This window comes from Lepus europaeus, chromosome 2 (assembly GCF_033115175.1).
Source record: "Lepus europaeus isolate LE1 chromosome 2, mLepTim1.pri, whole genome shotgun sequence".
Taxonomy (NCBI): domain Eukaryota; kingdom Metazoa; phylum Chordata; class Mammalia; order Lagomorpha; family Leporidae; genus Lepus; species Lepus europaeus.
Window position 1 is genome coordinate 114,769,308 of NC_084828.1, and position 144,179 is coordinate 114,913,486.

The 144,179-nt window shown below is 37.1% G+C and overlaps 1 protein-coding gene and 1 pseudogene across 1 annotated transcript; one reads left to right on the forward strand and one right to left on the reverse strand.

Annotated features, from left to right (window-relative positions):
* The first annotated feature begins 29,199 nt into the window (after window positions 1–29,199).
* On the forward strand, window positions 29,200–104,345 carry BCHE (butyrylcholinesterase). Its single transcript, XM_062178109.1, has 4 exons — window positions 29,200–29,285; window positions 36,870–38,391; window positions 95,257–95,423; window positions 104,221–104,345. Exons 2-4 carry the CDS (start codon window positions 36,878–36,880, stop codon window positions 104,343–104,345), a joined length of 1,806 nt encoding a protein of 601 aa, XP_062034093.1. The 5' UTR covers window positions 29,200–29,285; window positions 36,870–36,877.
* Window positions 85,058–85,195, reverse strand: LOC133752363 (U2 spliceosomal RNA; annotated as a pseudogene).
* Window positions 104,346–144,179: the final 39,834 nt, after the last annotated feature.

Sequence of the window (144,179 nt, forward strand, 5' to 3'; positions counted from 1 at the left end):
GGCAATTCATGCCTGCAAAAAAGCAGGAAACTTATTGAAATGGAATTTTTTTCTAGCATACCGGCGTCACTTAAAATAAATTTGACAAAAGCTACAACAATCAAGGGGTTTCCCAGAATATTAAAAAAAAAAAAAAAGACTTATTTACCAAAGTTAAGCTGAGTGTGCTTTCCAAATATTGGCACCCATTCCATACCATCAGCTATAGCATATAGCCAATGTTTGAGTGCAAACAATTCAAGACTTCTTGCATAAAATGATGCCAAATATGATAATAAATGCCTCTTATAAAAACAAGACTTACTCATAAAAGACATTCTATGTGGACAGAAAACGCATGCCGACAGCTTGTGAATTCCAGAATTTGTCAGGCAGTTTTTCCACTGGCTTTCCACTGTGGCTCAAGTTTATAATGGTAACTGATCATCATACAAAAATGGATAAGGATGCGTTTTATAAGCAAAATTCAGATTCTAATTTTGGATTTGCTATAGCATATGACAGAGAGTTTCAGCATGTTGTTTTATCTTGTTATATGTATAGGCAAGTAAAGGAGTCTAAGCCTTAAAGAAAAGATTCTAGAAAAATATGTATGCATAATTAATTAATTTTTGGCCTCAGCATTAGATAAATTTTCTAAACAAAACGCATTTTTAAAATTCAACTATGCATCTGTTTAAAGGGCTTCTTCATTCAGGCTTCCAAACATAGCACTGTCTTTGTCAATTTGTCTGTAGGCTGTTCTGATAGGTGACATTGTTCTTGAGTAGTAATCAATTGACGTTTCGTGCCATCTGGCATTCTGTTGCTAAGCACAGCTGCAACACTGTAAGGTGAAGCTTGAGTGGCAAGAAGCAGGGTTTATGTTCATCACTATGTAGCAGCACAGACTACACAGTCAATAAATCCTTCCTGTGCTAGGCTGAGGCCAGGAGCTGCTTTATCCTAATAGAAGATGAAATGCCTTGGCAATTCATGTAGGTAAATATCATGAAAAGTAATGACTTCAATAAGATTTCAGAGATCATATTTATATAGTGATCTCATAAGGAAAGACACTGTTCTTTTCTTGAATTGAATATTTACAAGTCATTAACAGCTATATTCATCACATACAAAGATGTTACTGAAAACTCTGAGTTTACATGTTTCTCATCACTAGAAATATTATATAATATGTCCTCATTTACCCATTTTCACCTATTGGGGCCTATATAATTTTTCATTAACCTTATTTTAGTAAGAGTCAAAACTATTATTATTATTATTATTATTATTATTATGCAGAGAAAATGAGAATATATCAGGTGTGTCCCAGAAAAATAAAGTCCAAGTCTGCAATTCTGGGAAGTATTCCCTGTTAAATACTGTACATTTCAAGAAGATATAGACTACATAAACAGATCCATAAGAAACAATGAGATTGAAACAGTAATCAAAAGTCTTCTGTCATGGAAAAGTCCGGGACCTGATGGCCTTACCACTGAATGCCACAAAATTAAAGGCTATATATCACAAATCCACATTCAATACTGTATTGAATGGGAAGACCTGAAAGCATTTCCCCTCAGATCTGGAACAAGACAAGGATGCATCCTTCCATCAGTCTTTTATTGCCGGAAGTTTTAGCAAGAGCAAATAAAGAGGAGGAAGAAATAAAGGGCATCAAATTTGGAAAAGAGGAGGTCAAATTATCCATGTTTGCAGATGACATGATGTTGTACATGAAAAAACCTAAACACTCCACCTAAAAGCTTTTAGAACTGATAAACCATTTCAGTAAAGTTGCAGGTTATAAAATAAACGTATAAAAAGGGTAGCTTTTTGATGAACTCACAGAAAAAGAAACCGAGAAATAAATTTCATTCACAACAATCACACACAGACACTTGCACAACACACAGACACACAAACACACACACACACAAAATACGTATTTTGGAATAAGTTTAACTAAATGAAGTTAAATATCTCTACAATGAAAATTATCAAACTCTGATGAAAGAAATCATCAAGAATCAAAAAAATGGAAAGATATTCCTTGCTCATGGGTTAGAAGAATCAATATGATTAAAATGACTGTACTACTAAAGCAATCTTCAGATTCAATGTAATCTCTATCAAAATAACAATGATAATATTTATTGAATTAGAAGAAAATTCTAAAATTCACATGGAATGACTAAAGATCTAGAATTGCCAAGGGATCCTGAATAAGAAATCAAGATGGAGGTGCCAGTCCCAGTCCTATGCAGCTCCACTTCTGATCCAGCTACCTGGTAATGCAACTGGGAAAGCAGTAGAAGATGACCTAAGTAATTGAGACCCAGATGCAGCTCTTTGCTCCCGGCTTCAGATCAGTCCAGCTCTGGCCTTTGTGGCCATTTGGGGAATGAACCAGTGGATAGATTTTTCTCTCTGTCTATAACTCTGCCTATCAAATAAATAAATAATAAAATATCTTATATATACAGATTTGTTATAAAACTTTTCAATTAGATTATAATTACTGCAAGATAATTTTGGTTAGCATTTATCTGAAATAAAACTTTCCACTCTGTACTTTCAAAATATTTACATTATTATTTCTTCAATCTTATTTCTTTTACATAGTATACAACTTTCTCTTAAAAATCCAATTTAAAGAAATGCATATTGCAATGCAGTGGATGAAGCTGTTGCTTGGGATGTATGCATCCTATTGGTAGCTTTGGGATCCACAAGGAGGGAAGGCCTACACTTCCGGGAATGGAAAGTTCCTACCTGTACTTCCAGGGAAGAAAAGTCCTTGTCAAGGTCCCTGTGGGTGCCTAAAAGTCAACCAATGAAGATCAGACCCGCCTCAACCTTTAACCCCCATGCCCTGAATCAATAAAAGGAGCCCTCCCAATCTCTGGCGTGCGACTTCCCGGCCCCCGCTCTGTTGTTCTGTTGGGGCCATGGAACCTTGCCCAGGAGCGGAAACCCAATAAAAGCCTGTGAATTAATTGATTCGTCTGCCTGGGAAGATTTGTTATGCACTGGACACCTTGTAGATGGTGCTGAAACCTGGGAGCTGAGGTTGGCGCCTCCCCTGTCTGGGTTTGAGCCCCCCTCGCTCCTTGAACCTGTCTGGTGCCCCAGGCTGACTATGGACCACGCTCAACCAACTGTAAGTAACTCTTCCCTTGCTCTCCCTCCCTCCTCTGGGTTGGCCCAGTCTCTGTGATCTCCAGCTAGCTCTCCATCCAGACAGAGATCTCCAAATTGTGCACACATGGCCTCTGTTCTCTGCTGTTTAGCCTCCCAGCAGCTGTGGAGACATCCCGCAGCTGGCTTGGCCACATAGAGGACTGACCTCTAATCTGTCTGCTGAAGTCCGGGACAGGGGACGCCTTGACCAAATTTCAGTAGATCCGGGCTACTGGGGAGACCATGGGATCTGGCAATCCCAAGGGTGGGACTCAAAATGCCCCCTGGCCTGCCTCCTAAAGAACTTGAAGAAACTGGGACTGGCCCAGGACCTACGGTGTAAACGCCTAATCTTCTACTCCACCCAGGCATGGCCTAATTACCTTGAGAATTTCTGTCTCAGGGAGAGAAAATGGTCAGAGGTCCCATATATCCAGGTTTCTGTGACCTCCACTCCCGTCCTACCCCCTTCTCCTCTACTTTCCTCTGCCTGATCCACAGCCCAGGTCTTGCTGGCCAAGATCGGGCCCCCACCTCTTAAGGACGCCTCTACTGTGTTACTGCCAAACTCTCCACCCTCCACCTTTTCAGACCCTCCTGAGTTCCTGGTGACCCCACAGCTAGCCAGGAACCTCCCACCCCCATATGCGCATTCTTCCGCCCTGCCTCACCCCATGTCCTGCCTCTCCCCGCCGCCATTGCTGGAAGCCAGGAAGCCACATGGCCCAACCACTGTTGTCAAGCTCCACCCACATCCTAATAGGATGCTCCTGCTTCCCTGGCCACCCTCCAGCAAAGTTTTAAAAGGACCTATTCCTGAACACGTGGCTTTCTAGCTGCCTCCTCTGGTCTCCTTTCTCTTCTCTCTTCTCTCTTGCTCTCTCTTCTCTCCTCATGAGCTCCTCTCCTCTCTTGTCTCTCTCTTACCGTCTCCTTCTCTCTCTTTTTTTCTCTTCTTTACCCCACCCCTCCGGTCTGCTGGGTTTTAGGTCAAGTACCTAAGTCCCACCTGGCCAACTGAATATGACATCATGCACCTAAGGTGTTATTACAAAAAATGCAACCTTATTTAAAAATGCCTTAATTTTGAGATTTTTAACAGGTTATTTCAAAACAAAAAGCAAGGAAATTGGCAGATGGAAAACATCACAAGTACAGAAATGTGCATTTGGTAAGGAAGGTTAAAAGGAAAGAATTATTTTGAATAAAGGAAGGACAGGTTTGTAAGACTGACTTCATCCCGATGGCTAGTTTACTCTAGACTGGAATGGAAATGATGGAATGTTTCATGTAAGTTGAAGAGGGTGTGTGGAAGTCACAGAAGGTTATGAAAGAAAGAAATCTTGGATCTTAATGAGAAAGCCACAGAGGCCTAAAGAGTTAAATGTTCTGTAAAATCCTACAGATGCTTTCAAAAATGCTATGTGAAGTAAGCAAGTGTCTCTTGTTGAGTTTATAATAAGTTTATAATTTTAAACGTGGCAACTTGAAGTCTTTTGTCATCCGCAGTTTTATATATCAGATTTGCTGCTCATAAAACTAAAGCGTTGTTGGTTCTGTGCTTAGCTGACCTTCTATAGGTTCTGATGGACTATTTCCATCCATTTCTATTGTATTCAGTACTTTGGGATGGTGCTGTAAACAGATGAAGCCAATAATGTATTGCAGGTACCAACTGAGAGAAAGTATGGTTAGCTGAGGTTACTAAGGGCAGAAAGAAATTCAAATCAGGCCGGCACCGCGGCTCACTAGGCTAATCCTCTGCCTTGCGGCGCCGGCAAACCGGGTTCTAGTCCCGGTCGGGGCACTGATCCTGTCCCGGTTGCCCCTCTTCCAGGCCAGCTCTCTTCTGTGGCCAGGGAGTGCAGTGGAGGATGGCCCAAGGGCTTGGGCCCTGCACCCCATGGGAGACCAGGAGAAGCACCTAGCTCCTGCCATCGGATCAGTACGGTGCGCTGGCCGCAGCGCGCTTACCGCGGCGGCCATTGGAGGGTGAACCAACGGCAAAAGGAAGACCTTCCTCTCTGTCTCTCTCTCACTGTCCACTCTGCCTGTCAAAAAAAAAAAAAAAATTCAAATCAATTGGTAATTAAAAAAACAGTTAAAGAGCTTAAAAAGCTAGTATTGAAACTGCAATTTTTGTTATCTAATGATTGAAACTGCTTTCTAAGTTTTCATTTGATATTGCTATTGTCAGTAAGTGATCTGGGACTGGCACCCCCATTTCTGTATTCTAAGTCTAACTTGTTCTCTCATTTCTCTATTCTCTTTGAGGTAGGAAACTAATTCTATTCTGAAGGACTCTCCAAGGTACACAATTTGATTTTAAATTAGAGATGGGACTTGAGCACCCCCTTGACTTGCATCCTCTGGTCTGCTTTAACAAAAATCAGGAGGAAGAGAAAGCCAGGCATCAGAAATGTAAAGATGGGTGGCAGGCCTATTAAAGACTGCTCTGTTCAGTGATCTGCCATCAGGGAGACCCAACAGGCAAGTCCACTGTAGTGGCTTTTAGTGTGGTAAGCCTGGGCTTCAGTAGAAATCAGCTTGTGAAGAGCCCTGGCAGCTCTGCCAGCCAAGAGTTGGATCACTGGAAATGGACCTGCCCTGGAGTCGAAGGACTTCAGGTCAGAGCCACAGACCTTATTGGCTCTAAGCTGAAGAGCCCTTCACTCGGCCCACCAAATGACCACCGCTTTTTAAAAATCAGGAGGAAGAGAAAGCCAGGCATCAGAAATGTAAAGATGGGTGGCAGGCCTATTAAAGACTGCTCTGTTCAGTGATCTGCCATCAGGGAGACCCAACAGGCAAGTCCACTGTAGTGGCTTTTAGTGTGGTAAGCCTGGGCTTCAGTAGAAATCAGCTTGTGAAGAGCCCTGGCAGCTCTGCCAGCCAAGAGTTGGATCACTGGAAATGGACCTGCCCTGGAGTCGAAGGACTTCAGGTCAGAGCCACAGACCTTACTGGCTCTAAGCTGAAGAGCCCTTCACTCGGCCCACCAAATGACCACCGCTGCTGAGAGGGGACAGCCAAGTAGGGTCAGCAACATTAGAGGCAGAACTGTGACTTTCCTGTTAGAGATGCCACCTGCCTTCACCTGGCCAGTTCTCCTCCCAGGCCAGGTAGGTAATGGAAGTCAACAGGGTGCCTTTCCAAGGAGGTTCACACCTCCCTTAGGATGTACCCCATATGAAGAGACAGACAGGTCTGGGCCTCTTAATTTACAAGACCTAAAGCCCACCAGATTATTACCAAGCCCCTTCTGTCAGGTTCTATTTGCCTCTCAATCTGAGAACTTAGTTGTGGCTGAGACAGCACCTTTCTTGGGTTCTCTAATAATGACTTTGTCCTTTGTTCTAGACCCTGTCTAGCCCACTTGGATCTCATTCCTTTGTAATCACAGCCTCTACTTTAACATCAATGGCTCTACTCCCAACCTGTGTGTACTGATGGTCCTTTCTGCCACATAATGTTGTGTGATTATTCAGAATTTCTCTACAGACAAACCCCACTACCTGCAAAAGTTGAGTGGCCTTTCTCCCAGTCTTGGCTGGGATCAGATTTAAACCACATCCATCAAACAATCCACACAAGGGTCCAGAGACCCCCCCTCATTTCCTCTCCTCTATGAAATCCTCTCATTACCTGGTTAATGCCACTCTTAGGATCATAGGTTGCTATTCTCACCTTGACTTGTATACTACAATGTCTGTTTAAGTGTTTACAGCAGGTGATAATGGAATGAACCAAGGCCTTTGGCAACCAGGCAGTCAACCAGATGCTTCTCCATCCATACGTGCCTGTCCCTGTGGAGCCCCAAGATACCCCCAGTGGGCCCCTGCAGACGACGTCCCCAGTCAGCAGGAAGTAGCCTGAGAGACTCATCATTGCCCCCTTTCTTATCATCAAAAGGTCGGGATGGTAGCTTTGGGATCTGCAAGGAGGGAAGGCCTACACTTCCAGGAATGGAAAGTTCCTACCTGTACTTCTGGGAAAGAAAAGTCCTTGTCAAGGTCCCTGTGGGTGCCTAAAGGTCAACCAATGAGGATCAGACCCGCCTCAACCTTTAACCCCCATGCCCTGAATCTATAAAAGGAGCACTCCCAATCTCTGACGTGCGACTTCCTGGCCCCTGCTCTGTTGTTCTGTTGGGGCCATGGAACCTTGCCCGGGAGTGGAACCCCAATAAAAGCCTGTGAATTAATTGATTCATCTGCCTGGGAAGATTTGTTACACGCCAGACACCTTGCACCTATATCAGCATACTAGTTGAAATTCTTGCTGATTGTGTTATGCCCAGTTCAGTCTTCCCCAAAGACCACCAACGAGCCGATACCTCTATAAAGCACAGGAAAGTTTTATTACAGGTCCAGACCGGGTCTCTCAATAAACACTGACGCAGCGCGTCTGAATTGAGAGCTCCGACCCTTCAGTTAACAGGGTTTTTATAGGGTTTTCAGAGACATTCTATATATCATGGTACCATTTAGCAAATCATCTCATCCCATGGGAAATTCAAAGGACATCTAGAATTGATTAGTGCATCCAGTGGCGGGAACGAACCTACTAAGGGTGGTTGGATGGCTTTGGGGTTGATGCCTTTTGAATTGATTGGCCAAAGCATAGGGTCCAAGCTGCTGGGGTGCACATGCCAAACTGCAGGGTCTCAGGTAGCTATCAATCACCTTATCTGCCCTGGGAAGACACCAGGGACTCTAGGTATTTCTCTGTTATCTGTTAATCAGCTGTTGCTAGGAGATTTTATTGCAAGGTGAGCTCATTTATTTACTTCTGGCTTAGGGTTCAGGGCCTGGTCAGGCCCAAGTTACCAGATGGAGGCCTAATTTAAAATAGTTACACCTTGATTTAGGCTCAAGTCTCACAATTTTCATTTCTTTAAAAAAAAGATTTATTTATTTACTTGAAAGTCAGAATTACACAGAGAAGGAGAGGCAAACAGAGAGAGAGAGAGAAAGGTCTTCCATCCATTGGTTCACACCCCAGATTGCCACACCGCTTGGAGCTGTACCAATCCGAAGCCAGGTGATTGTCACTTCTTAATCCAACTTTCAGCTCCAGTAACGGGAGGCAGAAGAAGATGAACAAAGTACTTGGATACCTGCATGGAATTCTTGGCTCCTGGTTTCAACCTGACCTCTGGCTGTTGAGGATATTTGGGGAATGAACCAGCAGACAGTATATCTCTTTTTCTCTCTTTCTCTCTGTCACTCTGTCATGTAAATAAATTGCTAATATATGTAGATGTAATTTATAAATTATTCATTTTACTATTATTTATCCATTTGTTTCAAATTGATACACATTCTTCTCCCTCTCCCCCCTTTTACATTTCAGTTGTGTTTTCTTCTGACTATATTTCCTTTCCTTCCCTTCTTTGTATTTCATTTTTGAGTCTTCTTTATTTTGTTGTCCTACCTACATTTTTGGAAGCATCATGTTCTATTTATTTATAATTCCTTTTAATAATTACCTTCTATATCTGATAAATTCTCAAAAAAGTAATTCAAAGATATTATTTTTTTAGATTGATTTTTTTTTTTTTGACAGGCAGAGGGGACAGTGAGAGAGAGAGACAGAGAGAAAGGTCTTCCTTTGCCATTGGTTCACCCTCCAATGGCCGCCGCGGCCGGTGCACCGCGCTGATCCCAAGGCAGGAGCCAGGTGCTTCTCCTGGTCTTCCATGCGGGTACAGGGCCCAAGGACTTGGGCCATCCTCCACTGCACTCCCAGGCCACAGCAGAGAGCTGGCCTGGAAGAGGGGCAACCGGGACAGAATCCGGTGCCCCAACTGGGACTAGAACCCCATGTGCTGGCACCTCAAAAGGAGGATTAGCCTAGTGAGCCGTGGTGCTGGCTTTAGATTAATTTTTATTTGGGGCCAGCACTGTGGCACACTAGGTTAATCCTCCACCTGTGGTGCCAGGATCCCATATGGGCTCTGGTTCGAGTCCCGGCTTCTCCACTTCCAATCCAGCTCTCTGTTATGGCCTGGGAAAGCAGTAGAAGATGCCCCAAGTCCTTGGGCCGCTGCACCCACATGGGAGACCCGGAAGAAGCTCCTGGCTCTTGGTTTCGGATCAGCGCAACTCCAGCTATTGCAGCCATTTGAGGAGTGAACCAAAGGAAGGAAGACCTTTCTCTCTGTGGCTCTCTCTCACTGTCTATAACTCTACATCTCAAATGAATAAATAAAATCTTTCTTAAAAAAGTATACATCTTGATCACATAAAATAATTCTATGTTAATAATGCTTCATTGTGTTTTATAGTCAATTTATAGTCCTCCATTGCGGTGACTCTTCCTCGTCACCATCACCGCCGGAGAATGCGCAACCTGCCACTCAGCCCTCCCCAAACCCGAGGGACAATCAGACGCGGTGGGGAGCCCAGTGGAAGCAGGGTCTCACTTTATTGTAAAAGGGAGGTGTATGTATAGCTGAGGTACAGAGGGGTTGGTACAGAGTGGTTGCGGGCAAGGGGTGGGGTGATTTGATGCAAAAGGGTCTTAGCCACTCCTATTATACTACCTTAATGATCCTTAGGCAAAAACGCCCTGGAGCTGGGGTGTTTTGCCACCAGGGATTTGAAACTTAAAGACAGGTTTTCAAATTGGAGGCATATTCAGGAAGTTTCCTCTAGGCCTCTCTGGATTCAGCCTCCCCCACTCCATGCCTGTTGAATTAGATTCCATAATTTTCTTGATTCACTCATTTTACCATTTTATATCTTACTATTTGCTTTGGGCTCAATAACCTATTTTCAGAGGGTTTCCTTTAACAATTTGTTCAACAAGATTCTGTGAAATGTAAAACAACTTCCCTCTGAAAAGAATCTTATATCGCTTTACAGTACTAAGACTATATAACCTTCCTTTGAAGAAAAGGAATATATAACTCCATCATGAATATTAATTTCATTTTAGAAAGGTAATTATGGGTCCAGCGCTGTGGCGTAGGGGGTTAACATCACATATGGGCATCCCATATGGGCGCTGATTCTGGTCCCAGCTGCTCCTCTTCCGATCCAGCTCTCTGCTGTGACCTGGGAAAGAAACAGAAGATGCCCCAAGTTCTTGGGCCCCTGCACCCATGTGGGAGACCCAGAGGAAGCTCCTGGCTCCTGGCTTCGGATCAGTGCAGCCCCAGCCATTGTGGCCAACTGGGGAGTAAACCAGTGGATGCAGGACCTCTCTCTCTCCCTCTCTTTCTCTCTCTCTTTCTGCTTCTCCATTTCTGTCTTTGTAATTCTGACTTTCAAATAAATAAATTAATTAAAAAAAACAATAGGATAGTCACAATGTCTCTCTCTAGGTATGGCCTGGGAAAGCAAGGCCCCTGCACCCATGTGGGAAACCCAGAAGAAGCTCCTGGCCACTGGCTTCCGATCAGCACAGCTCTGGCCGTTGTGGCCATCTGGGGAGTAAACCAGCGGATAGAAGACCTCCCTTTCTGTCTCTACCTCTTCTGTAAATCTTTCAAATAAAATAAAAATAAAATCTAAAAAAAAAAAGAAGTTAAAAAAAGAAAGGTAATTACCTTTCTCTTCTAAAGAAGAAACAGTTTACGAAAAAATCTACATCTCACTAGCAATATAAAAGACAACCAAAGACAGGAATATATATTTCTCCATAGAAGACAGAAAAAGGTCACTAGATAAATGAAAAGGGGCACAAAATCTTCAATTATCAAGAAAATGCAGATTAAAATCACCATGAACTCTCACTTTACACTCATAAGGATGACTATTATCAAAAACACAAAAGACAGTGTTGGAGAGAATGTTGGAACCCTTTTTACTATTGGTGGGAATCCAAAATGGTTGAACCAACATTGAAAACAGTATACAAGTTCCTCAAAAAATTTAAATTAGAAATATTATTTGAGGCTGGTGCCAAGGCTCACTTGGCTAATCCTCTGTCTGGGTTCTAGTCTTGGTTGGGGCACCAGATTCTGTCCCAGTTGCTCCTCTTCCAGTCCAGCTCTCTGCTGTGGCTCTGGAAGGCAGTGGAGGATGGCCCAAGTGCTTGGGCCCTGCACTCTCATGGGAAACCAGGAGGAAATACTGACTTCTGGCTTCGGATTGGCCCAATGCAACGGCTGTATCAGCCATTTGGGGAGTGAACCAACTGAAAGGAAGACCTTTCTCTCTGTCTCTCTCTCTCACTGTCTAACTCTGCCTGTCAAAAAAAAAAAAAATACTATTTGATCCAGGTATTTATCCTATAGTCAGGATCTCAGAAAGATATTTGCTTCCTCATGTTCACTATTCTGTTATTCACAGTAGCCAAGATATGAAATATAACAAAATGTCCATCAACCTATGAATGAATAAAGAAAATGTGACATAAACATGCAGTGAACATCATTTAACCTCAAAAAACAAAGCCCTGCTATTTGTGAAAACATGGTCACACATTATTTAAAACAAAATGAACCAAAGCATTTATAGCGGGGCAAATACTGCAGCATTCTACTTACATAACTTAATCCATTTTCATGGCAACAATAGAATACCACAGATTAAGTGATGTATAATGAATACAAATTTACTTTTCATAGTGCTGGTAGCTTGGTAGCCCAAGACTAAGGCGCTCAAATTTGGTGAGGACTGTTTTCTGTTTCCAAGATGCTATCTTAAAGCTTTGTATTTCAGAGGGAAGGAAAGTTACCTTCAAACATAGCAGTAGGTAGAGGATTAAAAGAGATAAACTTTGTCAGAGCTCTTATAATAGCATTAGTTCTTCATGAGGCAGAGCCCTCATGTCCTAAATCACTCCCAAATGGCCCTACTTCCAACATAATACCACCTCCTAACACTATTGTCTTGGGGACTATGAATTTTTGGGGACATGTCAGATCATAACATATGAGGTGCCTAAAATTGTCAAAACTCATAAAGGTAGACAACTGAATGTTGGTTGTCTACAGCTTGGAGAGCAATGTATGTAACTCCTACAAAGTTTCTATCTACCAGAAGATTAAATTCTAGAGAACTGTTGTACAGCATAGTAGCTATACTTAACATAGCATTGTGCAAATAAAATGTTAAGAGGTTGGGATCACATGCTGTGTGTTCGCAAACAAGCAAACAATACGAGAAACACCAGGAAATTTTTGGAAGTGATGAATAAATATGTTTAATACTTGATTGTAGTGATGATATCACAGATATATTACCATTTCCAAACTTGTCAGAAATTATATACAAAATATATCTCATTTTGTATAAAAATTATACCTATGTAAGCAAAACAAAAAATATATACAGAGCACAGATTTTAAATTTCATGTCTTTCCTCTACTGATTATGCAATTTTGAGCACATTTAATTTTATTGTTCTTCAATACCCTGATCTGAGAAAAGAGATAATAGTGAAATAAATCATTGATGATCCCAGAAACTTTACATACCATAACTTTTTAAATTTTAAAGGTTTATTTATTTATTTGAAAGGCAGAGTTAGAGAGAGACACAAACACCGCCCCCCATACACAGAGAGAGAAAGAGAGAGTGAGAGAGTGAGAGAGAGGGAAGGATGGAGGGAGATAGAGAGAGATATCCTCAAATGGCTGCACTGGCCAGGGCTGGGCCAAGATGAAGCCAGAAGCTTCTTCTGGATCTCCCACACTGGTGTAGGCACCCAAGCATTTGGGCCATCATCTGATGTTTTCCCAGGGACATTAGCAGGGAGCTGGATCAGAAGTGGAACAGCCAGGATTGGAATTGATGCCCACATGGGGTGCCAGCACTGAAGGCTGCAGTTTAACCTACTTTGCCACAGTGTTGGGCCCAACTTTTAAATTTACCCAATTTAAAGGTGTATTATTTTCCCTATTTCAGCTAAGATCTGCTCAGTCAGTTTAGGATTGGTCAGTTCTGTGTTTTCTATCTCTTAATAGCAAATTGTTTTCCTCTATATTTTATCTTTCAGCATCGTAGATATTAAAGTCTCTAATGAATTATTTACAGACTTAAAAATAGGTGTTTGTACTGGAAATAAAATGTAAGAAACATAATTGGTAGGGTGGGTGTTGTGATATAGTTGGTTAAGCTAACAGTTCAAGCCCGTTCAAGACCTGGCTCCTCCATTTGTTTGTGATTCAGCTTCTTGCCAATGCCCCTGGACAGGCTGTGGGCAATAATCTAAGTAGCTGGATACCTTTCACCAACATGGGATATCCGGATGGTTTTCCAGGCTCCAGAGGAGCCTAGCCTCAGCTATTATGGGCATTTGGAGAGTGAAACAATGGATGAAAGATATTCTCTCTCTCTCTCTCTCTCTCTCCCTCTCTCTCTCTCTCTCTCTCAGCTTTACAAATAAATAAATCTTTTAAAAAACAATTAAAATAATTTCAAGTTTTCATTCTTAAATGAAAATCTTTCTGGGAATAGAAATCTAGACTACCATCCTAAGTAGATTTATTTCTACTTATTTATTTGAGAGGCAGACCCAGAAAAAGAGACAGAGAGACCTTCCATACACTGACTTACTTCTAAAATACCTACCATAGCTGGGGCTGTGCTGAGGATGAAGCCAAGAGTCAGGAACGAAACTCAGGTCATCCACATTGGTGATAGGAACCACTGGGCCATCACAGCTGCCTTCACTTTAGCAGGAAGCTGAAGTCAAGAGTTGGAACTAGGCATCAAGCTCAGGCATTCCAAGGAAGGACACGGGCATCTTACCTAGCATCGTCCCTGCTAATCTAAATGCCCACCACCACCTAACTAGTTTGAATACACGATTATTTTGAATTATTTTTTCTGATGAGCAGCCTACTGTCATCTAATTACTTTTTGTTTTTGAATAAATAATTGCACTTATGGTTTTCATAGTAGACTTCGAATATTTCCATTTTTGAAATAAGAATCCATGTAATTAATAAACGCTGAAAAATTCTGTTTGGATGATTTCTTTTGTTTGGTTATTTTCTCCCAAAACACCTCTGGGATGTATGTCATAACTTTGATTTATGGTTTTAATATGTTTAATTATTTTCAAATATTCCATTTCCCCTCTTGTTCTATATGTTAGCAGCTATCTTTCAGTTCTAGTTTAAAAATGTTTGTATGTATTTTAAATTCCACAAATTCTCTTTGTGATTAAATTATTGCTTTCTATATTAGTTAAGATTTCATTTTAATTTCACTACTTTTCTTTTTCATGAACACTTGCTTGAGTCTTTAATAAAACTAAATTTTTCTTTTAAGGAATATATTTCTTTACAATTGTCTCTCTACTAATTTTAGGAATATTTATTCTACATATTACGTATTGATATTCTAATATTGACATTTTCGAATCATCTCCCTTGGAATTCAGATTCTGAGTTTCTGTGTTAATGGTTTTCAGTCACTGACCTTCTCAACCAATGTACCATTCCATTTTTAGCAACCGTTTCTCTTAGAGATAGTTTTCTCTACATAGGACTCGTAACCTGGGTAATGACACTGTCCCTTCAGAACAATTTTGGGTTTTTGTTTTCTCTGCAAAGAATGAAATCTCCAAGATTTTATTCTCTAGGGACTAGTTTTTAACAGCATTCCTTAGCTTTTAGATGCCACAAAATATGCTAAATATAAATTTAAATCTCTTAAGGACCTGTAGCACAAATTTACCTTGTTTCCTCCTATGGTAGATCTATGATTCTACCCATAAGGGTTCAAATACTTAGTTCCTGCATTTGGGGCTCAGGATTCTGCTGGAATTCCTTCAGCAAAGGCATACTCATTCCAATTCCTGGATTTATTTAAGATGGTAGCTGATTAAAATTCTCTGGCTATCACCTCTCCACAGAGACACCAATGTGAAAAGCTGTACGCATACCAAGTCATCTTCACAAGAGCTACAGAAGCCAGATGAAAGACCACAGTGCATTGTTTTGATATAATCATAAGAAAAGTCACATTGATGAAGAAAGGAAAGAGTTGCCTGCATCACCCCTCCTTTGGCTGCAACGAGGGAATTGTGGAGAAATATTTCTTGCTTAGGAGAGATAACTGAATGCCAGTTTCAGGCACACTGCAAAAAATTCAGTTGAATTGAGCCTCCTAGGTCTGTATCTGTGAAGTAAGTATTTGGAACCACTACAGCCAGGTGACCTCTGGGTTGTAGGAATAAGCATGCATTCCTGGGAAATATTTTTTCCCTGGATGGTGACCAAACACATTTGTGTTTTTCCATGTGTCAGATGTAGTTTTCAAATGCATACAAGTAATTAAATCATAGCAAATATGCAAAGTTAATCAGTAATGCATATCACTCACATCAAGAGAGAAGGAGAGGAAAGAATAGAATAATAGAGTCCATTGTCTGGGATGCTCCAGTCACCACGGAGGCAGATGTCAAGTTAATTGTGGTTGTGGTCTCTCTGAACTGGCTTGCACAGTCACTTGCACAAACACTTGGTGTTTGCTTTGTGGCAAACACCAGTTGTTAAAGGTGGGTACTGTACTGCTGCAGGGCCCTGGTACACAGAGCCAAAGTCCTTGCTTTTCTTTTAGAGGCCATTTTGGGTGAAATTGTCTCCTTATTTTTAAATCAATGAGTCTTTGTGTTATGTGATATCTCTCTTAGGTCACTCTTGGCTCTGTGTCTTGGCTCTGTGTCTGTTCAATTGATAAGTCCATCAGTGATGTCATTTGTCTTAACAAGAGCTATTCCATTTCATATTTCAAGATGGAGTCACTTTGGTCAACCTTGTTTACGCTCCATACACTCTGTTACCTCTTCCCCAACTGCTGACAAAAGTGAAACTGATCTGTGGAGAGGCTGGGTGGGTGAGTTCAGAAGCATGCCTTGGAGCTCCAAGCCAGACCTACCTGAGCCGCAGCCAGTACCTGAAAAAGCCCAAAGGCTTCTACGCTTCCAACAAGTTCTCACACACTGAGTGTCTAGACGTGTGTGGCATCTGCAATCTGGCAAGGCAGCTTCATTTTGGCTTTTGTCACTGCTGGCCTTGGGTGGACTTAGCATATACCCCAAGACTTTGCAGGAACCCATGAGAGTGAAACCTAGGCCTGACCAGCATGAGGCCAGTCTAGGAGGCTGGAGGTCTGCCTTTGTTACCGTTCTCTAAGTTTAAACAGATAACAAGTGGCCACAGGACCATGTCTTGGGACTCAGTGCGGTGCTGGTAAGCTCAATACTGAGCACATTCTAATTATTTCTGCCCTGAGCTCAGGGAGTTTGACAGAATTTCTAGACTTGCATTTTGCAGGCCGGTTGTGCAAACCCAGGACTGCACAGGACCTGGTGATGTAAGACACAGGTGTGACCTGTCTGAGTAACTGAGAACTACCTATATCACCCATTTTACGATCTTTAACAGACAGCAGGGAGTCACAGAATGTTTTGTGATTCACTGTCAGGCTGATAAAACCCAGCATCCAGCACCTCCAAATAGCTCCTGTCCCCAGGCCAGTGCAGAGCCAATTGACATTCTTCACCGGCCTGACAGAGCTCTGTAGTCCTGGTGGAATAGTCTTATCCTCCCTATAACATCACCAGTAACTGACGGGCACATCAGAGAGTGCCCCATTCAGTAGTAGTCTATATAGCAGATTGAGTTTTCCTTCTATCCCACCTCTCCCTCCCCAGGCTGCACAGGTCCTGCTGAGCTGTGGATTCTGGATGTGATCTAGTATTACAGCATTTGTGATCACATGGCAAGAAGTCTAAGTTTACGACAGGCCCAATGAGTGGCTCGTGAGGTCAGACTACAGCTTTTTAGGCAATTCTCTGTTTCATACTGGACAGCATATCAACTACAGATTTTTTTTGAATGAATCAGTAAAATATATCAACAATAAAACTAGGGCAAACATTGACATTGTAAGCTACCAATTTCTGAAATAACAAAAGCATGCATAGAAACAGATAAACGGACTGCTTAGGAATCAACCAAGCTACTCATAAACCAATGACTGAATAAAGAAAATGTGGTATATATATATATATATATATATATATACACTATGGAATACTCATCAGCCATGAAAAATAGTGAAATCCTTTATTATGGAACAAAATGAATTCAACTTATAACCATTATACTTATTTCCCTGATATATGGTAACTAATAGAGTGCAAAAGCTATAATATATATGAACAAAATTGACATTTTGAGATTTGATTATTGTTTACAGCCCTTGTCTCTACTGTTGAGGAACAGGATTTTCCCTTTGTTTTGTTTTTCGTCTTTTTTCTTCTTACTACTTGTTAGATTCTCTAGTTAGTGGAGGGTTAAGTTTATGATTATAAAATAAAATGAAAGTATGTCATTGTAAAAACTAAAATAAAGAATAAGAAAACTAGGGGGCTGGTGCTGTGGCGTAGCAGGTAAAGCTGCTGCCTGCAGTGCCGGCATCCCATATGGGCACCAGTTCGCATCCAGGCTGCTCCACTTGCAATCCAGCTCTTTGTTATTTCCTGGGAAATCAGTGGAAGTTGCCCCAAATCCTTGGGCCCCTGTACCTATGTGGAAGAAGCTCCTGGCTCCTGGCTTCGGATCAGCTCAGCTCTGGCTGTTGTGGCCATCTGGGTAGTGAACACTGGATGGAAGACCTCTCTCTCTCTCTCTCTCTCTCTCTCTCTCTCTCTCTCTCTGCCTCTCCTTCTCTCTGTCTGTAACAGTGACTTTCAAGTAAATAAATAAATCTTTTAAAAACAAGGAATAAGAAAAATGGAGCAGAGTGTGTGGGAGAATCAACAGAAGGGAGGGTAGGGTGGCAAGTGTCACTGTGTTTCTAAATTTGTATATATGAAATATGTGAAATTTGTTCACCTTATACAAATAAAAAAATTTTCAAAGAATATTTAAGGCAGTCACAAATGAAGCCAGATTACCTAAAGCAATCTTTCAATGCACAAATGATTGCATACATTAACAAGCATCAAGAACTTCTAGGAGCCCTGATCTCACCTAAATAACAAACTAAAATACCAGAAACCAACCATTAAGGAATTGAAACTTCCTCGATCAATATTTCAAGATGGCTACTTTAAGAAAATGTAACAAAATTCAAAAGAACAGAGAGAAATGATTAAATATTCTAACAGTAAGATTTTATAGTGATAAATGTTATTAAATATTAATAATTAAATATTAATTAATTATTAATTAAATAAATATTAATTAATAATTAAATATTAAAAATAATTCAATTGAAAAGTTCACTAGTTCAAATCTAAAAGATGCTAGAAGTCATCAATAGCAGAATAGGTTAAACAGAAGAAAGATTCATTGAGATCAAAGTCTATTTGAAAATACACAAATAGGAGGTGGTATTGTGGCACAGCAGACTAAGTCACTACTTAGAAAGTTCTCATGCAGTATCAGGGTTCCTGCTCCTGTCTTGGCTACACTGTTTCTGATCCAGCTTACTGCTAAAGTATCCTGGGATGCAACAAATGATAGCTCAGATGTTTGGGCCTTTGACATCCAAGTGGGAGACCTGGATGGAGTTCTAGGCTCCTGGCCTCAGCCTGGAGAAGCCCTCGCAATTGTGGACATTTGAGAAGGGAACTGGTGATAAAAGACATTTCTCTCTCTCTCTCTCTCTCTCTCTCTCTCTTCCTCTCCCTCTCCCTCTCCCTCTCCCTCTCCCTCTCCCTCTCCCTCTCCCTCTCCTTCTCCCTCTCCTTCTCCTTCTCCCACTCCCTCTCCATCTACCTCTCCCTTCCTCTTTCCTTCTCTGTCACTTTATCATTTAAGTAGATGAAAGTAAACAGTTAAAGAAAAAATAAAGTAAATAATTAGAGGGTAAAAAGACTAAGGAGGAATGAAGAAAGCTTATAGGAAAAATGAGATCGCCCAAAAGAACACATATTTTAATTTCTAGGATTCAATATAGACCTGAGAATTTCAAAAGGGTAGAAAGCATATTCAGAAATAATGACAGAAACCTTTCAAATTCTACAGAAAGATACAACAGTTCAGGCATAGGAATGGCAAAAGTTTGCAGTCAGATTCAACTCAACCAAGGTTACCCCCAGGTGTATTATAGTTGAGCTCTCTAAGGTTAAAGAGAATTCTCAAAACTACAAGAGAAAAGAATCAAATAACACATAATGGTATCTCAATTTGCCTAACTGCAGAATAGTCAGCAGAATCCTCACAGGCCAGGAGGTAGTGGGATGAGACTTTCACAGTACTAAAGAAAAAATAAATTACCAGTCAAGAATACTGCATCTGCAAAAGCTATTCTGCAGATATCATAGAGTGATAAAACATTCCCAAACAAAAGCTGAAAGATTCTATCATCACCAGCCCTGTGTTAAAAGGATTGCTAAAGGAGTTCTTCAAACTTAAATAAAATGCACTAAGAAAATACAAAGAAATAAAGGGCATACAAACTAAAAAGGAAGTAGTCATATTATCACTGTTTGTACCTGACAGGATTCTTATATGTAGGAAACTCCAAAGACGCCACATAATGATTCTAGAGCTAATAAGCAAATTCAGCAAGTTGTAGGATTTAAAGTCAATGTATAAAAATGAGCAGTGTTGTTATAGACCACTCATGAATAAACTGAAAAAAGAAATCAAGAGGCCGGGCCTCGGCTCCTTAGGCTAATCATCTGCCTGCAGTGCCTGCACCCCGAGTTCTAGTCTCCTCTTCCAGTCTAGTCTCCTCTTCCAGTCCAGCTCTCTGCTCTGGGAGGCAGTGGAGGATGGCCCAAGTGCTTGGGCCCTGTACCCACATGGGAGACCAGGAGAAAGCACTTGGCTCCTGGCTTCAGATCAGAGCGGTGCACCAGCCACAGCGCGCGGGCAGTAGCGGCCATTTGGGGGGTGAGCCAAAGGAAAAGGAAGATCTTTCTCTCTGTCTCTCTCTCTCTAACTCTGTCTGTCAAAAAAAAAAAAAGGAAGGAAGGAAGGAAGGAAGGAAGGAAGAAGAAAGAAAGAAAGAAAGAAAGAAAGAAAGAAAGAAAGAAAGAAAGAAAGAAAGAAAGAAATCAAGAAATCAAGAAAGCAACACAATTTCTAACAGCTACTCGGCTGTCACTGTGGCTCAGCAGGTTAATCCTGCTGGGCTGGCATCACCTCCCCCCTCCACCATGGGTGCTGGTTCTAGTCCTGGTTGCATCTTCCAATCCAGCTCTCTGCTGTGGCCTGGCAAACAATGAAGCACTTAAATCAGCCAAATTCACAAATAAAATTAACCACCATATCACAGATCTCTTAGAATGTTTTCTGTGTCCACTAATGTAGATTTACAAATGCTCATACTGCTCTGGTTCTGATAATTTCTGTAAAAAAATTAGTTATGTACATCTATTTGTAGAAGAATATTTTGTAAGGCCTATGGAAAGGTTGCCTTTTTAAGAACTGTTTCTTGGAGTTTGTAATAGTGAATGGTTTGTTTTGTGTCATGTTGATAATTAAACAGAGCCAAAAGTATGACTTTTCTCAGGAGAGTGATGATGGAGACAAAGTTATAAAGTATCCTCTGATGGGTTGAAGGAGGATGTCAGATGTGAAATCATTGCTTGGAGTCAGGCTGATATCATGATGTTTTCTCATGGCTAGCAAAGTTAAGGTCTTTGTATTTAGGAATACCTTCCAGAAAAAAACCTCCCTTGCATGATCAAATCATGCTGTGATTATAATCACCAAATATGAACAGACTGAAAAACATTGTTAAGATACAGATTGTACTAAGACAGCAAGATTAATTATTATTGGACTGATTATATTTAGTAACTGCTGTAACACACCAGCAATCCAATGCTTAGCTAAATGTCAGGCTATTTGGCAGTACTTTGCTAATCGAGCTCCAAAGCAGAGGTGAATTTCAACAGTTCACAATTTCTGCACTGTGGATCTTGACTCTCTCTCTCTACTCCCCCCACAATAGATTGAAATTTTGGCATTTGAAAAATCATTCTGAAGTGAATAAAATAACAGTTCTTAGGCACAGTGGATAGACAAATATTTGGAATTATTGCAAAGCAGATAAAGAAACAAGATATAGAAGATAAATATTGGTTAGAGGCCAAAAGTCTCTGAATAAAGAGCCAGACTGTAGAGATCTTAAAGGTGAGAACCTACCAGTACTTTCTTTACTCTTAGTTTGGAAGCCATTGCGTAACTCCAAATGGTGCTCTTATGATGATCAAGCTTATTTTAGGAGAAACATATTTTTACTTACACATTTTATGTGTAAATAAGGAAATTTTTCAAATCATAGTGATGGAGAAAGAATGCCAAGGGCCCCAATGCCCTACCTCACTAACAGCACAACCGCTTTATTCAATATAAATAAAACTGACCTTTTCCCCCTTCCTTAAGCCCTGCTCTGCATTTTTATGCAGCCTGTGTCCCTCCAAAACATGCCCCCACACACACATGCACATACACACAAGCACACACATGCACGCACACACATGCGCACACACACATAGAAGGGAGAGGAAAAAAAAAAAAAACAGAAACACATGACTGCTCCAGAATCATTGAAAAACATTAACATCTACTAACAGATTTAAGGATTCTCAGGAGAGCGTTACACCTCACCACAAATATCTTCCTAGAAGTCTTTATTTTGGGTCTGTCTCTTCAGCACTTGTGGTCTGTATGGTGAATCCTAAAAGCACTGTCTTTTCTTTAATTTGTATTTGATTTTCACTTTCTTGCCTTGCCCCATCTTAGAATATTTGAGCTCCAGAGTCTTCCTTCTTTTCATTGTCCTTGAGTTATTTTTCCTGTGAAGGTTATATCATCTCTGTAATGTGAGTTGGGCAAATTTGTCTCTTCCTGATTCTTTAAATCATTAAAGAAAAAGCTGCCTCATAATTTTGGGTAAAAAAATCTCCTGCTCAATATTTTTATTTATTTAATAGGGAGAGAAGAAGGAAGGGAAGAGAGAGAGAGAGAGAGAGAGAGAGAGAGAGAGAGAGACTATGAGCTCCCATCTACTGATTCAAAGGAGTTGGGAAGAGGCTAAAGCTAGAAGTAGCAAGCACAATTGGGGTCTGCCATGTGAATGTCAGGAACTCAATTAATTGAGCCATTCCTTCTGCTTCCAAGATCTGAAATGGTAGGAAACTAGAGTTGAGAGCCTGTGGCAGGCTACCCAAAACACTCACACTTGAGAAATCATTTTGAGCATGAAGTGCTGAGTGAAATGTTTTACTATCCTTCATTGAAATGTAACTTTCTATTCATATGCATAATAACTTCAGGAACAGTGCATTTGCATTACAAAAATTTGAAAACAGAAAGAAATATTTCGAAGATATTTGATATGCTCACTTAAGGCATAGACTTCCAGTTGTGTGTGTGTATGTGTGTGTGTGTGGGTGGGTGTGTGGGTGTATGTATGTACCACAAGGGGATCATATTTATCCTAACATTCTGCAACGTGCTACTTTCACTCTAGAATTTTCACCTCAGGACAGGCATGTAATGTAGTGATTATGATGCATTTGGGATGACCATATCGCTTATCACAGGACCTTGGTTTGGGGGTCATGATCTGAGTACCATTTCCACTCCCAATTCTGGCTTCTTGCAAATGTGCACCTTGAGAGGTAGAAGGTGATGGCTTAAGTACTGAAGTCCCTACCCCCTTCATGGGATGTCTTTACTAAGTTCTGAGCTCCTGATTTTAGTCTGGCCCAGCTATGGATTTTGCAGGCAGCAGGGAGTAAACCAGTGGGTGGAGGATCTACATCTAATTGCCTGTCCCTGACTCTCATGATCTCTCTCTTTCAAATAAATAAAAACAAATACATAAAAATACAGGGAAAAAAGGAAAGCTCACAACACCATAATTGACTCTTGGTTTGAGTTTTGAAAATTTGAATGTAAACTGCATGGTTTATCAGCAACATTAAATATCCAGGTCCATATCAAGCATACACCACATCTAATACCTTTAACAACAATTGTCAATTTTTGCTTGAATCAATATTTCATCAAAGTCTGCGAAATATTTGTTTCCCACATCAATTTCCTTTACATTTATGTGTTGTCATCTCGATGTTAAATATTTCCTTCAGTAACAGAGCTATTTAATTTTGTATGATTACCATACTACTGGTTAAATTGATTCACTGTATTTACAAGTGGATAGCAGGTAGATTTCCACAGATATTAATGGAGGGTTTAGGGATAGAACATGATAGTACAAGTAACACTGAAATATTCAGGCAAGTAATTTCCAAGTGCATATAAAGATATAAAATAATATCACATGAAGATATATATGTATGGAGATAAATATAAATATAGACAAAGATATATAAAACTAGTCATCCCTCCATATCTGCAGGTTCTGAATCTGCTGATTTGACCAACCACAGATCAAAAAAAAAAAAAAAAAAAAAAAAAACCAACTGCATCTGTACTGCATGGGTACAGACATTTTTCCCTGTCGGCATAATACAATGCAGTATGAAGGCTATCTACATAACATTCACATTGCACTATGTATTATAAGTAATCTCAACATGGCCTAAAATGTGCAGGAGAATGTTCACATGTCAACTTATTTATTTAAGAGATTTTTATAATATCTGCAGGTTTTGGTATTCTTAAGGGTCCTGAAACCAAACCAATAAAAAATAGCAATAATTGTGTGTATATGAGTGTGTGTGTATGTGTGTGCATGTGTGTGTATAAAGATGATAAAGAAAAAGGGTCCAAATAGTAACATGTCATAAATCAAGGTAAGACTTTTTGTTCTTGCCATTAACTTGAAAGTTTTATATAAACTTGATAATACATCATAAAACAATTTATATTTCAGAAAATTAACACAATGGTTCATCACAATGACATGCAAATGAATTAAACACAAGTAGTCATATTTTTAAATGAAATGGAAAAATGAAAAAATACATAATACTGTATTTTCAGAGGAAAGGATGTTCTTATTTTTCTAGATTGTTGGTGAGAATGTAAATTGCTAATATGTTGTAGAGGTAGTTGGTGATACATTTTTTATTTAAAGATTAATTTATTTGAAAGGCAGAGTTACAGAGAGGCAGGTAGATAGAGAGAGAGGACTTCCATCTGCTGGTTTGTTCCTCAAATGGCCACCATGGCTGGAGCTGCTCTTATCTGAAGCCAGGAGCCAGGAGCTTCCTCCAGTTCTCTCACACCAGTGCAGGGGCCCAAGGACTTGGGCCATATTCTACTGCTTTCCCAAGCCATAGCCGAGAGATGGATCAGAGATGGAGCAGCTGGGACCTGGACAGGCACCCATATAGTATTCTGGCACTGCAGGTGATGGCTTTACACTTTAGGCCACAGCGCTGGCCCCAGGTGATACACTTCTAATCAAAAATCTCTATATACTTTTGGACAACTCTTTTTTTTATGTAATTTCCCAATAAAAAGTAAGAAATATTCAAAAAATGTTATAATTATAATGCCCATGTATATAGTTATTTATTGGAAAAATTGGCTTTCCAAAACAGGAGATTAGATAAATTGTAATACATCCATATAAAAGATAAATGTGCTGGGGCCACGCTGTGGCACAGCGGGTTAACACTCTGGCCTGAAGCACCAGCATCCCATGTGGGTGCCAGTTGGAGACCCCACTGTTCCACTTCCAATTCAGCTCTCTGCTGTGGCCTGGGAAGGCAGTAGAAGATGGTCCAAGTCCTTGGGCCCATACCCAACTTCGCCTATGGAAACACAAAAACTTAAAATGGGCTAAATGAAAGAAACTTCAAGGATCTATATGCCTCATTTCTAAATTAGCTTAAAAATATAATTATACATGAGTAAAAGAAAGAAAACAGATAAAACGTACACACAGTGGAACAACCATTTCCTCAGGAGCAAGGCTTCAGGAATTTGTCTCTTTGCTGTGGTGTCTAAACTTCTCCCAATCAGGTTCATGGATGAGTCCAAATTAAAAATCTACCCCCAATATCTGCTGAGGTCCAAGCCAAGGATTGTGGCCTTGGAATCTGGATTTTTAAAACAGCACTCTGATTGACATGTTAATGCACAATTTTTGCAAAAGCATAACTCATGGTCATTGAAGTACTTGGCAAGAGTATGTTTAAGTCACTTTAACAAATTAGATTATAATAAAAGAGCTTGCATCTTTTCCCTATCTTTTTTCTTACGTTAAGAAAAAAAAGTAATTTCTCTTTTCAAACTCTTTGTGATCCAGTTTCAGAGTTTGCTTCCATATTCTGATTCTTCTGACTCCACCACTTCTATGAAAATCTGGTTGGTACATTGTTCAACATACCAACAATGACATGCTGTTGATTTCTACTTACATTTTATTTTATTTATTTTTATTTTTTAAAGAGTTATTTATTTTACTTGAGAGTCAGAGTTACACAGAGAGAGAAGAGGCAGAGAGAGAGAGGTCTTCCATCCTGATGGTTCACTCCCAAATTGGCCACAACAGCCAGAGCTGCACGGATCCGAAGCCAGGAACCAGGAGCTTCTTCCAGGTCTCCCACATGGGTGCAGGGGCCCGAAGACATGGGCCATCTTCTGCTGCTATCCCAGGCCATAGCAGAGAGCTGGATCAGAAGAAGAGCAACCAGGACTAGAACCAGTGCCCATAGCACTGTCCCCTCTATTTACATTTTAGGAGCTAGTGTTCTAGGTTGGTGCCCATAAATCTCTTTCCACAACTCCTTCACTTGAACTACATGTATATCTGCATATAAAAACCAGCAGCTCCCATTACTTCCTATCCCTTAACTTCAGAAGACCTATGTGCTATTCCTTATTGATGACACTGCCTGAGTCACTTTCCTCATAGCTGCCACCAGATCCTCACAGAATTTTATAACTGGCACATCTGGGCCCACTTCCAATGTCTGCTGAGAAATACACCTTCAAACACGTAACATGTAATTGAGGATGATTGTCTAGTCCTTTGCTTCAGGGATTGTTTAGATTCATTCTGATTAACATGTGTACCATTTTTGCCAGAACTGTTGGAAACATTTCTATTCAATAGCCTGTAAAGGATTTCAAGAAGTTGAAAATCAACTTCTCACATACCAAGGAAATAAATTAATCAAACAAGCAAAATGTGCATATCCATAGTAAAATATGCATTGTAGTTGGTGTTAACATGAATATTGGAAAATATTAAAAGTATTATGATGGAAGGAAAATTACTTAGCCTCTTTGTAATTAAATTTCTTCAACTGTAAACTGGGATAAGATAACACGTTAAAGTGATAAATACTTTTAAGTGAATTATTGTATTTACAGAACTTCAAAAAGTGTTTGCAAATAATTTTTATAGCTTAACATTATTACCATTATAAAAGTAACAAAAAGTGCAATAAGTTTATACAATACCTATATAATAGTTTGTCAGTCATTAAAATAATAATGGAAAATTAGTATCATTAAAAAAACAAGAAAGGCTATTAAAAGCCATTTAATTGCTGATAAACTGTGTAAGTATAGGTGCATAGATTTTTTAAAACAATAAACAGAACACAGAATGATCTTTTCCATATTGATGATATGTAAAATATTGAAATAATCTTCCTTATCACTCCTAATTTTTCAGAGGATATATTGTTCTTGTATAAAATGAATGTATTAATAAAAGAAAATATCAAGGCACTTGTGTGGCATTGATAAGCCTAAGGAAGACTCACTCTAAATAAGATTAATGCAGTGCATTGACTCCACTACTCTTGAGTGCAGCTATTGAGAAAACAGCCAGCTGGGTGGGAACTGAGTTATAATGAAACCTTAAAAGCAAAAAGCCACCATGACTGGCTAACTGAAAGTGATCCCAGAGCCAAGACTGTAATGGCTGCCCTGCCCAAACTTGAGCATATATGGTTGCAAAATCCAAGCAGTGTTAATGCAGTGTCAAGTGCCTTGTGATTCATCAGTGTTGCTTATAAGGCATACTCAATGTTGAGCAGCAGGATCATTAACCATCAAGGCTGTGAGGCAATGGAGTAGCGCTTGCCTACTGACCCCGAACCAAGCTCACTGTAGGTGACCTACATCCTCTCGCTGGATGTGTGTGAGAAAATGATGACACCTCAGAAGCAAAGCAGCTGCTGTTTGCTGAGCCACAAAGGAAGAGACTCTGAAGAAAGACAGGAAGAAGAAATGCTTTAAGGACACACAGAAATAATGCAATAAACTATGTGGCATAGCTGAGAAATCGTGAGTGAAAAGGAATTAAAGGGACAGTAGCTGAAGGTGGTTGACTGAAATCAAACACTGAGCAGAAGTAGAATTGCCAGGTTGTGTATTGGTTGATGTTGCTAGTGAGCCAGTTTAAACAGGAGTTAAAAATAAAACTATGCTTGTGAATTTATTATTTGGTTATGCTTCATTTTTCAAGATGAAAACAAAACATGGGTATATTTGGAATCGTTTACATAGTAGTAAATGGGTATTAGGAGCATGAGGGGAGCTCTGCTGAGTTCATTAACATCAAAACATATCACTCAGCAGTTACAAGGCTTTATAACAAGGTCCTCATGCAAGCACAGAAAGCAATGCAGTGGATGTACTGGATGTATGTTGGAGAAAATCATTTTGATGTTTGCATGCAAAAAAACCACCTATACTAAATCATGAGTTTTCATGTGGGCCACCAGAATCACTACATTTTAAACCAAAGTGCCACCATTTTATAAACCATTGCAGAATTGTCACCGTAGGCCCTTTAAAACTCATTTTCCTCATTTTAGATAGAGTGATGCATTCTGTAATGTTTGTGTAACTAAGTTATATATAAAATATATTCTAGGTACACCATAAATCATTTTGATTCTGAATTGTAATATTCTATCAATACTTCCTAGGTAGCAACTTTCACAGAAAAGATAATTTTAAAAAGACCAAAATAGTTATTATCTTGAATCAGACAATGTATAATGACATCAGACAAATGTAGGTTAAAATTCTGACTCAATAGCTACTACTAGTAGGATATACAAGTTTCTGACTTTTATATAGTTTTCTCATTTGAAAACGTGGATAATAACATTTATTTCATATATTTACTTTACCAATAACAAACTTTTCCATGTAAATTGTCAAGGTAGAACCCCACAAATGTCAGTTTTCACAGGTTGGTTTTAAATTTGAATATGGCTAAAAACAAAAAAGCAGAATTACCTACAAATACATACCTTCTGATTACTCCATAGTGAGCCCATAAGTGATTTAAAAGCAAAAGTTATGACTTATAAGATATTAAAAATGTAACTCCACTGAAAATTCAAACATTAAAAAGTTTGTTCATGTTTTTTTTCTTAATTTTTCTAAGAAGACATAAATATATCCTCTAGAGCACATTGACTGCTGGCTCACAAGTGCTTCAGAGTTCTGTGGATATCATACAATGCATTTTTGTTCTCTTGAGCAGAAAGTTAAGGCTTTTCTCGCATGTGTCCACCTGCAGGGTCGCCTAAATAAGAAATACCAACACGAATTTGTATAAGTTAAAACAAGTGTAGGGGTGTGGGAGTTGGAAGGTGATACAAGTCAGTGACATACATTTAGTAAATACATCACTCTTGATTTGCATACCTTATACTACATTGTATTTATCTTCTTTCATATTTTCTTCCCTATTAATCTTTACAACTGCACAACTGACAGATTGAACCTGCAAAGGACTTCAATAACAGCATTTTTTTTTTGAAAAAAAAATGGACATCTTTAAATTTTCAGTATGGGGGAAAAAAGGTACATTCTATTAAAAAAATTTTTAAAAGTTCTGATAATGTTAAAAAAAATGCATCTTCTCCTTACATTTATCCTCTTAAAAAAAAAAAAAAAAGAAAAGAAAAGAAAGAAAGAAAAATCCCGTATGACTTTTTCTTTTAACTCTTAGAAGGGTATTGGCAATTGTAAAACATGAATCTTGCAATATTTTTGTAAATGAATCATTCATACCATTAGCCTCTGAACAGATGTCAGAAAGTAAAGATTGGCTGCTTCTCGATCAAGTTGCTGCTGCCAACTCTCGCGAGCTTTGTCAGTAACAGTTGATTGTAATGTCAGTGCAGTCCAATTTACAGGCTGGAGCAGCAGCTGCATCCTGCATTTCCCTGAAGTGTTACATGATTTCCAGTCCTTAGAAACTTTATCATCTTTGCTGCAGAGTCGGGTAAGTTGCTCTGATTTTACACCTTCGTAGAGAGATGCAAGTTACTGAGGAACTCATTCTGTGCGAGAAGTGCGATCTCTTCACGTGTTTGCTCTGTCTCTTTAGTGCTCTGTGGAGAGCAGTTTAGTAAAGCTTGTAAATGGGACAGATGAAGCGAGCAGGCACATGCATCGAATCTATTATTCAGGGAACACAGACACAGTCCATTTAACTGCTGAAGAAATAATGAATTTGGTCAACACTGCATAAAAGACTTGTGGAATCACTGTCATGGATGTTTCTAGTGGGCTCCCTAAGGAATTATATTTTATGCAGTTTTACCTTAAATGCATTCTGTATTCAATCTGTTCTTAAAAGACCAACAAAAATAGTCTTTGCCTTATTTTCCTCCTTTTTAAAAAATGGCATTAAATTAATAGTTCCCATATTGTCTTGTTTAACAGAGTAGTTTTCTGAATCAACATTTCGGCATCAGAAACTTTAACACTGTCAATTGACAAATCAAAGATCTAAGTATCATTTATGTAAAGAGAAGAATAATTTTTTTAATTTGATTCACAAACACGCCCCCTTTGCTGTCTGTTCTCTTTTTATATGTGTATTTAAATTGTAACAAAATATCTGACAGTAGCTATTATTTTTATCTTTAAAGAAATTTAAGCAAATCAAAACTTTCTATTTATGCTGTAATCTCATAAACTATTCCTATAATTTATCTCTAACATTTTGATGTCTTCAGTTATAGTATATCCAGAGGATTATGCATTCAGAGTATAAAATGTGTAAGTCATTAAAACTTAATTGAATTATAAAAATAATTTCATTGTTTACGATTTCTATTAGCTGTGTATATATTTTACTTTATGCTATGTCATATATTTATATGAATATGTCTCATGATAAACTCAATTACACTATCCCTAGTCTGTGTAATGTCTTCCTTAATATAGAGCATCTCATAATTATGATAAATGCAATTATTATTTACTTTAAAAACTACTTTTATGGGGATAAGCATGAGATTTTAAAACGGCTTTATAACTGAAAAAAACTTTAGACTTCTCAGTGTTATACAATAATATGAATTTTTTGATAGGATTTTCAAAGTTTGGTTTGGTTATTGGTGTTTGCAATGTCCTCCTCCTATTATTAAAAAAAAAAAAAAACCTTGAAATCTACTCTATTTTTCATTTATACAAAATTTAAGCTAATAATATCTTAAAAATCATGTCATGAAAATGTTGTTTCTGTTTTGATTGGTTTATTGACATCAATTAGTAACACAGATTTAAATTATACTGAGTCTTTGTTTTGATGGTTTCATGGCAAAGTCTGCTTCTTAGTAAAAACAATGGATTGTCTCAGATGTTAGACATTTTATTTGAGTACATACAACCTAAGAGCAGATCCACTTTCAAAGACACAATAAATGTTGTAATTAAATATTCATATTAGCCATACAATGAAATGTTTGTGAGTGGTCTTTCTGATTGAGGACAAGAAGTTCCTAGTACTTCTTCTACGTAATACAGTGTCTTTTATCAAAGATAGTGGTATACTCTATTTATAAACAGACTTCCTCAATTTTCCACTTCACTTAGTCTGCAACAAAACAAGCCTTTTAGGTTTGGTATAAAGACTTAGTTGTTTTAATTTGGCCAAATACTTTTTAGTGGTGCTTGTTCTAAATTATATTAATATATCTAGGTGGATATTTTCCCACCAATTAAAGAAGTTTTATTTTCAAGCAGAAATACATATTTGTCCATACATAACTTTTTAAAAGAAGGATTGCTCTAAACTTTGGAAAATTACTGTGAATATCTGATCATTCTTTAAGAAGTTTCTGGTTGGGCCATAACTTTGGAAAGTTGATGAATATCCAATTATGACAAATAGATGATAGACACAGAGCTCTTTTTATCAATCATTTTATCATATCCGTATGTTATGGAGCAGCATTGTGTATTTCTTCTTGAATCTGGCATGAGAATTCTGCAACTTCTTTCAAACTTGAATTTAAAACACAAAACAGAGAACTTTAAATTTTCTTTCTTATTTTGAAAGTCATATTATAAATGTTCAGAAGTTTTCAAAAATTACCAGTACTTTTAAAAGTGAATTTATTATTATATTAGATTATCAGGTTCATAGCAAATGTATGATAATTACCACAACACAATTTTCAACAATTCTCATGTTAATATAATATTAATACAATAAAAACAGTTTCCATGTAGTTCAAAGATATATTTCTAAGAATATAATGATACTATTTTTCCTCCCTCCTTCCTTCCCTTTTCCTTTCTCCTTCCTTCACTGTTAACTTTTGAGATAACATCTCTTTAAATTGCACTATCATCAAAGGCTTCCACTAAATAAGTTCAACAAGTAAAAAATAAACATTTTCATATGTGAACATATTTGATAAACTTATAGTACTATAGCACTCATTTTTTATCAAGTACTTCTACTTTTTTTTGTCAGTTCCATACAAAATCCCACCTTTCAACTATTAAACACTATTTCAGGGACGAGCAATTGTTGTAATGGTTAAGATGCAGTTAGCTTTTTAGGACACCCACAATCCACCTCAGAGTCCCTGAGTTTGAATCCTGGATGTGTTCCCAGTTCCATCTTCCTGCTGATGCACATCCTGGGAGGCAATAGATGAAGGATGCCTCAAATATTTGGGTTCCTGCCAGCTGTATAAGAGATCCAGATTGAGTCCTGGCTTCTGGTTTCAGCCTGGTCAAGCATTTGCAAGCATTTGGGAAGTGAACCAGTGGATGGAAGATCTCTCTCTCTCTCTCTAATACACACACAACACAAAATATATGTATATTAGAAATATCTAATATATGTATATATATGCCGTTCAAATATATAAAATAAAAATTAGAAGTATGTAAATCATTTCTATATCATTAATTTATTTTATTTCAAAAAGTTGATTGATCTAAATTCAGGTACTCAATTGTACTTGGTGTAAAAATGTGCCCATACTTTGTGATACATATTCTACGTCCTCTCAAAGTTTAATCACTTATTCAATGTGAAATACTCAGTTGCTCACAACTTATAAAAGGGAAAACAGTAAAGTTATATTGAATATTTTAATACTTACTGAATATTTAGAGATATAGGTTATTAAGAACTTTTTAGCATCCTTTAATTTCTTTCTTTTTATTATTTAAGCATATATAGTAAACAGATATTAAAAAATTAAACCTGGGCTGATGTAGTTTAGTGGGTAAGCTCCCATGTGTGATGCCAGCATCCTATATTAGAGTATGGTTCAATGCTGGCCACTCCACTTCCTGCTAATGTGCCTGGGATGGCAACAACAACAAAACATGGCCGAGTCCTTGTTTTCCTGGCACTCACATGGCAGACCTGCGTGGAGTTCTGGCTTCCTGACTTTGGTTACTGTTCCCATTTGGGGACTGAATCAGAAGCTGAAAGATCTCTCTGTAACCCCCACTCCCTGTCTCTCTGCTTATCGAGTGAATAAATGAATAAATAAAACTTTAAAAAATAATACAAAATAATTGAAACCTATTTTCAATGGAAGAAATTCAGAGCAGCATGCTAGAATATAGAAGATCAAATCATGACAAAGTGATGCTTATTAAATAACAGACTGTGGCTAAATGTAAAAATATTAGCCTATGCCAAGATGTGAACATATTCATATTTTTATATTAAAGTGCAGATTTAATAATTTGGAATATACTCTCTCCAACAAGTAGAATTTGATTTCTAATTATACTATCATTTTGCAATAAATGCAAAACAATAATTGTTTTGAAAATTACTAGCTACATTATTTACATGTAACTACTCACAGATATTGTTGAAAAAGCAAGGATTCTGATTCATAAAAATAGTTCTATATAAAATCAGGATCTTGTGAGCACAAAATATAAATGATAGAATTGAAGATAAGAAATATTTATGTAAGTCAAGCTAAGTGAATGGGACTAATATTCCAACCCTTTAGATGTAATAGCAGTTATTTTAAAACATGAACAGTGAAAATTATCACATTTACTAGTTATACACAAAGCAAATATATTTTGGTAATAAGTATACTTGCTTTGAAAGAAAATTAACAAGTTATTTAAAGAACAAAAGTTTGAAAATGATCATACCAAAACTCATTAGCACCAGGTGTTTCATTTTTAAAGACCAAATAGCTTTTAAATAAAACCAAGGAAACAAAACAAAAACAACAGATGTACTTTGTGTTAGAAGAATATTGACTGAGCCAAGCTAGAGGAATGAGTAAAACCAGGGATGGTGCAATTTTGAAATACACTCTAGAGTAAACCAAGTTTTGTAGTTCATTTGTTTCCAAAGAAAATTTTCAAAACAGAAAAAAAAATCATAAGGCAATAAAAAGGTAGTAGCAGTGCCTCGCAGTCCTATCAGAAATATAAAATTTCACTAGCTAATAAAAAGTTACAAAAAGCTTTACATTACAGTATATCAGTTTGTTATTATTTATATTACAATGGATTACTGTGACTACAATGATACATAAATACCATAACTATATAAAATTTTAAAATTATATACATTTTTTTTGACGGGCAGAGTGGACAGTCAGAGAGAGAGAGACAGAGAGAAAGGTCTTCCTTTGCCGTTGGTTCACCCTCCAATGGCCGCCGCAGCCAATGCGCTGTGGTCAGTGCATTGCGCTGATCCCGAAGCCAGGAGCCAGGTACTTTTCCTGGTCTCCCATGTGGGTGCAGGGCCCAAGGACTTGGGCCATCCTCCACTGCACTCTCAGGCCATAGCAGAGAGCTGGCCTGGAAGAGGGGCAACCGGGACAGAATCTGGTGCCCCGACCGGGAGTAGAACCTGGTGTACCGGCGCCGCAGGCAGAGGATTACCCTATTGAGCCGCGGCGCCGGCCAAAATTTTATACATTTTAATAACACCTTTTATGGATCTTAGGACGCAATCCATTTTATCAAACTGTAAATTTTTTAAAATTATAGTTTTCTGTCTTGGTTAAAAATTATAGCATTTATATAAAACACTTGAATGTACATATGCATATTGATAGGATTAGATATAGATATAAGTATGGATATGTTCATTATTGAACTTTGAATAAAATACTTTACAACATGCATTGATTTATTAAGCTAGTTTGGTGGATTAAAAAATGCTTATTCATCAGTAGCTCTTCCATTTTCAATGGTAAATTAAGTTGATTTAAATGGGTCTAGGCTGTGGGTTACAGGAGAATGCCTTATTGTCTGGCCTTCTAAGACAGTATAACAAATGAGCAACAAATGAACAAAACAAAAGGCACAAATTTCCAGTGCTCATAGGATTAAGCTTCTTGTTCATGTAGGTTGCATTTACAATTATAGCATCATAAAATATAATAAAGGAAATGTCTTGGACATTCATGAGCCTTTTTATTATTGTCTGGCAAGAGTCTGTTTGTAATTGACTATTTAAATCAGTTTCTTCAGTTATATAAATATGTTAGCTCTTTAAACAATACTTGTGTTACATTTTTCTTTCCCTCTCTGTGGAGCTTCAGAATCTGAAACGTTTCTATACTTAAAATACACTAAGATTTGCACTACAAATTTTTCATAAAATTTTATCTCCCCAAATAATCTCTTTTTTTAACTTTTATTTAATAAATATGATTTTCCAAAGTACAGTTTATGGATTACAATGGCTTTCCCTTCCCCCCATAACTTCCCTCCCACTCGCACCCCTCACATCTCCTGCTCCCTCTCCCATTCCATTCATTTTCAGGCTGGCTCCGTGGCTCAATAGACTAATCCTCCACCTTGCGGTGCCAGCACATCGGGTCCTAGTCCCGGTCGGGATGCCGGATTCTGTCCCGGTTGCCCCTCTTCCAGGCCAGCTCTCTGCTGTGGCCAGGGAGTGCAGTGGAGGATGGCCCACCTGCTTGGGCCCTGCACCCACATGGGAGACCAGGAGAAGCACCTGGCTCCTGCCATCGGATCAGCGTGGTGTGCCAGCCGCAGCGCTCTGGTCATGGCGGCCATTGGAGGGTGAACCAACGGCAAAGGAAGACCTTTCTCTCTGTCTCTCTCTCTCACTGTCCACTCTGCCTGTCAAAAAATAAAAAAAAAAAGATTCATTTTCAATTATCTTTATATACAGAAGATCGATTTAGTATATATTAAGTAGAGATTTCATCAGTTTGCACCCACACAGAACATAAAGTGTAAAATACTGTTTAAGTATTAGTTATAGCATTACTTCACATTGGACAACACATTAAGGACAGAGATCCCACATGAGGAGTAAGTACGCAGTGACTCCTGTTGTTGACTTAACAATTTGACACTCTTGTTTATGGCATCAGAAATCTCCCTAGGCTCTAGTCATGAGTCTCTTTATGGCATCAAATAAATATTACTGAATAAAATGCCAAAACCTAATCATTTTGTAGGTCACAAAGATTACTTTGGTTCTCTTTTTGTCCTGGATTTTTTTCTGCTTTATCCTCTGACTTCAGTTATTTGATTCACCATCAAAATACAACTCTGACTATACTATCATGTTTAATTTCATTTGTTGTATATATTGTAATCAGTTAACAAATCAATTTATGTGCCACATGCAATCACTGAGTGTACCATACCTTCCAAATCAGTATCTTCTCCCACATATTGTAATACCAGCTACAAGTTGTCTATCTTCTCCTACATATTGTAACACCAGCCATCAGCTCTCACCTTTGGAATTGTAAGGTAGACAGATAGGCCTATCATGATTTAAAAACTTCAAATCACCTAATACATACCCCAGCCCTAATTTTTCTGTTTTTCAGTGGTAGCAAGCTTGCTAGCTTTCACAATTCGTAGGACAATTTCATTACTATAGTTTTGTCATTGTATGGTTTAAGTTGTCTGATTTTTCTTCTGACCATAGGCTGGATTGTACAGGGGAGGAAATCACTGGCAAAAAAGTATCACAGAAGGGACTGTGAAACAGGAAAGGGCCATCATAGTTTATAATTCCTTAAAACTTGTTAAATTATTTCACAATTCTGTTAAGAATCAGCCAGTCATGAAATTTCAGAAAACACACTAGTTTGCATTGCCTCCTCTGCACAGGTAGAAATTTTACCTGATATAAGCATAAAACTACTTAATGCCAGGTTTGCTGTGACTGTGTATGGTATCCAGCCTAGGGTATCAAAACTTCCAAAAGTTCCTGATCATGTGTGTTGTGAAAAACTGTACACGATTTTGAAAATTTTCTCGGCACCAAAATGGTTACTTTTAATTCCATTTTCCCTGAACTGTTTAAAGTCCCTTTGTATTATATATGCCAGGGACAAATTTCTTCTTTAAAATACTAAATCTCTTTTACAGATTAATGATAATGACTAGTCTCCAAATCAAATAAATTCTACTTCCTAATGCACTTACTTCTCTTCCAAACTGAAAACTATTTGAATAGTTTTCGTATTTTATAGGATTCATAAAAGCTACTATATTTCAGGGGATTAGCATCAACACAGTGTAATTCTATATGCATAATACTGATAAAACTTCCTACTGATCTCTCTTTCAGAAGTCAATATGCAGGACAAGGACACAATCATATCTATCCGATTTCTTTTCTGGTTTCTTTTACTCTGCATGGTTATCAGGAAGTCACACACTGAAGATGTGATAATTACAACCAAGAATGGAAGAATCAGAGGGATAAATTTACCGGTTCTTGGGGGCACTGTAACAGCCTTTCTTGGCATTCCCTATGCACAGCCACCTCTAGGAAGACTTCGATTCAAAAAGCCACAATCTCTGACCAAATGGTCTGACATTTGGAATGCCACAAAATATGCAAATTCCTGCTATCAGAACATAGATCAAAGTTTCCCAGGCTTCCATGGATCAGAAATGTGGAACCCAAACACTGACCTCAGTGAAGATTGTTTATATCTGAATGTGTGGATTCCAACACCTAAACCAAAAAATGCCACTGTAATGATATGGATCTATGGTGGTGGTTTTCAAACTGGAACCTCATCTTTGCAAGTTTATGATGGCAAGTTTCTGACTCGAGTTGAAAGAGTTATTGTGGTTTCAATGAACTATAGGGTGGGTGCTTTAGGATTCTTAGCTTTGCCAGGAAATCCTGAAGCCCCTGGGAACATGGGCTTATTTGATCAACAGTTGGCCCTTCAGTGGGTTCAAAAAAACATAGCAGCCTTTGGTGGAAATCCTAAAAGTGTAACTCTCTTTGGAGAAAGTGCAGGAGCAGCTTCGGTAAGCCTTCATTTGCTTTCTCCTAGAAGCCACCCGTTGTTCACCAGAGCCATTCTGCAGAGTGGATCATCTAATGCCCCTTGGGCAGTCATGTCTCTTCATGAAGCTAGGAATAGGACGTTGACATTAGCTAAGTTTATTGGATGCTCTACAGAGAATGAGACTGAAATCATAAAATGTCTTCGAAACAAAGATGCCCAGGAGATTCTTCTGAATGAAGTATTTGTTGTTCCCTTTGATAGTCTCCTCTCAGTAAATTTTGGTCCAACAGTGGATGGTGACTTTCTCACTGACATGCCAAACACACTACTTCAGCTTGGACAACTGAAAAAAACCCAGATCTTGGTGGGTGTGAATAAAGATGAAGGGACAGCCTTTCTTGTCTATGGTGCTCCTGGTTTCAGTAAAGATAACAATAGTATCATAACTAGAAAAGAATTTCAAGATGGTTTAAAAATATTTTTTCCGAGAGTGAGTGAATTTGGAAAGGAATCAATCCTGTTCCACTATGCAGACTGGTTAGATGATGAGAGGCCTGAGAACTACCGTGAAGCTTTGGATGATGTGGTTGGGGATTACAACATTATATGCCCTGCTTTAGAGTTTGCTAAGAAGTGCTCAGAAATGGGAAACAATGCCTATTTTTACTATTTTGAACACCGATCCTCCAAACTTCCTTGGCCAGAATGGATGGGAGTGATGCATGGCTATGAAATTGAATTTGTCTTTGGCTTACCTCTTGAAAGAAGAGTTAATTATACAAAAGCTGAAGAAATTTTGAGTAGATCCATTATGAAACGCTGGGCAAATTTTGCAAAGTATGGGTAAGTGTGATTTTCATTCATTCTTTTTCTCGATTTGGTTTATATTGTTTTGCGTATCTTTGCTTGGTCTTTGATGCAGACTTCATTAACAACACACAGAAGTTTTAATTATTTATTCTCTGTACCTAAATTAGTTTTGCTTTATTATACAGTGAATTTTGCTTCATGTCAGAGCCCTTAAAAGTATTTATCATCGAAATTTTAAGGAAAATATTTTCTGATTTCATCTCTTAAAAATATCGTGAAATCCTTTAACTATGTTGGTGAAAATTTGTATGGAGATAGATGCTTGTTTCAAGTACTGAAATTACTTGTTGCATTGACTTGAAACTTGAAACTTTATAATGCTCACGGATTTAGGAAAGTGGAGGAATATATCTTATATGCTCAAGTTGGTATAGTGGCATCAGATACATGAAGAATTATAACTCTGTACAACAAAATCAAAGGGCAAAATCGTGGTAGCGTTGCCCTCAGATTAAAGAACACATAGAATTGACTATTTCATCATTGTTTTTTTTTCTATTGAGTTCAAAGCTGTCAGATAATCTATGGTTGACAGGTGCTATGGAAGGTCTTCATGTTTAGCTAAACTGTTCTCCATTTGAGGAACCTGATAACTGTAAGTAGATAGAGTCTTCACCAAAAAGCACATTTTCCCTGATATGCTAAGCATATTATGATATTATGTCCTTAAGACACAGAATAAAAAATACAGACAATCCCAGTTTATGATGATTTGGTTCAATTTTTCATGTTTATAATGCCATTCAGTAGAAATATAATTGGAATCTTGCATTTTTGTTTTCTTCTGGGTGGCAACATGTGATAATATAATACTTGGTAAAACTAGACAGTAGCAGCAAACTGAAATTTCCAGTCAACCACAGCTTACCCGTGTGAACAACTGGAACTCTCTCCTTTACTGTGTTGCTAAACTATTATGTTTAAGAAGATAAATGTATCACATGTAAGTTGGACTTATGATAATTCCAATTCACAATGAATTTATTGGGAAACAACTCCATTGTAAACCAAGAAACATCTGTAATCAGTCGGAGTACATTTTTAAGTCTACACATCCAAAGGTAATTCAAAATATTTTGTGGAAAAAATGAAATTAAAAATATTGGTTTGGCTTAAAATTTTTAGAAATCCATACATATTTTCATAATGTGCAATGCTATAAAACATTTTGAAGGTCCACATATATGCATAGACTTTTAAAATTTTCTCTTTCTAAAAAAGATTTATTTATTTATTTGAGAGGTAGAGTTACAGACGGAGAGATTGAGAGGAAGAGAGAAAGATCTTCCATCTGCTTGTGATATTATGTCCTTAAGACACAGAATAAAATACAGACAATCCCAGTTTATGATGATTTGGCTTTTTTATTTATTTTTTTATTTTTTAATTCATAAATGTGAATTTACAAAGTGCAACTTTTGTATTGTTGTGGCTTTCCCCCCCCCACCAACCTCCCTCCCTCCCGTGGCCCTCCCCTCTCCCTCTCCCATCCCACCCTTTATCGAGTTTCATTTTCAATTACCTTCATATACTGAAGATCAACTTAGTATGTACTAAGCAAGGATTTCAACAGGCTGCATTCACACAACCGCACAAGGAATAAGGTATTGTTCAACTAGTAGTGTTTTTAAGTTTCATAGTAAAACACATTAAGGACAGAGATCCTATGTGGGGAGCATGTATCCAGTGACTCCCATTGTTTATTTAACAATTGGCACTCTTATTTGTAACGTCAGCAATCACCCGAGACTCTTGCTATGAGCTGTCTAGGCTATGGAAGTCCCTTGAGTTCACCGACTCTGAACTTGTTTAGTCAAGGCCGTGTCACAGGGGAGGTTCCTTCCTCCCTTCAGAGAAAGGCGCCTCCCTCCTTGATGGCCTGTTCCTTCTGCTGGGGTCTTGTTCACCAGGGTCTTTCATTTAGATTGTTTTTTTGCCACCGTGTCATGGCTTTCCATGCCTGTGAGACTCTCATGGACATTTTAGCCAGATCCGAATGTCCCAAGGGTTGATTCTGAGGCAGGAGTGCTGTTTTGGGCATTTGCCATTCTATGAGTCTGCTGTGTGTCCTGCTTCCCCCGCAGGATCATTCACCCCCTTTTAATTCTATCCTTCATTATTTGCTTACACCGGTCTTATTTGTGAAATCTCTTCGACACATACCCTATCTTTTTGATTGGTTGTGTATTTATACTTATCACTTTACCAAGTGTGCTGGCATTGGTACCTGCCTCCTTGGTAAGATTGAGTTGAAAGCCCCTGGCACATTTCCAGTTCCACCATTGGAGGTAAGTCCGAGTGAGCATGTGCCAACCTATATATCTCCTCCCTCTCTTATTCCCACTCCTATGTTTAACATAGATCACTTTTCTGTTAATTTTAACGCCTAAGAATGATTGTGCATTGATTACAGAGTTCAACCAGTGGTCTTATGTAGAACAAACAGAGCAACAACAACAACAACCACAACAACAAAAATACTAAAAGGAATAAAATAGTAAGTTGTTCCTCAACAGTCTAGACAAGGGCTGATCATGTCATTTTTCTCTCATAGTGTCCATTTCACTTCAATGGGTATCATTTTAGATGCTCGTTTAGTTGCCATCGATCAGGGAGAACATATGATATTTGTCCCTTTTGGACTGGCTTATTTCACTCAGCATGATGTTTTCCAGCTTCCTCCATTTTGTTGTAAATGCCCAGATTTCATTGTTTTTTACTGCGGTATAGTGTTCCATAGAGTACATATCCCATAGTTTCCTTATCCAGTCATCCGTTGATGGACATTTAGGTTGATTCCATGTCTTAGCTATTGTGAATTGAGCTGCAACAAATATCGAGGTGCAAATGGCTCTTTTTTTCTCCCCTTTCATTCCATTTGGGTAAATTCCAGGGAGTGGGATGGCTGGGTCTTGTGGTAGTGCTATATTCAGGTTTCTGAGGATTCTCCAAACTGTCTTTCATAGTGGCTTTACCAGTTTGCATTCCCACCAACAGTGGATTAGTGTCCCTTTTTCCCCACATCCTCGCCAGCATCTGTTGTTGGTTGATTTCTGTATGTAAGCCAATCTAACCGGAGTGAGGTGAAACCTCATTGTGGTTTTGATCTGCATTTCCCTGATGGCTAGGGATCCTGAGCATTTTTTCATGTGTCTGTTGGCCATTTGGATTTCCTCTTTTGAAAAATGTCTGTTAAGGTCCTTGGCCCATTTTTTTATTGGGTTGTTTGTTTTGATTCTGTGGTGTTTTTTGATCATTTTGTAGATTCCAGTTGTTAATCCTTTATCTGTTGTGTAATTTGCAAATAACGTCTCCCATTCTGTTGGTTGCCTCTTCACTTTCCTGACTGTTTCCTTTGCTGTAAAGAAACTCTTCAATTTGAGGTAATCCCATTTGTTTATTTTATCTCTGATTACCCGTGCCTCTGGGGTGTTCTCCAGGAATTCTTCGCCTGTTCCAATATCTTGAAGGGTTTCCCCTATGCTCTCAATTAGTTTCATGGTGTCGCGGCGCATCGCTAGTTCTTTGACCCATGTTGAGTGGATTTTTGTATAAGGTGTAAGATAGGGGTCTTGCTTCATACTTCAACATGTGGACATCCAGTTTTCCCAGCACCATTTGTTGAAGAGGCTGTCCTTGTTCCAGGGGTTGGTTTTAGGTCCTTTGTCGAATGTGAGATGATTTGGCTTTCAATTTTTCATGTTTATAATACCATTCAGTAGAAATATAATTGGAATTTTGCATTTTTGTTTTCTTCTGGGTGGCAACATGTGACAATATATTCCTTGGTGAAACTAGACAGTAGCATCAAATTGAAATTTCCAGTCAACCACATGCTTACCCATGTGAACAACTCCCCAAATGGCCAGAATGCCCGAAGCTGAGTTGATCTGAAGCCCAGAGCCAGGAGCTTTTTCTGGATCTCCCACATGAATTCAGGGCCCAAGCAGTTAGGTCATCCTCCACTGCCTTTCCAGGCCATAATTGGAAAGCTGGATAGGAAGAGGAGCAGCCAGGACATGAACTGGCATCCATATGGGATGACAGCCCTGAAGATGGAGGCTTAGCCCACTATGTCACAGTGCCAGCCCCAGACTAGATCAAAAATTTCAGTGAGCTTTATGAGGGACCCTTATATATTTATTGCAAATAATATTCATGTTCCCACTGTAGTTGTAACCTCAAAGGAATATTAGGTGGTGGAATTGTTTGAATCAATGAGAATAATATCAATATAAAAGAAGAAGTGACTATTTGGGAATCTCATTTTTAAAGGAGAATTTATATCAATCATAAATTGATATATTAATATAATCTGAATACATTATTTTATAATAAAAAGAATGCTGATAATGAAATTTCTTTGTGGATTTCTTTTACCCTCCATTCAAAATTCCTTATATTTCATGTTACTGTATGTATATTCCTACATTAGGAGTTGCATATTATAATTTTATCAAAGCTGTTTCTCAGTTGTCCCTTGTGTATATCGCTAAAATTGTTCAGTTAGTATTTAATTGGACTCTACAATTTTGCTGCAATCTACATTATCCTATACCTGGTGCTTGGTAAGCTAGGTATTAGAGGAATGCCAAAAAGTCCAAATTTTATTGCACCTTAGAGTTTTGTTTTTGCTGTGTGCCCAGTTTTGAACACCTATTGCTCTCTTTAATAAAACAAACTGTACTTTTTTTAAGATCTTATTTTACACAGCTCATCTAATAATGATTTAATTTCTAAAGTTGCAGTTATTTTAGACCTCTTTTTATTCTCACATAAATCATTATTAGTAATTTGTCATAACCAATCTTCTATTGTAAACTGCTCCTCCAAAATTACACTATGTTAGCTTCTTGAAACAAAAACTGATTTTGTTGTGTATTCATTGTAGTACAAAGATAGGTATGTATCATACTTAGCAAATATTTTCTTGGTTTTTGAATGAAAGCTGATAAAAACTAGTATGAATAATCAATGCAATGTTACTCTTCCAAGATATATAGATTATTAGATTAGCAATGAAAATTTTTTTGATTTTTGAACAGCTCCCTAAATTTCCACTTGTAAAAAAGGGTCATCATATTTTTAAAGCTTTGTTAGAGTTACTTCTGTCTCATTCTGCTCTCTCCTGAAAGGTTACACCTATATTGAACCATTTGAATATGTATTTAATTCTTTCTTACAACTCCTGATACTATAAATAATTTAATTAGAAATATTTCTTTAAATTATCAATGACTGTAATTGATTTCATATTTTGTATATTGAAATCATTGAGGAATTTATATTTTCTCACCTCACAATAGAGCATACTGAATATCAGAGGTGATAAATGTCTTATTTTATAACACATAAATAGCAGGAGGTCTCAAAGAGTCTATGACTGTAATAATATGAATTATTTGATCTTTTAAAAAATATTTTATTTATTTATTTGAGAGGTAGAGTTAAAGACAGAGAGATAGTGAGCCAGAGAGAAAGGTCTTCCATCTGGGGGTTCACTCCCCAAATGGACGCAATGTCCAGAGCCAGACCAATCTAAAGCCAGGAACCAGGAGCTTCTTCGAGGTCTCTCACATGGGTGCAGGGCCCAAGCACTTAAGCTATTTTCCACTGCTTTCCTAGGCCATTAGCAAAGAGCTGGATTGGAAGAGGAACAACCGGGACAGCGACAGGGGCCCATATGGGATGCTGGCACTGCAGGTGGAGGCGTAGCCTACTATGCGACACTCTGGTTCCAATTATTTAATCTTGTTAAAATACTTCTGTGATTAGCATATTTCAATGGTAAATAAATGAGAGTTGGTCTTTTATTTACAATGACAAATTCATATAATAAAGCTTATAAACCTAAAGGGTCAAAGTAAACTTTATGAAATAGCATAGCCATAACAAAATACTATTTTAATAAGTAATTTTCTTTACTGTCTATGTATCTATAGTTGACCAGAGAAAAAATAATACATGATATGTGTTGAGAATTGCCTTAATGGAAAACACAGTGTTAATCCCTTGGTGTACATTATTTTCCCCGAAAATGTATCCATAAATAAACATTGAAACAGAGTGGTTAAATAAATTCCAATAGAAATGAAGTTGGTGTTAGGTTTTAAAACCATTCAATCTGTCTCACCACAGACATGATATTCCAATGCTGTGGTTCTTCCTTTTAGTTTTCTACCGCAGTGAGCCCATGGGGACATGTAACAATGTCTGGACCCTGATTTGAGTGTCAAAACTGGGAGTAATGGTGATAGCAGAGTGTGGGCCAGGGATGCATTAAACATTCTGTAATGCACAGGCAGTGCCTCACATTCCTTCCAAAATGTCTTTAATGCAAAGTTGAAAAACTTTCCTCATCTCTACTTCCCCCAGAATCTCCAAATTGCATATTAAGAAAGAATAGAATAGGAGATGGAGCTCTAGTTATCTTTCAGGAGAATGAATTTTCAAGTTCACACTTCATATAATATCAATACTTTTATTTCTTAGATAGTAAATCTATGTGGTACTTATGAATTTCATGGGGGTATAACACATACTAAGCAGACAGTTCAACAGGTTGGGACCAGTGGACACAGCCCAATACAGTATCATCCCATCATGACAATAATAATTCCATCATGTCAGAAGATTCTCTCACCCTGCCACTTTGCAATGTGTTTTCTGCTTGACCCTCCAGCCAACAACTGATTTCATGCTGATCAGTATAGATTAGTTTAACCTTTTCTAGATTTTCATATAATTGATGTCACATTCTATATTATCTTTCATCTGACTTCTTCTGCTCAGTATTATCCATTTGAAGTTTACCTGAACTGTCTAAATCAGTATTCCATGTGTAGCTCACGACTGGGTACCTTACAAGTATTTTTCTTGGGAGATCAATCCACAATTCATCAGTTCACCTATAGACTATTTTCTATGTGGGAATACTAGGAATAAAGATTCTGAGAATATATTTATAGAAAACTTTTGTTGATGTGTTTTTTTTTTCTTCTGGGCAAAAACCAGGAGAGGGGTTTCTAGAGTAAATATAAATATGTGCTTATCTTTTTAAGAAACTGTGAAACTCTTTTCCTTGGTTGATGATGTTACACTCCCTGGAGCAGGGTACCGGAACCCCAGTGCTTCACATCCTCAGCAGCACTTGGAATTGGATTTTTTTTTTTTTTTTAATATTGCACTGTCTGCTTTCTTTGCAGCAACTTTTCATTGTGGTTTCACTTTTCTGCTTTTCTCTGAAAGCTTGTGAGCTTAGTGGTCATTGTGTATGTTGTATTTCAAAGTGTTTGTTTAAATCTATTTCAGACTATATTTTTCCAAATAAAGTTCAGAATCAGCTTCTTGGTTTCCATAATATCTGATAGGACCTAAAAGCATTGTCTTTTTGAAGAGAATGATCATTTTAAAATTATTGTTTTTCAACTAATATTTCAAAGTTTCATGTGAAGAGTTCTTGTATTTGTTTCATTAAATGTATTCTTAAGTTTTTTTCTGTATTTCAAAATTTATTTTCCACTGCATATTTCTGGAAATACATAGAAATATACTGACTTTATGTTGACCTTAAGCTATGTTATTTTGCTAATTGTATTTAGTAATTATATTTTTGTGAATTGATTAGGAATTCTACTTTTGGAAAAATTGTTCTGTGAACTGTAGAAGACAACTGACTGCTTCCAATTCAATCTTTACATTTTTTTTTCCTTTTTATTGATTTCGTTATTCCATTCACTAGGATTTTAGGACAATTATAAATTAAATAGTATGTAATCTTGTTTCAAACCTTAGGAAAATGGTTATTATTTTACTATTGTCTATATTAATTGCAAAATGTCCTTAACCAAATTGAGAACATTCCCTTCTATTTCTATTTTTTATTTATTTATTTATTTATTTTACAGGCAGAATTAGACAGTGAGCGAGAGAGAGAGAGAGAGATAGGTCTTTGTTTCTGTTGGTTCAACCTCCAAATGGCCGCTATGGCCTGCGCGCTGTGGCCGGCGCACTGCGCCAATCCAAAGCCAGGAGCCAGGTGCCTCTCCTGGTCTCCCATGGGGTGCAGGGCCCAAGCACTTGGGACATCCTCCACTGCATTCCTGGGGCCACAGCAGAGAGCTGGACTGGAAGAGGAGCAAACTGGGACAGAATCCGGCACCCCAACCGGGGCTAGAACCCGGTGTGCCTGCGCTATAGGCAGAGGATTAACCAAGTAAGCCATGGTTCCGGCCTGTATTTCTATTTTCTTGAGACTTCATTATACTGGGTTACTAAATTAAGACAAATGCTTTTTTTTTTTAAGAGGATCATACTGTTTGGTTATTGTTGTTTATTTTCTAATTAATTCTGTTAATGTGGTGAAACATACTGAATTCTTTTTTTGAGTATTGGAGCAATCTCATATTTAAGGGTTAAAGCCACTTTGCATTAATCCATCCTTCTTCTACATTTCTGGATTGACTTGTTAATAGTAATATAATTTATTGATGAATGTTCCTCTATTTCATTGGGAACATTGCTATATAATGTTCTTTCCTTGAATAACTTTCTAAGGTTTTAGTATCAGGATAATATTGTTTTTGTTTCAAATTATTGAATACACCCACATTAGCATTATTGAATCCTTGAGTATTTAATATACTCTACTAGGGAAACCATTTGAATTTGCAATTTTCTTTGTTAAAAAATAAAACTTATACCTCACCAGATATAGAGCTACCTAAATATTATATTTACTCTAGACTTAATTTCAGTGGTTATGTTTTTCAATGATATATTTTTCAATTAATTAATTATTAAATTTAGTTGAATGAAATTATTCAATAGTATTATTTTATTTTTGATTTTTTTAGTGTTAGTGATATCTAATTTTCATTTTTAGTATTGGCCATTTAATTATCTCCTTTTTGAACTAGGTTGATTTTGCTTGACTTTTTTAATTTTATTAACCTTTTAAAAATCATTATCATTTGACTTTGCTAGTTTTTTCTCTTTTTCTACTTTATTGCTTTGTATCATATCTTTTAAAAACTTTTCTTCCTTCTGTGAATTAATATTTATTTTACTGCTCTTTTTATAACTTATTAATCTTCTAAATAAATATCATTTCAGCCTTTTTCTTTTCTAATACAGATATCTAAATAACATGCCCTGCTAAACATTACTTTAACTTCTTTCTGTAAATTACTATTATTTTTCATTGTATTAAGTTTTAAATAATTTTGACTTTTTAAATTTGTTGTTTGTTTATGGGTTATTTAGTAGTTTGTTATTTGATTTCTGATATTTGAAGGATTTTTTCAATTGCTTTTTTTTGCTGTTTATATAAATATTTCTTTTTCTTTTTAAATATTTATTTATTTGAAAGGTAGAGTTAGAGAGAGAGAAGTAGAGACAATGATAAAGATCTTCCATCTACTGGGTCACTCTCCAAATGGCTAAAATGGCTAGGGCTGTGCCAGGCTGAAGCCATGAACTTCTTTGAGGTCTCCCACATGGTGTTGGGGCCCAGGTATTTGGTCCATCTCCCACTGCTTTCTCAGGAGTATTAGCAAGAAGCTTGAACAGAAGTGGAAAGCCAGGGCTTGAACCAGCGCCTACATGGAATGTCAGCATTGCAGATCACAACTTAATCCACTGTGCCATAGCACTGGCCCTGTAATTCTTTTTTGTTGTGGGATTCTAACTTATTTTAGCAGGATAAACTCTGTAATGTTTCTGCCTTTGAAATACATTGGGAATTATTTTATGACCCAGCACATAATCTATCTGCATGAATATTTAATGCACATTTGAAAAGAATATGTGTTTTTCAGTTATTTACAACAATAAATTCTTTAAATTATTTTTTTCATATTCAGATAGTCTAATATTCTAATGTATTTATCCCTTGTTTGGAATACAGAGAGCTATAAAAATCTCCACCTATAATTATGGTTTATCCATTTTACTTACTTTTACTAATTTTCCTGTCCATACTTTAAGTTTAAGCTATTATGTCTAAGATTATATATTAGTGTTTAATTGACCATTTTATTATCATGAAATGTCTTTTTCTGTTCAGAAATCAGTTTTGGCTAATATTGGGATAGACAGGTCAAGTTTCACATGTTTATGTCTGCATAACATATTTTATTTCACCCTCTATTTTCAACTTATCTATATATTTTTTAAGGATTGATTTTTTATTTATTTGAAAGGAAGAGTTAGAGACAGAGAGAGAGACAGAAAGAAAGATCTTCCACACATTTACTCCCCAAATGGTAGCAATAGTCGAGGCTGGGCCAGGATGAAGCCAGAAGCCCAGAACTCCATCAAGGTCTTCCACGTGAGTGGTGAAGTCAAGCTCTTGGGCTACTTTCTGCAGTTTTCACGGTTATACTAGCAGAGAGCTGGATCAGAAGTGGAGCATCAGGGACTCAAATTGACTCACCTTTGGGATGCTGGTGTCATAGGCAGCAGCTTAACTTGGTACACTACAATGCTTGCCCTATTTTTTTTTTTAATATCTATCTGTCTATCTGTCCATCTATTTGAAAAGCAGAGTGACAAAGAGAGAGGGAGAGAGAATCTTCTGTACATTGGTATACATCCCAAATGCCAACAACCAGGTATAGGGCAAACCTATGCCAGGAACTTCATCTTGGTCTTCCATTTAGGTGGTAGGGGTCCAAGCACTTGGACCATCATCCTCTGTATACCCTGGCATACTGGAAGCGAATAATGCAGGACTAAACCAGCCATGTGATATGGGGTACCTGCCTTGTAAGCAACAACTTAAATGGCTGCTCCACAACTCCTAGAACTCTATGTAGATGTATACTTTTGCTCTTTTTTTAGTGATTTCCTCAGTTATAACGATTTCTTCTTGTGTTTATAACAACCCACCCAGAATTAGTATTTGAACAGTTCACAACTGTGAAAAATACTCTCAAAAAAATTAAAGGGTTCACAATTTATTTGAATGGAGAATGATTCATGAGTCAGATGGCAACCTGAAACTATCAAAGTTTAGAGAGTTCTATGCAGCAGTGCAGACGGTATAAATAGAGAGAAAAAGAAAGCAATGCATGGAAACATGATTTGTTAAAGCACACATTTGCTTCACTCTGGTATGGAGAAATACAGCAGTTACCTTATATGGAAGTGCTTGAATGAATTGATATCTGTTGCTATGTTTGACTGAGATTCAGCCACATTTTTGAAGCATATACTCTTACCTCAGATTGTACTTTGTTTACAAACTAAGACAGGTTGCAGTTTGTTATGTAGGAATTGAAGTTACAGAGGCCTGTTTTGGCCAAATTTAATTAAATCTACATGCTTCCCAACTGACAGTACTGACTTTACCGTTCATGTTTCTCACTTTCCTCTTCACTCTTTCCATTTTCTATTTCATAACCATCGCTTCACAAAACTAATAGACTTGCAATATAGTTTCACATATCCTCCCTCTTGCTTTTTGTATTGCTTTCAGACGTTCAACGTTATGTAGACTAAAACCCCTCTTCAAACACTACTTCCTCTAAGTAATCACATTTTAGGAAATTTCTAAAATAAAACAAAAATTATATTACATATAATATTTCTTATTCTTTCTCATTGGTTTTAATTTTCCAATTTGGTATCATATGGTATGCAAAACAGTACCCTTTAGAATTTCCCATTGCACAGACTGGGTAGTTACAATCTCTCTCTACTTTCTTTTATTTGAAAAATCTTTATTTGGGTTCATTTGAAGTTTTTGAAATAATAGAAGAATCTGAGTTGATTGAGTTTCTTTCCTCAGTTTTAGGATGTGTATCTTATTTCTTGTCTGTTCACTTAAGGTTTCAAAGGAGCCTTTATTCATGCTCTCATCACCTGTATGCAGTGTCCTTTGCAATTTTACTCTGGCTGCTTTCAGAATTTTCCCTTTATCTTTAGTTTTCAGTAGTTCATGTTTTTCAAGATATGATTTTTTTTTAAATTTGTGCTGCTTTTATTATTGGCCTGAAGTTACTTGAGATTCTCGTAAGTTTAAATTTTATGTCTTACTTGAGAAATGCTAGATAGGCATTTCATCATGTATTTTTTGTCCTATTCTCACTCTTATCTGCTTTTAGAATTCTTGTTATACATTAGCCAGGCTATCAAATATTGTTGGACAGTCACTAAGTTTGTGTCCTCTTTTCTTTAATTTTGTTTCTGTTTTTCCAACTAGGTATTCTTTATTGATTTCTGTGTGAGCTCACTGAATCCTTTTTATCCTGTTTAAATCTGTGTTGGAACTCACCAACTAATTTTCTTTCATTTCACTTATTTTAGTTTTGAATTTAGTATCTACACATCTTTTCAAAGTGCAATCACTGCATCTCCCTTACCCATGGTTCCACTTCCTGAAGTTTAGTTACCCACACTCAACAGCAGTACAAAAATATTAAATGGAAAATTCTTGCTGTGATCTAACAATGAATTTTAAATTATGTGCCCTCTGAGTTGTGTGATAAATTCTCCAGCTCCTAGGATAACAAATATTCCTTTTTCCATAATATCCATATTCTGCCCACTAGCTACCCATTAGTCATTTGGTACCTGTCCTGGTTGTCTAATCAATTGTGATGGTTTCCCAGGGTTTATGTTCAGGCAACAACACCCTCACCCTCTTTTTTTTTTTTTTTTTGATAGCTTAATAATGGCCCAAATGAGTACAATTAATGATGTCAAAAGAGTCGTTAGGGCATGAAATATGGAAGGGCATATTAACTGTGGTTCTGTGTGGCAATGCTGCTGGGATTGTAGGAATAACAAAATAACTGTGTGTGTGTGTGTGTGTGTTACTGAATACTATCCATATTTGCAGGCATTAACAGTTGTTCTTGGGGTGTATCTCTTAGAGATAAAGAAAAACTATTGCAGCTTTATTTCTCTGGCAAGAGTGTACACTTTCTTATTAATAAAGAATATAAATTAAGGGCTGGTGCTGTGGCAGCTATGGCATAGCTGGTAAAATCTCTACCTCCAGTGCTAGTTCCAGTCCCAGCTGCTCCATTTCTGATCCAGCTCTCTGTTATGGTCTGGGAAAGCAGTGGAAGATGGACCAGGTACTTGGGGCCCTGAACCCATATGGGAGACCCAGAAGAAGCTCCTGGCTCCTGGCGTTGGATCTGCCCAGCTCTGGTCATTTCAAGCATTTGGGAAGTGAAACAGCAGATGGAAGGCTTCTCTCTCTGTCTCTCCATTTGTCTCTCTGTAAATTTGCCACTCAAATAAATAAATATTTTTAAAAACGGAACTCATATTATTCTTTCAATTCTTGAACAAATACTTGTAAAATCCTACAGGTGCTTTCAAAAATACTGTGAAGTAAGCAAGTGCCTCTTGTTGGTTGATGAGTTTATAATTTTAAACATGGCGACTTAAAGTCTTTTGTCATCCATAGTTATATATGATGTGCTGCTCATAAAACTAAAGCGTTGTTGGTTCTGTGTTTAGCTGTCCTCCTATAGGTTCCTATGGACTTTTTCCAGCCACTTTTATTGTATTCAGTACTTTGGGATGGCTCTGTAAACAGATGAAGCCAATAATGTATTAACAGTACCAACTGAGAGAAAGTATGGTTAACTGAGGTTACTAAAAACAAAAAGCAATTCAAATCAATTGGCAATCTACAAAGAGAGTTAAAGATTTTAAAAGCTATTATTAAAATTGCTATATTGGTCTATTATGCTATGTTATATGTGTGTACATATTGTATGTCCACATGGGGAAATTTTATTAAGAGTTTTATTTTAAATGGCTTATAGATAAGATTGTCCATAAATTTAAGCTGCTAAAATCAATCAAAGATACATTTTAATTTGTGTGACCTGAATCTGTGTATCATATGTTTTAAACGTGTTGGTAGAAAGAAACTAAAAACATTTTATATGGTTGTGCTTAAGTTTACTGGCTAAACAAACTACACCATGTTAGATATTTAAGAGGTGTTTTCAAATACATGATTCTTAAAATTTATAGAAGGCATTGGACCTTCTGGTAAATGTTTTCTTAAGTTGTTATCTAATGGTTGAAACGGTTTGCTAAGTATTCATGTAATATTGCTATTGTCAGCAAGCGATCTAGGACTTGCTCCCTCATTTCTCTATTCTAAGCCCAACTTCTTCTTTCATTTCTCTATTCTCTTCAAGGTAGGAAACTAATTCTATTATAAAGGAATCTGTAGGACGCACAATTTAATCTTTAGACCTTATAAAAGAGATGGCTAACATTTTTCTGGAATAGCATAGCCAAAATAAGAACTTAAATAATAATCTCATAGCTAGATTCACTTCGCCATCAGCGAAGTATACAGTAAGTAGAAAAAACCTCCCTTTCAGACCAAAGGGAAAGAAAGTTTTAAAGTGAGAATATAATTTTCCTCATGGGCATTGTCTACCTTAGAAAAACTACTACAGAACATGCCTGTGACTAGAGACTTGTAGTTCAGGCCACCGAATATTAGAGATGGGACATGGGCACTCCCTTGACTTGCATCCTCTGGTCTGCTTTAACACAAACCAGGAGGAAAAGAAAGCTCGGCATCAGAAGCAATGGATGGCAGGCCTATTAATGGCTGATCTGTACAGTGATCTGCCCTCAAGGAGACCCAACAGGCCAGTCCACTGCAGTGGCTTTCAATTTGGTAAGCCTGGGCTTCAGCAGAAGTCAACTTGTGAAGAGCCCTGGCAGCTCTGCCAAGAGTTGGATCATTGGAAATGGACCTGCCCTGGAGTCGAAGGATGCCCAGGTCAGAGCCACAGATCTTATTGGCTCTAAGCTGAAAAGCCCTTCACTCAGCCCAACTTCCAAAGTGACCACTGCAGCTGAGGGGACGGCCAAGTGGGGTCAGCAACATTGCAGGCAGAACTGTAAATTTCTTGTTAGAGATGCCACCTGCCTTTACCTGGCCAGCTCCCCTCCCAGGCCAGCCAAGTAATGAAAGTCAACAGAGTGCCTTCCCCTAGGAGGTTCACACCTCCCTTAGGTTATACCCCATGTGAAGAGATAGATAGGTCTGGGCCTCTGAATTTACAAGGCCTAAAGCCCACCAGATTATTATCAAGCCCCTTCTATCAGGTTCTATTTGCCTCTCAATCAGAAAAATTACTTGCAGCTTAGACAGCACCTTTCTTAGCTCCTCTAATAATGACTCTGTCCTTTGTTCTAGACCCTGTCTAGCGTACTTGGGCCTCATTCCTTAGTAATCATAACCTCTACTCTACCACCAGTGGCTCTACTCCCAACCTGTGTGTACTGATGGTCCTCTTCCCCACTTAATGCTGTATAATTGTTCAAACCTGGTCAATGCCACTCTTAGGATCATTGGTTACTATCCTCACTCTGTCTTTTATGACCTTGTCTAAATATGATCAGAGTCGGCAAACTTGGAAGGCTTCCATAGCCTTGGCAACTCATGACGACAGCCGAGGATGGTTACTGGCGCCATAAACTAGAGTGTCGATTTGTTGGGTCAACAACAGGAGCCACTGTGCACTTGCTCCTCATGTGGGATCTCTGTCCTTAATGTGCTGTACATTGTGATTTAATGCTATAACTAGTACTCCAACAGTATGTTTCACTTTGTGTTTCTATGTGGGTGCAAACTGTTGAAATCTTTACTTAATATATACTAAATTGATCTTCTGTATATAAAGAGAATTGAAAATGAATCTTGATGCAAATGGAAGGGGAGAGGGAGCGGGAGAGGGGAGGGTTGCGGGTGGGAGGGAAGTTATGGGAGGGGGAAGCCATTGTAATCCGTAAGCTGTACACTGGAAATTTATATTCATTAAATAAAAGTTAAAAAAAAATAAAAAATAATAAATTTAAAAAAACATATTTAAATATCTAATTTAAGACATTTGTTCTTTCACCTAATATCTGAGTCATCACACATTCATCTTCCGTTTTCCTATTTCACAATATCCTTAATAATTTTAAAATTTATATTAGAGTTTACGGGTAAAATATGAGAAAATATTACATGTTATTTTATTTTACTTGGAAGGATACATGTTTCCACTAAAGAACTTTATTTTTATTTTATGATGAAGTTCAACCAAGGAATCTATATAGACTTGATTTTGTACCGCATGTGTATCTTCTTCATTTTATGATTTGTTAGTGACTGCATGGCAAGGTCAAGATATTTTATAGATCTTCCAAATAGGCAAAAATTAATGTCAAAAGTCTGCTCCATTTGGTTTGAGAATTTGTTAGGCTTGGATAGTCTGGTTCTTATGGTATTCTTCATGTACAAACTATGTCTTCAAGTCAACTGAATGCCAACTATTAAACACATTGATACGATGTAAACAGAGCTTTCCCAACAGTGTAACCTTCCTTTCTTCACACTCCAAAATTTCCCAGTCCTTCTTGTCATTTATTTTCTTCTGTCAGTCCTGTGGTATCTTCTCTCCGGTCAGCTTCTCATAGTCTCACCCTGTATGTACTCAGCCCAACCTCGGTCAGTTGTTTTCAGGAGCTCCTGAGGAGAGCTCTAGCCCATCTCTTTGCCAACTCCCTGCTCTCTGGAGTCCTTCAGGTTCCACCTTTTGTAGTAGTACAGAACTCTCTCTTTACTTTGCTAGAGGTAACTTACTTTGATTTGGGTAAGGTTTCCTGATCTGAGACAATAAACTAACTTCAAGTAAGGAATCACAGTAAACATGGACTCACCTCGAGGTTCTTCTCTCAACAGTGCCTGTTATCTAGTTACTGAAATTCCCTGCCGTGTTTGTTTTGTCCAGTGATCTGACTGATTAGGTGGCCATTCTAGATTTAGCCACTCTGTCATGGACGCAGGTTAATGCTTTACACTCTCTCCCCTGCTCTGTGCTTTATAGGTATCTCCTGTATCTAGTTCAGTTACACAAAGCTTCTTTTTCAGTTATTCTTAAAGACACATGAAAGGTTTTGATTTCTTAAGTCAAAATAATGAGGGAGTTATTCTGTCATAAAACTAAGCAACATTTAAATTTGGTGCCTCTACAGACTGCATTTAATGATCTTTACAAAATAGAAGTGAGAATATTATTTAAACCTTTGTTAGTTGAAATTATGACCTATGCACACTTTATTTCCTTCTGCTCTTCCTTCCACCCTTCTGTAAAAGAAGCTTGAAATCGTATCTAAATAGCACACAGGTATAAATGTACATTACACCCATTATACTATTGTACTCTAAGTTGGAATAGCAATGTAACATATCCATCACTAATTATGCATTCAAGCTGTAACTGGATGGTCAAAGAAGTAAATTAACCACTTAATGTCATGTTGTCAGCATTATTCTAGCAAGAGATAAATTGATGGAATTGATTTTGTAACAGAGAGTAGAACACTAAGAAAGGAAAAATAAACCAAAACATAGTTAATATAACAGACAGTATAGAGGCCATCACTGTAGCCTAGCGGGTTAAGCCGCTGGCTGCAGTGCCAGCATCCCATGTGGGCACCAGTTCAGGTCCCGGCTGCTCCACTTCCAATCTGGCTCTCTGTTGTGGCCTAGGAAAGCAGTAGAGAATGGCCCAGGTTCTAGTGCCCCTGCACCAACGTGGGAGACCCAGAGGAGGCTCTTGGCTCCTAGCTCAGATGGGCATAGCTCCAGCTGTTGCAGCCAATTGGGGAGTGAGCCAGCAGATAGAAGATCTTTCTCTCCCTCTGCCTCTCCTTCTCTCTTTGTGTAACTCTTTCAAATAGATAAATAAATCTTAAAAAAAAAAAAAGACAACATAGATTATTACCCCAGGACCTCTCGAGTTGCCTTCTACTCTTATAGAGAGCTGATGTGCACCATAACCTCCTTGAGTGCTAGATTCAGTTTCTTCAGTGTACAACTCTGTGGGGAGCCATTCACAGTGAAGTTACACAGTCTTCTGAATCATTTTTGACACTCCCCTGATGTTCCCAGTGGTAATCTTTCTGCAAATCCTCTATCTGTATAAACTTAGCTGGGTTACTTAAAATCCACTGCTGTTTTATCTTATCTATGCAATGGTAATATAAATATCTCTACCCCATGCTTTGATATATTCTTATCTAAGATTAAATTCAGGTTCCCTGATATATTTTATCCTATTTTGATATGAAACTAAAGTTATTTAATAAAGTAACTTGCAGAGCAGGCATTGTGGTTTAGCAGGTTAAACCTCTGCCTGCAACACTGGCATCCGATATGGGCACTGGTTAAAGAAAAGACTGTTCCATTTCTGATCCAAAATCCCTGCTGATGCAGCTGAGAAACCACCAGAAGATGTTCCAAGTGTTTGAGTCCCTACACCTGCCTGGAAGACCAGGAAGAAATTCTGGGCTCCTGGCATTAGCCTGCCCCATCCCTGGTGGTTGTAGTCATTTAGAAAGTGAACCAGTGGATGCAAGATATCTCTGTCTTTCTCTGTAACTCTGCTTTATAAACAAATACAGGATAAATCTTTAAAAAGTAAAAATTAAACATATAATTTGTAAGCATCATCTTATAACTTCTGCTATTCTGATAAGATTTTATTTATTTATTCTCTTGCACATTAAGGAACTTTAGCACAGGAGGAATAATTTATTAAATAAAAAAACAAATACTTTCACTAAACTTTATAGTTCCACTGCTAACTGATTTGGAAAAAATGCATATATATATTATATATATATATACAAATACATAGTTCTTGACTATTTCAATGGGAAGTAGATGAGATTAATTAAAATGATAAATCATTTTATTAGTGTAGATTTTTTAACTGACAATATAAAAAAGTAGTCATGTTTCTGTGTACTAAATAGTAATCATCAGAAATTATAATTTGACATATTTATAAAGCCATAAACTTTACTTGTGATTTGAAACACACACACACACACACAGACAAATGGGGCACGCTCATACTCGTGCATTACAGTAATGAGAGTCTGCCCCACAGTGATGTGCTTTCTAATGCTTACACTGTGAATTTAATTTAATAATGTTAACATTTCTGTAGTGTGTTTCATTCTTGTTTACTCATAAAACACCCAATAAACAAAGTAATAGAAATAACAGTATTTCAACCCCACATATTTTTCCAGATAGTTATATTTCTTGAAGTAGTAATTTATTGTTGCTCTTTTTTTCCTCCTGGTATTATTGTGTGTTTCCCAAAGGCAACAGAAACAATGAGGAAAATCCAAAGAATTATGAAAGGAGAATCAGTGTTACTTTATCCTAAATCACTCTATTTGAATTTAGCATGAGTGGGTACCCATTACATAGCACTTGTGCAAATACCTACACCAATAATTCATTTTGAAATTACACTTGAATTTAATTTTTATTTTATTTTCAACTTAACAAAGAACTTCACTATAATATGCTTTCTAAAAATAAGAGGACTTTAATATGCCAATAGTATATCAGTCAAAGATTATTTTAATATGAATGGTACATTACACTGACAAGATATGAGGCTTATCGCTTCTATTATTAGATAGGAAAAAATGCTGAAGTAATGATACTATTGAACATATTTCAAATGATAAAATTGTGGTCCATATAAAAGTGAAATGTGGCTAATATGTGCCAGAACAAAAATTAACTATGACTCAAGTCTATTAACTTTAATTTCCATGTATTATACATTCACCAGGCTGTCTTCATAATGAATTATTAAAAGCAGTCATTAACAATGCTTATGAAACTCATTTGATTGCAAACTGGTAATTTTAAAATGCTAGCATGCTGATACCTGTATGGTTAATGTTACAGAGATAAGGGGAGAAAAGAGACTAAAATTAGATATCCTGGGATATAAAGACAAGTTCAAGTTTGTGAAAAACTGTCATCTGGCCATCTAGTCCAATTATTATCAGTCTTATAATTGGATTTTATGACAGATAATAGTTTATATGGTTTCCAGAATGAAGAGAAAATCCTTACCCTCTGATTCTATAATTATTTGTGGTACCTGATTGTAATTAACCCACTGGAACATTGTGATGACTTTGCAAAAGGGTCAGGTCTCAAATCCTGTGGGATTTATTAGTATCATGACAGCATCCATGTTCTATTACATCAAATCCTTTCCCCTCTTAACAATTAGATGGGGAATTACTAGGAAAGGAGTAATAAAGTAAGTGCTCACTGCAACATTCTTGTAACATCTTAACATTAACAGAATATAGATGTATATAACAAAAACATATATGTATTACTGTAACTGGTCAGAAAAAGAATTACATTAAAGTGCTCATAAGATAACTTGCAAAATCATTTCAGAGAGCAGCCCTATTTTACCATTAATGACAGGGAATGAGATGCTCACAACACCTGCTACTTAAAGGGCGAATCTGTGAAAAGAGCTTTGAAATAACACACTTGACCGAATATTTCAGAATGTTCTGTCACAGTGCAGTTAGGGTACTCTCACTTTAATATGTCCTCACTTATTAAAAGTTGGAAAATGTATTCATTGATCCATTTTCTTGGAAATAATGTGATTTGTTTTCTACTTTCTCAAGTGTTTCTGCACCTGGAGATACTAGAGCAATCCATCCAAGTGTACATCTTATGTTCAGTCTAATATTAAAATTAATAACACAATTGATCACTTAGAAATCAATCATCATTTGATAAATATACATCCAAATGTCATGCTTTAATAGATAAGAGACTAGCTTCAAAAATTGCAAAGCTACAAATTCAGTAACCCAAATGTCAATTTTAATGTCATTATATAAAGTACTATGTGTTTCTGACTGTTCTGTAATCACATATGATTACATTATGTTTGGTCAGATTGATGTGCTCCAAAAACTTATTCTTGCTCCAATTTTCTTTCACAGTCAGTTACAATCAAGATCAGAGTTCTAAGAAGCATTGTTCCACTCCCTTTGTTTTGTACATGTTCCTATTTTGTCTCAAGTTTTTTAGATTAACGTTAGATACTATTAATGTGACAGAATGATCTGGTTAATTATAAATGAAATGTTAATACTATCTAGTCCACAGACCTCAGTTATCTAAAAATAAATGAGCCTTAATTTTATAGAAATTACATTATTTTTGGATGTCAGTCTTTGAGAATTGGTAGCAAAATCATATTTGTTTAATGACTAAAATCGAGTTATTAATTGGGAGATGTATTTTTCTTATAAACCACTAAAAGGAAAGTAACAACTCATTGAAGTCACAAGCTAGAATTTCATATTTTGCTTAGGAACTATAATGCCAGTCATGCATTTGCTTTTTTGATAGGTTTTTAGAAATATAAAGAAGATATATTCCCTTAAACTTCTTGAAGTAAGAATCTATCTTTTCTAGTAGAACTTTGCAGATCGTAAGTTAATACTTTTGATGAGGCTCCATTTTATGATTATTTGTATATTTATTCTTCAATTTATTAATTCAGTAAATACCTTTGAAAATTTATATGGATCAAGCACTATCAAGGTGATTGTGATATTGCAGTAAGTGTCCAGGATATAGTGTAGGATGTGTAATCTGATCTAAATGAGATGTTAAATTATGAAAGGTCTCAGGCGGTTGTTGGTATAATTTAAATTTTATAAAGAGGTCTCTGGTATGCACAAAAAGATGAAACAGACAGAAGGCTTAGGAGGCAATTACAGCCATAGCAGTGAGAAATGGTGTCTTAGGTTAGCTATAAATAGAAAAAAATGGTCACATCCAGGATAGACTTTGAAGGAAGTTATGACAGAATTTGCTGATAGACTGAATGTGGAATATGAGAGAATAGTGGATGCCAGGATACTCTGAGGTTGTTTATCTGAGCCACCAGAAAAGCAAAGGTGTCATTTTCTGAGCTAGCGACTCTGGGAAGATGTGTTTGGGACCTTGTAATTAAGGCATTTTGAGTTTAAAATCTCTCTTTTGAAGAGAAGACATTTAGAATATTAAAATTGCCATTCAAATACATAAGTCTGGAATTGAAGGAAGAAGTAAGGGCTTGAGTTATTTAAAGTAAAGAAACAAAGGCTTTTGGTATCCAAAAATATGAAGATGATATTTTTAAAGCCATGGAAAAAGAATCATATCACCTGTGGAAATTGTCGGTGGAGCAGGTGTGTGTGCACTCCAGGTGAGCGGTCAGAGAACGAAAACATTAGAATGGAATACCCAAAGAAACTAGTTAGAAGGATAAAACCAACTGAAGAAAGTGCTTCCAGGAAGGAGTGAATTCCTATGTCAATTATAGATACAACTGTATATAATTGTGTGTTTGGAAATGTGGACATTATTAATGGCAAATCTGTGATGTTTTGATGGAATGATGGGGACTGAAACGTCAGAGGAGATGCAATACACAAAAGAAAGGAATCACAAATTGCAATTAGAGGCAAATTTCCAAAGAGTTTTATCCTGAAGGACAGCAGGGAGGTTGAATCAGGGGACATTGGACAAAACAGGACAGGGTGTTGCTTTATCTTTCCTGTGGGAGGTTTTGCTATATGTTTATTTGCTGATGGCATTGGGATAGTGATTAAGGTGACCAATTTGGCTTCCTCAAATACCATAACTAAATATCTAATTTTATTTATATATCTTTAGAAAACAATAATTGTAAATTCAATGGAAGTTAATTGGTTGGAACTTAGGCTGTCAGTAACTTGGACATTATGAGCACGAGTAAGAAAAAATCAAGAGATGGAAAGCAAATGGAAAATAGATAAAACAACTACTCACGTACTCTAAACATTAAAGAAACTGTCACAGAAACATTCCTTTGATATTTGTTCCACAGAAAAGGCTGTATTGGAACCTATTCATTGGTAATGTATCCTATATTCTAAGAGAATTACTTCCTTTATTCTTTAAAATAAGTGACAAACCAGAAGTGGATTTCTAAGGATTAGGTGGGAGGCAAACAATTTTGCAACAGAACTGAGAGGACACAGATTAACATTAACACAAGTGTTGGGGATGGGAGGGATAACTTTTCTTGTGTAAACTAGGATAAATAGTAAGAAAATATTGATGCTGAGACCACAAAGCACGTTATGCAATGGCTGTACGTGTTGTTGTTCATTCAGGGAAGTGTTATTTAATGTCTGTTAGAAAATAATTTGTTAGCCTCTTAAAGAGTATGCTTTTCTTGAATCACATAAATAATTAACATAGACTATTGTGTCATCTGAATGCTTTTAAGGAAGTGCTTACTAAATAGTCTGGATTCAAAATCTTAAAACTATAGTATTGATAGTAGTAATAACAGCATCAGATAAAATTTACTAATTACAAGCAAATGCTTGCTCCTTTTCCAGAACGTCACTGTCATTATCATGCAGCTTCTCATAGGAGCATCGATTCAAGTCCTGTATGCTCCCCAACTTACCCCTTGGTCAAGCAACAAAAGATGTCCGGAGTACTTGGGTCACTGCCAAAGTCCTTTTTCTTTTTCTTTTTTTTTTTGTTTTTAAATACATATTTGTTTGAGAGGCAGAGTGACAAAGAGAAAAAGGGAGACACTGTTTGAGAGAGATCCTCTATCTGCTGGTTCTTTCCTGAAATAATTGCAAAAGCCACAGACAAGCCAGGCTGAAGCCAGGATCCAGGAGCACCATACAGGTCTCCCACATAAGGGGTTGGAACTCGAGTTCTTGGATCCTCACCTGCTGCCTCCCTCTCATCACCTGCTGCCTCAATTCCCCGCACTTTAGGTGTGGGGAACTCGAGGCAATAACTCAGAAATAAGATGTGGGCTTCCTAAGCTGTGGCTTAACCTGCTGTGCCCCAAAGCACATTTGTTTCCAATAAACCACATAGACACCTTGTCTATTTAGATTTTTAGTGATTAATATTAGTTTTAATCTCCATTGAGTTCATTACATCACATTTCTGTGATTATGCTGGAACTCCACACATTAGGATACTAACACTATGTCTATCCATGATACCTAACATCTTGCTGAAAAATACCACATTTGAATGATAATATTAAATTTTATGTATTTAATGCATTTAAATTAGAAATGTTGATACTGAAACAAAAAATTAAAAACATATTTTTGAAGAGCAAAGACAATTGATTAGTTTATCAATTTGATTTGGTGGGTTTTTATAAATGCACAAATTGTTATTGGTAGAATGTTATTGATGAATATTATTGCAAGCCCTGTTCCAAGTTTATTTTTCCATTTATTCCACATCCATGTATTTCTCACATACAACTCTCTGTGAGGCACATTTGAGTGCAGATGTATGCATATTTTCACTTCTACTTCAAAATGGTGCCCTTTGATATTAAATGGAAATTTAGTTACAAAGCCTCTTAGACCTCCACCTGCATGTGAAGGATCATTTTTGTTTTTACTAATCTATCAAGGTTAAATGCTAAATGGAAAAGTCTGTGTTCCTCAGCTTTAGATTCATCTGCAATTTGACCTTACACTTTGAATAAGAAGGCTTCAATTCAAAGACTGTATTGTTCTACTTATTAAAATTACCATAACTGCTGCTTCAATGAATGATTTAAAAAATTAAAGGTTTATTGTATTGTAAATATGAAGTGGACACTACAGTTTCTTTTTTATTAACTCTGAACAATAAATTTCAATCAATTTATCACAAAAGATAAAGAGAAAGAAAAAGATTCTTCATTCAGCTGCATGTTTTTGTCAGAGTTGTAATATATTAATATTGCGCCAGATGATTCTGTTCCTCACAAAGTCCCTCCCTCTGCTGATCCGGCAGCAGAGCATCCTTTGAGATGGGAGCATCACGTGAGTTCTTCATTTCATAGAACACTAAAGAGAAAATATATTTAAAAGACAAAAATGGAATAATAGCACAGCCTCAAACAATGCTAAGGAAAGCACTCCAACAATTTACCATTAATTTCAAACACGGGAACGTGAGGCTTGGATTGCCTGTGATGCGAGAATGATGACCTCAAAGAATCTTCACTTTCCTTGGCATTTATCCTAGAGTGGATGACACAACTAAATCTAATTTAAAAATACAGCAAGCAAATATTGAGCCTTGCCTGGATTTTACTTTTATAAAACTGCTTGCTTATTTGTTTGCATTTATTTCAAAAGAAGAGAGAGAGCTCTTCCATCTACTGGTTTACTCCCTTAATGCCTGTTAGGAGCATGGAATCCAATCCAAGTCTGCCCACATATGTGGCATGGACCCAAACAGTTGAGTCATCACCTGCTTCCTCCCAGGATGTGCATTAGCAGGAAGCTAGATTCAAGCACTTAGTAGCTGGAACTCAAACCAGGCATTCTGATATGGGGTATGACTTCCCCAAGAGGCTGCTCAATGACTCTGCCAAACACTTACTTATTTTTTTGTCTTTAAAATAACTCTTCTGCACTTGGTGTGAAAAGAGAATGCATGTAAATTAGCTGACAAGGGGTCAGAGCTTAGTCTAATAAGCCTCTGCCTGCAGCACTGGTTCCTGTCCCTGCTGCTCCTCTTCAAATCCAGGTCTCTGCTATGGCCTGGGAAGGCACTGGAGGATGGTCTAAGTGCTTGGGTCCCTGCACCCACATGGGAGACCCAGATGAAGCTCCTGGCTCCTGGCTTCAGATAGGCCTAGCTCTGGCCATTGCATTTATTTGGGGAGTGAATCAGTGGACGGAAGACCTTTTTCTCGTCTCTCTCTTTTCTGCAATGATCTCTCAAATATGTAAATAACATCTTTAAGATAAATAAATAAATAAATAAGTAAATCAATTTGCTGACAAAATGCAGCATAGGCATGACTAAGAATGGTAATTTTAATGATAATTAACAATCATATTTTTTTAATTTATTTTTGACAGGCAGAGTGGACAGTAGAGAGAGAGAGAGAGACAGAGAGAAAGGTCTTCCTTTTTGCCGTTGGTTCACCCTCCAATGGCCGCCTAAATCTTGGGATATGTAAATTCTTATTTGCTAGAGAAATGGGGCATTTTCAAATAAATTATAACATAATTCAACTTGATAACACTTTTTTATAATTAAAGAAATTTAAAGATAATGCTATACTGGACATGACTAACATCAACTTCTTTTACTATTGCAAGTTTAATCATTATAATCATGCAACTTCTCATAAAGAGGTTTTATGTATTGTCATATTATGTACTTTTCCTTGAAAGTTACTGTAATATAGATCTTTTTTGTTAAGATTTATTTTATTTATTTAATAGGCACAGTTACAGGGTGTGGGCTGGGGAGACAGACGGGGGTGGGGGGGAGATCTTGCAGACCAAAGCTAGGAACCAAGAGCTTCCTCTGGATCTCCCACATAGGTGCAAGGATCCAAGGACATAGGCTACCTCCCACTGCTTTCCCAGGCACATTAGCAGGGAGCTGTGTCAGAAGTGGAGCAGTTAGGATTCAAATCTCCACCCATATGGAATGCCGATGTCGCAGGCGGCAGCTTGACATGCTATGCCACAACGTCCACTCCTCATTTCATTTTATAAGTAAAAATACTCTTTGACTTTCTCAGTATTTACATTTAATATTACATATAGAGTCTAAAGGAATAAAGAACTAAAAATATATCACTATTCAATTAATATTTTTTCTTTTAAATTTTATTTTCTTAACTTATCAAGATATTAGATTATATTCTACAATTTTCTAGGGTATATGCCTATTTTGCAAATATGAATGGTATTTTAGAGTTGCTATTCAAATCTGCCATCTTAAGTTATAACTGAAATCTAATAACCACAATATAGCCATAGCCCTAAAAGCAATTTTTACTATGTTTATTAAAAAAAGCCAAAATGATGTTCAGTTAAAATTAAAAAAAATATATTTCCTAAAGACAGTCTTATTACATGGTGGATTATGGAGCATTTTTTTAGGAGGCAGTATTCACCAGAATATTATAAATTAAGCATATAAAAATTACATGTGTAACATTTCTCATCGTGTTCCATGATATATGTTGCTCTAACACAAAGATTAGATATTTGTGTATTTATGGCAACTTAAAAGAAATTTTTTAAATCTATTTCTCATCAAACAGTGAATATGTATTCATAAAGAATATCTGTCATATCTACTAGCACTATTTTTAATGCCATCATTGAAATACTTAACATTATTTAGAATAGGTAAGATGAAACCAAGTTACCAGTTTATTGTAAAGAAATTCAACTCAACAAAATATGAAGCATAAAAATTTCATTGAGTAAATAATTTTTGTTTCAGCTCTATTTTTGATATATTTTATTTAAGTTATACAAGTTTCATATATTTCCTTTATGCCAATCTCCCTCCCATGCTCCAACATTTCCTCCTCCTCTCTCTCGGATTCCCACTCTTAATTTTTACACTGATCTTTTTTCAGTGCACTTAATGATCACAAAGTAAAATAGATCAACAAATAGTATGAAGAGAAAACAAAACAAAACAAAACACTGTTCCTCATTGAAAGCCCCTGAGTAAATAATTTTACATCAGAATATTTAATAAATTTTCTCCATTTTAATTTGTAAGAGGAATTCATATAGTAGTAAAAGGCTGATAACTGCTTTTTTAAATGATGATAAGTCTCTCAAGTGTACTAAGATACCATTGTGTTATTGAGTAGGGTAAAATTCAGTCATATTTCCTAAAGACACTGGTGGGATGCATGTTTCTAGAAAATATCACTTTCCTTTAAAAATGGTCTGAGTCATGAAAGGTTGCAGAAAAAAATGAATCTTTTATGATATCCAAAAGATAGACAAGCATAACCTGTTATTGACTTAAATCTGCAGAGTTTTGTTCTGAACTTTAAAAAGTACTAGATGATGCCAATTCTTAATAAATTAATATGAGGAACATATGACATATTTTTCTTTTGTTCTATAATCTTAGCTAAAAAAATACATGAAAATTAAGAAGTCCTGAGATTTCCTCTTTCACTCCAATCAAAAACTAATGACTTCATAAGGAAATTATAGCAAATAATAACCATTTTTAAAATTGGCTTTTTGATCCTATTTATTTAATATGTCCTCCAAAGACATGGCATAATTATCTATAGTTGTTTCTGTACAATTATATTACATTTATTTATAATACAATTATGTCAAATGTGTTCATATTTGTATCTATAATATTACAGTCTGAGTCATGATGCTATTTTTCCCTCTAATTCAACAACTGAACCTTGTATAATCCATCAATATTGCCATTGAAAAAACCCAGTTTGGTCATTAAAACTATCAGAACAATATTTCATCAATTATTGAGTAATTCAGTCAAGATAAACTACATAATGATTATCATAAAGATGCAATTCTGTCATTATTTGGGCGTCTGATTCTAGTCTCTTTTTGTCTTATTGAACTTTATGAACATAAATGATTATTATAAAAATCAAATATTTTGTATATATTTTATAAGTTCATTAATTTAACAAACATTTATGGAGTACCAATTATGAGTCAAGCATTGGTTAAATGCTGTAGATTCAGCATGAATATAGTGCAAAGTAAAATTCAGTTACCAACACAGAGGTCTCCACCCACTGCTGGAACAGGGCAGAATATAAGAAATTGACCAAAAATGCAATGGGAACTATACCATGGTCAGTGATACATAAGAGGATCTTGGTCCAGTCCTAGAAGCTTATAAAAACCTTTCTCAAGAAGATCAGAAAGTCCTCTGGGAAGATGGAACAGTATGTGCAAAGACCCAGAAGTGATAGAAAGAGTGTGAGAAAGCAAAAGACATCTTGGGGAGACATTCGGAGTTATGGAGAAACCTTTTGGAGAATTTAACAAATCAGGTTACAAACTTGTAAACAAGGCTAGTTTTGAACACATGCAGTGAAAGCCATGTGGTAATTTTGTTTTTAATGTTATAGGATAGTGTTCTCAAATTTGACTTTAAAAAGTTCATTTTATATGCAGAGTGGAGAATGGTCTGGAAGGGAGCCAGAAAAACGACAGTGAGAACACTCTGAAGAACGCTGCTAGGTCCAGCAAGGCAATAAAAATGTTGCAGATAGGAATGAAAACCCAAAGCAAAAGACAAATTTGAGAGGTTCCATGAATATGACCTGTAGGCATTGGTGATTATTTACCTGGAAGTGGAAACTATCTAAAAAGAAAGGTAAAATCAATGACATTGTACAGCACTATAAATCAGCCTAAGCCAAGGCCTTTAATTGTGTTAAAAGTATGTGTATTAAGAGGCTGGCACCATGGCAGAGGTTAATCCTCCACCTACAGCGCTGGCATCCCATGTGGGCACCAGTTCTAGTCCTGGCTGCTCCAATTTGGATCCAGCTCTATTATGGCCCCGAAAAGCAGTGGAAGATGGCCCGTGTGGGAGACCTGGAAGAAGCTCCTGGCTTCTGGCTGTAGATAGCTCAGTTCCACCCCTTGGAGCCACTTGGGAGTGGACCAATGGATGGAAGGCATTTCTCTTTGTTTGCCCTCTCACTGTCTGTAACTTTGCCTCTCGAATAAATAAAATATATTTAAAAAGTGTATTAATAAAAAAGAAAAAAAAATGAAAAGTGAGGGTAAAACTGTGGTATTTCTGTAGATGATTAAAGTAAATTTCTCAAAAATAAAGAAAATAGAGTAAAAAAAAATTGCAAACATCAACTGTTGGGGCAGTCAGCCTAGCTGTTACTATGTCAGTTGGGACAACTATGTTCCATACTAAAGTGACAGAGTTCAAATCCTTGTTCTGGTCCTGATTCCAATTTCCTGCTGATACACACCCTGAGAGGCACCAGGCAGTTAGATATGTCACGAGGTGGAAGACTTGAATTAAGTTCCTGGCTCTCAGCTTCAGCATCCCAGGCCACACCCAGTGCAATTGTCTGCAGAGTGAACCAGCAGGTAGGAGCTTTCTGCCTCCTATTTGTTTCTGTTGATCTCTGCCTCTCATTTATTTAAAAAAAGAAACAATGCCTTTATAGTTAGTGAGTTATGTTATTGCTGCCATCTCTGTGTGCTGTATCTTACATTATCCAGAACCATATGATGACAGGAATATCTTTCATTTTCCTATATTCTTAGGAGTATGCAAACATTATGTAAATATTCAAAATAGGTGATATAACATCTTATGCCACCGAGAAACAAAAAAAAAGCCCTGTTCAAAATATATTTGTATTTTTGTAGTAAACTGTGCTGCAATCTACATTAATCAAATTTCTGTATATTTCAAACTTGCAAACCTTTCAATTATTCTTCCTGGGATTCCCATTCTGGCAGCAAAATTTACTGCAGTTTCAACTTCTGAGCGTTTATTTTGCTCCTTGTAATGAAAGTCTGGCCCATCCTGAAGTTTTCATATCACCTTGAGCCTTCTCAAGTGATGGTTGTCTTTATTCCTGTACTCATTTACATAGGATCATATATATGTCTATCTGAATGCTCTTCATCATTTTCAAGAAGTTGTTCCTTGCTCTTCTCTCAGAATAAATTCTCTTGAAGCTGATTCTATCAGATTACATAAATCACTCTTCATTCTTTTATTAATCATCTGTGTAAACCCTGCTGAACCCTCCTATTCATTGGATTTTTTTTTTTTTTGAGATTGATTTATTTACTTGAGAGGTGGAGTTACAGGTATAGAGATGGAGAGACAAAGAGAGTGATCATTCATCTGCTGGTTCACTCCCCAAAAGGCTGCAACGGCTGACTCTGGGCTGATCTGAAGCCAAGAGCTTCTTCTGGATCTCCCACGTGGATGCAGGAGCCCAAGTACATGGGTCTTCTTCCACTGCTTTCCCAGGCCATCAGCAGGGAGCTGGATCTGAAGAACAGCCAGAACTCTAACTGGTGCCCATGTGGGATGCCCACACTGCAGGTCGATGTTTAACCTACTATGCCACAACGCCAGTCCCATTGATTGGAGTTTTTAGCTTCTTTCCTTTTCTCAATCATAAATCTTGTAAACACTTTTAATTAATTCAAGGTTTAGGTCTCGTTCAATCTTTCTCACCTTCAAGAACCACAGTCTTTTTTATAATTAAATACATGATCACTACCTAACAGTTTACTGTGCCTGGAAACACACACACACACACACAAATACATGCATAATGTGCTAAGGAAGATAAGACTTTAAGTTCAAAAGAGTTGTTAATGTGGACTAACATCAAATGCCCTTAATCAACTGATTCCACCTTTACCAAAGACATTATGTACATTCTACTTTCTCCTCAAAGCTAAAAAATTTCCTTCTCTAGTCACATTACCAGTTATAAACTTTTTATTTACACCAAGAAATTAAAACAAAACCTAGTTTCAATCAGCTCACCAAATCAACCAATCTATCAAACCCATGCACAAATATTTATTGGAGTGTCTATGATGTTCTTGTTTCCCATCTCGACATGGAGGTGGGATTCTGTAGAGCCCATGTGTGGCTATGCAAGAACTGAGCTCCTAAAATTGTTTTTTTTTTGTTTCTGAATTACCATTATTAATTTTTCTATCCACTGAATCATTCCTGTAGGTTTACTTGTGTCCAATAACGTTTCTATTCTTTTTTAAAAAGGCCCCTCTCCTTGTCTAGTATTTCTATTCTCTTTGACAGCACAACTCACTCAATGATTTACCTCTACTAATTGCATTCCTTTCTCTTCTATTCTATATTTGAACTAGCCCTTTATCCCAGACAACTCACTGGATGCTCTGTAGGAGGTCAGCAATTACTTCCACAATGCCAAGTACTGTGGTCATCTGTCAATCATCTTTGTTACCCTGTTGTCAGTGTTCAGTGCGTTGTTAAAGCATCTTCCCCAGCTGAATGACAGAAACCCAGAAATCACCAAGTTTTGCCTGACTTTTCCTGGCCTGCCATTTTAGTCTCCTTCCTTCCTTCCTCCTCATCTATAAATGTTCTAGTGCTGCACATCTTCTCCTTTGGTACCCATATATTCCATGGATGTTATCATTCAGTTTCACTGCTTTAAGTATGGTCTACACATTGCTGACACCCAAAGTTCTATACCTCCATGTGCTGTTTGGCTTTGTGTACATGTATACTTAAATATTTAATAAGTACCTAGAACACTATCCATCTATAATTAATTTTAATATTCTATTCATATACTCCCTGATATACATTAAAAACAAGACCATTCTTCCATTTGTTTCTAGCCAAATTATCAGTATCAATGTTACTGCCAGTCTTTTCATCACTGCCCATAGCCAATTTATCAGTAAACTCTGTCAATGACTTTATCAGTAACTTAACCTTAAAAAAAAAACAAGCTGGGATCATGTTCAAAAATATACCTTGGGGCCAGCACCATGGCCCAGTGGGTTAAGCCATCGATTCTAATGCCAGCATCCAATATTGGAGTGCCAGTTCCTGTCACAGATATTCTGCTTCTGATTCAGCTCCCTACTAATGTGCCTCGTTTAACAGCAGAAGATGAACTAAGTACTTGGGCACCTGCCACCCATGTAAGAGTTTTCACCAAGGAGGGAGCTCCTAGCTTCAGCCTGACCCAGAGCAAGGCTATGTGGCTATTTAAGGAATAAGCCAAAATGTGGAAAATTGATTCTCTCTCTCTCACACACACACATATATATATGCACATATATATACATATACATATATATGTATATATACATATACATATTCTATGTCATTCTTCCAAATAAATAAATTATACTTAAAAATATATTTTGCTAATAATTGTCATGTCTATTTCATATTATAATGGTCATAAATATAGTCATAAATGTATCTTGCAATAGTCATAAATATAGTCATAAAATATAGTCTGTGCAACAGGTGAAGTGACCTATTCTTGTAAACACTGTTAGAACTGACAATGTTGTTGTTTTGACTAACTATAAATTTGTCCTCTTGTTGAAAATGCGTCTTGAATTGCTTCAAAAACAAGGTTGTGGTGTCTGTAGTATAGCATTAAATATTTAATGAATTAAAAACTTGCTGTAACTATCTGTATGGTTAATGTTGGCTTTATTTATTATTTGTGCTCTTAGCATCTATCATTTAACTGATTGGTTTTATTCATTTCTCCCACTTCCACCCAAAATATAAGCTTCAGAAGAACAAGGCTTTTGTTTATTTTGTCTACAAGTATATTTCCAGAACCTACAACATTGTTGGACATCTAATAGAGAGTTAATAAATAATTGTTGAATAAGTTAGTAAACAGCTAATTGATGGGATTCTTCTCATTTTCTCCACCTCTAAATGTTCTCAAAGTTGTTTATAGATATCTTCCCTAAGTACTTTTCCTTAACTAATCTCACCTATTTTGTTGACATTAAGTATCATGTATATGCTCATGAATTCTGTTAATATTTCCGTGTTTCCTTCTTTTACAAGTTGCTGAAAATGCAAACTTTTGCTAATTTTGAGTCCTTTTTCCATTCCACATCAGCAAATGTTATCAGCTCAATCCTAAATATATCTCAAAATAATTTAGATGTCACTGTCTCCATAGTCACCAACCTATTCTCAGTCAATGAGGTTTCTTTTCTAGTTCAAAAAATGGCTAGTCTCATTGGTAGGGTGACTGCAATTCAAAAGTCCCACAAAGAAGACAGGTAACATGTCACATGCATTCTCTTTACCACTTGAGTTTTTTCTTATTCCTATCTCTCACTGCACTGTGAATCATTGAGTTACAGTGTTAAAAGACAAACTTTGGATAAGTTAAATTTAGCAGTTTATTTAAGCAAAGAATGATTCATTAATCAGGAAGCACTTAAAACCAGAGGAGAGCTGGAGAGCTCCACCCAGCAACATGAGCAACGAAAGCAAAATGAACCATAGTCCAAAAATGGAAGCAAAGTAGAGAAACCACCTAACTGGCTAGGTGTCTGCCTCACTGGGACATTGAGTAGAGAGACAGCTATTTTATTTGAGCATGTTCTGATCAGTTGCTGCCTGTGATTGACTGAAACTCAGTTGTTTGCCATTGGGCAAACCTGGCTATTTGTAGCAAAAATATACTTCCAAGTTAGGTTGTGGTGTATTACTTAGAAATGAAAAGTAAAGGGCACTATGCTATGCCAAAGCAGGTTGAGCCACTGCCTGTGACTCTGGCATCCCATAACAGAGTTCTGTTTCAATTCCCTGCTGTTCTGCTTTTGATCCAGCTCCTTGATAGAGCATCTGGGAGGGCAGAGAAAGATAGAAAATGTTCTAGGGCCCCTAGCACCCATGTGGGTGACGCAAATGGGGTTCCAGTTTCCTGGCTTCTGCCTGAAATATACTAGTTGTTGCGGCCATTTGGAGAGTGAACCAATAGATGGTTCACTCTTTCTTCCTTTGCCTATCACTTTCTCTCTCTGTGTTGCTCTGCAGTTCAAAAAAATAAATATATATATTTAATTTAAAAAGATATATATATATAATTATATATATCTTTTAATTTTTTTTTATTTTGACAGGCAGAGTTAGACAGTGAGAGAGAAAGAGACAGAGAGAAAGGTCTTCCTTCCATTGGTTCACCCCCCCCAAATGGCTGCCATGGCTGGCCCACTGTGCCGATCTGAAGCCAAGAGTCAGGTGCTTCCTCCTGGTCTCCCATGCGGGTGCAGGGCCCAAGCACTTGGGCCATCCTCCACTGCCCTCCTGGGCCACAGCAGACAGCTGGTCTTGAAGAGGGGCAGCCATGACTAGAACCCGGTGCCCATATGGGATGCCGGCGCTGCAGGTGGAGGATTAACCAAGTGAGCCATGGCGCCGACCCCAAAAATATGTATCTTGAAAAATTAAAATAGAGGGGATGGCACTGTGGCATAGCAGGCTAAACCTCTGCCTGTGGTACTGGTATCCCACTGCTCCACTTCTAATTCAGCTCCCTGCTAATGGCCTGGGAAAGCAATGGAAGATGATCCAAGTGCTCGGGCCCCTGCACTAGAATAGAAGACCAGGAAGAAGCCCCTGCTTCCTGGCTTTGGATTGGCCTATTGCCAGCAGGTTAGCCCATTTGGAGTGTGAACCAGCAGATAGAAGACCTCTCTCTCTTGTTTGTAACTCTGTCACTCAAATAAGTAAACATTTAAAAATACATTAAAAATAAACTAGAAATACAGAAATAGCCATAGTTTTATGACTTATTGTTTACATAAAAACAGCATAAGCAAATAAACACCTAAAATATTTCTAATATTTATTGACTACATACACAAAAAAGTTTCATAGCACAAATGAAAATAACAGTAGTAACAAAAAAATACAGCATAAAAAGAAATATTTCAATAAAGAACTGTCTTGTGGGTAGCACTCTCATTATCATACATATGCATGTATGATATTGTATGTATTATTATTATCATATTATTATTATGCATTAGTATTATATGTATATGTATTGTCATACATATAATTAGAATTACTGATAAATGAATGTCAGTAAGATTTTCTTTCTTTCTTTCTTTTTTTTTTTTTTTTTTGACAGGCAGAGTGGATAGTGAGAGAGAGAGAGACAGAGAGAAAGGTCTTCCTTTGCCGTTGGTTCACCCTCCAATGGCTGCTGCGGCCAGCGCATCTTGCTTATCCGAAGCCAGGAGCCAGTTGCTTTTCCTGGTCTCCCATGTGGGTGCAGGGCCCAAGGACTTGGGCCATCCTTCATTGCCTTCCCGGGCCATAGCAGAGAGCTGGCCTGGAAGAGGGGCAACGGGGATAGAATCCAGTGCCCGAACCGGGACTAGAACCCGGTGTGCTGGTGCTGCAAGGTGGAGGATTAGCCTGTTAAGCCACGGCGCCAGCCTAGTAAGATTTTATTTCTAAAAAAAAAGAATTGGATGAGGATTTTTTAAAATCATACACATTTTTAAAAAGATGTAATGCTATTGCATTTTAATTACTTTTTAATCCTGAAAGTATTGCAATATTTCACATTAGAAGCACAAAATCTAAACACACACTTAAATATGGCTTTCTTGGATGTGCTTTCACATCCACAGAAAAAGCTTTGCTTTGACTTCCAACATACTGTGATGTATCAGAGTTTTGCATTGGAGGGTGCAAATTAATTGACTTTGAAGCCCATGTTAATCTCACAGTTGCCAAGGTACTCCATCCCTGTGTGTCTCTATTCCCCTGATGAAAATTCCCTCACATGATTATTATGAAAATGTACTCAGTAAGCAGTATATCCTACTGTGGATACATACAGATATGGATCTATGGTGGACAAATTTGCAAGCAGCAGCAAGTTGGCTTTGGTGGTTGGAGGAGGCTGATGCCTATTTTCCCCATTGTCATTTCTTTCCTGTTGCCTTCCTCTTCACCATTATAATTTACACTGACTAAATATTTTATTTATTTTTTAAAGAATTATTTTATTTATTTGAAAGATAGAGTTACAGAGAGATGTAGAGCCAGAGAGAGAAGTCTTCCATTCTGCTGGTTCACTCCCCAAATGACTGCAACGGCCAGAGCTGAGCTAATCTGAAGCCAGGAGCCAGGAGCTTCTTCCAGGTCTCCCACGTAGATGCAGTGGCCCATCTTCTACTACTTTCCCAGCCATAGCAGAGGGCTGGATCGGAAGAGAAGCAGCCAAGACATGAACCAGCACCCATATGGGATGCCGGCACTGCAGGCTGGGGCTTTAACCCACTGCGCCACAGCACCGGCCCCTAAATATTTTATTTATTAAGCTATACTCATAGCTCCAAACATCCTACATTGGTATTGCATTATTTTTATGATCACTCTATGTATAGATGTTAATATTTCTATATCACAAATGAAGCAACTGATGATGATAGAGCTTAGATAAATTATTCAAAGATGATCTATCAACAAAATTTTTAATAAATACTTTTTAACCTCAATTCCTTAATTTTAAAAATCTTTTTACATTATGGTAATTAAAATAACAATTTGGGACTTTTGTCATCAAAAAAAGTAAAACATAAGATTAACGTACTGCTCTATTGTTGGTAAAAATACTCCACAAAGTCTTTCTAAAGCTGTAATTCTCCAATGTAGTAAATAAACTTTTACCTCACTTCTAAGATTGAGGACATTTTTCATTCCTAATATAAAAAGTATATTTATTTATTTTTATATTTTATAGTTCATAACTTATCCCATGTTTCATATTTCTACATTCTTAAAAGTGCTAAAAGCCTATCTGGTCATAAAATATATGTCTACCCTAAGACAGAATACAACTTAGCAGAAGACATGTTGCTGCTTCTTCAACATTCCCTTAAATAGATTTTTGTGCATAAACCTCATAAAACAGTTTCAAAGATGCAGTGCCTTTAAACACACATGCTAATAAATAGTATTTTTCTGTGTAAAATAATTATTCTTGCAGTTTTTATTATGGCACACATACCGTAGACCCAAGAAGCAAAATGCTGTTACTGACTTAGCTGCAATTAATAGTCATTTAGAAACCACATTCATCACTGTCGCAACAGAAGAGTCTGGAAGGAATTACCAGATCTGTATTTAGCATCTATGAGAGCTACCAAGTCCAGTCCATTCATCCTTCTCACATTTCTCATTCTATGTAAAAGCCAGAAAGCTGTAGCCAAGGGCAGGAAGGAATATCTGCTTTCAATAAACTTCCTCAGGTCATCTCACTACTTCTTGCTATGACTCAGGAGCCAGTTCCAAATTACAAGCTCATTAAAGATATTTAGTTATCCCATTTGTCTTTTCTTAGTAAGATAACATTATTATATGTATTTATAATGAACATTAATTTGCTTATTTATGTCTGTCTCTACTCATTAATTATTTCTGAGATCAAGAAACTTTTATATTTCTGTTTTCTATTATATCCATTGCTCACAGATGAACTTCTGGCACATGTAGGTAATAAAGTTCAATTATTTAAACAATCACTTCAATCTTTTATTGTGAATTAAAACAACAACATCAACAAAATACTGGCCATCATTTGATATATTTCTGGATTAAAGAAACTTCATTTTCTCACAAGAGGAAATCTTCAATCTATATGACAGGAAGAGTGGTGGCTGGTGAAAGGGAGTGGGATAGATCTGGGAGTGAATAGATCTGGTCTCAAGTACAACAGCCATCATGTCATAAAAGAGAACTTAGATATATTCTAGGTAGGCATAAAACAGAGAAACTTGGGTGAAATTTATAGAGAGAAAGTTTTTACTTTAGTATTATCAAAGATATATTTTTCTTTGACAAGAAAATTCTACAAAGCTTAAGTTCCTGGAATTCTAGTCGAGTCTGAATGCAGATATTTTGCCAACTAGATTTAGTATTGAATAAAGTTGTCAGAGATTGGAATGACCTTGTCTCCAATGTGACAAACACACTCTTTATGAAGAGTGAACAAACAGAAGTTAAAATCTTCTTTTGTAGATATTCTAGAGAGAATAAAACACTGAATGAGAAATTGGACAATGTTATTTAAAATCACACTTATTGTATAGCAAAATCCCAACATTACTTCAATAATAGGAAAATAAGGAAAAGTACATTGAAAATACTTAACTAAAATAATTTAAGAATAAAAATGTAGCCGGCACCGCAGCTCACTAGGCTAATCCTCCGCCTTGCGGCGCCGGCACACCGGGTTCTAGTCCCGGTCGGGGCACCGATCCTGTCCCGGTTGCCCCTCTTCCAGGCCAGCTCTCTGCTGTGGCCAGGGAGTGCAGTGGAGGATGGCCCAAGTGCTTGGGCCCTGCACCCCATGGGAGACCAGGATAAGCACCTGGCTCCTGCCATCGGAGCAGCGCGGTGCGCCTGCCGCAGCGCGCCAACCGCGGCGGCCATTGGAGGGTGAAACAACGGCAAAAGGAAGACCTTTCTCTCTGTCTCTCTCTCTCTCTCTCACTGTCCACTCTGCCTGTCAAAAAAAAAAAAAAAAAGAATAAAAATGTAATTATAGAATACTGCAGATTACATACTAGTAAAATAGGGTGCTTCAATGAGAAATAACTGAAGGCTTACCTGGGATATCAAAAATTTCTTAAATAAGTGGAAATATAGATAATTCTTAGTGTACCAATTATTGATAAGATAATTAAATAGTAGAAGTGTTCTTGTAAAATATAGGATGTGTTCTATGTTAGATACCAATCACGCTTTGATGAACACTTCAATGTTAACATAGATCTGATGTCATTTGGGTCAAAGATTTTTACCACTTAGTAGTCAAAATACCTTAGATTGATTATTAAAGTGAAAGAAGATTGTTTTTTAAAATTTATTTTTTATTTTATTCTTAAGGCAGAATTGAGGGGGAAGATGGAGATAGACATCTTCTATCTACTGGTTAACTCCCCAAAATATCCACAACAGCTGAGCCATACCAACCAGGGGCTTTCTCAGGGGCTCCCATGTGGATGCAAGAACCCAAGCACTTGGGTCAGCTTCTGTTGCTTCCCCAGGCAGCTGGATCAGAAGTGGAGCAACTGGGAGTCGAACCGGTGCCTATATGGGATGCCTGCATCATAGGCAGCAGCTTTACAGACTATGCCACACTGTGCTGGCTCCAGAGGATTGCTTTTATTTTTTTCTAAGATTTTATTTATTTATTTGAGAGGTAGAATTACAGACAGAGAAAGGAAGAGACAAAGGTCTTCTATCCATTGGTTCACTCCTCAAATGGCCACAAAGGCCAGAACTGGGCAGATCCAAAGCCAAGAGCCAGGAGCTTCCTATGGGTCCCCGACGAGGGCGCAAGGTCCCAAGCACTTTGGCCATCCTCTACTGCCTTCACAAGCCAGAATAGAGGGCTGGATGGGAAAATAAGCAGCTGGAATAAGAACTGGCACCCATATGGGATGCCAGTGTCACAGGTGGGGGCTTTGCCTACTGCACTACAGCATTGGCCCCAAAGATTACTTTTTATGTGTCATCATTATACCAGTATAAATGTAATTTGCTTAGTTGCTCAGTTTGGGAAATTCATTAAGTAATGATTTTGGCTCCAATGTACACATATGTGTACTGCAATAAAAGTGACTTAAAACATCTCTAGTACACTAAGGTTCTTACAAGAGTGTAATAGCTCTCTGTGCACCTTAACATTGTCACACTGAGCTGTTTCTCATTACCTTCCCAAGAAGCAATATCTTATTTGTATAATAGTGAAATAATGGAATTACAAGATAATTCACATTTCCATGAATTTAGAACTCTCAAGCACAATTAAAATTAAATGGATACAGATATGTTTGAAATTTAATTTTCATTTTCATTTGTTTTATAAATCTTCCCTTTGTATTTAGAGATATATATAGTATATATTGATGATATATTAATGTATTAGTTGATATATTTATATAAGATTATATATACAATACTTAAGCATGTTAACCTCAATTCAATTTGTGATTTATCAGTATTGGGAGGAGAAAAAGCTTTAAAAAGGAAGTTCGACTGAAGCAGCAAATGGATTTTCTAGAAACATAATATCTGGCACAATGTAATCTCAAAACTTCAAGATGAGGAGCTGATGCTATGGCTTAACAGGTAAAGCTGCAGCCTGCAGTGCCGGCACCCCATCTGGGCTCTGGTTTGGGTCCTGGCTGCTCCACTTGGGATCCGACTCTCTGCTGTGGCCTGAGAAAGCTGTGGAAGATGGCCCAAGGGCTTGGACCCTTGCACCCCTGTGGGCAACACAGAGGAGGCTCCTAGCTCCTGGCTTTAGATTGGCCCAATTCCAGTTGTTGCAGCCATTTGGAGAGTGAACCAATAGATGGAAGATTCTCTCTCTCTCTCTCTCTCTCTCTCTCTCTCTCTTTCTTTCTCTCTGCCTCTGCCTCTGCCTCTCTGTAATCTCTCCCTTTCAAGTAAATAAATAAGCCTTAAAAAAATTCAAGATGAGATCTGTGTCATTGCAAAGATCACACAACACTAAATAAAGGGAACACATTTTAAAAATTAGATGGCATTTTTGTAAAGATGTCAAGTAAAATTGAGAGAAATACTGTATATTTTATCTTAAAGTTTGAAAAATATTTATCTATAAAAATATATCAAATACTTTGAGAGATAATTTCAGTATGGCTTGTGTACATAGTAAAGAAGTAAAGACATAAGTAGTCACCCATAGCTACAGGTGTTATACAGAAAATTAGATCATTTCAGTTTCCTCCATTGAAAATTGAATGTTTTCATAAGTCATTTGAATGCAACTTTGTAAGATTCTTTTCAGAAACTACATAAGAATAATATTTTATTGGTAAAGATTAATATAATTTTAATGTTCGTATTGGTGTATTTAATTGAAACCATTGAAATATCATGTTTCTGCTTTTGGTATTGTGGGATTTTTTAATATAAAATTTTATTTAATAAATATAAATTTCATAGGTACAACTTTTGGATTATAGCAGTTCTTTTTTTTTTTTTTTTTTTTTTGACAGGCAGAGTGGACAATGAGAGAGAGAGACAGAGAGAAAGGTCTTCCTTTTGCAGTTGGTTCACCCTCCAATGGCAGCTGCGGCTGGCGCGCTGTGGCCTGCGCACCGTGCTGATCCAAAGCCAGGAGCCAGGTGCTTCTCCTGGTCTCCTATGCGGGTGCAGGGCCCAAGGACCTGGGCCATCCTCCACTGCACTCACGGGCCATAGCAGAGAGCTGGACTGGAAGAGTGGCAACCGGGACAGAATCCGGTGTGTCGGCGCCACAGGCGGAGGATTAGCCTAGTGAGCCGCGGCGCCGGCCTATAACAGTTCTTACCCCCACAACCATCCTCCCACCACAAACCATCCCATCTCCTACTCTCTCCCATCTCATTCTCCATTAAGATTCAGTTTTAATTATCTTTATATACAGAAGATCAACTCTATACTAAGTAAAGATTTTAACAGATTGTACCCACACAGACACACAAAGTATAAAGTACTGTTTGAGTACTAGTTTTACTGTTAATTTTCATAATACAACACATTAAGGACAGAGGTCCTACTTGTGGAGCAAGTGCACAGTGGACTTTAAGGCACCCTTCGGAGTCTGAAGACTCACTCAGCCATTCTAGTGCTTTGATCTTGGACGTGTTGCTCTCTTTCTCTTAGCTTCTTCATCCATAAAATATGAACAATAACATGACATCCTTCAAAGAACTATTGTTGATGGTTAACTGTCACCACATAACACGTATTTAGACCAGTGTCTAAAAAGATTTTCAGTAGATATTAACTAAATGCATTGTTCTTGGAGTGAGCACTGGGCATAAGAGTTAATCCAACACTTAAGATACCTGCATGTCTTAGACCGGTGCCGTGGCTCAACAGGCTAATCCTCCACCTTGCGGCGCCAGCACACCAGGTTCTAGTCCCGGTCGGGGCGCAGGATTCTGTCCCGGTTGCCCCTCTTCCAGGCCAGCTCTCTGCTGTGGCCAGGGAGTGCAGTGGAGGATGGCCCAAGTGCTTGGGCCCTGCACCCCATGGGAGACCAGGATAAGCACCTGGCTCCTGCCATTGGATCAGCGTGGTGCGCCGGCCACAGCGTGATGGCCGCGGTGGCCATTGGAGGGTGAACCAACAGCAAAAGGAGGACCTTTCTCTCTGTCTCTCTCTCTCTCACTGTCCACTCTGCCTGTCAAAAAAAAAAAAAAAAAAAAAAAAGGAAGATACCTGCATGTCATATCAGAGTATCTAGGTTCAATTCCTGGCTCCATTCTGCATTTCTGCTTCCTCCTCATATGCCTTGTAGGAAGCAATAGATTATGGCTAAACCTCTCGCATCCTTGACATCCATGTGAGAGGCCCAGATTGAATTCCTGGCTCATGACTTTGCCCTGGCCCAGACCTGGTTCTTAAGAACCAGCGAATAAGAGATTTCTTCTGTCTCTGTCTGTCTGTCTTTCTCTCTCCACCTTTCAAATAAGTAAAATAGACAAATTTTAAATTAAAATATTGGGTTTTATGTATTTAACTTCCTCTGAAACAGATCTCAAATAACCTCAAAATATCTTAGCCAGCATCCATGCCATTTGTTTAGGAGGGAAACTAAAATGAATTTGCTCTTTCACTTAGAAAGGCAGGCTGTGATTTATAGATGTAGGCAGTATAATTCAAATCACTTTAAAGAATTGTTAAAATCCAGATTTATATAATGGTTTACATACCCAAGCAAATCTTCTAGTGGTGAAAACTTTACTAAACAGATTTTATTGAGCCTTGTTTCAGTGCTAGGCTGTAGGAGTAAAGACAACAGATATGGGTGTTTTTTTGTTTTTTGTTTGTTTGTTTGTTTTGTTTTGCAGTGATTAGTCCAATATAAGGATCTGCCATGAACAGAAATATAAAGAAATTAACTTTGAATTCAAGAATAATTATTTGATATGCCCAAGCTAACCATTAAAGGAAAAAATATGATAATTAAGATTTTATATAACATACTTAGAGTATTTTATTTCCCAGGTCCTACCTAATAATATTCCAATATTCCTTACAATTCAAGTCAAGCTATTTTAAGATTTGTACATGCTAATACAAAAACTAAGTTTCAGGACTTTTTCTCGGCATTTCCCAGCTCATTCCTGTAACTTTGGGACTGCTGCCATCAACTTTATAGCACCAAGTGGAGCAAACAGACCTGAGTGAGAAACAACACTGACAGAACTTGGAAGACTCAAAGGGAAACCAATTCATTTCAAGTTTAGCATATTTTCTTGCCAATAGTTTATGTAAAATTGTCTCGTTATTAAAATGAATGTATTTCTAACATTATATGAAAGGACATTTGAGCTTTCTACAGACCATTATGCTGTAGCAGTTCCAGGATTGTATAATAGTATCAAATGGTAACAGTTGTTTTGTTTTCATTAGAAAAAAAAAAAAGGTACAAATATAATGCATCTTTACATTTAGAAATTAGGAAAGACAGATGAATGCAATCAAAACTATTGAAATAGGAATGAAGGAAGGAAAGCAGGGAAGGAGGAAAACGTCCTACTTCTCTTTAAATTAATCTAGTATCCCATGCAGGTCTTTTTCATGAGAGCTGAAGGAGGCTAACCAGGGCCTGGTATTCCTCGTTAACTTTACTGCTAATTGCGCAAACTATTTTGTCCAAGTAATGCAGAGGAAGAAGAAAGAATAAACTTCCAGACCATGAAAGCTTTGTTCATCCATCATACAAATGGTACACTGAAGAGCTCAGAGATCTTTGGTCTGGCAACCCTTTGCCCTTCAGCTGATGAACGATTGAAGATGTGCAATGTGACTTAATTACTAAAGGAGAACTGTACTCTAGGAATCAATTGGCTTTCATGTCTCTATCCAGCGACTTCAGTGAAATATTTAAGAGAGTGAATTAAGTAGGCAAATATGTTTTAAATACTAATTAAAATTTAGCTGTTCTCACAGAATATAGAAAAAGGTGCCTTAACATGGGCACATTTATGACACATATTAAAAAATGTTACATCTCAACAAAGGTGAAAATGTGCTGGAAATTTTTTATTTCGATTAAAAAACATGTCTGTGTGTCTTGAAGGTACTTTATGCCTTTATGTAAGTATAACTGAGTTGAATAAATCTCGGTCTCTATCTCTGTATCTCTACCTCTCTCTATTACTCTGCCTTTCAAATAAGTAAATAAATGTTTAATAATATATAATTACCTTCAATGAAACCCACTGATAACCTTTGCAATACATTCTATTAGGTGATTGTAAAAATAATAATAACACAAATAATTAGAATAATATAAAATTCATGACATTAAGAACCACTCAAAAGTAATATAAAATTCTTGACACCAGGAACCAGACAGGGCTTGAGCACATTTGCTTACCATCCTTCAGCGCTTTTGTATCTTTCTTACTCACGAGTTGTCCACTTTCACAGTACATGTGCATCCATATTAAATCATAATTGACCTTTGCCTGTTGACAGCACTGAAACTTCATCCGTTTTTTGGCACACTCAATTACTACAGCTGCTAATTATTCTTAAAATTAGATTATATGCAGCTAAATATATCTCACCTTCCAAGTATTTAAACTGGAATGTAATTGCTCTTCTTTGTCAGTATTGAGCAAAATACATCTTACTTTTCTATTTTTTTCTTTCCTGGAAAGTTTAACATATTGATGTGCTTTGGCTTTAGGTCAGATTTGGTAACAAGATTGTACAGGTTATACATATCCTTTGACATTCCCCTCCCTTCCTCTCCTCTTCCTGTCTCTTTCCCAGAAAGTCAGTATTCCTACTTCTCTGTGAAATTGAGAACATATTCTAATTCGCTTTTCATGAATAATGAAACAGTAAAAATGTAATAACTGATTTGACCATGACGGGCTTTTACTACAGCATTGCTGATTCAAGATGTCAATGATAGTGAATTTCTGAATTACTGCCAATTTCTAATATACACTATTATAATCCCATCCCTCTGGATATTTAGATTCCAGAATAGAAACAAAAATACAAATCTTAATGTTTAACTAAGGAAGAAACTTAACACACTAATGAATCCTGGGAATTGTTTTTTAATCATTTTTTCTCTGATTTCTAGTTTATAATAGAAATATCAGGAGATAAGTGGAAGCAAGTAACACATGTATACTAGATTTAGGTATTTGCACTGATATAGTTTTAACTGAAAATAATGCAGTTATAATATTTTCTACATACATATGCATTATTTCACACTACATATTGCTACACTAAAGTAATACTTCTGACTTTATTACATCCAGAAGTTTAAAAAAAAAGCACAATGATTAAAAACCTTCCAAGGGGTCAGCATTGAAGCACAGCAGGTTAAGCTTCCACTTGCAAAGTGTCACAGCGCTGGCTGGAATTTCAGGTATTTCACTTCTGATTAAGCTCCCTGCCAGACACTGAGCCATCCCCACTCATTGAGGAGACAAGAATGGAATTCCTGGCTCCTTCCTTCTGCAGCTGGAAGATATCTAACTAACTAAATAAGTAAATAAATAAATAAATAAATAAATGAAATGAAATGAAATGAAATGACTTTCTAACAAGCTATACTGAATCAAGATGGAGAACAAATGTGAGTCTTGGGCAATCTGAATTAAGTTTAAGTTTGGGAACAGACTTATGGACATTATAATGGAAGGCATTGCTGTATTACTTGAAGCATCAATGAGATTTAAAAAAAAAGTTTTCAAATTATTTTAAAAGTGTAATTAACTTATTTGAAAAAGAGAGTGACAATGAGAGGGGACAAGAGAGAGACAGAGGAAGAGACAGTGAGAAACAGAGATCTTCTGATTCATGCCCTAAATGTCTCCAATGGCCTGGGCTGGGCCAGGTTGAACCCAGGAGCCTGGAACTTTGTTCTTTAATCACACATGGATTGTAGAGTCTCAGATGGCTGGGCCATCATCTGATGTTTACCAAGCATGTTAGCAGGGAACTGGATCAAAGCAGAGCAGCCTGGACTTGAGCTGGCATTCTGATATAGTATGCTGGTATCATAAGAAGTCACTTAAGCAACAGTACCACAATGCTGCCCCCTAAAGTTTTAATCTAATAAAATATGAAACAGGTAAACACCTCAAATATTTCTTAGTTACATTCACAAAGAAGAAGTTCATAATATGAGAGAAAATAATGGTAGTAGCAAAAGAAAACACAAGATAAAAAGGAGGACTTTGTCTTCATCTTGATGAACGAGAATAAACTGGATTTCACTCTTCTAATATTGTGCAACTTTATATTTTATAATAGACATTGAACTTATTCAAAATATAGGCAAAGTTTTGAAGCTGTACACTCATTCTTGTTTAGACAAGTATTTTTTGAGCTTAGGCTTATTATCAGTGCTAAGCATGCAAAAATAAATAACATTTAATTCTCTTTTAAGTAAAAAATTTAATATAATTATTATTTGACACCGTGATATTACACTTGATCTTAGCCAAAAGGCAGAGAAGCGATGACACCGTGATATTAAGTTGCAAAATATGATATGCTATAAAATTAAGTTTTAATTAATTAATTAATATTGAAAGTTGGAGTGGCCAGCGCCATGGCTTAACAGGCTAATCCTCCGCCTTGCGGCGCCGGCACACCAGGTTCTAGTCCCGGTCGGGGCACTGGATTCTATCCCCGTTGCCCCTCTTCCAGGCCAGCTCTCTGCTATGGCCCGGGAAGGCAGTGGAGGATGGCCCAAGTGCTTGGGCCCTGCACCTGCATGGGAGACCAGGAGAAGCACCTGGCTCCTGGCTTTGGATCAGCGCGATGAGCCGGCCGCAGCAGCCATTGGAGGGTGAACCAATGGCAAAAAGGAAGACCTTTCTCTCTGTCTCTCTCTCTCACTATCCACTCTGCCTGTCCAAAAAAAAAAAAAAAAAAGGAAAGTTAGAGTTACAGAGAGAGAAGGAGAGAGAGTGATATCTTTTATCTGCTATTTAACACTCAGATGACTGCAACAGCCAGCTCTGGACCAGGCTAAAGCCAAGAACTTGGAGCTTCTTCCAAGTCTCCCACGTAGGTGCAGGAGCCCAAACACTTGGGTCATCTTCTGCTACATTTCCCAGTTCATTAGCAGGGAACTGGACCAGAAGTACAGCAGCTGGGACTCAAATTAGTGACCATATGGCATGCCGGCATCACAGGCAGCGCTTTACCTGATAGCCCACAGTTCTGGCCCCCAAAATTAAGTTTTTATGTAAGTGATATACATTCAATTGTTTTTATATTCTTAATATTCAAATTGTAGACTATACACGCATGTAAATGCATACATATTTTTTGCATGTTCTAGGAACTGAGAATTTTTTTTTTCCCCCTAAAAATAGTATGCTGAAATCCTAACTACTAATGTGATATTATTAGGAGCTGGGGACTTTAGGAAGTAATTAAGTCATGAGGATAGAGTCCTCCAGAATGCGAGAATGGGGTTACTGTACTTAAATCCGAGACTTCAAAGAATTCCCTTCCTTCCCTTTCCTCTTTGAGAGGACCCAGGAGAAGACTGCTGAGTGTGAAATAGGAAGTGGCCCTCACAAACAACATCTGTCAGTGATCTTGAACTTCTCCATCTCCAGAAGTGTGAACAATAAATGTCTATTTTTATAAGTGATTCAATTATGATGTTCTGTTACAGTAGCCCAGATAAACTAAGATAGTATGTGTATATGTGTATTTTTGCAGAAAATATTTGAATTATTTCATTTGTCTTTATATAGACTCATCTTAAAGTCATACAGAAAATTATAAAATTCATTATGACATTAAAACTAATCAGTCATACTAGGTTATTGTGGTTGCGTTTTTAAAATGTAGCCATTATGATTAAGTTCATGAATTACTACAAGTTACTTTAGTGGAATTCAATAGACAATTAACTCATTTTATTTGGGAATATAATTATGAAAATTTTATAATTAATTTATTTAGTTTAAGAAAGTCATCTTCATTCAATTTTAAAGACTATACAGATGTTTTTCTCAACAAAATAGACACAGTTGGAGACTGAAATGCTTAATGAAATAAGCCATTCCAAAAAGACAAATATCATGTTTTCTATGATTGTGGTTATTAATATATAGAATACAAAAAAATGTAATGTATATGAGTACAAAAAATGTAATGTATATGAGTGAAATTGAGATTTGGTTATGATTTATAGCCCTTGTCTATGCTCCTAAGAAACAGGGCTTTTTTCTACTTTGTGTTGAATTTTTTATTTAGTAGTGGATTAAGCTTGAGATCATAAAATAAATTGAAAGTAAATCTTTGCAAAAATTTAAAGAAAAATAAGGAAGTAAGTGAAAGAGTGGGAACAAGGGAGGGAAAGTGGGTGGGGTGGGAAGATCCATCATGTTCTTAAAACCTTATATACAAAATACAGAAATTTATAGCATTTAGATATAAAATTTAAAAAATGAAGTAAATTTAAAGTATGTCATTATAAAATTAACAGAAAGTATAAGAAAGGAAGGGGGATGGATTGTGGGAAGTATTACGTTCTTAAAACTGTATATGTGAAATAATTGAAATATCTTCCCTTTATATAAATTATTTAATTAAACTAAAAATAAAGAAAGAAAAAACAGAATACTTAATTAAATATAATAAATAATGGGACTTGGTCAGATTTATAAATACATATATTACAGTCATAGAACATTTCTCTAGAAAGAATAAAAACTATTTGAAATGAATCTCACACCCCCATTTAGCCAATTTCTTTTACATAAAATGAAACTCAGAATATGATCTTGAGAAAAGTCACACTTTATATTTTTCTTTTTATTCAGTATCACTATTTCATCTGTGTCTCTATACTTTCCTTAAACAGATCATATTATAAACTCGTGTTTAACAGTGGTTAAATACAAAGAGAAAACTTATTTGTTCTCTCTATAAATAAAAGGGAAGCAACTTGTGAATCTCTCCTTTGATCTCACTACTGCTGGTTATGATCGTAATTGAATGTCTTTTTTAAAATCTCCTCTTTGCTCAATTGGCTCTTAATTTTTTCTTGGGATAATAAATATCATCTTCTCATTTTTAAAATGTGTATCTTTTAGATACAGGTTATGTGCTATGTTGCAAATTATTTTATTTGAATAATAAACAATCACATAAAAATAGTGTATATGTGAGGCAAATGTTAAAACTGTCAAAGTTACTTGAAGTAGAATTTCTCATTAGTTAATTTACAATATTGATTTTCCTCAAATGAAGAAATTATCACCTATGAAATATAATTTTTCTGTAGAGTTACTTTTTATTTATTTATTTTTTAATGTTTTATTTATTTATTTAAAGTCAGAGTTACACAGAGAGAGGAAAGTCAGAGAGAAAAAGAGAGAGGTTTTCCATCTGATGGTTCACTCTCCAATTGGCCTCAATTGCCAGAGTTGTGCCGATCAAAAGCCAGGAGCCAGGAGCTTCCTCTGGGTCTCCCACACAGGTGCAGGGGCCCAAGGACTTGGGTCATCTTCCACTGCTTTCCCAGGCCATAGCAGACAGCTGGATTGAAAGTGGAGCAGTGGGTCTTGAACCGGTGCTCACATGGGATGCTCGCACTTCAGGCCAGGGTGTTAACCTGCTGTGCCACAGCACCGGCCCAGAGTTGCTTTTTAAATATGAATATTTATTATAGTCAAAGGAGAAAGAGTTAGCTTAAAATATCAGTTATGATGCTGCTTGCTCATTCTAGTCTTTATTTATTTATTTATTTATTTATTGACAGGCAGAGTGGACAGTGAGAGAGAGAGAGAGAGAGAGAGAGAGAGAGAGAAAGGTCTTCCTTTTGCCCTTGGTTCACCCTCCAATGGCCGCTATGGCCGGTACACTGAGGCTGGCGCACCACGCTGATCCGAAGCCAGGAGCCAGGTGCTTCTCCTGGTCTCCCATGCAGGTGCAGGACTCAAGGACTTGGGCCATTCTCCACTGCACTCCAGGGCCACAGCAGAGAGTTGGAAGGGAAGAGGAGCAAACTGGACAGAATCTGGTGCCCCGACCGGGACTAGAACCCGGTGTGCCGGCACCGCAGGCGGAGGATTAGCCTATTGAGTCGCGGCGCCGGCCTCTAGTCTTCTTTCTTAACTTACACTATGATTTATGCACAGTTTCAGTTTTCAACAAAGCAATCTACTTACATTCTAATGAGAAAAGAGGGAAAAAATGGCTTGTACTTAAAGTAGATAAAACTATAGTAGGAGAAAAAGAATGCCTGCTCCAACTGGAATATAAGGACAACTTCTAAAAAGGTAAGATAATAAGATGAGAATAGAACAAATACCTGGGAAGGAACAGGTAGCCTACCTCATATGAATTAATATATTTAATACATTTTAAATGTCATATCTGTATTGAAATTTGCAAATTGAATCACACTTTTAGATCTCCAGGGAGAACATTGTACTAAAGAGTTTGTGAGTCCATCTAGAATGCAGAGATTCCATCAATAAAGCTTTTAAAAAATATGTGTATTTTATTTATTTGAGCGAGTTACAGAGAGAGATAGAGACAGAGAGAGAGCTCTTCCATCTGCTGGTTCACTCCAGAAATGGCTGCAACGACCAGGACTGGGCCAGGCTGAAGCCAGGATCCAAAAGCTTCTTTCCGATCTCCCATCTGGGTGCAGGAGTCCAAGGGCTTGGGCCATTCTGCACTGTTTTCCTGGCCGCATTTACAGAGAGCTGGGTAAGAAGTAGAGCAACCAGGATTAGAGCTGGTGCCCATAAGGGATGCTGGTGCTCTTTACCAATACCATTTGTGTCTAAAATTTAACCTGTGAAAATGATGTGTGAGTATGTTTGTTTAAATGTCTGAACTGTTGATATTTCCGTCTGAGCATACTCTTCTAGCTGTCTTTCCTGGCTCAGTAATGACAACTCCATTTGGCCATAATTCTTAGAATCATCATTGACTGCACTCTTCCTTTTCATATTTAATCTATTAGTCATACTTAAGGCCTCTATGCTCAAAATATATGCAAGATTTGATCACTCCTTTCAGTTTTTACTACCATCTTCCTAGTCCAATAAACCATCATCTCTCACCTTAATTATTCTAGTAGCCTCCTCACTGGACTCCCTGATTCTGACTTTGATCCCTCTGTAGACTATTTCCAGCACAGCAGCCAGATGATCTTCTAAATAACTTAAAGGGTATCTTGATCTTTGTTCAAAAGCCTTTCAAAGTTCTACAGGACACTAACTAAGGTGGCCTGTTACCCCTCTAAGTTCATCTCATGATACTCCCTCCATGGCTGATTCCACAAGGACAACACTGTACTATCTGCTTTCCTTGGAAAACCAAAGGCACATGGCAACTCATGGCCTTTATTTTATATTCCTTCTGCTGAAATACTCTTCTCTCACACAACTGCATGGGTCACCCCTATTCTTCAAATATTTACCCCTAAATTCTTTTCCTCTCAATTATTAAACATCAGCCTTATTCAGTTAGATAAAATCTGGTTCAAGTGTATAGTTCTCCAGACCAGCAAGTGAAACCAAGATTTCTGACAGCAGTCTCAAGTTCAGGGGTCCCACGGCTACCTCACTGCAGATTAGCAAACTAGAAATATGGATTCCCACTGGACTCCATCAAGTTTCCTAATTCACTAGAATTATTCACATAAATCAAGAAGGTTGTATATTTATAATCACAATTTTATACAGCAAAACATCCAAATCAGAACCAGTCAAGGAGACAGACATGGAATGGGATATTGGCCTTCAAAGGTTCCAAATGCATTGATTCCCTGTCCTCAGGGATGCATTGTCCATAAGGCATCAATTGTGGCAGTTCTTAGATGGGGTCTTGCAACCCAAGCAGATAGCTTAGTCTTTATGTACAGAGTTATAAGTGGAATTTTATTATGTAGGCATGATGGATTTAATTGTTGCTCACATATTTTAACTCAGTCTTCAGCTGTCCCCATGCCTGGAAGGAAGGCAGATTGGTACCACAATTCGAAATACCAGCCTTCCAATCATATGATGCCATTTCACTCAGGGTGAGTAGTGTCCTAAGAATATCAGTGTGACCATTCCCAGTCTGAGTCACCTCATTGGCCTGAACTATCAGGAATGGTATCAGATTCATAGATTTATATTACTGTGCATGAACTTGAGACAAATGCCAATGGAAATATGTATTATCTACCCTCTCACCATGACCTCTCCACATACACAGTGATGCTCACTTTCATTCTTCTATTGTCCCCCACCCTCATTTTTTGATTATCTCTAGCATTTACTGTCTAATGTAATATATATTTCTTTGTTGAAACACTTTATTGTCTATCTTCCCCATAGAATAAAATCTACAAAAAGCAAAAAATTTATTCTGTCTGTTGAATCTCCTGTAGTTCAAATACATCTGACATAGTACATACTGGATGAATATTGATTCAATGAATAAATTTATTTTCTAAAATCAAATTTTCTCATAGTCCCTCTACTCATTAAATTAAAATAGAATTTTATTTAAGTGTGACATGACATGGGATACAAAACTGAATGTGTCATATTTAAGAAATTGTCCAATATAAATAATCTCCTGGCAGACTTCTTATGATAATGACATAATTCAGCAGGACATTCAATTTCCATCAATGGTTTCAATGCTATGTTTTGATGCACTCTGAAATATATTCACTTGAAAATCGCTATATTGCTTCTATAGAAATAATTGTCTGAATTCTCAATCAAGATTAATCTTAATTTCTGTGTTAGGACCAGGCTAGGAAATATCAGGATTCCATAATCCCAAGAAAATTTATACAAGAAACTAAATACATACTTACTCATAATAGAACATCTTGAGTCAATTATTGTCTTGGTTTTAACCTGCTCATAAAGTGGATTATCAAATGTGTGACCAATATCAATGACAGGCAGGTAATTTTTGGTAACACAAATGTTAAGAAGATATTCTTTGCCTTTTTGGTTAAATAAGCCTTGTCTTTCAAACCTGCCTAAAAGGAAAACCATATGGATGATCTTTCCATTTTGGTATTCTGTAAAGTAGAAAAATAGCCTGACTGTAAAAATAGAACATATATTTTTCTATTTTGTCAAGAACTTTAGGTATTATAGCTTATTTTTGACAAGAACAGAAAGTGTTTTTGAGAAATATGAAAGTCAAGATGCTGAAACTTATAATTCTGAGATTAGAATAACATAGTGTTTCAGAATTGTGTATCTGGGAAGTAAATTATATTTCACAAAGTTTTTAATTGATACAAAGAATCATAGCCTTGCTAAGTTTTGAAATCTTTGGAGATTTTTTCAAATTATAGTCTAAAATGTTCTATCACCTCAATAGCTATTTCAATCATTTTTTGAAAACCCTACCTATATCTATAATCAAAGCAATTTTATCATCTCTGGATTACAATTTGGAATGTCATGAGTTATTTCATAGGACAAAGTTTCTTAAATGAACATTGGCAATGCCATTAACACTTTGTTCTTGAACTCAAATACAAGTCAGCTCTGTTTAAGTCACCATTTACAGAAGCCAGAAATGGATGTGCAGTTAACATGGTGCTGTAAATTAATTAGAGTGAAAGTAGAAGGAAAAGAAAGTGGGTACTTTAGGAATACAAGAATTGCTGTACGGAATCAGACATGATGGTCCTCCTGGTTTAATATCCAGGATTCAGCAGCTGTGCATTCTAGTTTCTACAGGTTTAAAAGAAAGGATAATGTCTACATAATTCGCCAAGACAAGTGTTCCACCTGTGATCTGGAGAAATTTTCTTCTTGACCTCTTTCAAATAATTCCCTAAAGCAGGAGGTTTCAATCCTGCTATAATATTGGTTTAGCTTGAATAGCTCTGGTTTTTAATAATTCTTTAAATCAATCCCTACACAAATCAACTAGTCCATCAGAAAGCTATTTATCTCTAAAGCTCCTGAATTAATGTTTGAGTATTTCTGATTCTATGAAGAAATATTAATTTATGGGTCTAATTCTATACAAGTTCTTGATGGCAAAATCTGCCTGCATGTAACCATGCTGGATGAATATCTGCTTCTCTTTCCAAACTCTATTGGATTCTGAAGCTTTTGGAGAAAAATAAAGCCAAATATATGCTAACTCTATTGCCAGATTTGTATGCATTCATAGTCTACAGATGCTGTTTGAATGATAAATAAGCTTGTGTGCTGAAATTTTTATTTATTTAAATTTATTTGAGAGGCAGACAGATTCACGGAGAGAAAGAAAGAGTGAGTGCCCATCCTCTGAATCATTCTCCACATGCTTGCAATGGCTAGGACTGGGCCAGGGCAAAGTCTGAAGCCAAGGATTCCATTCATGTTCTCCTTCTGAATGGCAGGATTCACATATTTGAGCTATCACCTAAAACCTTCCAGGATGTGAACTGGCAGAACGCTGGAGTCAAGATTAGAGCCAGGAATAGAATCCAAGTGCTTTGATTTGGATTGTAGGTGTCCTAACTAACATATAAACATCCATTCCAAAGACTAATCTCTATGTGCTGAATTTCTTAAAACCTCACCTGAGGTTTTTCTTATATAATTCTGTTAAAGGTAAAATGAATCTAAGAGAATGGGATAAATGATTTAACCTTATCATTTTAGTCTTCCATTTATTATCAAAGTACTTGTGACTGCTTTATGTTTCTTAATTATTCTAAAAACCATCTTAATATCAATATTTCTAAAATATCTATTTAGTCAAAAACTCTTCAAGAATGCAAATGCCTGCAAGCTAAAATCTGAACCATTTTCCTAGGATGTGTCATCTGATAATGTGAAAATAAAAAAAAAAAACACCTAAATATATAACTCCCATAGTGTTGTTTCCTTAAGCCTAGAATCCAAGAAAATCTTTTTTTTTTCATAGACAGTTGCCTCAGAAGCAGATTTATCCTTTATGTGTATGTTAATTCTGTTCCCTTTCCCTAGTTTTTCCCACTTCCTTCTTCGGTTTCGGTTCTGCATTTCCTCTCAGTGATTCAGTAATTCCTTTACATAATAATTTTCTTTCAAGTATATGGTGATTTTTGCCTCTTCTAATAAGTTGTTCCCTTTGGTTTAGATTGATATTGTTTGTCCTTTATTTTCATGAATATAATGGTTATAAATCCCTTCGGGGAAATAAATTCACCACAATTATTTATTTTTATAGAGCCAAGATCATGTTATGACTCATAATAATAACAAAGATAAATGCAAAGAAATCATAGAATCACTATTGACTAACTACTTAGAGTCATTTAAAAAATACTCTTTGAATTTCTGTTCATGCTATCTTGTTAATAATAACTCAGTACTACAAAAGTATAAATTAACTAAAACTGCAAGCATCAAAAAAGTCAACTGATATGCATCAAAAAATCACACTTATACATACAAGATATACCAGCAAAAACCACATGAATATTCTCAACGGACTTTGAACCTTGAGGCTAGGGAATACAAGAATTCCAAATAGAGATATTAGCTATAAAAAAGATATGAAGTAAAATAGAGGAAGAAATTAATAGGGAATTGTTTCTAATTCCCACTGGCTTGTTTACAAAAAGAATATCTGAAAAGAAGCTTGAAAATGTGAGTTCCATTATGTTCATTAACTTTACCTGAAGTCAGTGGGTAATGATTAAAAAGTTTTCAATAGGAGAGCAGATATATGAGAGAATAAGACAAAGTTAAAATTGAGACTTAAGATTGTTTCTCGAGTAATGAGGTTATTGTTTAGGAATGATGGGTAATCAGTCTCAAACTCAGAAAGTCTTGATAAAAACAAAAGAATGAAATACACAGATGCAAGAGATAATTTTGTATACACAATTTAATGTTCACTGTGAAAAGATTAGGACTGGGATATAGGAAGAAAATGAAACAAAAATAACACTACACTTTTGAACATATTTAAATGTGAATGATGAAATATTTCATTGAAACAGAATACTTTTCTTCCTTTATGTTAAACAGAATAGCATATGATAGTTGCTGGCATTGTGTCCCAATGGGTTACACTGCTGTTTGTGACACCAGCATCCCATATCAGAATTCTGGTTAGAGTCTTGGCTGCTCTACTTCAAATCCACCTCCCTACTAAGTACTTGAGAAGGTATCCCAAGGTGGCACAGACCTTGGGCCCCTGACATGAATGAGGGAGACCAGAAGGAAGTTCCTAGCTCCTGGCATCAGCTTGATGCAGCTCCAACAATTGTAGTCATCAGGAGAGTAAACCTGCAGATGGAAGAGTTCTTTCTATCATTGTCTTTTCTTATTCTGTCTTTTAAATAAAAATAAGCCTTTTAAAAAAAAGAAATGCATGTGATAAACTTGTCTTTAGATTTTAACTCCTAGGATTTTTAACTGATACATGCTTGAAGATCTTAAAAACACTAAAACCGGTTCACCTATGTTTAATATCATGAAAATATAGGCTACATTTTTCAGGACTGATGAAATATTCTTGCTAAAAGTCAAAAAAATTCTTTTCTAACAAATATTTCAATTGAAATGTAATATCTCTATTTAATTATATAGTAATCCAAATGGGACCCAGAACAATGGCACAAGATGGCCAGTCTTCAAAAGCACTGAACAAAAATATCTGACTTTGAATACAGAGTCACCAAGGATATACACTAAACCACGTGCTCAACAATGCCGATTCTGGACACTATTTTTCCCCAAGGTCTTGGAAATGACAGGTGTGTATTTTTTTATTGCTTGCTTAATTAATATGGTATGGATTATGTAGAAGGAGAAACTGGCAGACTATCCGAGGCACAGAGATACTATTAATAAATATATATGTTTGACAATCTGGTTACTTGATCTCAATGAATACATGTTATTAATGAACTTATATCAAATCAATATTTTTGAGTGTTTACTATATGAGCATGTGAAACACTTTAGTAATTAATATAGAGAGAACAAAAATGCAATGTGTATGTGGTTTGGCTATTGTTTGTAGCCCTTGTCTACTCCTGAGGAACAGCAGTCTTTCTACTTATTACTTACTGAATTCTTTATTTAGTGGATGATTAAGTTTGAGATTGTAAAGTAAATTAAAAGTATGTCATCGCCTCATAAAATGGCAGAAGTCCTAAACAGCACTCTAGCCTCAGAGTCAGCCCTTAAGGCATTCGGGCCCGGCTAAAAAGCCCATGAGAGTTTCACAGGCATGCAAAGCCTGTGAAAAAGGCTTTTTTCACATTGTGGCATAAAAAAAAAATGACCTAAATGAAAGATCTCTTTGAGTGAGATCCCAGTGGAAAGAACAGGCCCTCAAAGAAGAAGGTATCTTTCTCTGAAGGGAGGAGCGAACTTCCAATTTGACTATGGCCTTGTCTAAATAAGATCAGAGTTGGCGAACTCAAGAGGCTTTCATATTCTTGGCAGCTCATGGCAAGAACCTCGGGTGATTACTGACGTCAAAAATAAGAGTGTCAATTGTTAAATCAACAACAGCAGTCATATGCACCTATGCCCCATGTAGGATCTCTGTCCTTAATGTGTTGTACTATGCAAATTAATGGTAAAACTACTCAAATAGTACTCTATACTTTGTGTTTCTGTGTGGGTGCAAACTGTTGAAATCTTTACTTAGTATACACTAAGTTGATCTTCTGTATATAAAGATAATTGAAAATGAATCTTGATGAAGAATGGTATGGGAGAAGGAGTGAGAGATGGGAAGGTTGCAGGTGGGAGGGAGGTTATGGGGCTAAAAGCCACTATAATCCAAAAGTTGTACTTTGAAGTTTATATTTATTAAATAAAAGTTGAAAAAAAGTATGTAATCACAAAAATTAAGAGAAAAATAAGGAAAAAAAGATGAGTGAGGAGGGAAGCATGGAAAGAATCATTATGTTCTTAAAGCTGTATATATGAAATACATGAAATCTATTCCTTTTATATAAACAAATAAAAATAAATTAGAAAAATTAAATATAAATTTTCCCAAAGATAAAATGTAGTAGGGAAAATAAAATGTCATGCTACTTCTTATTCAGCCTATCTTTGTTCAACTAACTGGTAGTTAAATTAATATTATTTATAGATTAATATTAAATATAGATTCATTTTCAGAGTAACAGAGCCATCCTTTTGTCCTCTGAGCATGAATAATAATGAAATAATTGACTTAATTTCCCAAAAAGTTCAAAGAGATATAATTTAATGTACATTAGACTATACATATATATAATCAATCATGACATGAAACAGTAAAATATAAATATTATAGGTAAAAGCAAATTTGTTGGTTGGTTAGTAAGAATCCCTGATTCCTAGTAAGGGAAAAATTATAAAATTTACATATTAAAACACATAATCTAAATGTTCTGAATATATTGCACTCGTAAACATTTATTAATGGCACAGATATATTACATTACACACACTCATAAGCAGGTTGTAATTTAGTTAACCAATCAATAGGAAGTTATTGCTTACGAGTAAGGAAATATTAGTGAAATCAGTTCAGATTATCAAATACTTCCAATATCCATTATTAAGAAAATATTTTAGAGTGATTAAACATGTTTTATCTTCCTTTAATCTTCCCTGTGAAAAATGGCACATAGATCCAATTCACTACCTATTTTTAAAATGCCCAGCTGTTTAGAGCCGAAATAGTTCCTAATGTCTATTTTCTGTTTTTATTTTTCAAGTAAAATAGTTGACTTTCAATGATGAGGCATAATGCTGCCCAGTTCCTTCATAGTTTGGCAGTCTGCTTACAGCACCCTGACATATTCAGGTTCTGTGCTGAACATCACAAAACAGTATATGCTTTTGGTTTATTGTTTGGAGACATTGGGGGATAGTTTCAAACAAATGTGAGAGTCTCAGAGCTTTATTTGATTGTTTAATATGACTTTGAATTCTAAAACATTACCACCAAAATTACAATTATCTTCTCCATCTGTTTGGGAGATGTTTCTCATATACCAGTGTTATATGCATTACCAAATGTTCTATGGCACAATCTATACCCAGAGATGGGCTTCTGCAGCCATTGGCAGAGCAACAAAGCTGCCCTGTGTCCTCTGAGAATGAATAGCAATGAGGTAATGGGCTTAATCTGCCAAGAGACCCAAACTGATAGCATTTAGCATATCATAAACTACATATTCTTAAGCTTTGTTTAAAATGTTCTTATATGAGACGGACTTAATTTGAGCAAAAATGAGTGGAGATAGTAGAGATGATTTTAAATGACTTAATTATGATAAACCACACTGAGCTATTTTGGCTCAAGCTACTGTGACATATTGTAAGTGATATGCCAATAAATGAAATTTAAATACTAATAATTTTTAAAGATGTGCTTCAAAAATATTTCTCCAAATACTTACGTTCCATAAACACATGGACTCCAAAGTTTTGGGGAGGCTGCTACTCCTTCCTAAAATGTGGAACAACATTTTAGCTTGAGCAACATTGAGCTTTATGTAAAACCATACCTTGCTCTGGTATGGCTAGTTCCCATGTGGCTGGAAAACAAGATTTTATATTTTATAATAGTTTTCAAGTAATTTACCTCTACAAAGGTTTTCATGTTAAATATGATTTTTATATTTTACCCTAAGTGCATACAATGATGAAACATCAATGAAGTATCATTAATAATAAAAATATTACATCTAATAAAATCAATGCATGTTTAGGCTTTGTAAATAATTAATGTAGAAGGATTACATAGATCAAGAACACAAGTCATGACTTAGCCGATATTTTTCTTGTTAATTTTTAAATTTTTAATGTTTTGAAAATTAGTGTTATTCAAATGATGTGGCTTGAAGTGTTCATGAATTTTTAAACGTTTATTTATTCGTTTTTATTGAAAGATTTGAGAGATCAATCTTCCACACACTGATTCACTCCCCAGAAGAGAGCATCAGCCAGGGCTAGGACAGTCAGAAGCCAGGTGTCAGGAACTGCACTGGGGACTCCGCGTAGAAGACGGGGACTCACTACTTGAGCCATTATCTGCTGCCTCCAATGTGCTTAAGTATGAAGCTTCATGAGAAGCAGAGGCGGGGCTTCATCCCAGTGGATCTGAGCTGGGATGCATGATACCAAGCAATTCCATAACCTGCTGCATCACACTGACTGCCTCTACAAATAAAGGAAAATGTTACAGAAACTACTACGAGCCACAACCTCAGCCACAAGGACCAAACGTCATGTGTTCCTCCCAGCATTTCCTGAGCTGGGCCCACGTCAGTCCCTGCCGGCCTCAGCCTGGGCCTGGAGGGCAGCTGGGACCCTTCCACACGGGAAATGGGGCTGCCCAGTGGCTTGGACTTGAGGCACCCATCTGTTTCCTGTAGCGAGTGTGAACTCCAGGTGCACCTGCCCTTTATCCCTCGTGCCCTCGTGCCAAGATGTGATTGTTCCTTTGCTGTGTAAGTGAGGAGCAGAGGCAGATGGCACTGAGGCTGGCCCTGCCGCCTCTGTTCCCGATAGAGAGGCCAGGTGCTTCCTCGCAGAGCAAGGCTGCTGGGAAGTCGGGAGCAGCCAGGACCCGATGAGGAGGGGGAGCTGAGCAAGTCGCCCAGCTGCTGTCTCCTGGGTGCCACCCCAGCAAACCGAGGACGTGCACGTGACCCCAAACCCCAGGCCTGGCTGTGGTGGCCACTCCCAGCAAGGTCCAGGGCAACACTCTCTCTCTCTCTCAGCCTCACCCTTTAAGACGAACTCAGGTTAAGGAGCTTGCCGCTCAGCCGCCTGTAGCACCTGTTCCCTGGCCTGGGAATGTGGGTCTCACCACAGCCTCTGCCACATGGCTGACACTTGTGTGCCCAGTACTCACCTCTCCTTGCCTCTGCTTCCTGGCACAGCTGAGCGCCTGGCATGGCCCTGAGCCCTGAGCGATATTCCAAGCCAGGTGGCCACCCTCGGGTTAAGTGGCAACAGCCAGCGTCATGGCTGTGGCTTTGGTGCCATGGCAGATGCTGTCCCTTTTCTGGTATCTCCCCCAGTTCTTTTCTGTCTCCCCAAACTTAATCTCGCAGCCGCCCCCAGCTGGTGACCCCCGTACTTCTGTGACACCTTCAGTGCTTGTATCTGTGGTGTGTTCTGAGCCCTGTGCTTTGGGGACCTCCTCCCTTTTCACTGCGCGGTGCCTCCTTTTCCTGTTTCTAGTCAGCGTCTGTCTTCTCATCCAGTACGTATTTATTTCAGAGGCAGATTCACAGAGAGAGAGAGAGAGAGAGAGAGAGAGAGAGAGAGAGAGAAAGAGAGAGAGAGAACAAACTCCTGTTAATTGGTTCACTCACCAAATGCCCACAATGACTAGGGCTTGGCTGGGGCCAAAGCTGGGATCTGGGGACTGAATAGAAGTCTCCCAGGTCTGTTATAGGAATCCTTCAAGGCTGCCTATCTCGGTCTGAATTAACAGGAAACCAGTAAGGAGCCACAACCAAGTATTGAATCAGGCAGTCTGATACGGAAGCAATTGTCTTAACAAGTATCAATTTTTATTAAAAACCCTACCTCTGATAATAACATTTTAAAAAGATATGGACTGGGGCCAGCGCTGTGACGCAGCAGGTTAACCTCCTGACTTGAAGCATTGGTATCCCATATGGACACTGGTTCAAGACCTGGCTGCTCCACTTCCAATCTAGCTTTCTGGTATGGCCTGGGATAGCAGTAGAAGATGGCCCACGTCCTTGGGCCCTTGCACCCTCATGGGAGATCCAGAAGAGGCCCCTGGCTCCTGGCTTCGGACGGGTGCAGCTCCGGCTCTTGAGGCCAATTGAGGAGTGAACTATCAGATGGAAGACCTCTCTCTCTCCCTGCCTCTCCTCTCTCTGTGTAACTCTGACTTTCAAATAAATAAATAACAAGTTACAGACTAATAAAAATATTCAGATTTTTTATAAAATAAAAAACCAAAATTTCCTAATATTCATTAGCATGAAAATGCAACAAAATGAGAAAAGGAAAATAATTCCTAAACAGCTATACATTCACATTTATGGTTGTTTTAAGTCAATTATCTTTCCTAGGCAATTACATCTCATTTCTGAACACATTTTTAAGACAGGTTATCCCAAGCATATTCAGAAATATGATCATTTTACTGTTTTCAGTTTTTCATCAGGTAGTTTAAGAAGCCTTACAAAACCTACCCTGCATCTAGGAACAGCACTAGCAGCTGGAACTGCACAAATGAGAATGAAAAGGCCTGCTCATCTACAGCGAGAGGCTAGACTCAGGGTACAGAGCCAAGGAAAGCATCTAAGGCAAGAGGATATTTGCACTGAATTTCAATAGGAAGACAAAGTACAGAGAAGCCAGATAAGCATGGAGCAGGGATGAACTGTCTTATGCATAATGCTATGAAATTTGAATTTTATCTTAAGGAAAACTATTTAGTAACTTCAAATGAGAGACTGACATGCTCTGGTTATTGTTTCATAAATGCGATATCTTTCACTGCATACATCTTTTAGAATTTGTAAGACTATCATATGGTATAAACATAACAATTTTGTCCTAAGGTAGTACATTCATCTGAAGAGTTGCTTTTGTTTGCCAGAGTATTTGCATCAGGAATATACTGACATCTTTTCAATTTATTTGTTTTGATATTTTATACCTTATTTATGTTTTATTTATTATTTGAAAAGTTATTCTGAAAGTATTGTTTTCTTTGAGTGTGAAAGCATTTAAGAATAAATCATGTTTTTTTCATTCAAGACAAGATGCAGTAATAAAATACGTCACTAAATATATTATTATGATTTCTTATGTTTCAATGTGATGCTCTTTAGGGAAAAAACGCAGAATTTTAAGTTTTATGAATTTTGAAGAAGTTTCATCTTATTTGTGAGCAATCAGTTATATTTACTTTTAGGCCTTGATTGTTACAGTGGCTGCTGTTCATATTGCCAAGCTTTTTAAAATTTATATTAATGTTATATACTTGTCCTTGTTATTTTATCTTTAACTTTTCTGTATTATTTTAAATGTATTAATTTTTTACCAGATTTGTTTATTTATTTGAAAGGCAGAGTTACACATACACACACACAGAGAGAGAGAGAGAGAGAGAGAGAGAGAGAGAGAGAGAGAGAGAAAGACAGATGGAGAAAGATCCTCATTCTACTGGTTCACTCCCCAGTTGGCCACAACAGCCAGGTCAAACGAAGGAGCCTGAACTTCCATCCAGGTCTCCACCTGTGTAGCAGGTGTCCAAGTCCATGTGCCATCTTCTGCTGCTTTCCCAGGCACACTAACAAGAAGCTGGATCAGAAGTGGAGCATCCAGATTGGAGCAAGTGCTAAATGGGATGCCCATGAGGCAGACATCAATTCACATGCTATGCCACAATGCCGGCCCCCAAATGGCAAATTATTAGACATATTTGTTATATCCAAAATTTTACTCTTCCTGAAATTTCAAATCCTTATTTTGTGCAAAACATTTAAAGCAACATTTAATTATCATATATTGAGTGTAAAAGTGGATCCTTTGGGATTAGCATATTTCCTCCACATTTCCTGCTTTGTGATGCTTTAGCGGAGCTCTATTATTCACAAAAAGATTATAGTCATTGACCTTTTTTGTTGTTGTTGTTGTTGTTGTTGTTGTTGACAGGCAGAGTGGCTAGTGAGAGAGAGAGACAGAGAGAAAGGCCTTCCTTTTTGCCGTTGGTTCACCCTCCAATGGCCGCTGCGGCCAGCGCATTGTGCCGATCCGAAGCCAGGAGTCAGGTGCTTCTCCTGGTCTCCCATGCGGGTGCAGGGCCCAAGGACTTGGACCATCCTCCACTGCCTTCCCGGGCCATAGCAGAGAGCTGGCCTGGAAAAGGGGCAACCGGGATAGAATCCGGCGCCCCAACCAGGACTAGAACCTGGTGTGCTCACGCCGCAAGGTGGAGGATTAGCCTGTAAAGCCACAGCGCCGGCCAAGTCATTGACCTTTTAAAAACTATTTTTACATAAAAGTGGAATGTTTTATATAAATTCTCAAATATCTGTACAATGTCCATGCATTATGAACTTTTCAAACCTAAATATATTCAAAATATATGAACGGTTATACAGATGCCTTAATTATTTTGACTTTTATATAAGTTTAAAATGAGTCACTACGTTGTGTTTTCCAAATTAATATCTTATAAAGCTATAATTAGTTTCAAAGATTTCTAACTAAAATGTGTATATTTTTAAAAATTGCTAGTCCCTATTTTTGGGATATGTAGAATTAAAATTTTGTCTTCAGTTTAATGACTATGGCTCTGCATCCTAAAACATTAATAGTAAATTAAACCGAAAGTGTATAAAATCATTTTAGATTTAAGTAATTTAAACTATTTTCTAGCCTCTTCAGATTTAGTTATTTCAAGTACATTAATATGTGGTTAAAATAATAATTGGAGAATTTCTAAAATTTAAATACTTCATTCTTGTTTATTTCAAATGAATAAGTCTTAAAATTCTTTATACAGAGAACTTTTTTTATTTCACTGCTTCACATTATTTCTGAATATTGCAAACTATTTTAAAATGAAAATTGCCTTAGTATTTTTTTATTGGACAAAGCAATTAATAAAGTACTTTCACTTAGTTGGTGGTTGGACAAATGTCTAACCATTGTTTGGAATTACAATATATTGTAATGAATGTAAAATCCAAATGGAATGACAATTACAAAATTATCCCTGTGCATTAATAAATATTCATAAATAAATATTTTTATCAGAAATAATACTTTGCTGTGTAATTACAGAGGTAAACGAGATGCATTAAGCGAGTTTTTTTGTGTTAAGCAAAGTCAAGATGATGAATATCTATGTGTTTTTCTGAAAACTGAAGACAATATTTCTAATGTAATTTGACATAATGCAATATATAGACTTACTTTTTTATTTATATATTTCTGTGCTTCATATATACATTATACAACTTACTTGTTATTTGTATTTTCACATAATGCACAGTATGAAATGAAAGTGTTTCTAGAAAAGAAGCTGATAACAAATAATGAATAATAAAAAAATGGCCATGTAATATATTAGGAGAAAATGGCATCTGTAATCAAAATTATTTTTCAAGTAATACAAACAGAGATTAAAATTTAGATTAGGCTGGAGCCGCAGCTCACTAGGCTAACCCTCCACCTTGCGGCGCCGGCACACCAGGTTCTAGTCCCGGTCAGGGCACCGATCCTGTCCCGGTTGCCCCTCTTCCAGGCCAGCTCTCTGCTGTGGCCAGGGAGTGCAGTGGAGGATGGCCCAGTCCTTGGGCCCTGCACCCCATGGGAGACCAGGAGAAGCACCTGGCTCCTGCCATTGGATCAGCGCGGTGCGCCGGCCGCAGCGCGCCTACCGCGGCGGCCATTGGAGGGTGAACCAACGGCAAAAGGAAGACCTTTCTCTCTGTCTCTCTCTCACTGTCCACTCTTATTTTATAAATATTTTATAAATAAATAAATAAATAAAAATTTAGATTAATGCATCCTATGTTCCATGTTTTACAGGAAATATTGATGAAGCAGAACAAGAGTGGAAAGCAGGATTCCATCGTTGGAACAATTACATGATGGACTGGAAAAATCAATTTAATGACTACACTAGCAAAAAAGAAAGCTGTGCAGGATTCTAATTAGTAGAATTGCCCTTTATAAAAAGTTCATTTTCCTGTAGATCAAAGCAAAACACTCTTACACATATACTAAGAAAGCTTTTATACAGCTGAAACAAAAACTCTGGAATTATATTGATTCCTCACATCTTTCACTTTGTATTTTACCTAGCATTTAAAATCCAAATGACTGTAATATGTTTAATTAAAATTCACAACATAGGCCAGTGCCACGGCTCACTAGGCTAATCCTCCACCTGCGGTGCCGGCACCCCAGGTTCTGGTCCCGGTTGGGGTGCCAGATTCTGCCCCAGTTGCTCCTCTTCCGGGCCAGCTCTCTGCTGTGGCCCGGGAGTGCAGTGGAGGATGGTCCAAGTGCTTGGGCCCTACACCCCATGGAAGACCAGGAAGAAGCACCTGGCTCCTGGCTTCATATTGGCGCAGCATGCCGGCCATAGTGGCCATTTGGAGGGTGAACCAACAGAAGGAAGACCTTTCTCTCTGTCTCTCTCTTACTGCCTAACTCTTCCTGTCAAAAAGAAACAAAACAAAACAAAACAAACAAAAAACCTCAACATAAAGTTCAGCAATTAATTATACACACATGAAATTGAAGTGCTGCTTCAAATTCTCCTGAATAACTTTAAGATTGATTTCCTCTAAAGTAGCATTGTTCGGTTTTTATTCTCATATATATTTTCATTACTATACATGAAATATATCCTTTTAAAATGAATTACACCTTGAAGAACAGGCATTATAGTGAAGTGGATTATGCTATTGCTTGGAATGCCCACGTTCTACATTACAGTGTGGTTTGAAGTCCTGGTTCCTTTGCTTCCCATCCAGCTTCCTGCTAATGCATCCTGGGAGACAACAGATGATGGCTGATGTGCTTGGGCCCCTGCCACCTAAGTGGCAATCCTGACTCCTGGCTTTGACCTCACCCAGCCCCTGTTTTGGTGATTTAGGGAGTGAACCAGAGAATTGATGATCTCTCTCTGTCCTCTATCTCTCTCTGCCTTTGAAGTACATGAAAATAAATAAGCAAACATTTTTAAATGAGCCAAACCTTGAAACACTGGATACTCAGTCATTTGGAAATATCATATGATAGAAAGAAAACGTTGCTACCAAGAGACAAGATATAAAGGAATATATTCCTGGAATCTATGTTTTAAAATATGTATGCTTATGATTCTCAAATTCTATTCATTTTGTCTTGCTCTTTCACATCTCCATCTGCCAACTCTTCACAAACATTGTTTATATGTGAATTAGCCTTCCTATGATTCAAAAATAGATAGTGGGGAAAATTTTTAAATTAGAAGTTTTTACATCTGGCTTGGGGTGACATTTCCTGGAACCCCAAATATTAGGGTTTTAATAAAGACAATTCTCAGCTCCAGAAGAGAAATGATTATACTCTTTGCTACAAACTGTATTATTTTTATAATTTAAAAAATTACATTGCTCATTTCCAAACCTGTCAAGGACACACAAAATAGTGAATAAATTCACTGAGTTGTTCCCTAAAGGGTAGCAGTAAAGGGGTTATTACTCAAGTGCTAAACAGGCTCCTGGATGGAATTTCAGGCTCCTGTTTGGTCTGGCACAGCCCTGGTTATTGGCGATATTTTGGGATGAAGCAGTGGATGGGAGATCTCTTTATCTGACTCTCTATGTTTGTCTCTGTTTTTCTGTCTTCAGATAACAACACTAACAACAACAACCAAAATTAATTGCTATTTATCAATACAATCCTGGTGGAGTATTCAGTCTATGAAAGAATATACCAAAGATCACCAGATTTAAAATGAGATACACATGTGTATAAACGCAAATTTATCTACATTTATATATACACGATTCTATTGATGTCCAGCATGGGATTATAGTGAATTCACTAACTGGCACTGTGGTAAGAAAAAAGTGAAAAATTTTTAGTGCTAGAAAATAAGGGTGCATGATGGCCATAGACGGTCTTCAAATTGAGCATAAAAGCTAATATGATACAGTTTATAAACATCATATACATTATTATGTATATTTCTATAGTTATAAAAATAACACTAAAATATAAATTACATATATATTATGTTGAAGACACATGTAATAAACAAACAACAGCAACTGTTTTGATGCCATTGGCTAGTTCTGGTGTAATTGTAAAACACAATTTACAAATTAATTGAAGTGAGAAATATCACATCAATTATATTGTTAGAAGTTGAGTAAATAATAATGTTAACCCAAATACAAAGAAAGTATTGCAGGTACAAAAGCAACAGAAATGATAAAACCTCTATGTAGTCACATCACAAATCTAATAGTATATTCAGAAGTGAACACATCTAATACAGGCAATTTGTTGTACAAGTGTGGGGCAGGGAGAGACAAAGGGGGATTTTCTTCAACAATCAGCCCTTAGCTTTCATGTTGTCTCTGTTCCAAAATCCCATCATTAGAGTAACCAATTTTTGAGATAATAGGTAGCAGCAGTGGTCTGATGATTTTAGAAGTGAGTTCTAACACAAATAGTCATGAGTGTACAACACACAGATGTACATCGCACCAAAAGAAGACTGGTTTTCTTCCTCCAGACTTTGCTCATTTTCTTAGTTTAATTAAACCCTTTTTGATTACTGTAAAGATGAACAAACTTGAATTTCCAAGACATTTAGCTACCAATACCTTGATATTGTGAGATTATCCCTGTAACTCAGTTAACCACTTTCACAATGCTGTCACTGTGTTTTGTGCCTGTTAAGTAGATGAATGGGACAACATATAGCAGAGCTCAGTTGTACTATGTGGGAAGAAAGTCGCATCGTAAATCTTTGGGGAAACCGGAGGAAGCATGAGAAAAAAAAGAGTAGAAATGAGAATGAGAAGAAAGAGGAAGAGGAGGAGGAGCAACAAAGAAGGAGGAGGAGAGACACCATCTCAGTCATCTGGAACTGAATTCATCTGAACTGACCATCTAGTCACCTCAGGGTATCAGTATAGAAGAAGTGATGAGATAAAAAAATATATAAATAGATAGATCATAGATAGAGATAATTACATATATATTGATAATTTCACAAGCTATACATGGGATATTTAATTCAGTGATTATCAATCTTCAGCCTTAACTACACGTTAGAATTCCCAGGGACAACTGTGGCTTGCTACACTTACAGCCAAATTCATTAGGATAGCTGCACCTGAACACTAGCATCCTGGGAAAATCATCCCAAGGTGAGGCTTATCCATTGCATTCCAGATGTGCTGACCCCTGTGATTTCCCCAATTGGTGGCAGTAGGGGACTGATTTCATGTTCTCCCCTGGGGAAAAAAAAAAAAAATCGGAATCTCTGTGAGTCTACTCTGCGTTTCTAAATTCATTCTGATTTATTTGTCTATGACAAGTGTTAGGCATCTTGACAATTTAAGTGCAAGTTTTTCTCTAAATGAGAATTTATACATTCTAGATTAGTGGATCCCAAACTTTGTTACATTACAGAAGTGACTAGGAAGTTATTAAAATTCCAAAACACGTGCCACATACAACATAGTAATCAAATCACCACATGAAAATAGAAGCCAAATATTAATATTTCTTAATGGTATCTAGTAGGTTCCAAAATGTAACAAATTTTGGAAACCAATGACCCATTCTAGATGGTTAATATAAAGAGTTGAGATAATATCCATATGGGTTTAATAACCATGAGCAAACAACTATAAAATCTGCAATTTTACATGAGAAAGAATTCTATTTACTTCTGATATTTAGAAGCTAGTTACTTGTCTGTAAAATGGTTTGTAACATAGATTACCAATCATTAAGGATAAATTTCTGACCCGTGGTGTTTTTTTTTCTAAAATGTCTACATGAGAAAATTGCTATGTCAAGATATCTTTTTTAAATTTTTAAAATAAAATGTGCTTTAAAGAAAGGTATGCTTGAAAATAAGATTTAGTGAAGTACATTTATAATATTCTATGATTATTTGTATAACAGTAATTATTAGAGATGGTCATTGTTTTAATTGAGCTAATTGAGAATTAGATAAATAGACTATAATTAGTGGTGATAATGTAGATACTAAATATAAGGAATTATAATTTTAATTCCTATTTTTGAGTATATTTATCCTGTAAATATACTGGCTGTCTGTGAACTCTCAAAAGTACAAGTAATCCTTTTGCCAGGCTTGTAAAGCAACATTGCTAATATCAATTACTTAATTATTATTAAACTATGGCAGTCAGTACTAGCAATTGCTTTTCATCTTAGAAGTACTAGCAGAAGGTTTTTGCTTGCGGTAATTACCTTGTTTTGTATTACCTTGTTTTCCTGAAAAGAGACCTTCTATTCTCCTTTAATTGTTTTTATATCAATGGTTGATAGAAAAGAAATCGGAAAAAAATAAATTCTCACAGATGTCTCTAAAGAATAAAATGTAAACATGCATTAGTGAAAGTTAAACATTCTAAAATTATTTCAATAAATATTTAAAGAGATCTGTCTACCTAACATATCTATCTACTTACCTATCTATCCACCCACCTGTCTATTCAGGATATCCATTCCCAATTTTATCTATCAGGAGAAGAAAAAACAAAAACAGGCCGGCCCCGCGGCTCACTAGGCTAATCCTCCGCCTTGAGGCGCCGGCACACCGGGTTCTAGTCCCAGTTGGGGCACCGATCCTGTCCCGGTTGCCCCTCTTCCAGGCCAGCTCTCTGCTGTGGCCAGGGAGTGCAGTGGAGGATGGCCCAAGCGCTTTGGCACTGCACCCCATGGGAGACCAGGAGAAGCACCTGGCTCCTGCCATTGGATCAGCGCGGTGCGCCGGCCGCAGCGTGCTACCGCGGCGGCCATTGGAGGGTGAACCAACGGCAAAAGGAAGACCTTTCTCTCTCTCTCTCTCTCTCACTATCCACTCTGCCTGTCAAAAAATTTAAAAAAAACAAAACAAACAAACAAAAAAAAAACAGGAATTTACTAGTCTAGTCTATTAAAGCAATCTGGATTGTAAAATCAGTTATTGGCATTGAGAATGATGGCCTTAATATTCCATTCATTATGCTTTACACACACTTTTTCCCAACTATAAGATTTTGAGTTCTCTTTTCTTTGAGCAGTTTCTTTACGAACTTGTTTTTGTACAATATTTGCCTGCCCTTTCAAAACACATGGAGATATTCTTGTGTCATCTTGTGAAATTTACTTTCCAAAACCTGGGGCATTTCTCAAGGACTTGGGAGCTATCATTTTGAAACATAGTGTTGGTACAAGAGGGTGCACCTGCCTCGCCATGCCAGTGAGGAGATAGAAGCCTACCTAACTTCGGTAGGCATCAACTACCAGGCATGATGGCCTCATCTAAGGAAAACAAAAAGGAAATATTTCCAGTCACAGAAATATTGCCCCCATTGGTTAATGCTCCCGATAGTGTGCCACCTTGCTTTTCCACCAGCTTACTCCAACACTTTTTTCTCCAGAAAATTGAATTCTTTCTCTTTCCATTGTGATGGTCTTGAATAAAGTCTGCCTAGCCTGTTTAATGTTGTGAGATGCAATTTTTTATGTTGACACTAAGTGCAATCCAACACTTCTGAAAGTGCCTAACACACACTCCAATTTCCACCAACCTTCTGGAATCATATCAAGGAAATAAAAATATTTATCTGCAGCAGATTTCCTTGAAAAATTGTGAGTCTCTTGATAATCTAATGAAAATAGTAGCAGAACTTGAGGTTATAATAAGTGTTGAATACCTAATTTTTAGTGATTTTTCCTAATATTTTCAAGTTGCGGGAATATAATAATCTTAACACATGTTAATATCCAGTTGTCAACAGTTTTCTTTTTTAGTACTTTTTGATGTTTTCATTGTTTGTTTCTTTTTCCCTTTGACATTAAATTTATATCTTCACAATTGTATTGGTTTCCTGACAGAATGAGTCTGAACAAATGAAATAATTATTTTTGTAGAAAGAATTTCCTATATTTTCTTTTCTCTACTTTTTCCCTCTTACCTCTTTTCTTTTCCCATTAATGCAAAGGAATAATTGGGGATCCTTGTGATGTGATATTGGACTCACAGGTGATTATACCTGTATGGTGATCATATATATATAATGCATATTTCCCTTATTATCTCTTTATTTCCTTTGAGAAGTCCAAGTAAATACCATTGTCTCAGAGAAAGATTTATCACGAGGCTAATATAATTTAAACATCAGGGGTCCTCACTGCAAAGATCCTTTCAAGGGCAATATGTTATTTGGTATTGTTATTTTATTTTATTTTTCTTAAAGAGAGTTCTAAGTAGGATATGAGTTTCAGGATGTGTGAATTTTTGTTTAGCTTTTTTTCCCAAACATTGGCATGAATGTGCCTTTAGTCTCTTGCCCTAGACACAAACAACATTCTTGATCATAGAGGATGTTTCCTTTCCCACTGCTCTCAAAAACATTGCCACGATTTTTTTTTCAGTTGAAATGTGCTATCTTTGTTTTCACCATTATAATATGTTAATTCTGAAGTCACTAAGTTTGTGTAAGTTTGTGAGTGAAAATCTCAGATGCTAACATCTGCAGTGGCATTTCAATTTTAAACCAAATGTGTGAATAATATTCTCTTTGGTAAGTAAATTAACATTTTCACATAACCATGAAGAATAAAATTTTAATAATCTCCCTTGGAGTTGTCTCTTTGAAGTCATGTGCAAAATATTAAATGAAAATTCTATCAGAATGCTATTTCTCTTTTCTGATTTCAGAAGCTTTCAAAAACAGGAAGAGGGCATCATGCCTCAGTCTTAGTTGAGTTGATATTACAGCCAGTGAGAGAGGCAGCATTTTATCTATTTTACTGAGAATTGAAGGTTACCAAGGAAAGCCTCAAATCCTAAAGACTCAATGCTCTTTCTTCATTTTTTGTTGGCATTGCTGTATGGAATTCCACTACTTGACATGCATTTTCTAGTGCCTGAGATACATTTCAGTTTTTCCTAATAATCTTTTTAACTGCCTTCACAAATTCTTCTTATATGTCACTATCTCACAAAAGAACAAATTTGTATGAGAAAGTCATAATGATCATTATTTATCATATCACTATCAATCTAATGCATAAAATGTCAATTGTTTAGTAATGTGCGTCTAGTTTGGATCCTGCCTAAAGAATGTCACCAGTAAAATCTTTTTCGACATATTCCTATTTAAGTTGCTTCATCTATATGGATCTTAGAGGCAATTGTTGAGGAGGATTCCTTTAAACCAGATAAGAGGACAAGTATTTGAGGTGCTCCATGTTCAAAACAACTTGAGGAAATACATATGGGTGTGTTCGTGTACACATACACACACAAATACACACATTTTCAATTGTCTACTTTTTCTGCTTTATTTAGCTACAAATATTGTTAATAGTTCTACATTTAAAACTATGTGTCTTATGAAAAATCTCTTACAATATGAAAAAAGAAAAAATATTATAATCTTACTGAGATGCTCTATTTTTTGTGTATGTCCATAAAAATATTAGTCAATATTTTTACTTCACAAAATACATACATATATACTGTATATACATATGTATATATATATATGCCTACAAATATATATTCCAAAATATGTCTTATGATATACTAGAACAATTTTTCCTTTTCCATTTAGCACATGTTATTTTTTCATGTATAATTTTAGACACTAGGGATACAGCAGTGTTTAAAATAGAAAACAATTCTGCTCTCATGGAGCTCACATTCTGGCAGTATGGGATACGCAATGAAACGATAAACAAGTAATCATATCATTATATAAAATTATGACCATGAATAAACTACAGAAAAATAAAGAAATGAAATTCACAGTGGGTCAGACTTGTCTGGGGACTTAACAGATATTCAGCCCAACCGGAAGGTACTGAGAAAGTAAACCATGCAAGTTCCCAAGGGATATCACAAATGAGAAGACTTTGGGCAGGCCTTCTTTGCATTTATAATAGTAGGGAGCAGCAAGGTGGTCTTTGACTGTTATAGGAAATAAGAGAAGATGGGTGATGAGATCCAGGAGGAGAAAAATGAACAGATTGGAAACCATCATTGGGCTTCAAGCAAATGACTAACATGATTATGATCACACAACATTTTAGAAAGATCAGTCTGGCTCCCTGCAGGCTGAAATAGAGTGGTGAGGAGGGGAAACGTGAGAGTGCAGAAAGCTACTTAACTATTTTAGGCAAGTAGTCTGAGGTAGGTAATAACCATAGAATGACAGATATACTTCTGATATTTTGAAAACAACAACTAACAGAATTTAACATAAATAGAAAAGTAGGTAATTAATATTAAGACTCTCTGACTAAATGATATGCTGGATGGAGTTATCCACTTCTAAGAAAGGGAACACTATTGGTGCAGATCTAAATAAAGAAACACAAGATTGGTTCATTGCTTGCTAACTTTAATAATGCTGATCAGATATCTAAGAAAGAGAGGATACTTTGCTAAATGAAAATATAGTTGAGAGGAGTCATCTACATTAGAGATACAACTGTATTTTAGCTAAAGGTGGTGTATAAACTACAGGACTGACAGAGATTACCCAGCGATTGTCAGTCTGGACTCGGCAGAGGCAACACTTAAGAGTCCACATTCAGTTTCATGCCTAAGCCTCTGTTAAGCTTTCAGTACTCCTTGCTAGACTTTTATGAAACATCTCAATGAAGTTTACTACTTTAACTCAACTCTTATCTTTAATTCAGACATTTAGTTCTTCAGGAAATGTAAGCTAAACTTTTTGATAGCTAAGAAAACCTTTTGGTTCCCTTCACAGGTTAAAAAAAAAAAAAACCACACTACTAATTAAATGTATTTTTAATATTCATTTATTTGAAAGGCAGAGTTACAGAAAGACAGAGAGAAAGGGAGCTTCAATTCCTGGTTCATTCTCCAAATGACCATTAACAGCCAGGTCTGGGACTGACCGTAGCCAGGAGCCAGAAGTTTATTTGGGCCTCTGACAGGGGTTGCAGGGGTCCAGGCACTCGGGCCACTTTCACTTATTTCCTAGATGCATTACCAAGGAGTTGGATCAAAAGCAGTGCAGCAAGAACTCAAACCAGAGTTCTGATATGGTACACAGCATTGTAGGCAACAGTTTAAACCACTACTCCACAACGTCTGCCCATGAATTTATTTTAAAAATATCCCCTTAACTCCATAGACTTCTGAACAGAATAAAAACCTAAATGTAACAATATTGCTATTCTTATGCACATAATTTATATATTTTGTTTGTATGCTTACGTAATTGCTGCATACATTTATCATGTACCTTGAGTAGTAGTCTCCCAAAAGATATCTTCTTCCTAGTCCCTAGAACTTGTGAATGTTATACTGTAAAAGAAAAATAAAATGAGGATTAAATCAAATATCTTCATAGGAAGAACAAATACTATAGTAGCCATATGTGTACCAGATACAATCACATGTATCTAGATACATTTTCTAGATACAATCATGTGCATCCTTCTATGAAGAAAAGGGCAGTTTGACCCAATGAGGAGCAAGCAGTGTGACCGCAGAGGCTGGGATTGGAATGGTTCCACCAAAAGGCAAGTTTTCCAGTAGCCACTTTTAACAGCAACAAAGGCAAAGAATTTATTCTTCCCTTGAGCCCATGGAGAGAAGATGCTGTGTCAACACCATGTGTTTAACCCAGTGAAACTCATTTGAAACTCCTGTTCTCCTGGACTAAGATAGAACAAATTTCTATTATTTAATCATAAACTTTGTGTTATTTTGTTACAGCAGCCGTAGGAATAAACACAAATAAGAAAATTTCCGAAAACATATCTAATTATTATTTGTCTAATATTTTTTTGCCTTGGTTTTCAAAGGTTATTTCCAATAGGCAAATTCAGATAAATTTTCATTTGGTGAAAGTTTACAGAAGTATATCTGCTATTTTTGCTCAATCTGCTTGTTCTCTCCTACCATAATCCTATTATAAATGGATCAGATTACCCAAATCTGTATCACTTTCGCACTACTTTAATTTTTGCTTATTCCTTTTGTCAAAAATAACCTAAAGTGGAAAAATTACCCTCAAGTGTTTCCTTTTCTCTCCAGTTTGGCTTCCTATATCTAATATATTTTTATTATTATTATTATTGTTACTTTAATTATATATTCCATATTGATTTTCTTATTTAACTTATTCTCCATGGTTCACTGGTAAAATTTCACAAATGCAAAAATTTTATTTAATTATTTGAAAATAATTATCATTATTAATAGATATTCTTCTTTTACTAAGTAATTTTTAAAATTTATTTGACAGAGTTAGGCAGTGAGAGAGAGAGAGAGAGACAGATAGAAAGGTCTTCCTTCCGTTGGTTCACCCCCAAAATGGCCGCCATGGCTGGAACTGTGTCGAACCGAAGACAGGAGCCAAGGGCTTCCTCCTGATCTCCCACATGGGTGCAGGGGCCCAAGCACTTGGGCCATCCTCCACTGCCTTCCTGGGCCGCAGCAGAGAGCTGGACTGGAAGAGGAGCAACTGGGACTAGAACCCAGAGCCCATATGGGATGCCGGCACCGCAGGTGGATGATTAACCAAGTGAGCCACAGTGCTGGCCCCAATAAATATTCTAAAAATAATCTGTTGTATCTATATTAAAGGAATTTCAGAAGTAGGTTATCTTTGGACACAGCCATTCCTTTTAAATAAATTATTTCTCCATAAGCCTAGACTAAAAGAGGGTTATTATTGTTATAAATCTTGAGAAATTTTGCATAAAGTTTTGGGGATTCCAAGTCAAATCCTCCAGACACAGATAAATGGTAGAGACAGATTATATTTACTCTGACTTTAACTTAACAATATGGATTCTCAACACTTTTTAGGTTCTAAGAAGAATTTCTAAGGGGCAATTATTTGAGTTCCAAACAATTTCTTTCCCAAAATAGTTTTGATGGCAAATTGCCTTAGCAATCCTTCAGTTCATTTTGATTTCCAATGTGCTCAATTTTTAGTTTGTTTCACATTGGCATGGCTGTGGTCACCAGGATTCAACTTCAAGAATCTGTTCTTGGCTGGCACCGCAGCTCACTAGGCTAATCTTCTGCCTGCAGTGCTGGTACCCCAGGTTCTAGTTCAGTTGGGGCAATGGATTCTGTCCCAGTTGCTCCTCTTCCAGTACAGCTCTCTGCTGTGGCCCGGGAAGGCAGTGGAGGATGGCCCAAGTCCTTGGGCCCTGCACCCGCATGGGAGACCAGGAGAAAGCACCACACCTGGCTTCGGATCAGCACAGCGTGCTGTAGTGCACAGGCTGCAGCGCACAGGCTGTAGTGGCCATTTGCGGGGGTGAACCAATGGAAGGAAGACCTTTCTCTCTTCTGTCTCTTTCACTGTCTAACTCTGCCTGTCAAACAACAACAACAACAACAACAACAAAAAACTGTTCTTTGCATGTGTCAGTTTTCAGTGCCTAGAATGTCATCAGTTTAAATGGTGAATTCAAAATTCTTAGAAAAATTAGGAAACAACCAAAATGCCCACCAATAGAAGGACATTGATTTAATTTGGTTCATTTAGAAAATGTACTATCATGTGGCAGTGACATAAGGTAACCCTTTATGTGATAAAATGGACAAATCTCCAAGATATTTTTAATTATAGGAAATCAGTGTGCATAGCGTATTTGTATTAATATCTCTATTTTAACAAACAGTATACATGCTTTCTGTTCATTGGTATGTATAGATTATCTCTGGAGGGAAACATTTACAAAGGAATAACAGTGAATGATGGAACAAAGACATAAGCCTCAGCCATTCTGGCTCATTGTCAGAAAGATATATAAACATTGGAATTTATTCCTTGCCCTTGAATCTCAATTGGGTCTCACACCATGTTGCCTTCATACTCCACCCCCCACAGTCACCTGAAAGAACAGTTGCTTGAATACTTGAAAGACCAGTTCCAGGAACTCCCTTCTGCATGCTGCCCCCTATCCCTCCCCACAGTTGCTAGCCCTCCTAAAATATAAAAAGGCTGGGCCCCTGGGTGTCAGGGCCTTCTGCATAGTGTTCCATCATATGCACGTTGGCAGTTGGTCACCTATCACTATGAATTGATTTCTTGGAATAAAGTTGGTCTGGCTGTAAATTCGTACACTGCCTCCTCTCTATTCTGCGCCTCTTTTCCTAACATTTATGGTGCACCATGTGAGGATGCATTGATCTGCAACTCTTCCTAACAGTGAATGCCTCCAGGGAGGGAATTGAAAGGTTGTGATACAGATGTGGGACTGAGAGTGATGTCTGCTGTTCTTAGAGTGCATTTTCTACTCAGTATTCTGTATATTACCTGCTCAAAACAAATAATAAAATTTAATTTTAAAAAAGAAAGACAAACCTGTTATTTAATTATTATATGGAGGGGAAATGCAACAAAAATAAATCCATATTTTTTGGGGGGCAGGTATTGTTCAGAATTGTAATGGATAATGATAAATAACCCCATCCAGTATGTTAATATCTTCAACTTCTTGGAGCAGCATTTTGTTGCTAACTAATCCTGGAGGACCCTAATGCAGAGCTACTCAAAATTGCACATTTGGCAAGAGCTCTATTGAAATTCTTCATTAACTGCTAACACCTGCCCTTAACATTTTCAGGCCAAAAATGGCTCTTATTTGCTTTGTAGTATAGAATTCTGGGATCGCAATCAAGGTGTCAATACTCTTACATAAAAGAAAAAACAGCCAATAGGACGCTTTAACTGGAAATACAATTATGCTCTTTAATTTCCATTATGGAATCTTAAAATGGTTGCTTATAGTTTGCTTCAGTCAATATCTGAATGTATCTGTATCTTAGGCTGTTGGAACATAAAATGTACATGTGGATCTGCATAATACATGTGTCATTTACCTCTCTCTTAAGATAAAGGAAAAGAAGAACTAGAATATTGGCATCACAGTCACATCTAGCGGGAATACTTTAATGTTCATATTACCCATATATACTTTCTGGCACTGATGAGAATTAGGAGAGTAACAAAGGACAAAAAGTGAAAATAACATTCAAGTAGATTCTTTATTACATGATCATCTTAATCTAACTCTCTGTATAATTTGCACCGCAGTGACTTCTAAAGTTTTTGAATAAGTATAGCTGATACACCTAAGATATTACAGTTGACATTTTTGTAACACAGTAAGAATTCTCAGTAAGTAGGCTATTGGCCACCACGCCACCATTGCTGGAAGCCAGGTGAGCACATGGCCCCAAAACAGGTGTCAGCTCCATCCCACCCTAATGGGATTTGCTGCTCCTACTTCCCCACCTACCCCCAGCAAGGGTTTAGCAAGGAGCTGTTCCCGAACACATGCTCTCTCTCTTATGCTCTCTTACTCTCTCACCCTCTCCACCCAACCCATTGGGCTTCTCCCATCCAACAATAAACCTTTCTTCTAACTCTGGAGTTTGGTGTGTTTTGTGGTGGCCTTACATTGATGCTGTGACTCAGATCCAGGCTGCCCCATTGATCTTACTCTCTCTTTGGGAATCTCAGATGCTTTGGAGTGCTGGATTTCTGTGTCACAAAACATACTCCCAGACCTCCTTTCATGACACTGAATGTTCTGTTATCTCCATCCACAATTAGCCTTTCAAATCCTGTAGTAAGACATGGAACAGGGAATGCTCTCATGAGGAACTTTACCACAGGTTGTGGTTCCACTCACTCTTCTTTGTCTTGAAATGCTGGTACGAGGCACCACAACCTTCCACAGGCCTTTTGCTTTCCATGGGTATTATGCCTTACCACGGATTCCATGCTTACCACAGGCTGTATGCCTTACCATGGACTCCACTCCTTCCTTGAGCCTAGGCCTTGGGCTCCAGTGAGTGCATGGGTGATAACCCCCACTTTCTGTTCCCATACCCTCCTAGTCAGATGGCCATCACCTTAGGGACACCCACTATCCACCAGTCTGACTCCACAGGTAGCCATGGGAACTTCTCCGTCCTGCGTTCCACCCAACCATCTACTCTGATGGATGCTCTCCCCCATTAAACCTAACATAATGGTGAATAATCTCCAATGGACTTCTTGCCCTTGGCATATCAGCCCCTGGTTGCAGTCACCTTAGGGACCTCTCTGGCAGCTGCCTAAAATTTTGTTTCAGAGGCAGTCCCAAATGGCTGATTGTTGACCAGGGCATCATTGGACTAAGGTGTTTTTAGGGTAAAAAGCAACCATAACATTGGGTTTGAAGAAATTTCTCTCTTCAAATCTAAGAAGATCACTGCTTTTAAAAATATTGCTTTGTAACTTAGCAAACTTATTTTGTGATTTGTTTTAACAGATTTCCAATGATATAGCAATGGGCAATCTGTAATTGTTATAGCCCCTAAGGTGGATGTTGCAGTCTCTGTTTTAATGTCACTGATTTATAGAGTTTTATGATAGAGTAGAATTCCATAAGAATGCAATTTTGACCTTAATTCGGATAGAGGTATGGTATAATACCAGCATCTTCATTCACCCAGGTGGTATTATTAAATATAAATTGGGTAAAGGCAAATGAGATAAACATGTCTAAATGTAAACTTTGGTACTCTTAACACCTTATAGTCTATAGAAAAACTACTTGAGTTTACTAACATGTTTTCATAAATTGTCCATATGAAAATAGTTCAACACTGCTTGAAAGTTACGAATGTTGAAATTTGATGTTATCTTATTTAGAAAATGTTGTCTTAATTTGGAGATTTCTAAAGGATTATTTCAAAATATAAGTTAAGTAAATCAGCAGATGGAAAGCAAAAGCTATTTAATATAGAATTAGAATCTGATCCTCTGTTAAAACAATGAGTTAAATTAATCTATTACATTCTCTTAATGTCTCTGTTAGGTTCTAATTGCTTAAAAACAACTGAGTTTTAAAGGAGTTATGATTTGTCTGAATATATACTCATTCTAAAACATTTGAGTAATCACCTTGTAACAACGATCAGATCTGGTCTATATTATGTCATGATATTAAGGGATCTTATTTCAACCAGATATTTAAAGCTTTTTGGTCATCCTTGACAGGCATTCAAAAAATCAAAGTCCCCAAAAATTTGGACTTTGATATTTCCAGTTGGGTCCCCAGAAATATCAAAGGATATATGTTGGGGCCAGCACTGTGGCATAGCGGGTAAAGCTACTGCCTACAGTGCCAGCATCCTATATGGGCACTGGTTTGACTCCAGCTGCTCCACATCCTATCCAGCTCTCTGCTATGGCCTGGGAAAACAGTAGAAGATGGCCCAAGTCCTTGGGCACCTGCATCCAAGTGGGAGACCTGGAAGAAGCTCTTGTCTCCTGGCTTCAGATTGGTGCAGCTCCAGCCATTGTGGCCAATTGATGAATGAACAAATGGATAGCAGACCTCTCTCTTTCTGCCTCTCCTTCTCTCTCTGTGTATCTCTGGCTTTCAAGTAAAATAAATAAATCTTTAAAAAAAAATGCCACATGTGGCCAATGGCTACCATGTTAAAAAAAAAAAAAAGGATACATGTCATCTTATAGAGACACTAATTGATCAAACTATATGGATTTTATTACAGGTACTGTCAAGATGTGAAGTGGTGCTAAATTTTAAGTTTTGATAATATAAAATGCTATTGACATAAATGTCTGAAAATTAAAAAGTTTAAAGCTCTTGTGTTACTAGACACGATGCTTATCTTAATGAGAATGGCCCAGAGACCTAAATTAGATAAATGTTTTGTAAAATCCTACAGGTGCTTTTGAAAATATTGTGTGGAGCAAGCAAGTACCTCTTGTTAGTTAATGAGTTTATAATCGTAAATGTGGCTATTTAAAGTCTTTTGTCATCCACAGTTTTTATATCAGACTTTCTGCTCATAAAACTAAAACATTGTTGGTTCTGTGTTTAGCTGTTCTCATATAGGTTATGATTGGCTTTTTCCAGCCACTTCTATTGCATTCAGTACTTTGGGAGGGCTCTGTAAACAGAAGAAGCCAATAATGTACTACAGGTTCCAACTGTGAGAAAGTATGGTTAATCAAGGTTACTAAGAGCAGAAAGTAATTTGAACCAATTGGTAATTTACAAAAAAAAAAAAAGATTTTAAGAAGCTATTGCTGAAACTGTTTTATTGTTCTATCTTGTATGTTATACGTGTATACATATTGTATGTCTACATGGGAAAATTTATTAAGAACTCTATTTTAATTAACTTATAGATAAAAGATTAATAAATTTAAACTGCTAAAATTAATTGAAGATACATTTTGATTCATGTGGCCTGGATCTTGGTATCAGATGTTTTAAATTTGTTGGTAGAAAGAAACTAAAAATGTTTTTACGTTTGTGCTTGAGTTTGCTGGTCAAACAAGCTACACTGTGTTAGATACTTAAGCGATGTTTCCAAATACATGTATTTTTAGAATTTATAGAAGGCATTGGACCTTCTAGTAAATGTTTGCATAAGTTGTTACTTAACAGTTGACATTGCTTGCTAAGTTTTTATCCTATATTGTTATTGTCAGTAAGTGATCTGGGAAGCCTGACTTGTTCCCTCATTTCTTTATTTTCTTTAAGATGGGAAACTGACTCTATGCTGAAGTACTCTCCAGGATGTACAGTTTGATTTTTTAGATCTTATAAAAGGGGTGGCTAACATTTTCTGTAATAATAGCATAGCGAAAATGAGAGCTTAAATTATAACTTCACAGCTAGGTTTACTTCATCATGGGCACAGTAAACAGAAAAAAACCTCCCTTTCAGACCAAAAAAAGGGAGAGAAAGCTTTAAAGTGAGGACATAGCTTTCCTCATGAGAATTGTCTACCTCACGGAAAAACCAATATCAAAACATGCGTATTACTGTAGACTTCTAATTTAGACCACCAAAGATTAGAGATGGGACTTGAGCACCCCTTAACTTACATCCTCTGGTCTGTTTTAACAAAAACCAGGAAGAAAAGAAAGCTAGGCACCAGAAGCAGTGTAAAGAAAGGTGGCAGCCCAATTAAGGCTGCTCTGTACAGTGATCTGCCATCAAGGAGACCTGACAGATAAGTCCAGTGCAGTGGCTATCATTGTGGAGAGCCAGGGCTTCAGCAGAAGCCAGCTTATGAAGAGCCCTGGCAGCTCTGCCAGCCAAGTTGGGTCACTAGAAATAGAACTTCCTTGGAGTCGAAGGACTTCAGGTCAGAGCCACAGACCTTGCTGGCTCTAAGCTGAAAAGCCCTTCACTCAGCCCAGCTTCCAAAATAACCACCACTGCGGAGGGGACAGCCAAGTAGGGTAAGTAACATTGCAGGAAGAACTGTAAATTTTCTGTTAGAGATGTCACATGCTTTTACCTGGCCAGCTCTCCTCCCAGGCCAGCTGGGCAATAGAAGTCAACAGGATGTCTTCCCCGAGGAGGTTCACACCTTTCTGAGGATATGCCCCATGTGAAGAGATAGCTAGTTCTGGGCCTCATAACTGACAAGCCCTTAAAGCCCACCTGATTATTATCAGGCCCCCTCTGTCAGTTTCTATTTGCCTCTCAAACATAAAACTTATTCATGGCTTAGACAGCAGCTTTCTTAGGTCCTCCAATAATGACTCTGTCCTTTGTTCTAGACCCTATCTAGCCCTCTTGAACCCTCATTCCTTTGTAATCATAGCCTCTACTCTAACATCAATGGCTCTACTCCTAACCTGTGTGTATTGATGGTCCTCTACCCCACTTAACATTGTATGATTGTTGAGAATTTTCTATGCAGACAAACCCCTCTAACTGCAACAGACAAGTGGCCTTTCTCCCAGGCTTGGTTGGGATCAGTTTCAAACCACACCCATCAAACAATCTTCACAGGAGCCCAGAGACCTCCCTCATTTCCTCTCCTCTACGAAATCCTCTCATTACTTGGTTAATGCCATTCTTAGGATCATTGGCTGCTATTCTCACCCTGTCTTTTATACTATCTTGTCTGTTTAAGTATTTACAGGAGGTGATAATGGAAAAAACCAAAGACTTCACCAACTAGGCAGTCAATCAAATGCTGCTACAGGAATATACTTGGTTCCCCACCCAGGAGACAGCAGCTTGAAACATCGCCCCATGCCAGCAGATAGTAACTTGTTGCCCCATGTCAGCAGAAAGTAACTCTAAAGACAGATCATGGTCCCTTTACCCCTCTTGGACATTTGGGGCTGATGTAATCCCATATAACTCTTGCTTTATAAAAAAACAAAAGGGAGAGTGTTAGTAAAATGGTGCAGTATTATCTGTGGTACAGTCTACACCCTGAGCACCATCCTAGGCTCTAACTTCCCCCACCCCCACTGCCATTGCTGGAAGCCAGTTGACTACATGGCCCAACCACAGGTATCAGCTCCATCTCACCCTTATGGGATTCACTGTTCCTACATTCCTGCCCACCCCTCAGCAAGGGTTTAACAGGAGTTGTTCCTGAACACATGCTCTCTCTCTTATGCTCTCTTACTCTCCCCCCTCTCCTCCCAGCCTGTTGGGCTTTCCCCACCTGACAATAAACCTTTCCTCTAACTCTGGTGTTTGGTGTGTTTTATGGCAGCCTCCCAGCTATGATTTACATTCTGGCTCATGTTACTTATTTCCATTTGAAATACACTGTGATACTGTGTGCCTGAAGGATGACTTAGACTGAGGGGACATAAAAGGTCTAACAAGTCAACAATACTTAAATTTGAGATGAAAATGGCAAGAATAAGTTTTCCATGCAAAGATCTGAAGAAGAAAATTCTAGGAAGCACAAAAATCTGAAGACAAAAATAAACTCATAACCTTTGAGAACAAGGTTGAAATATAGAAAGAATAAGGAGAGCCACAGGAGATGAAACTTAATCATAGGATATTCTAAGAGTAGTAGACATTTACACTTTTTCTGAAGTTCAGTGAAAAACTATCAGAAGAAGGTACAAATAGGGATGGCATGATCTGGTTTAGGTTTCACAAGATTGCCATGGGGCACATTGATTGCAGGAAAAGATAGACCCAGTGAAAGCAGGGAGATCAATATGGAGGTTGTAGAAGTAGTCAGTACTGGAAATTATTTCAACTTGAATGATTGTGGTTTGAAAAAGAAAGGTTCAGATAAGAAAATGGAATATATTTTGGAGGTGAATTCATTATAATATTTTAATTCATTGAATATGGGATATGAAGAATATGAGCACTTGAAAGTGACTAAGTTATAAGGTTTGATTAATTTAACATACGGAAGTACACTGAAATGAGATGGGGATGCTCAAGAATTGGAATAAATTCATTAGTTGAGGGTGTCATTCAAATGTTCTGCTCTGGGAATGCCAGTAATTAACATTGCTTATGTTAAAATAAACCCCGTATTCCTTAGGAAAAAAAATTATCAGAGCTCTAATTCTCATTGAAGAGTATCTTTTCAATCATATCTCTTCTTTTTTAATTTCTTAATTTTTTAAAGGTTTATTTTATTTTATTTGAAAGAGTTAGAGAGAGAGGTAGAGACAGAGAGAAAGCTCTTTCATTCTCTGGTTTACTCCCCAAATGGCTGCAATGACCAGAACTGAGCTGATCTGAAGCCAGGAGCCAGGAGCTTCTTCCCGGTCCCCCACATGGGTGCAGGGGCCCAAGGACTTGGGCCATCCTCTGCTGCATCTTCAGGTGCATTAGCAGGGAACTGGATTGGAAGTGGAGCAGTATGGACATGAACCAGCCCCCATATGGGATCCCGGTGCACAACATCTCTTCCTAATCTTAAAAACCATACATGAACTTAACTTTTCAAAATAAACTGCCTGTTTGCTGGCATACAACTCTTTGTAGTAATTTCTGATGATTCTTTTTATTTCCGTGGTGTTTGTTGTTACATTCCCTTTTTCATCTCTGATTTTATTGATTTGGGTCTTTTCTTTTTTTAGTTAGTTCAGCCAATGGTGTGTTAATTTTGTTTATTTTTTTTTTTCACAAAAACAGCTCTCCGTTTGGCTGATCTTTTGTAATTTTTTTTGGATCCAATTCTGTTGATTTCTTCTCTTGATTTTAATTATTTCTCTTCTACTAGTTTTGGGTCTTGTTTGCTGCAGTTTTTCTAGATCTTGAGATGCATTGAAAGCTCATTTATTTGGTGCTGATTCAATTTCTTGATGTAGGCACCTATTGCTATAAACTTTCCTCTTAGCACTGCTTATGCTGTATCCCATAAGTTTTGATATGTTGTGTTATCATTTACTTCCAGAAATTTTTTTGATTTCTTTTTTTTTTACAGGTAGAGTGAGACAGTGAGAGAGAGAGAGAGACAGAGAGAAGAAAGGTCTTCCTTCCATTGGTTCACTCCCCAGATGGCCGCCACGGCCGGCGTGCGGTGCTGATCCAAAACCAGGAGCCAGGTGCTTCCTCCTGGTCTCCCATGTGGGTACAGGACCCAAGCCCTTGGGCCATCCTCCACTGCCTTCCTGGGCCACAGCAGAAAGCTGGACTGGAAGAGGAGTAACCGGGACAGAATCCAGTGCCCCAACCAGGACTAGAACCCGGAGTGCTGGTGCCACAGGTGGAGGATTAGCCTAGTGAGCCATGTGGCGCCGGCCTCTTTTGATTTCTTCTGTGACCCAGTGTTCATTCAATAGCATGTTGTTCAGTCTCCATGTGTTTGCATATGCTCTAGGGATTCCTGAGTTCCTATATTCCAGTTTCATTCCACTGTGGTCTGATAAGCTGCATGGTATGATTCTAATTCTTTTGAATTTGCTGAGACTTGCTTTATGGCCTAGTATGTGGTCAATCCTATAGTAGCTTCCATGTACTGCTGAGAAGAATGTAAATTCTTTAAGTGTAGGATGAAAAGTTCTGTAAATATCTGTTAGATCCATTTGGTCTATAGTGTTGATAATCACTGTCTCTAGATACATCTTGAAAGAGGAAAGATGAAGGTAGTTGAACAACCAATAGTATGAGTTGAAAACTAAAAGCAAAAATATGTGTCTTTTGGCTTTAATTAAAGTAAATTTCTTTTAAATTGTATTTTATTTTGTTGCAGAAACATTTAATAACAGATAGAGAAGTACTGTCTTCACATTTTCTCAGTTCTCATTCATTGTTGGTAGTTAACACTGTATGAAGGAATACATTATTTCCACAATGAATTTATACGTTTGTAATTAACCAAAAAATGGCTTCCTTCCAACTTGCAAATATGGGTCAGAATCTGACAGTGATTCAGGAATTAGGAGGAACTGATAGCAGTGGGTCTGGCTCAACTATAAGACTCAATGCAGAGAAAGATGACTGCCAGCTGAATGAGTATGTGCTCTCACTCTGTGTGTGTGGTTTTTTTTTTTTTTTTTTTTTTTTTTTTTTTTTTTTTTTTTTTTTTTTTACAACTGTGGGGATCTGCCAGCATTCTGTAAATTTCTGGCAGGCAAGCAAAGCCCATCCAAGCACCTGTGTTGCACAACTCAGCAGTTGTGTGTTTGCCATTACTTATCCATCTGTGAGGCTGGTACTTGCCACATGTCAGTTGACTCACATAAAGTAGATTGGAAGGGAAATTCCATTCAATGAGGTGGACAGCAAATCTAATGTTTTGTTAGTTCTTGTGATTGAAGATACACTGCAAACATAGCTGATATCTGAAGATTTTACAAATAACTAGGACAGGTTAGTAAAACTACTACATGACGAAAGGGAAATTTTAATTTAAAAAGAAAATAATACCTTATTTTATGTAATTTGAGGAACAAAACCTTTAATTTCCTTAATAATTAATCACACACAATTAGGATACTAGAGTCACTAGTCTGGTACGGAGATAAGAATATGTTTTCTTTTAAAAAAATCAAAAAAAATTAGGTGTAATTCATTGTCTCAGATATTTAAATAACAAAATTCTTAGTAACTGAGACTCCAAAATCACATTTGGATGTCAGAACTTGTCGAAGCAGAAGATTCAGCTGTGTTAACAATGAAAGCAGGCTTAAAAATATAAATAATCTAAAATATTTATGAAAACAGTGAAATTTCTTTTCATAGTTTTGTAATTTTATTCTATCAATATACTAAAATATGTAAAGCAAAAATAATGTACTAATAGCAAGTAATGCTTGTACACATGGAGCAGATCCCATGAACTAGATGAAGTGTTATAAGTATTTTATTGAATCCTATTGAAGTGTTTAGAATACTGGGACACAGAGAATTGACCTATCTTAACCCTTTGTAAAAATGAATTAGTTCATATTTCTTAAGAGAAGTTTGTTTCCTTTATATAATTTTTGTGGCACAATTGATAGTGGTGACTATTAGGCAGTACTTGATAAACATCACAGTCCCTAAGCTATTGAGGCAGTACAATCCAATAATATTATATTATAAAGTACATGTACAATACTGAACTGGCTGAGAAAATCAATAAACATAAACTACCAATGGAATAGGTCAATGAAAAATCTGGAGGATAAAAACAAATGTTTGCTGTGACATGTTCAGGTGGGAAATGATAAATTTTATTTTTAAAAAGCAGGATTTCTAGCCAGATCAATAAAATGACAAAGGCACATGCTTTCCATTTATTAGGCTTAGTCTCTTCAATGTTTAAAAGGGCACTTATGAAAACAAATTTGAGAATGCACACCAAAAATCATGGAATAATAAGTTTATAAGTAATTTATATTTTAAAATTTCACATTTATATGTTTCTAAATAAATATCTATTCATTGTGGAATAAGAAACCTGTAAAGGGGTGGGCTTTTTGGCCTAGCAGCTGAGAGACTGGTTAAGAAGCCAGCATGCCTTTTCAGTATGACTGTGTTTAGTTCTGGGCTCATGTTCCAAATTCCATCTTCCTGCAAGTGTTGATACTGGTAGGGAGCAGGGGATGGAAGACGTAGTTGGGTCCTGTCACCAACTTGAGAGACCTGGATTGAGTTCCCAGTTCCCAGTTTTATCCTAGCCCAGTTCTGAGTGTTGTGGGTATTTGGGGAGCAACCTAATAAATGAGATCTCAGCCGGCGCCGTGGCTCACTAGGCTAATCCTCCGCCTTGCGGCGCCGGCACCCAGTTCTAGTCCCGGTCGGGGCACCGATTCTGTCCCGGTTGCTCCTCTTCCAGGCCAGCTCTCTACAATGGCCAGGGAGTGCAGTGGAGGATGGCCCAAGTGCTTGGTCCCTGCACCCCATGGGAGACCAGGATAAGCACCTGGCTCCTGCCTTCGGATCAGCGCGGTGTGCCGGCCACAGCACCCCGGCCGCGGCGGCCATTGGAGGGTAAACCAACGGCAAAGAAAGACCTTTCTCTCTGTCTGTCTCTCTCTCTCTCTCACTGTCCACACTGCCTGTCAAAAATAAATAAAAAATAAAAACAAATAAATGAGATCTCTGTTTCATCTCATCTGGATGTACCAGATGACTGAATAGGGAAAAGACACGCTGACTTTGAACGTGGGAAGATAACAGAACAAAAGGTGAGAAACTTATTCCCAGGAGACAGTTGTAGAGAAGTTTGTGGTGGAAATTCTGCAGAATAAAGAGAGATACCATGAAGCAGCGTGGACAGCACAATCACACAGCAGCTAGTGAGACACCATAGTAACTCCCACAGCAACCAGAGGCTGGAAGAGATGCCATCTTCTAGAGTGAGTTGAAGGGAGCCTACAGCTGCCCTTGTCACTGGTGATATTGCCTGAGGGAGAACCTTGTGAGACACACTGACTTCTGTTGTGGCCTGAAGGGCTAACTTGGGGTAGGGTGGGAGTGGGGACAGAGTGCCCACCTAACCCTGTGAAGGGAGACCATGTTGCTTTCTTCCCATCTCCCCACAAGGGTACCTGATAACTAACAGGGAGGAAGCATCATCTTAATAAGGAGGCTTCAACATTCATGTGCGAGACTAGGCACATAGTTGTATTTTAGTGTCAGCATACCATATTAGAGTGCTGGTTTGAGCTGCTGGTCCACTTCCCATCTGGCTCCATGCTAATGTACCTGGGAAACAGCAAATGATGGCTTTATTTGATCCCCTGTTACTCATTTGAGAGACTCAGATGGAGTTCCAGGCTCCTGGATTCAGCCTTACCCAGCCCATTTGTTGTGGCCATTTGGGGAGTGAACCAGGGGATGGGAGATCTGTCTCCGTGTCTCTGTCTGTCTCTCTCTCCATCTCTTTGCCTTTCAAATAAATAAATAAATGTTAAAATAATTAAAATGATTCATTAATGAATTGCATTTTATGAGTACTTCCTCAATTTATATTTCAGTCCTAAGCTGCAAACAACAGAAACCAACCCAGCTAGAGCTAATCTTTTTTGACTAAGCAGAAGTATATATATTTATTTATATATTATAAATATATATTGTATAAATATATAAACATATAAATTTATAGACAGAGAGATTGAGATTGTTCCAATGGAAGAGTATAAAAATAATAAGAATAAGCATGAAAAATCCAAGTTTTATAATGAGTGGAATCAGTTTAAGGTAAGAACTAATATTCCTAAACCTGGATAGAGAAGACACACTGTGGTAGACTGAGTACTGCCCAGGGCACCATCGCCTCCACCAACACGCATGAGATCAAGCTGATATCACCATCAGATATGCCAGCATCCACTATCCAAATGAGTATACTCTGTACATGATAAATTTATATTGTGATGAACAGTCCCTGGTGAATGAATGTTATTGGCCTATCTATGCCGCGTGTTCATGCCTGATATACTAAGGAGACTTGGAATGTTAAGAATCTAGCTTTATTCCTAGTTTCTGGAGTATGTGTGTTTCCCAGGAAGAACCACGTATCATTGACATCAGTGTCTTCAGTGCATACAAACTTGGTATCCAATAATTCAATTCTAACACTATCTACTTGGAGATTGTGTCAGATTTCACAGGTTGAAGCCTCAGTTCCTTAAGACATCCCCTTCTTCAGACACCAATCACCTGTACCTTTGAATGACAAGACTGAGGTTTCCATAACCACTTACTCTGACTTAATACATTTTCTAGGATAGCTCACAGAAGTAGCTCAGAGAAATGCCTACTCATTTTATTGGGCTATTAATAAGTGAGAAAATAAGAGATACAGATGAATGTTCTGATGAAGGGATATATGGGTCAAGGTCAAGAAGGGGCCCATGCAGAGTAACATATGCATGACCCTGTAAAGTTGGGGTACACCACTCTTCTGGCACACTAGTATTTTTGCCAACCAGAAATTCTCCAAACCTTATAATCCAGGAATTTGTATTGGGTTTTCATTATGTGGTCATGATCAATTATTAACTCTATTTGTAGCTCCTCTATCTTCTCCAGCAAATGCAAGGCTCTAATTTTAAAATCATGGCTTAGTCTTTCTGGTGAGCAGTGCAAATTGACAAGCCCAACAAGAGTCACCCTTTTAGAGCAAATGTGCCCCATCACCAAGGAAATTCCATGGGATTTAGGATCTTTGTGTTAGGAATATGGGTCAAATACCAAATATTTGAACAAGCAATTCTCCTAATACTCTATCTCAGGGGGCACTAAGATTCTCATTACAATAACCCAGGAGGAGATTAAGCATTACATCAAAATATTCCCCTAGCATCCTTATTGCCAAGAAAATACAAGGGTTTGAGGAGTTCTGTGTCAGGGACAGTCACAGTGTGTATATTCTTTAATATTCCATAGAAAACAAGGCAAACATTCCTGTTTTATGGATGAAGGAAGTGTTTTTTTAGACAAATGCTACTTTGATAAGTTGGTAAATTTTTCGGCTTGACTTGTGAGTTCCTCTCAGACCAGACTTGTGAAATGTCCCCCTGTGGACCTGGTGGCAGGAATTTAGGACCTGTTGTGGTCAACTAGGGACAGAGCACAACTGGCACAAATCAGGCCACACAGTTTCTTAGCAAGGATTCTATATGTTGAACCCCTGTCATTTCACTCTTTTGTAATAAGAGTGTGAACTTGAAAGGTAAAGGCTGCCCTTTTCTCCTGTGAAAAGGAATTGACCAATAAGACTGAGCAAGGAAGTAGGTCAAAGTGATATTAAGAAGGAAGCCCTGATGACAACCATGTAGGGGTTCATGTTATTTTCTTAAGTCCTGGACATGTGAGGCTCTTGTGAACTGTGAAGTATCTTTATAATCTATTTAAGCAACAACTTTTCCATTTTGATTAAGTAATCCTCAATGTGTTTTTTATTTGGCAGTAAGAGTTATAGTCATTGTATTAATTATAGCTAGATGATCCTGATCTTCAACCTTTTACCGTACATGGCAGAGATGTATTATAATTTATTAAGTGTGTGGACCTAAACATTTTCTAATTATAATCTTTCACATAATTAATATCAAATCAATGTTCTCCTCAATAAATAACACCCTAGAATAAGAAGTTTCTTTTAAAATGAGGAAATCCTCCTTGTATGCTTACAAGTAGATGTGAAGACCAAAGGGGATCAAAAATACGGGAGAACATCTTGCCTTCGTTTAAGTCATCAGCCATTTTGTCTTCTCCACCCTGTTCCTATAAAACATTAATAAGGCTGTAACTCTAAGCTCTTATGTCATTGTAACTGTTCACAGCTTTTGGACTCTTTAAGAGATTGACTCCAAATATGGCATTTTCTTGCTACAAGTAATGTGCCTATGAGAGGCAATAACTCATCTCAGCAAGCTCTAATTCCATAGTAATTTATTCCAGGGCCTTGGCAGCTAATGCTTCAAGCACTATTAATAGAAAACTATGTAAGTGGTGTAGGTGGTACTTCAGTTTAGTGATGCTGAAGTTAATTCCTTAATTTATAAAGCATTTATAAATCTCTCCTTTCTGCTGAAACTGTGTAGGCAGAAACTAGTTATCTCTTTATCTCACAGTTTTCCAAATTGTTTCCACTCCTATAGCCTACATAATCATTTAGAATAATCTACTCATTCTGTTATGTGACCTCCATCTGTTACTCTGTATCTTATGAAACAGATGATTATTTTCATAGATCATGATTATGAATTATTTTGATATCACAATCACTCCTTACAATTTTGATACACAGGCTGGATTGAAGTCTTGATGCTGTCTTGTGTTCTAAAACATTAATGGAATTTCTGGAATTGGAATGTTATGGCTTTTCACCTGCTATGCATAATTTTTTTCTTCTTTTGATTTTATCCTAATTATTTAAATGTAAACACCATTCCCAGCTTGTAAGCAATACAAAAACATTCAGTGGGCTAAATTTAATCTGTTGCCAGTATTATAACAACTTCCATTGTTCATATACAATACAGTTAATCATAGTTAAAGTTTTAAATTCCTTATACATAGTTTGCTTTATTAGATATTTATTAATTAGTTCAGTTGGGTGAGACACTGAAAATTTGCAAAGTAAAAAGGGAGATATTTTGCAGAATACAGGGCAGTAACTTGAGATATTGTTGAGATAGAACTTATATGCACTTTTAAAAGGTATAAAGTAAATGTATAGTAAAGCGAATTTAACAAATGTGCACACTTACGAAAACAGCATTTCATTAACTACAAAAATATTTTCATTACCCTGAGAAAATATTATTTGTCCCTTTAGAGTTAAACCTTTATGAAGCACAATTTCTACTAAGATTTCCTTGGAATGGATTAGCATTTCATGTTTTAGAAATTTATGTTAATAAAATCATACAATATGTTCCTTCAACAATTACAGATTTTTTTAACTTCCTTTAGTTCTGTAAGTTATTGCTTCATGTTCAGTCAACGTGCCATCATTGGGTATACACAAATTTGAAACTTTTCTATTTTCTTGTGAAATAGATTCAATAAGAATGCTTCTGGGGGCCCGCATTGTGGCGTAGTAAGATAAACTTCCACTTGCAACCCTGGCATCTCATATAAGCACTGGTTCAACTCCTAGCTGCTCTAATTTCAATCCACCTCCCTTCTTGTGCACCTGACAAAGCAGTGAAAGATTGTCCAGGCGGCACTGTGATGTAGCTGGTAAAGCTGCTGCCTGCAATGCAGCATCCCATTTGGGTGCCAGTTTGAGTCCCAGCTGCTCCATTTACCAGCCAGCTCTCTGCCATGGCCTGGGAAAGCAGTGGAAGATGGCCCAAGTTCTTGGGCTCCTACACGTATGTAAGAGACCCAGAAGAAGCTCCTGGCTCCTGGCTTCAGGTTGGCATAGCTCCAACCATTGGTGGCCAATTGAGGAGTTAACAAGCAGATGGGAGACCTCTCTCTCTCTCTGCCTCTGCCTCTCTGTAACTTTGCCTTTCACATAAATACATAAATCTAAAAAAACAAAAAAAAAAAAAGAAAGAAAAAAAAAGATATTCCAAGTACTTGGGTAACATTACCGATGTGGGAGATGTGGATAAAGCTCTTGACTTCTGGCTTTGGCCTGGCCAATGCAGCCCTTTGGGGACTAAACCAGTGGATGGAAGTGGTCTCTCTGTTTCTCCCCCTCTCTTTCTAGAACTCTGCCTTTCAAATAGATAAATAATTTTTAAAATATTCAAAAAATAATGATTATAACTAATTATATCCCAGTATTGATATATATTTTACCTTATAATATGCATATACATGCATGTATATAATATACACACACATATATAAGGATTTATAGTATACTTTCAGATATCTATATACACGTGTATGTATATGTATTATTTTATGTAATATACACCTAATTCTATTATGTTTTATGTGAAGTGGTTTCACATTCTTTCAAGCAAGATGAAAAGTTATGAAAGCATATTGTAATTTCTTAAATAAGCACTATAAAATTAGTTGAATGTTAATGCAATCCTAAATAAGGAGAGTACCTGGGATGCTAAAGCTTTATATTATTTTAAAGGAAGGCAATGAAGGAACAATACTGAGACCATAAACAGAAATGAAAAATGGAAGACAACAAGATCTAATTAATTTCAAACATATAACTAATGACATTAAGTGTAAATGGATTTGTTTCAGTTAAGAATCAGAGACTGTCAAGTTGGATAAGATCAATTCATCCATGTAAAGCCTAAGATGCATTTTTAAGTGTGAAAACCTAATTTGGTATTGTGATGCCTCCGGCTTTGTTTTTGTTGTACAAGATTGCTTTAGCTATTCGAGGACGCCTGTGTCTTCATATGAATTTCAGCATCATTTTTTCCAGATCTGAGAAGATGGACTTCGGTATCTTGATTGGTAATGCATTGAATGTATAAGTTGGCTGTAGATGTTTGGATTGATTTTGGGAGAATGGACATTGTGATGATATTGATTTCTGGTGTTTCTATTCTGTTCCATTGGTCTATCCATCTGTTTCTGTACCAGTACCATGCTGTTTTCATAACAACTACCCTGTAGAATGTTATGTCTAGTCTCATTTTTTCACCCTGATTCTATTCATGTATTGCCTTTTTTAGTCCTGATCAGTTCATGAACAATTCTTTTGCCATATATTTATCTGAAAGCTTTTTTTTTGTCTTCACTTTTGAAGGATATTTGCATTGTATAAAAAGTTTAGATAAATTGGTCATATAATTCTAATCATTGCTCACCTTCAGAAATCTACCAACAGTAGATGATGGAGAGGATGTGGGGAAAAAGGGACACTAACCCACTGTTGGTGGGAATGCAAACTGGTTAAGCCACTGTGGAAGTCAGTCTGGAGATTCCTCAGAAACCTGAATATAACCCTACCATAGAACCCAGCCATCCCACTCCTTGGAATTTACCCAAAGGAAATTAAATTGGCAAACAAAAAAGCTGTCTGCACATTAATGTTTATTGCAGCTCAATTCACAATAGCTAAGACCTGGAACCAACCCAAATGCCCATCAATAGTAGACTGGATAAAGTAATTATGGGACATGTGCTCTATAGAATACTATACAGCAGTCAAAAGCAACAAAACCCGGTCATTTGCAAGAAGATGGAGGAATCTGGAAAACATTATGCTGAGTGAAATAAGCCAGTCCCAAAGGGACAAATATCATATGTTCTCCCTGATCGGCGACTACTAACTGAGCACCAAAGGGGAAACCTGTTGAAGTGAATTGGACACTATGAGAAACAGTGACTTGATCAGCTCTTTTCCTGACTGTCGATGTACAATGCAATGCTTTAACCATTATAGTATTTTGTTGTTGTTGTTCTAGTACTATTGTTTGAACTCTGTAATTAACACACAATTATTCTTAGGTATTTAAATTTTAACCGAAAAGTGATCCCTGTTAAATATAAAAGTGGGAAAAAGGCAGGGAGGATATGTACAATTTGGGGCATGCTCAATTGGACTTGCCCCAAATGGTAGAGTTAGAAACGTGCCAGGCGATTCCAATACAATCCCATCAAGGTGACATGTACCAATGCCATCTCACTAGTCCAAGTGATCAACTTCAGTTCACAATTGATCACACTGATAGGTCTAAGAGTCAAAGCGATCACATAAACAAGATTAGTGTCTGCGAATACTAACTGATAGAATCAAAAAGGGAGAGACCGATCCCTGCGAAGCGGGATACACAGCAGACCTATAGAATGGCAGATGTCCTAAATAGCACTCTGGCCTCAGAATCAGCCCTTAAGGCATTCAGATATGGCTGAAGAGCCCATGAGAGTATTTTAGGCATGGAAAGTCAAGACACTCTGTCAAAAAAAAAAAAAAAAAAAAAAAAAAAAAAAAAAAGAAGAAGAAGAAGAAGACCTAAATGAAAGATCTCTGCAAGTGAGATCGTGAGATCCCAATGGAAAGAACAGGGCCATCAGAGAAGGAGGTACCTTTCTCTGAAGGGAGGAGAGAACTTCCACTTTGACTATGATCCTGTAGGAATAAGATCAAAGTTGGCGAACCCTAAAGGCTTCCATAGCCTTGGCAATTCATGACTAGAGCCTAGGGAGATTACTGATGCCATAAACAGGATTGTCAAATTGTTAAGTCAACAATAGGAGTCAGTGTGTACTTACATCTCATGTGGGATCTGTCCTTAATGTGTTGTCCAATGTGAAGTAATGCTATAACTGGTTCTGAAACAGTATTTTTACACTTTGTGTTTCTGTGTGGGTGCAAACCGATGAAATCTTTACTTAGTATATACTGAATCGATCTTCGGTATATAAAGATAATTGAAAATGAAAAAAAAAACTTGGTGTTAAATTGGAAATTGCATAGAAAATTAATCAATTTTTAAAAAAATATCATGTAGGATCTCTGTCCTTAATGTGCTATACATTGTGATTTAATGCTATAACCAGTATAACAGTATTTTCCACTTTGTGTTGCTATGTGGGTGCAAACTGTTGAAATCTTTGCTTAATATATACTAAACTGATCTTCTGTATATAAAGAGAATTAAAAATGAATCTTGATGTGAATGGAAGGGGAAAGGGAGCAGGAAAGGGGAGGGTTGCTGGTGGGAGGGAACTTATGGGCGGGGGGGAAGCCATTGTAATCCATAAGCTGTACTTTGAAATTTATACTCATTAAATAAAAGTTTAAAAAATAATGTTTTAAATGAAAATCTGGGTGCTGGACATTATGATGCCTGTGATATGTCATTATACCTGGACCCATTCCATGGGAAGTTATAAAAAATAACATTTTTAAAATGAGTTCAAGAATATTTCCAACTCTGCTCATTGCACAGTTCAGTGAGAATGGCTTTGCTTCATCAAGGAACTAGAAAAATAAAAAATAAATAAAAAAATCGATTTCACATAGTATTTTGAGGCAAAGAGAAGGACACAAATGAGACTAATGATTGACAAAGCTACTTTTTAGGCAACATCCAGCTGTAGTACAGAGAATGAATGAAGTACATGTGATCTCACCATGTTGAAGAGCCAGAGGTCTGAGTTGAGGGAGATGAAGAAGTTCTGAAGTTTGTGGGAAGAATTCTGGGAAGTAATGAACAGCACAGAGAGGATGAGAGCTTCAGACAACTATAGAGAGATCATTCTGAATCTTTAGTTTATTATTGATCTGCACATAAAAGGGGTAAAATTCCATGAGGTGTTGGTGTCATACCAGTCTGAACAAATCCTGGAACACAAGAAGTGCCAGGGCATCAGGGATAGTCAACACAAGGGCATCAGTTTTGTCATGGAGTCAAATAAGCTGTGGGCTCATGGCTTCTCTGGAGCAACATTCACAATACCTAGTAAATTGATGCAAAATAAATTACAACCAGAGCAAAATTTAAAACTCTTAAAAGAAATAAGATCCAAAACATAACAATACACAGTTCATAGTATTAGGATCCAGTAAAATTCTATGAGCATGCAATGAAGCAAGAAAAGTGGTTAATAACCAGCAAGAAATGTACCCAAATGAAAGAGATGTGGATATGACACAGAATAGGGAAAGTTCTGAGAAGCAACTTAAAATGACTACATGGAAAGAAATTCATGAATGAATGGAATATGAACATTTTGCAGCTGCCTCATCTATGCCTCAAAGGACCCAAAAATACAAACACACTCTCATAGACACATGCACATATACACATATATACATACATATATGCATCTAGAATATATATACATATATATATATATATATACACACACACACAAGGAGAGAGAGAGACTGCCTTTGTAGCATAATAGATAAAAAAGCTGTGAGTCAAATGCACAGAGGATTAAATATGACAAAGAGGCAAAAATAGAAGAAATAAAAAAAATTGAAATAAATACTGTACTGTTGGGGCCTGCATTGAGGCTTGCTTGGCTAAGCCTCTGCCTTCAGTGCTGTCATTCCATTTGGGTGCCGATTAGAGTACCAGCTGAGCCTTTCTACTTATGTCCTGGGAAAGCAATGGAAAATCACCTGAGTACCTGAGCCTCTGCATCCAAGTGGGAGATCTATAGAAAGCTCCTGGCTCTTGACTTTGGTTCAGTTAAGCTCCAGTAGCTTGGGGCTGTGAATCAATGAATGGAAGATCTCTTTCTCTGTCTCTCCCTCTCTGTCTGTAGTTCCACCTCCTAAATAAATAAAAAAAAAATTAAGAAAAACTATATGGCCAGTAATAAAGTAAGAAAATAAAGAGAAAATAAAAAGAGGGAATGGGGAAGAAAAATATTTGAAGAAATTATGACCAAAGAATATACTGATTTGGTAAAAATTATGAATGTGCTGTCAAATATGTCCAACACAATATCTAAGAGTAAACCAAGAAAAGCTCGTCAAAGTAAAATATGGTCAATATTTTGAAAACCACTGAAAAAGGGAAAAAATGTTGAGGAGACAAAGATAAAAGACATTTACATAAGGAGAAAAAAATCAATGTAATAACAAAGCCCTCATTGGAACATATTCAATTAGAATACAAACGGAAAAATGAGTAAAAGGAAAATATAACCTTTAACTCAGACATATATATTCCAAAAATCTTAATAATGAAAGCAAAAAAAAAAGATATTACTTACTACACATATTCTATTTGAATGTCTACACCAGAACTGCTTTATAAGAATGTTAAGGAACTTCTTCGAAAGAGATAGCATACAAAAATTTGAATCTTAGGGCTGGCAGTGTGATGTAGTGGGTAAAGCTGCCATTTGCAGTGCTGGTATCCCATATGGCTGCTGGTTCGAGTCCTGGCTGCTACACTTTCGATCCAGCTCTCTGCCATGGCCTGGGAAAGCGGTAGAAGATGGTCCAAGTCCTTGGGCCCCTGCATTTGCCTGGCAGACCAGAGGAAGCTCCTGGCTCTTGAATTCAGGTCGGTGCACCTCCGGCAGTTGCCAACTGGGGAGTGAACCAGCAGATGGAAGACCTCTCTCTCTCTTTTTCTGCCTCTCCTTCTCTCTGTGTGTAACTCTGCCTTTCAAATAAACAAAAATATATTTAAAAAAAAAGAAAGAAAATTTGAAGTTCCTGGATGGAATGAAGTTGTTGCAAAAATGGAAACACTTGAAAAATATGAAAACGGTAATGGACAAATGAAAGAGAGAATGAAGTTGACAAATGGATATAATGTGAATGAAAAGCAGATAATGATACTTGAACTCTGAGCAACTGCTAGTGAATATAACAAAGATGTACAGCTAACAGGTCAATATTGAAGAAGAACCAATTTTACAAAAAAAGTGAAAATTACTCCAAAAATAGTTAGCAATATGGAGAAAAAAATGAACAAAGAAATGATCACACACACACATACACACACACAGGCACAAACACAAACAAAACCAAATAGTAATAGGGGATATTTAAATCTAAATATATATGGGGCTGATGCTGTGGCACAGCAGGTTAAAGTCCTGATCTGCAGCATCGGCATCCCAGATTGGTGCCACCAGTTCGAGTCCTGCCTGCTCCACTTCCGATCCAGAACTATGCGATGGCCTGGCTCCTGGCTTCACATCAGCTCAGCTCTGGCCGTTGTTGTCATTTGGGGAGTGAACCAGCAGATGGAAGACCCCTCTCTCTCTCTATGGCTCTACCTCTCTCTGTGACTCTGTCTTTCAACTATATAAAATAAATATTTTTTAAAAAATCTAAATATATAGATAATCACATTAATAGAAACAATCTACTTCTGTGAACAGGCAGGTATTGTTAAAATTGGAGGTAGGAGTGGCTATTTGAGAGCTTATTTGGAGGTTCTAGCAGGGGAGCGGAGCGCAGCTACTCTTGACCTTGAAGACCGGTCCTCCTCTAGCGGGGAAGGTCATCCTCTTTGAGCACACAGCTTCGGGAGGGACACACATGGAGTGGTGAGGGAGGAAGGGGACACCCGCCTAGCCAGCCAGATCAGCGGAATCAACGCTGGCGATAAATGGGGTGACAGATGTCGCAGCCAGATCGCCCTCACATCCTAGGAGTGGCTATTTGAAACAGAGATTAAGATGCCCTGTTGCGGGTGGAAGGGAAGTTATGGGAGGGGGAAGCCATTGTAATCCATAAGCTGTACACTGGAAATTTATATTCATTAAATAAAAGTTAAAAAAAAAAAAGATGCCCTGTGGAACTCTTTCATCCCATATCAGAGTGTGAATGTTTGAAAGCTGCAGCTTTGCTTCTGAAGCTAATGTCTTTCTAAGCCCCACCCTGTTAGGTGGCAGATGATGGATCAAGTAATTGGTTCCCTGCTACTCATATGTGAGAACAAGTCTGAGTTCTAGGCTCCTAGCTTTGGCCTGGCTCAGCCCAGCCCTGGCTGTTGTTGTTTACGGAGGGAACAGACAAAAGAAAGATCTCTCTCTCTCTCTCTCTCTCTCTCTCTCTCTCCCCCCCTCTGCCTTACAGATAAAGTGAAAAAAAAATTTAAAAATCAATTTAAAAAGTAAATGATGACATAAAATATCTATGAGAATTTTGTTTTGATATAAACACTAATATGATAATTAGAAAAAGGGTTAAAATGAAAAATATAGTGAAAATTATTCAAAAGATCAGTATATCCATATTATTACCAGAAAAAATAAGACATCAGAAGAAAGAACTCTTCACAGGTGGAGTGACATTTCATGATGATAAAGAACTGAGTTCAGCAAAAAAAAAAAAAAAAAAAAGAAAATTTTAAATACATACATATGTACTAAGAGAGGTATGAATACATGAAAAGTTATAAAAATCTGCAATTAAAACTGAAAATTTGAAACTTTTAAATAACTGGACAGAAAATAAACAATGATATAGAAGGCTTAAATATCATAATTAATCAACTTAACATTTAGGCAACATTCAACAACAATAAAATACACATTTTTTCAGGAAAACACAAGCTATTTTATCATAATATACATGGGCATAAATTAAATCTAAATAAATTTAGTAGGCTTAAAATAAATCAAAACCTTGTGTTTACAATGACAATAAGCTAAAAATTAAAAACATAAACATCTATAAAAAACTCAAGTCCTGAAATTGATTTGTGGATCACAGAATAAATCATGAGAAAACTTTGAAATTCTTTCAAATTGAAAGAAATACACAATCATGCAGAAATTTATGACAGTACTAATTCTTAAAGAAAAATTCAAGGCATCTTTTAGATAAAAGCAAAAGTCTAAAATTAAAAACTTAAGTCTCCACCTTATAAGACAAGCAAATTAAATGGAAATTATAATCAAAGACTAGAAGAAGAAAAGGTACAATACAGATAACATAAACCAACTGAGTAGAAAATTGACAAAAATCCAAAAAACATGACACTTGGAAAATAATAATATAATTGATGAATGTAATTGGTAAACCTCCCATAGTACTGATGAATGAGAAACTAATGAGAGGGAGAGAGAGACAGAGACAGAGAGGGAGGAGACAAATTACCAAGGACAGTGAATGAGGGGATATTGCTATAGCTTTCACAGACATAATAAGAATAATAAAGGAATAGTAGAACAATTATATGCAAACATATAGAAAAATAGAAAATTCTTTGAAAGATGAAACTACTCAAATTCACTCAAGAAGAAATATATAAGAAAAATTAGCTTAAATATACTTTTAATTATATATGTAAGATAGAAAATTATATATATGTAAGATAGAAAACTCTAGGCCTATGTGGCTTTAGCTGCAAATTCTATCAAGTATTTTAAAGGGAAACACTTATTGATTTTACACAAAAGCTTCCAGGAAAATAAGAGCTAAAAATCCTTTTGAAATCATTCTGCAATGCCAGCATCATCATCACACCAAAATATTACTAGAAACGTAACCACTGGCAGTACTTTTAATGAACCTGGTTAAAAACATTCTAACCATAGTTTTAGTAAGCCAAATTTAGTACCACATCAAAATAATAATATATCAAGAATAAGTGGAGTTTTTCCCAGAAATGCAAGAGTGGTTTCCATTAGAAACTGTATCACTGAATTAACACTTAAAAAAATTTATATTTAAATTATTCCTTGACATAGATAGTTTTTTAAAAAGATTTATTAATGATTCATTTATTTGAAAATCAGTGTGTGTGTGTGTGTGTGTGAGAGAGAGAGAGAGAGAGAGAGAGTGAGAGAGAGAAAGAACATCTGCTAGTTCACTCCCAAAGTGGTTACAATGATCAGGATTAGATCAGGCCAAAGCCAGGAGGCTGAAGCTTCTTCCATGTCTTCCATGTCTCCCATATGGGTTACAGGGACTCAGATACTTTAGCCATTCCACTACCTTCCCAGCCTGTTATCAGAGAACTGGATGGGAAGTGGAGCAGACGGAACTTAAACCAGTGCCCATAAGTGCTGCAGGCAGCAGCTTTACCCACTATACCACCACACTGCACCTAAAGCCAATTTAAAGTGGGTTTATACTTACGCCTCTAATTCAAATCCTACAACATAGAATTTTCATTTTACTATTTCTTATTCATATTTTATCACAATGGAATATAAACAACATAAAAATAGTTACCTATTTGCTCAATAGACACAAGGTTATAACAAGATCACGCTTTGAAACTGAAAAAAGTCTCAAAATTTCTTAGTGGAATTTTTGACTTCCTAAAATATATTTAAAGTGCAGAATCAGGGTACTAACTATAATTTTATCACTTCTTACAGAACAAAATATCATTTTTGGGGTAATTTATCACCTAATATATGATCAATTTTTGAGAACATTTAATGTGTACTTGAGGAAAATGTTCTTTTCTTTGGAAGTATAAATTAGTATTATTGTATTGTATTGTATTGTATTGTATTGTATTGTATTGCCAATGCTATGGAAGCCTTTTGTGACAACAGACTCCATCAGTATTTGGACAAGGCCATAAGCAAAGTGGAAGTTCTCTCATCCCCTCAGAGAAAAACACATCCTTCTTTGATGGCCTCTTCTTTCCACTGAGGTCTCACAGAGATCCTTTGTGTAGGATTTTTTTTTTTTTTTTTTTGGCCATAGAGTCTTGGCTTCCCATGCCTGAAATGACAAGGGCTATTCAAGTCATTGTTTCTAAAAGTATCAATTTCACTTCTATAGCTTTCATTTTAGGAGTATGCTATTAATTCTCACAGTTCAGAGAGAATATATGGTCTTTGTCTCTTTGGGACTGGGCTATTTCACAGTATGAAGTTTTCCAGCTTGATCCATTTTGTTGCAAATGACCAGATTTCATGTATTTTTACTGCTGTGTAATATTCCTTAGTGTACATATCCCATAATTTCTTTACCCAGTCTTCAGTTGATGGGCATTCAGGTTGATTCCATGTCTTAGCTATTGTGAATTGAGCTGCAATAAACATTGACGTGCAGATAGCTGTTTATTTATTTCATTTCCCTTGGGTAAATATTAATTTAGATTATATCAAATACATTGTCAGGTCATAAAATGATGTAAAACTTCAAATTTTGTTTATATTGTTATATTATTGATATCATATTAGTATTCTAAAATTATATAACATATATAGAGATCTGATGTTCCTAGTGAGTTATTATCAAGCATAATTGTAAATTTAATGGGAAAAATCTAGGGGCATTTTAAAATCTTTAAAACTACCCCTCACTGACAATTTTGCTTATGTATCTAAGGGAATCACTACTCTTAGAAGTGGGTTACAGGGCCAACCATTCTGCATGGCCTTACTTGGCTTTTCCAGGTCACAGTATGGATTAAAAGCAGTAGGAAAGGCACATGGAAAGATTTAGAGATGACTGAGGTGGGGTTATGTGGTAAGAACTAGTTGGTTATGTAAACCCAGAAAATATCTGATCCATTGCTAGACAAGTTCTTGTTCAATTAGGAGATCAGAGATGCTTTTATTTCTTGGAAAATGAGAATGGATGTCTGATCCATTACCCTCATTTCTCTTCTATTCTCTTCCAGATGAGAAACTGATCCACTGTCCTGAAAAACTTTCCACTAGGATGCATTCTCCAAAGTTGGTCACTGTATGATCCCCAGACCTTAAAAAGGAGATGACTAATATTTTCTGTAACAGTCGCTGGACATAATATAAATTAGAGGATCAAGAATCACAGAAAATGGGAGCCTAAATTTTAATACCATTTGACAGCTAAATCTACTCTGTCACAGACAAAATAAACGGGCAAAATTCCCTTATGTATACACCTTTGCAGCAGTAAGGGAAAATCATAAACTCTATCAGGGTTGCCAGCTGGACACTGCCACACTAGCTTTACTTTCACAACCACTAAGACCCCACTGTAAATCAGAATCAAAATATGTGCCATCACAGTGAAATGCCCCCACAAAAACTAAAGACCCCCAGGATTCTAACAAAATCCCTCTGTATCCTCCCTGATATGGGGCTGGCTCTGCCTTACTTGGGGACATAATCCATAGCCTAGAGTATACATATCATTGGAATGTTCCCTCCATGAGGCAGTGAGACCAACAGGGTTCATCAAAATACAAGTCCCCTTTTCAATTCAGAATTTAAACCAAATTAAAGGAAAAATGAGAAGTTTCACTGATGATCAAAAAAAATATTAGATATGTCATATAAAGTAATCACCGTAACCCTACCTAGAAGGACATAATCTTCCTCATGGACACCATCTTATCCCACAGGGAAAGAAAAACAGTGGCAAAATACACCCATGATTATGTGAATGCTCTGCATATATAAAATAAAGGTAAATAATTTTGAATGAAGCTTGCCAGTGGATAGCCCTAATGGGACTGTAGCACTCCTGCCAGACAAAGTTGTAGGGATCATATGTTAGCTTATCTGCTATCAAGATTTGTATGCTGGCAAGAAATGGCCAATAAACTTCAACAAACTAGTAACCATGTAACTGCAGTCCAAGAAAAATCCAACACCTTTGTAGAGAGTCTTAAAAATGTAGATTCTCACTCATATAGTATTAAAGGATTATTTCTACTTTGCGCCACCAATGATAATAGAAGGAAGCTTCAAATATTATGGATGGGACTATG

What these genes read in the sequence shown, in the direction of transcription:
- BCHE (XM_062178109.1), top strand. Translation starts at nt 36,878, where the DNA reads ATGCAGGACAAGGACACAATCATATCTATCCGATTTCTTTTCTGGTTT. An exon ending in GCAAATTTTGCAAAGTATGG is followed by an intron (nt 38,392 to 95,256) that starts GTAAGTGTGATT and finishes TTAATTATATAG; the next exon opens with TAATCCAAATGGGACCCAGA. An exon ending in CAAGGTCTTGGAAATGACAG is followed by an intron (nt 95,424 to 104,220) that starts GTGTGTATTTTT and finishes CATGTTTTACAG; the next exon opens with GAAATATTGATGAAGCAGAA.